The 125,821-nt window shown below is 32.4% G+C and overlaps 16 protein-coding genes and 4 non-coding genes across 27 annotated transcripts; 9 read left to right on the top strand and 11 right to left on the bottom strand.

Moving 5' to 3' along the window:
• Nucleotides 1-2,057: 2,057 nt before the first annotated feature.
• Nucleotides 2,058-5,062, bottom strand: LOC102662475 (uncharacterized). Its single transcript, XM_006589690.4, has 3 exons — nucleotides 4,944-5,062; nucleotides 4,750-4,855; nucleotides 2,058-3,040 (listed from the first exon to the last, which is right to left on the bottom strand). The coding sequence occupies exons 1-3, from the start codon at nucleotides 5,010-5,012 to the stop codon at nucleotides 2,895-2,897; spliced, it is 321 nt and encodes a 106-aa protein (XP_006589753.1). The 5' UTR covers nucleotides 5,013-5,062; the 3' UTR covers nucleotides 2,058-2,894.
• A 13,422-nt stretch (nucleotides 5,063-18,484) lies between these two features.
• Nucleotides 18,485-24,771, top strand: LOC100814818 (beta-hexosaminidase 1). The gene is made up of 15 exons (XM_003535730.5): nucleotides 18,485-19,100; nucleotides 19,192-19,275; nucleotides 19,708-19,743; nucleotides 20,276-20,387; nucleotides 20,501-20,571; nucleotides 20,720-20,850; nucleotides 21,327-21,343; nucleotides 21,490-21,538; nucleotides 21,693-21,793; nucleotides 22,007-22,066; nucleotides 22,527-22,560; nucleotides 23,021-23,119; nucleotides 23,393-23,452; nucleotides 23,540-23,790; nucleotides 24,440-24,771. Exons 1-15 carry the CDS (start codon nucleotides 18,747-18,749, stop codon nucleotides 24,610-24,612), a joined length of 1,632 nt encoding a protein of 543 aa, XP_003535778.1. The 5' UTR covers nucleotides 18,485-18,746; the 3' UTR covers nucleotides 24,613-24,771.
• Nucleotides 24,772-26,056: 1,285 nt separating this feature from the next.
• LOC100819266 (ABC transporter B family member 20) lies at nucleotides 26,057-36,048 on the top strand. The gene is made up of 11 exons (XM_003536725.5): nucleotides 26,057-26,660; nucleotides 28,461-28,515; nucleotides 28,595-28,770; nucleotides 28,881-29,081; nucleotides 30,115-30,374; nucleotides 30,457-30,767; nucleotides 30,870-31,090; nucleotides 31,213-31,553; nucleotides 31,812-32,599; nucleotides 32,677-32,918; nucleotides 34,145-36,048. Exons 1-11 carry the CDS (start codon nucleotides 26,286-26,288, stop codon nucleotides 35,372-35,374), a joined length of 4,200 nt encoding a protein of 1,399 aa, XP_003536773.1. The 5' UTR covers nucleotides 26,057-26,285; the 3' UTR covers nucleotides 35,375-36,048.
• A 659-nt stretch (nucleotides 36,049-36,707) lies between these two features.
• On the bottom strand, nucleotides 36,708-38,640 carry LOC100818731 (photosynthetic NDH subunit of lumenal location 1, chloroplastic). The gene is made up of 8 exons (XM_003536724.5): nucleotides 38,479-38,640; nucleotides 38,285-38,381; nucleotides 37,858-37,941; nucleotides 37,644-37,717; nucleotides 37,435-37,557; nucleotides 37,283-37,354; nucleotides 37,105-37,201; nucleotides 36,708-36,998 (listed from the first exon to the last, which is right to left on the bottom strand). The coding sequence occupies exons 1-8, from the start codon at nucleotides 38,530-38,532 to the stop codon at nucleotides 36,895-36,897; spliced, it is 705 nt and encodes a 234-aa protein (XP_003536772.1). The 5' UTR covers nucleotides 38,533-38,640; the 3' UTR covers nucleotides 36,708-36,894.
• Nucleotides 38,641-39,447: 807 nt separating this feature from the next.
• On the top strand, nucleotides 39,448-41,435 carry LOC100818197 (aquaporin TIP1-3). The gene is made up of 3 exons (XM_003536723.4): nucleotides 39,448-39,832; nucleotides 40,428-40,678; nucleotides 40,863-41,435. The coding sequence occupies exons 1-3, from the start codon at nucleotides 39,700-39,702 to the stop codon at nucleotides 41,235-41,237; spliced, it is 759 nt and encodes a 252-aa protein (XP_003536771.1). The 5' UTR covers nucleotides 39,448-39,699; the 3' UTR covers nucleotides 41,238-41,435.
• A 1,758-nt stretch (nucleotides 41,436-43,193) lies between these two features.
• LOC100814286 (F-box protein At2g39490) lies at nucleotides 43,194-45,021 on the top strand. Of its 2 annotated transcripts, XM_006589689.4 has the most exons (4): nucleotides 43,194-43,559; nucleotides 43,749-44,071; nucleotides 44,328-44,483; nucleotides 44,598-45,021. In XM_006589689.4, the coding sequence occupies exons 1-4, from the start codon at nucleotides 43,289-43,291 to the stop codon at nucleotides 44,823-44,825; spliced, it is 978 nt and encodes a 325-aa protein (XP_006589752.1). In that variant the 5' UTR covers nucleotides 43,194-43,288; the 3' UTR covers nucleotides 44,826-45,021. The 2 variants fall into 2 exon arrangements, with proteins under 2 accessions (XP_006589752.1, XP_003535777.1); XM_003535729.5 differs by having other exon boundaries at nucleotides 43,199-44,071.
• Nucleotides 45,022-47,136: 2,115 nt separating this feature from the next.
• Nucleotides 47,137-49,114, top strand: LOC100817668 (28 kDa ribonucleoprotein, chloroplastic). The gene is made up of 4 exons (XM_003536722.5): nucleotides 47,137-47,639; nucleotides 47,733-47,913; nucleotides 48,148-48,194; nucleotides 48,280-49,114. The coding sequence occupies exons 1-4, from the start codon at nucleotides 47,227-47,229 to the stop codon at nucleotides 48,821-48,823; spliced, it is 1,185 nt and encodes a 394-aa protein (XP_003536770.1). The 5' UTR covers nucleotides 47,137-47,226; the 3' UTR covers nucleotides 48,824-49,114.
• Nucleotides 49,115-52,015: 2,901 nt separating this feature from the next.
• Nucleotides 52,016-53,920, top strand: LOC102661484 (protein SOSEKI 2). The gene is made up of 3 exons (XM_006589688.3): nucleotides 52,016-52,610; nucleotides 52,732-52,801; nucleotides 53,189-53,920. Exons 1-3 carry the CDS (start codon nucleotides 52,436-52,438, stop codon nucleotides 53,745-53,747), a joined length of 804 nt encoding a protein of 267 aa, XP_006589751.1. The 5' UTR covers nucleotides 52,016-52,435; the 3' UTR covers nucleotides 53,748-53,920.
• Nucleotides 53,921-54,627: 707 nt separating this feature from the next.
• Nucleotides 54,628-54,700, top strand: TRNAK-CUU (transfer RNA lysine (anticodon CUU)). The gene has a single exon. It is a non-coding gene; the product is annotated as a tRNA-Lys (tRNA).
• A 3,550-nt stretch (nucleotides 54,701-58,250) lies between these two features.
• Nucleotides 58,251-61,138, top strand: LOC100817136 (putative nuclease HARBI1). Its single transcript, NM_001317704.1, is given in 2 exon segments — nucleotides 58,251-58,685; nucleotides 60,041-61,138. Coding segments are annotated over 2 exon segments (1,149 nt in total). The 5' UTR covers nucleotides 58,251-58,573; the 3' UTR covers nucleotides 61,078-61,138.
• A 7,773-nt stretch (nucleotides 61,139-68,911) lies between these two features.
• LOC100816598 (zinc finger protein ZAT11-like) lies at nucleotides 68,912-69,673 on the bottom strand. The gene has a single exon (NM_001254484.3). The coding sequence runs from the start codon at nucleotides 69,614-69,616 to the stop codon at nucleotides 69,059-69,061; it is 558 nt and encodes a 185-aa protein (NP_001241413.1). The 5' UTR covers nucleotides 69,617-69,673; the 3' UTR covers nucleotides 68,912-69,058.
• Nucleotides 69,674-73,258: 3,585 nt separating this feature from the next.
• Nucleotides 73,259-76,005, bottom strand: LOC100816073 (2-oxoglutarate dehydrogenase, mitochondrial). 4 transcript variants are annotated; one of them, XR_416576.4, is made up of 4 exons: nucleotides 74,962-75,999; nucleotides 74,662-74,877; nucleotides 74,346-74,467; nucleotides 73,259-73,715 (listed from the first exon to the last, which is right to left on the bottom strand). XR_416576.4 is itself a non-coding variant. In XM_003536719.5 (3 exons), exons 2-3 carry the CDS (start codon nucleotides 74,458-74,460, stop codon nucleotides 73,444-73,446), a joined length of 387 nt encoding a protein of 128 aa, XP_003536767.1. In that variant the 5' UTR covers nucleotides 74,461-74,467; nucleotides 74,662-76,005; the 3' UTR covers nucleotides 73,259-73,443. The 4 variants fall into 4 exon arrangements, 1 of the variants encoding a protein (XP_003536767.1); XR_005886788.1 differs by having other exon boundaries at nucleotides 75,481-75,999; XR_005886787.1 differs by having other exon boundaries at nucleotides 75,665-75,999.
• On the bottom strand, nucleotides 75,810-76,005 carry LOC112998285 (U2 spliceosomal RNA). Its single transcript, XR_003263321.1, has one exon. It is a non-coding gene; the product is annotated as a U2 spliceosomal RNA (small nuclear RNA).
• A 1,483-nt stretch (nucleotides 76,006-77,488) lies between these two features.
• On the bottom strand, nucleotides 77,489-77,649 carry LOC112998263 (U1 spliceosomal RNA). Its single transcript, XR_003263299.1, has one exon. It is a non-coding gene; the product is annotated as a U1 spliceosomal RNA (small nuclear RNA).
• Nucleotides 77,650-79,008: 1,359 nt separating this feature from the next.
• Nucleotides 79,009-79,159, bottom strand: LOC112998247 (U4 spliceosomal RNA). The gene has a single exon (XR_003263286.1). It is a non-coding gene; the product is annotated as a U4 spliceosomal RNA (small nuclear RNA).
• Nucleotides 79,160-81,022: 1,863 nt separating this feature from the next.
• LOC100499844 (Rab GTPase family protein) lies at nucleotides 81,023-84,115 on the bottom strand. Its single transcript, NM_001249871.2, has 8 exons — nucleotides 83,844-84,115; nucleotides 83,698-83,770; nucleotides 83,100-83,200; nucleotides 82,423-82,488; nucleotides 82,036-82,133; nucleotides 81,780-81,842; nucleotides 81,616-81,708; nucleotides 81,023-81,402 (listed from the first exon to the last, which is right to left on the bottom strand). Exons 1-8 carry the CDS (start codon nucleotides 83,914-83,916, stop codon nucleotides 81,319-81,321), a joined length of 651 nt encoding a protein of 216 aa, NP_001236800.2. The 5' UTR covers nucleotides 83,917-84,115; the 3' UTR covers nucleotides 81,023-81,318.
• Nucleotides 84,116-87,512: 3,397 nt separating this feature from the next.
• LOC100815539 (WUSCHEL-related homeobox 13) lies at nucleotides 87,513-89,797 on the bottom strand. Its single transcript, XM_003536718.5, has 3 exons — nucleotides 89,515-89,797; nucleotides 87,972-88,526; nucleotides 87,513-87,759 (listed from the first exon to the last, which is right to left on the bottom strand). The coding sequence occupies exons 1-3, from the start codon at nucleotides 89,711-89,713 to the stop codon at nucleotides 87,668-87,670; spliced, it is 846 nt and encodes a 281-aa protein (XP_003536766.1). The 5' UTR covers nucleotides 89,714-89,797; the 3' UTR covers nucleotides 87,513-87,667.
• Nucleotides 89,798-92,989: 3,192 nt separating this feature from the next.
• LOC100526992 (elongator complex protein) lies at nucleotides 92,990-98,570 on the bottom strand. 2 transcript variants are annotated; one of them, NM_001250049.2, is made up of 5 exons: nucleotides 98,357-98,570; nucleotides 97,941-98,280; nucleotides 94,611-97,638; nucleotides 93,651-93,749; nucleotides 92,990-93,537 (listed from the first exon to the last, which is right to left on the bottom strand). In NM_001250049.2, the coding sequence occupies exons 1-5, from the start codon at nucleotides 98,513-98,515 to the stop codon at nucleotides 93,219-93,221; spliced, it is 3,945 nt and encodes a 1,314-aa protein (NP_001236978.2). In that variant the 5' UTR covers nucleotides 98,516-98,570; the 3' UTR covers nucleotides 92,990-93,218. The 2 variants fall into 2 exon arrangements, with proteins under 2 accessions (NP_001236978.2, XP_006588407.1); XM_006588344.4 differs by lacking the exon at nucleotides 98,357-98,570 and having other exon boundaries at nucleotides 93,054-93,537; nucleotides 97,945-98,082.
• Nucleotides 98,571-101,229: 2,659 nt separating this feature from the next.
• LOC100813752 (uncharacterized) lies at nucleotides 101,230-115,813 on the bottom strand. Of its 3 annotated transcripts, none has more exons than XR_001383327.3 (18): nucleotides 115,416-115,813; nucleotides 114,561-114,640; nucleotides 114,241-114,291; nucleotides 112,259-112,765; nucleotides 111,849-112,106; nucleotides 111,260-111,325; nucleotides 109,654-109,827; nucleotides 109,459-109,510; nucleotides 109,069-109,353; nucleotides 108,423-108,533; nucleotides 106,812-107,003; nucleotides 105,810-106,085; nucleotides 104,201-104,842; nucleotides 103,145-103,653; nucleotides 102,987-103,047; nucleotides 102,831-102,899; nucleotides 101,996-102,540; nucleotides 101,230-101,497 (listed from the first exon to the last, which is right to left on the bottom strand). XR_001383327.3 is itself a non-coding variant. In XM_014763440.3 (17 exons), exons 1-17 carry the CDS (start codon nucleotides 115,614-115,616, stop codon nucleotides 102,454-102,456), a joined length of 3,621 nt encoding a protein of 1,206 aa, XP_014618926.1. In that variant the 5' UTR covers nucleotides 115,617-115,813; the 3' UTR covers nucleotides 101,230-102,453. The 3 variants fall into 3 exon arrangements, 1 of the variants encoding a protein (XP_014618926.1); XR_001383328.3 differs by having other exon boundaries at nucleotides 101,230-101,494; XM_014763440.3 differs by having other exon boundaries at nucleotides 101,230-102,540.
• A 2,100-nt stretch (nucleotides 115,814-117,913) lies between these two features.
• LOC100814644 (methionine--tRNA ligase, chloroplastic/mitochondrial) lies at nucleotides 117,914-124,252 on the top strand. The gene is made up of 12 exons (XM_003536717.5): nucleotides 117,914-118,381; nucleotides 118,525-118,668; nucleotides 118,798-118,947; nucleotides 119,204-119,371; nucleotides 120,343-120,467; nucleotides 120,747-120,840; nucleotides 121,362-121,460; nucleotides 122,013-122,193; nucleotides 122,273-122,388; nucleotides 123,129-123,284; nucleotides 123,650-123,778; nucleotides 123,906-124,252. Exons 1-12 carry the CDS (start codon nucleotides 118,097-118,099, stop codon nucleotides 124,074-124,076), a joined length of 1,818 nt encoding a protein of 605 aa, XP_003536765.1. The 5' UTR covers nucleotides 117,914-118,096; the 3' UTR covers nucleotides 124,077-124,252.
• The last annotated feature ends 1,569 nt before the right edge of the window (nucleotides 124,253-125,821 follow it).

Here is a 125,821-nt window from a genome sequence, read left to right as displayed (position 1 = left end):
ATCTGCTAGAAAGAAAATCACCACAACAGTATGTAAATAACCTATTCTTTATCTCTCACTCGGGGAGAAGATGATTCATAAATGGTGTCCTCTTCCCAAACTGAAACCACCATGGATCTGAAAGAGATAGGGAAGAGCTTTGCAATAAAAAATAATTATCAATTAGTGGCTCAAGATATGCACCCTTCACTATTTTATTATTATATCCAAGGATTTAAAATATTAAACCTATGTTGGGTTACAAGTGTGAGGTGAAGTCCCACTTCAGGTAGAAGTGGAAAGGTGAGAAGTGAGGAGAAGACCCATAAACCTGAGCCTTAAGGTTTTGGATTAGAGTGTGGTGTCGAGTCTCCTTATGTAGTGGTTCATGGTCCACAGATATACTCCTTGAATCTCCCCAACAACCTAGCACACTGGTGCACAATAGAACTCGCCTACCGGTTAATTCCCAAGTCCCAACAGCATTCTAGGTTTCATGATTGGCTCTAAAACAATAAATGATCTTTACATGATGTTTTGAGTTCCAAATATTTTAACTAAAAAGTAAGATTTTCATTTTGAGCAATGAGAAAGGTCACATTTTCTGACACAATTTTTTTAAATGCACTATTTCATTTATTAAAAATCATAAAATTTAATTGATTATCTTTCTTGATTTTATAATTTTTAACATTTTAATCAATAAAAGAGTGTGTAATTGTATATGTAGTAGTGTGTTGTTAGTACTCTCACAAGTAAGGGTAAGTTTGATACCTGGGTTTCATTCAAGCGTCCATATGTGTCTTTTGGGCCACAGCATGCAGAAGAACTAGGATCGCAGCCAGCCTCTTCAAATGTCTTCCAACAAGTCTTACCACCTAAAAAATTGACGATTTTGGTGATTGACAGTTATGAAATAGGAAATACACCTCCTATTTTCATAAGGAACAGTACACCTTCACAATTATCTCTTGAGAAAAAATTTCTGCTTTCTGTAAGAAGCAGAATATCGCCACTCAAATTATCACCTGAAAGTCTACACGTAACGGATCTTAGGCTATTAGGTCAAATTATATCAGGTCATCTAATATTGCAATTTTAGATCTCCAGAAAGGTTTATATCAGGGTAATTTGAATAAAATAATCGATATTTGTATATATATGAAGAGCAAACAGAACTTGCCATGCTTTCTCATCACTAAAAACTGGCTCCTACGGTCTAGAAGTCTTATCCTGTGAAGACAAACCTCAATTTTCTGTAGCCCATAACAGGTAAGGTCAAGAATCTGTCCTGTTTTAGTCCATGATATAGCTGATGTTAGAAGTGGTTCGAATATGATATAGTAACCACAAACAATTTGTTGATTACAACATATGACACTTTGGAAACTATGTAAGAATTCTGCTCTGCATGCTTAGCCACTAAAAAATTCCTATTTCTTGGTTTGAGGGGAGAAGTAATTTAGCTTTTTAATTGCCAAAGATTGTCAATATACTTATACTTTTAATTTAAGAGAAATTGCAAAAGATGCATCATCGTAACATAATTCTCTTGGGATGTAATCGTTTGTGCAAAAATAGAGTGAAAATAAAGAGAAATGAAAAATAACATGATGTGAGATACACATTTTTATTGTTTATTTTAATTAAATTTTCTATCTTAATTTTTTTTTTAATTTTCTTCTCTCTACTGAACAGGCTTTTAATTTGGAAAATAGGATGGAGCTTCATCAATCCCATAGTCCATATTTCGTTAATATAAATTAAAAGTTTGAAATAAATGAAAACAAATGTTTAAGATTTGTATTCAACCATTTAGATGACGTGGTGATGAACAATAAAATCAAACAGTGATGCGAACAACTTTTTGTACACTTACGCGAACAATCGTGATCAATGAGCAGCAATTGTGATTTGTGAACAATGCGATATTGCGATGAATAGTAGCAACTAGTAAGCGGGTGGTGCAATGAAGGAAACAGAGACGTCTCTGGAATGAAGACGGAAGGATTTCAAATGTACAAGTAGAGCTCGCAAAATCATGTTAACATGTTTCAACCGCAGCTAGCGTTGCCTTTTTTATTTAACACTAAAGAGAAAAAAAGAGAAAATAAAAACTTAGTATAACTGTATAACATACGACATAATGTAATTAAAAAAAAAAGGAGTGAAGTGATCCGTATTGTCAGTATATTTGATATTTAGAGGTGTACTGTGGAATGTTTATATACTATTTTCTCTCGACATTCATGCATAAATTATGTTAATGGTCATTGCAAATGTTAAATTAATGTTGAAATCCGACGTAAACAAGTCCTGATATAACAAAAGTTAAGATAGCCTTTTAAAAAAAAGTTAAGATAGAGTTGAGATCTAAATTGGTACAAAAATATGAAATAGGTGCCCTTGAGAAAAATAGTCTTTGTATCTACATCTCCTTTCACAAATTAAATATGTAGCCACATATGCATGTAAATATTTAAAAGGAGACAATTTATATTTCTGTTCTTGGATACAACCAATCTAGCTAATCCCATACAAACATATACATGTGATAATATACATGCATATATACTGATACATATACTATCTGAGATGAAATTACATGGCTGACATGGCATTGTGTTATTTGCTAGGTCGTGGATAACCTAGCCATATAGCATATGCACAAGAACTCTAGTTAGGTATATATAGGTAATTAGAAAAGCATAGCATATATATATATAACACATCCATCCATGTAAGTAGAGACACCATGTACGATAGTTGTACAGTGAGGAGTGACGAGTGACAAGAGAGTAGAGATATATAGTAGTATAGCGTAGGGATATCAGTGCCTTTGGGCCAGTTGTTGCATGAGACTTTGAAGGACTAAAGTACCAAAACACAAAGGTCATATCGTTTTCAATGGCTGTTTAGTCATCTTTAGAGGAATCTAACTCTGACATCATCTTCTGTATTATCTGGTTTGTCTCTTCCTGAGACATTCTGTCGTCTTTAGCTTTCGACTTCATGTAAGGCTCGAAGAATTCCTTGTTTTCCTTCTCTAGCTCCTTCCACACTGAAGCACGTATCCATACGTATTATATCCATGCTTCATAAAATCATATACTTTCAACATATGCACGTGCATGCTTGTCTTTTGGTTGGTTGGTAGTGGAAACTATATATCCCATATGAAGCATAATAAGGTAGATTTACAATCAATGGTTGACGAAGAATTATATAAATGAGTCCGACACTATATTTTAAATCAGATGTGGGGATTTTATCTCAAATTTATATTTTAACGTTTACATATTATCTCTTTAATTTGTTTATCTTTTTTTGTTTCACACAAAATTGTTGGAGTATAAATATGATAGAAAGTTCATCTTAAATAAAAATAAAAAAAAGTTAAACAAAATAAAGATTTATAATTATGAGTTTTAAGATTTGGATTAAAGTATAATGTGAGATTTACTTACGAGATATTCAAAAGAAATCATTTAAATAATAAGTTATCATCTAAGGTAAGCTTGCTGGCATCTCATTATTTCTTTTTTTTTTTCTTCTTTCTTTTTGGTGTACCCAGATGTTAGTTTAAAACTTAATTGCCCTAAACCATTATTTCGAATCTCTAATTTGAAGCGTTAAAAAACAGCACAAATTAAAAAGCTTCTTAAATATTTTTGTTGTTACATTCTTAAATAGTTTAATAACATACAAAACAAACATAGATAAGAAATATACTATTTAATACATTATCGATACACTGAAAGGTTATTTTCTCAAGTTGGATGGTTTCTCTATCTGAATCCTCGGCGTTCCTGATCTTAAGTTAAGTGTAAATGGTATATAGTTTCCTTTTTAAAAAAAAAACTGAGTATGGTTTCTATATAATAGTAGACAAATGCCGACACTACGAGAAATTAATGGATTAGTAACAAAAATTAGTAAAAAAATTATTTTTTTAATCATTAATACTGGTGTCACAAAAAAATAGTGACAATTTTTTAAAAATCATATGTAAATTGTTTTGTCATTGATGTTAATTGTTTATATAGTGTGGTGATTTTCTGTTTGTATCAAATTAGCCCTAAGAATTTTGATTAATTCGTGGGATATCTCATTAATATAGCATGCAAGTAGTCACTGTGTTTATATACAGGGTAACACACACATATATATATATAATAGTTATTTTAAAATCTTTACTAGCCATTGTATTTTATCCGTCAACTGATTCATATATCTAACATATCTTCATGAAAAATTCCTTCGTATTTGAAGCACGGAATTGAAAAATATAAGTTCTCTAAATTAAACTAATTATAACTCGATCGACTAATGATTTTCAAATTGAAACCTTGGCTCTCTAATATTCCATATGAAAAATTAACTTTACTAACATGGACCAGCTGCGAAGGGAAAGTCACAACAATCAGTCATATATCTTCCAAATATTGATTTGTTTTAAAAAATTTCAAAGTGAGTCACAAGCAAAGAAGCTTGGCACCTGACATTATTTGGTAGTTCTCAATAGAATTCCAATTGATCAAATTAATTCATAAATTAAAATAGGGTTTGTAAAACAAAAGCTAGTTTATAAGACTTCAGGTAGACATGACTTGGTGTGTGTGTGCGCGTATATATTATTCACATATATACTAATTATATTGATGATATCGCAAATCTCCCGAATTGAATATTGCACGCCAAGGAACACTGTGATCTTGCATGTGTGCATGCTCTTTGGTTTAAGCTCTTTATAGAGAGTAAAGATCATACCAGTGGATGTTATAATAGGATTAATATTTGCATGTTTAGAGAGCGCTTCCATGCATTCTTCCTTGGTCATGTGAAAGATCAAACACTTCTCGATCAGATGCTGCACCTATATTAATTAATTCGTAGAAAACTTGTCAAAACAACACGATGATCTTTATAACAATAACAAAGAATTTAAAGCTATATATATATACCATACGAATGTATGTAGCAGGAGAAGAAGATGAAGAAGAAGAAGAGGAGGATTTAGAAGAGTCTTCCATCTAAAGTAGCTAGCTAGCATTAAGTGGTTAGTAGTGCAAGTTAACAAAATAAATATTTATATGCAACAAATCTATCGACCGTATGAAGACGAAAGAAATAAGAGAAGAGAGCTAGGGGTGGTGGGTTGTGGGACCAAGAGTCCCACGTGAGAGATAAATTATAATTGGCTGGGAGAAGATTAGAGGAGATTGCAAATGACCATTCTTTGTCTTGTACAATTGCCATTAGAGCTGCCCCCTTCACGTGATTTGTGGGACATCCCCTTCAATTCGACAAACCCGCATCATCAATTGATCGATATATATTTGATGGCACACACTTTCTATATATGCATAACACAAACCCTTTCTCTTTAATTATTAATGCATTTTTAGCCTCACTATTACCCTCCTTCATAATTATTCACCTTACCAGAATCCAAAAACTGCCCATGCCTTTATATGCCATTCACTCATTGGTCCAGCGGCTTCTTAGATTCCTTTCTTTCTTCATTTTCTATTCATCTTCAATGTTTTATAAGGAAAGTATCGTTAAGTGACAAAGTATAATAGGAATATATACATTCTAACTTGTATACAAAAATCTTGCAATATTAAATTTGAGAAATAAACATATACGAATAAATGGCACCCAATTTTTTTAACTCAATTAGTTAATTAGTTAAGTAGGGTATGTTAGTGGTTGTAAACTTTGATTTCCAAGAATAATAAATTAATTAATTAAAGTGTCAATACATCATTTAAAAAAAGGTATATATAATGAGCTCTGTCCAACTTTGGCTTTAAATAATATCTATGATTTAACTTTTATCAAGTCTATAAAATTTTAAAAAAATATATTTTGAAATACAATATTATTACACATCTTTCAAATAAATATACTATAGCATGCAAAAAAAAAATGACAAACATGACACATAAAAACATGTGATGATTATCTTTCTCAAGGAATTAGTAAAACACATAGTATAAGATATAAATTGCACGTAAGATAATACCCCTCTTTTGCATAAATTAACTTGAGTAGGAATCTATCTATAATATTCTCTAAAACAATGTAATTATTAATTAAGCACTTTTGAAGGAATAGAACTTTTCCAAAAATATTTAAATTAATTAATTAATATGGCAAAATGAGAAGATAAGAGAGTGAGTTCCTTGACAGCAATTGAGACAGTAAAAGAGTATAGATTGATTAAATACTTAAATGTAAACTAGCTGATAAAAAATAATTAAATTAAATGTAAAAGATTTTTATACTAGCATCTATTTATATATCATTATTAGAATAAGATTGTTTTGATTTTTCTAATAATTATTTTATCAATTATATTTAAAGTAGTTTTTAATTAGTTGATAGTGTAAAAAAAGTTATATTCACAATAAATAAAAATTAAACTTTATTGATAATTAAAAAAATGCTCACTTTTTTAGGTCAAAATTACGAAAAAGTAACTGCACAAAGAAGGAAAGAAATCTGATGATTAGTTAGTTGATTTTAAATTCCAAATTTCCAACCACTCTTGTACTGTTAAAGGTTGACTTAATTGACTACTTTCCATTTCTTTAAAAGCTTGTGCGTACGTGTTTTGTAATTAATTTCGTGTGACAACTCTTCCAGCCCCTTAGTAACAAATAACAACTCTTCTGATATGTGCACAAATGGATCATTTCTCACTGTTGTAAATTTTAAAATTTTATCTTTTTTTAATCAAGAGGAAATTTGATATATCGAATGTTTGGGTTTATATTATTCGCAACGTAATAATGGTATTTCCACAAAGTTTGTGCATGATAAAAAAGGTGGCATGAAATCCGAGAAGAATAAAGCAGCTGCACTACAGTTTCTAAAAAGATGACAATTCTTACTCATGAGAAGGTGTGGCAAATTAAAATATATAGCAGTTTTTCATAATGGTCACGAGGATAGAACACTTCTAATATAATTATTTATTAATAATTCTTATTTATTAATATAATGTACCATAATAGCTTACACCTAGAAATGATATAGCATCTACATAGTGTGCAAAAGGGATTGTGATCAACAGCAAAACGGTGCAATAATATGTTCCAAATCAAATAAACAAAATCTGATAAGCATCTCGATACAATTAAACATAAGCCAAAAATTATGAATTCTAAAACTTGAATATTTATATAGAAATAAATTAGAAAGGCACAAGTTAGAAACAAATAATTGAACACATTTTCAAGCTCAATGGAAAAAAGTTGGTGTGTTGACATAATGGACTTTAATTTGAGAGAGAAAGATAGGGTAAATGGGAAGACAATGCTAGACTGAGACCATGACTTTTATATTTGAAGGCTTAAGCCGTTATGGTAAATTTCCATGTCTTTTGTCATAAAACTGGTATTATCTAAGCGCTATTAATTAATTAAAGAAGGCATATTTTCACATAATAAATAATGTAACATCAATCTTGTTTTCTGTCCTTTTCCAATAATTTTTGGACAGGTTTATTTTTCTTCGCTTTCTATATCAATGTCTAGCACATCAACGTATTCTCTCTAAGAAATTGAATATAAAAATATCATATACTACATTATATTATATATGTATATTCCGTCAAAAAAAATATATGTATATTAGTAAAATTCTTTTTGGAATTAAATTTGTTAACAGAGACGGTCAAGAGCCGGAGGGACACAAAATACATGTTTCGGAAAATTGCATAACTAAATGCATTTGTTTTTATCTTTATTAAAAAAACCATATATTTTTAAATTCTTACAAAAAGTTAGAAAATAAAAAAAAAATATTTCCTAAAAATATGCTTAAATAAATACATAGGTCTTCCCAGAATATGCTTTTTGGTTATTCAAAGTCCCACTAGTATTTTTTGTTTGCTTCCAAACTCCAAAGAACTGGAGCATGATATGAAAAGCTCAAGTACTACTGGAGCATTTTTGAACTTATTTTTATTTATTGCACACGATCGTCACTAATAAGTCTTTGTTGATCTGAATGGTCGGGAAGCATTTTTTTTTCAGGAGAATGGTCTGAAAGTTATATCCTATGTTTTAGAAACACATTTTAGTTATTTTTAATTTTTTTATTCATTAAAAAATTTATTTGATTATTTGATAAATAAATTGTTTTAGTAATTTCTTAGTTATTTCTAATGTTTTGTTAACACTTTTTGAAATAATATTTTTTAAAACTCATTATTACAAATAAGCCTTCTTAAGTGGGTCATGGAATCATTTTATGACGATTTTGACCCATCTTAAACCAACATTGGTTTTGAATCCATCTTAGTATGTGTGTGTGATTTTTTGGATTGGTTGTATGGATAACCGTGACTTTCTAATCTTTTATATATTTTTTTCTTTTTATTCTTAATATATTTATCAAATTTTTTCTTATCCTTCTTAAATGAACAATAGATTTAGTTTATTTCGCTTTTCAATTTTTATTAATCACTTATAATTTAATATAATAATTTTTCTACTTCTAGTTTCATGTAACTTTTCAACTAATTTGATGGGACATAACATATAACACAACAGGTTTGGACTTCTTAAAATAGTAAGTATTTCTTTCACTTTTTTTCAATTTATTTATTTTACTTTGAAACAAATTACTCAAAACAATTTTAAAGAAATTGTTTTTGTTTATTTAATTTTTAAAGGAAAAATTTCTATTTATTTTGAGAAGTTGTTTTTAATGATTTTTGAGAAAAAAAGTATAATTATAACTATGCCTTTTAAAATAAAGGTAATTTTGTATTTACAATAAAAACAATTTTTACAATATATAAAACTTCAAAAATAATTTACCATCATCACTTTTATATAAAAAAAAAGAGTTTAAATAAACACGCCTCATTTTTTTCCAGAAATTATCAGAGGACATGCACCTACCAATCTTTCGAAAAACTTGAGTGCTCAATGCTAAACATTTTAGTAAATACAAATAATTATATACCATTCCTTATTGATTTCATTCAAAACTAGATTCGTTTAGAGCATTAATCAAAGGCACTCTTTCGGAGTCCTCCAAAAATACAAAATACATAGCATGTTGCCGTATTAATGAATGATGGTATCTATTCAAGTTTTTTAACTCTCTGTTAGATGATTCAGGTTCCTATTCTGATTTTTTTTTGTTACACGAGATAAAAGAATATATTAAAGTAAACTATAATCTTACTATTTAGCAAGGTTTTTAATATGGTAACGGTTATATTTCAACTAACTAGTATCACTTTTATTTTCCTTTCAAGATTTATAGATTTTCACACACACACACATATATTTTCAAAATTTTATCAGCAATCAATTTTCATCTTTTCCACATCTACATTGCCATGGGCGTGACAAAAAGAATGGTGGGCTTGCCGTGGGTTAAGGTGACTGGGCCTACAATGTCTACCGTCATTGCTCTTTTAGATTAACTGTTCATTATTCCATCACTGTAGCCACACTAGTTATGCTTTTTGAAATTAAAAATTAGATTTTATTATAAAAATGCATATGGTGCCAAATTTATCCGTCTCAATTGGCACCTTTTTGTTTTTGAAAAATTACTAAAAAATTGTTTCGTTATATGAAATAAATTTTATTTTAAGTAATTAATTAATTCTAATTGATGTAATGTAATTTAATTAATTTCTCAGATTATATATGATATAGTACTAAATTGTAATGGTGCATCTTATAAATTATACAGCTCCCTGAACTCAACTTGCATTTTTCATTGTTCTTTGAAAATATAAAAAAAAGAGTCTCCAAACATCAATATTCCTAGCAATCTGTGAATCTAGCACAACCACTCTTGAGTTCTGCCATATGGTAATCTTATTTTGAGAGGAGAGCCATCAGATCTTACTCTACAGTATTAGTGATTAGACATTGCACGGCAATCCTTGCAAAAAATTACATCAGTATTGCATTAACAATTAACACGCAGACCCAAATAGGGGAATCGCATCTGGGTTGGGTTTCTTCATCAATTTTTTAAAACGGGAATATGGACAAATAGAAATAGAGACTTGTTACCCTTCTGTTGTACAGAGAAGAGACTGTTAAATGCCAGTTTACTTGTACGGATCTCATAAGCAAAGCAAAGTATATATAGTAGTACAAGCTAGGATTACTAGGAGAAATATAATAATAAAAGAGTTTAACCCTTAGATCAAGCAAAATTAGAGGACAATAGTGGGAATGAAAATTATCTATTTGTTTTATTGTAGTATAAGAACTCACTCACTCACACACACAAACTTAAAGAATCACAGAAAACAACATATGAAATACTTATATCCCACATCATCATACCCTACCCTATAATGCCCTTATCACATCAGATTTTAACCTGATTCCTTCTACTTCACGGTTCCCATTTAATTGGATCTCCATCTTGTTGGCTCAAAACTTGGATGCACAATAATCCACCAAAATTCTCAAAGTAAATTTCAATTGGGCTATTGCAGAAAAGAACACCATCCTCGAAACATATCTAACAGTTGATAGAAGTGCTTCACCCTATGCCAATGTTGAACTGTTTCATTGGGCGAAAGACAGAGACTTATACGTGAAAAGCACTTCCATCACCAAGTGTAATGAATCACGTCACGTAACTGAACCGGAATTGACTTAGGCGAAGCAACAATTTACCTCAACCCAGAACTTCCATCTCTAGAACTTGCTCCCATACTTGCCTTACCAGTTTCTAGGAGAACCTGTATACTTACGCTATTTATAATCTACATCAATAATTAATAACCTAGCTACTTATTTTCAAATTGCTTTTTATAGATTTACTATTTTTTTATTTAATCACCTTATTTTTTAAAATTTATTTTATCTTTTACGATCATAAAAGTTTCAACTTTCAAGAGATATTTGAAAATATATTAATTAATTTCAAAGATTTATTAATTTGATAAATAGAAATAAAAAAAAAGGTAAATATGCTATGTCAAACCAAAAAAGTTACTGTACAAAACAAAAAACAAAAAAAGTTAGATAAATATGCATAAACATGATTTTGAAACCATTACACTAACACGTGTAAGAAGATGTTGTAAATATTAAACAAGAAGAAGAAGTACTACGTGTAATTCAAAACAACCTCAAAGAGTGTTTATGTAATTTATTTTAAATAATAAAAAACTATTTTTAAATTTTAAAAATAAATGTAATTATATTTTTAGGAATGAAAAATATATTTAACTTTATAATTTATGATAGGCAACCATACAAATTACTCAAAAGTCGATAATAATGAAAATAACACAATTAGGTTTCTTCTTCTCTCATTTTAGGTTGTGTTTTGATTATGAAAAGGAGTAACACAAAAAAAAAAAAGGATTGTGATAAACCTTTACATAAAATAGTGATACATGAATCACTCATGATTTTATATATTACATCAATATTTTTCATTTCTCTTTAACTGTCTTTTCTTTCCCATTATAAATTTTATCATATCCTATATTTTTTTTCTCTTTTTTACTCTCTTTTAAGAGTTGGATAGCATATTGAATATCCATCAAATATTTTCCTTTTACATAAAGGATGAAATTTAATGAAAGTCAATGTGATTTACTTTAGTCCATTCAATTTCCTCATCAGTGTCCTTTTCCCCAACCCCACCCCACAAATTGAGGCGTATGGGATGGAACATCTGGTTTTTTTTAATTAATTGTAATTATAATAGTTAAATCTTATCTTTTTTTTTTTTTTTATTAAACTCGGCCGTATTTCTTCTTCTCACAACTTCTTTTTTTAACTTCTCTTGCTGGGTGGTTTTACAGACAAACCATGTTATATCATACTTACGAAACAAATAGGTTGCGCTTAATTTAATTACGTATGACTAGCAAACCAGATTAGCTTAGTGCTGAAATTTGTGATCCACTTTTAGCTTCATAATTTTATTTTCTGTTTTCTTTGCTTTTAACTCTTTTCATGGTTATAAACATTATGTTTGGCATTGAGAAAAGTCTAACATAATTGCTAGACAATTGAATTTCTAATTTGTTAGGATTTCAATTCTTAACCATACGCATGGCGGATCTGTGTTGTGCTGAGAGGGTGCAGATTGACTTTGAGAAAATATAAGATAGAGCATATTGATAAGAAATGAATATATCATATAGCTAATTCTCTTCACTAATCTATATATATGCAGTAATTTTGAATTGAAAAGGGCAATGTGGTGTCACTGTATTAAAATCGTGTATTTATATAAGAAAGTGTCTCACTTTAAGTGTAAAATTTCAAAAAATATATAATAAAGGAAGTAAAATAGTGATCACTTTGTCTTTGTGTATCCCGGCCCACTTGGAAGTAAAACAGTGGTCCTAGCAACAACCTCTTTGAAGAACTAGTAGTTGTATGGACATTTTCCAAATATTCCCTTCACTATGGTCATCTTTGTCCTCGTATTATGTGTTAATAAATATAAACAACCGTTGATAACGTATATTATTCTGAAGTTGTTCTTTAAATATGCGTTCAATTCTTCACAACGTCGGTTTTTTTTTTTTTTAAATATGGACTTTTTACCATTTTGGATTTTTCTCCCAATCAAAATACCAAAATAAGTGGTGAAACAAATTATTTATCTATCATACTTTATTTTTGCCACTTAAAGGAGACGCCGTTACGTCAATTATTTTACAACCGACTTAAAAGAGTATTTTTTATTTTTTATTTATTTTTGCAATCCATGTATAGGATTATTTTTCTACATCAGTCATTTACTACAAATATAAAAAAAGTACACTTTTTTTAAACATAATCAATGTAAAGATCATTATATCACACATGATGACACCTCTTGCATCTTACCCAGAAAAAAAAAACTCATTTTGATAGATAATTTGTTTAACCACTTATTTTGATGTTTTGTTTAAAAAAAACTCAAAATGATAAAAAATCTAAAATATTTGTGAATCAAAGACAAATACAAAAAAATTTATAATAACTCACAACAAATCTAACACACTTATAATCTAACAATTTTTTATATCGAACTAATTTTAAATAACTCTACCTTTTTATAAATATAAAAAATAGATTTATTTGTACATAAAGTGACACAAAATCACAAACACACTAACACATCCAACTCAAAAAGTTAGTTTAACGATATAAGACTCTATATTATATTCAAATGAATGAGAAAGATATATTGACAGAAGATTTATGTTCAATTTTTGTCATATATAAAATTTCTTTAAACCAATAATAAACACAAATCATTAACAAAATTTGTCGCTTTGGAGAAGACTCATAATACGTGACGCAATAAAGAAAACATACTTTAACACTTACGCTTCACATGCACTTGGTGATTATATTTGGTAATGTACTTCTTTTAAGATAAGACCTAATTGGTATTTGATAGGAGTAGGTATGGAAGAAATAAAATGGAAAGATTGAGAAAGTCATGTCTTAATCTATACATAAATTTCTTTCATATGTATTTGGACTATTTTTTTTTACGCAGACTATTTTTTACTTAAATGACAATAAAAAAGAGAGAAATGGTGAAATTAAAGATGAGACACTACTACAAATATTGTCTTTTACGTCACCTGTGCTACGACGGTTATTTAGATAATCGATTTAAATAGTGACGCGGTGGCATTTTTGCAATTATGCTAAAAAAAATTGCATTTTACGACATACATCCTAAGGCGGTTATTAAAAACCACCTTAGAATGTTATATGTAATAAACTTTACGACAAGTTTTAATAAAAAACCGTCGTAGTTGAGTTAAAAAAAAACAAAGCCCATTAAAAACCTTCCCCTCTTCGTTACATTGAACCCTAGCCCTTCTTTCCTGTTCTGTGAGTGAGTACATTGACAGAAGCAACGTAGCCCTCTTCGCTGTTCTTCCATTCGATCAACCCGACGATGCCCGTGGATGACTCTTCTTACGGCTCAAAGTTCCTTTGAATCAGGGAGTTCGTGAAGAGCAAGGCTTTCTCCACGGTCCTTACAGATTTATTTGCCTCTTCATTTTTGTTCTGCAGCATTCTACAACCATTCCTGGCAGCCTTTTATTCCGCTAATGGTCAGAATAGCTTAGTATGTAATCTTTTTTTTAGTCATGGTACTTTTGTCATACATGGGATATAATTTTAATAGGTGATATTTGGTTTTATGTTGTGCATGCAGGTGCTTTAATTGGTGGGAACAAAGCTACAAGGCATAATAACAGATGTGTTTGGATAGTCATGACAAATCCCATATGATCAAAGGAACTTTGCCTGTGAGGCCTAGTGACCACTTTTTTTGGTTTGGATAATTGGATGTCCCAAGCCGCTACTTCATCTTATTAGCTTCATATTGTTTCAGGTTATTCTTTAACACCGTGCAATTCTTGATTCTTATACTTGGAAAACATGTATTTAAACTTATTATTAGAGTATTTTGCATCATGCAGAATTTCTTTCAACTAGCATTTTTCACATGGACTTCGGTAAGTTCCCCAAATGTAACATTTAAAGACGATTATTACATAATAACCGTCTTTGAGTGTCGAATCAGACACTGCATTCAAAGACGGTTATTACATAATAACCGTCTTTGAATGTTGAACCATCGTTAAAAGCACTTAATAATCGTCGTAAAAAGTCATTTTTATAATAATGAGACATTAGAGAAATTAATTGTAACGTCTATTTATTTTTTGTTAATATGTGGCATTTTTTTTTGTAATACATCGATATTGTATTAATTAATTAATATTTTAATTTTACGGTTAGAAAAGAAACTATAGTATTACATACCAACGTTACTTTTTAATATATAATGACTGTATTGAGCATAAAACTTATGATCTTTTGGATATTATTATTTCAAGTTTCAGTATTAGACCAATCCCACTGGTTTACATACTAACGTTATTAACACAAGTGAAAAATATATTGGATGCATGATTGGTATGAGTGGATGGAAGAGAAGCAATGGGAGCATGGGACATTGATGGACGGCTGAGATTCAGCCACTGAAAGAGATTTAACTTGATTCGAGAAAAATGCTAAATGAGTCACATCTCACATGCATGGCCCTTTTCTTTTAGTTTGAAATCCCACTTGGTCTCATGTAGGTGTAGGTAGGGGATACTAGAGTGGGGGTCATGTACTTTGTTTTTCTCAATTTCTTAGTCGTCACATGTGGAAATGTTAATTTAGATAACGTGTGTGATTATGCCTTTATTTTTCTCCATAAAAAATTGTGAGAAAAACATTTATTTAATATAATAAATGACTACTACTAAATTATGTTTTTTGTTGAGCGTTTTTTATTCTATTTCTCTGACAATTGCTGTGCTGAAGTTTGTGAACGAAGTAAAAAGCTTAAATTATGTCATCACAATGTATCATTGTCAACTTTGCTTTACTAATTGCCACTGATCTAAAAGATATAAGACGGGTAGATGATTAAGAGAGAAGTAAAGACAAAACATAAAAAGACACAATTTTGATCTGTTAATAAAATTAACATTTAAAAAAAAACATTTTTCGATATGTAAAAAAAAATTGCCACTAGTCTAGTGTTATGCGTATATGCAGGTAGGTCACGGGATTGGAAATCTAGAAACTTAGGTAGGGGTAAGACAACATTTGAAGCAGATATCAAAGACATAAGGGTAATGAATATTGCAATTTGTAGCAACCACGAGTATGGAAGTAATTGAGCTACCACTTGAGGAAAAAGATGTCTTTGATGTCACCATGTCAACACTATTCTCAACACTTTTCTCATTTTGCTTTGTGTTCTTACTCGAACTTAACCAATTTAATTATTACTTGCAATAACATGATACACTTTTTGTAGATATTTCCTCTCCTTAGCTCAGCTTTCACATGGTTTTCAAATGTTCAAATTTAACATTGAAAAATGATCTACATAAATATCTCGGTCTTTGCTTGTACGAAACCGAGTTATTTGTGGTTAAGTTTAATTCGGTTTTTGGAGGGGGAAAACCAAATTGAAAATAAAAATCATCTATAATTAATTATAATTCAAAGTTTGAATCTAATATTAAATCTAAACATTTTTTTGTGTTTCATTTTTATTTGATTTTTAATTCATTATTATATAACTTCAATTAATAAATGATATTTATATGATCATAACATAAAAGATTGAATATGCCTTATAAAATAATAATAATGTTTTTTGTGTTTCAATTTTATTTGTTTATAATCAAGTGATTAGATACAATTGATTAATATGATGAAATTAAAATTAAATCATTTGAATATTATCTAAATTTGATCTTTTATAAAAATAATTTTTAATGAAATTTTATTTATTTTTTAATCAAACTCAGAATTAATCCGAATCTTTTTTTTTCTAATGAACCAAAAAATTAATAATAAAAAATTTTATTTATTTATAATCGTACGAGTATAAAACTATTTTAAAAAACTCGTTAAAGGAGTTTCTTTTTCTTCTCACTTATGTGAGCATAAGATGTTAGTTAGCGTGATTTTTATACTGTACTTGCATACTTGCAAGTTTGAAAGTGACAGTTCATGGGAATCAGTGAATCACACATCCAATTCATATTCTTACTTCTTGCAACTTGATATAAAATTGTTTCTAATTACTATATATTCCATGTATTATATCCATTTTTTAAACGTGGATACAAATTTAAAAGTATGAATTAAAATAAATATATTTATCAATTAATATTCAAATATAAAAAATTACGCATCCCTTGTTTTGAAATAAAAAATATTTAATAGTTAATAACCCATACAAACTTAGGAACTAATTCAATTTACATTCTAAAATGAAAATTGAAGAAAGCTATGTAACCGAGCTCAAAGACTGTATTTAGATTTAATAGATGTAGTTTAACAGAAATACACTCATTTTTATTAAAATTAGATGTCTTAAAACTCTTCAGTAATAAATTAGATTTTTATTCATTAAATAAGTCTAAATTTGAGTGAATATCACCCTAAAATAAATAAATAAATTATCACAAAGACTTATAAATAAAGAAAACTTTGAATATCATGGAAGTTTTCCTTTGTGAATCTATACAAATCCATAATATATCTCACATTTATTATATTTATGTTAGTTATTTGATATAATTTTGGGGTGAGAGAATTAATAATTTGAATAAGGATTAAATACTTTTTAGGTCTCTAATATATATTTGATTTTTATTGAGTATATAATAAATTTTTTTGTTGTGTCAAATTTTTGATATGTTAAAAAATTTATTTCAAGATAAGAACAATTGAGATAATGTCACATTATTACTTAAGATTTAAAATAAAACTTTTAATATATAAAAATTTTAAAATATTTATTTAATCAGGAATTCAAAATGAAAATCAAACATATATTAGAGAACTCAATATTTTTAAGTTTTTAAATAACTAAAAAAGTGTGAAAACTAAATATTAGACAATTAAATTAAGGCGACTAAAGTTACATGAAAACTAAAGTAAGGTACGAGAATTACAAATGCAATTGAAATCTCTCCATGCCAAAAACTCAAATATAAGAAATTACTAAAAAAAAAAACAACAAATTTCTTATCACTTAAACTAAACATGTGTTGATATTAATATAAATTATTTTATGCCTTATTTAAATATTACGCATTGTCCTTCATATTATAGATTAGTGATGATTGCATCATGAACGATACCAATACATTTATTCAAACATGTTCCTAATATACTTTTTTTGGAGGTATTTTTATCATTTAGTTACGTTCTAATTTTTCTTATTTTTTAAATAGTTTCTAGATAAATGCAGGACATGGTCTAATAATATTTAGTAAGTAATAACTTATAGTATGTTGGATTATTTTTAGTAAGTAAAAAGAATGAAAGAAGGAAAAAAAAGAAAGGTGAAATGATTTTGTAAATTGTTTAGGAGGAAAGAAAATAAAAATAAAAAGTTAATTATTTTTATTTAATTATGTACAAGATGAAAGAAATACATATACAAGATACCATAAAATATTTTCAATAAAAAATATACAAAAATAAGGATAATTTAGTTATTTTATTTTGTAGAAGCAACTTTCGCTCTTCTTACCATCCATTTTGGATGGATTAAAAACCTGTGAACCTTTGTGTGTTTTTGCATCCTTTCTTCTCTCCAGAAATCCAAGCGAATGGAGAAACAAAAGCATCTTACCATTTTTTCCGTGCTCCCATTTTCAATTGTTTCAAAGAGAGGTTTAGATAATGCATTCAAAAAGATTATGGTATGCTCCTTCACATATAATATTATCATCATGCCTCCTTGTTCAACTATAACTTTATTTGATATGGCCAGGAACAAGAAGATAAACAAAAAGTGGTTCGGTCATAAATAAACACACGGGACACCAACGATAATAACATGACATTGAAGTAACGTTCACAATTAATTATATTTTATTTATGCACTAAAAGAGAAATCTTCTTTGCCATTATGTAACGTAAAGGAATCTCACACACAGCACAGATGCAGTAAAACGATCAAATAATCTTTATATTATTTTCCTGTCTGTTGTGTACATTTAATTATTCTTACATTACTTTACCTGGCTAATGATTCTTACACTATGGTTGTTTCTTACAGCATCAGATTCCTCAATTTTTTTCCCTTAACATTAACTGCTCCAATAATAATCATGTTTGTTACATTCACGTTCTCTTTAATGCATCATCTCAGCGCTTCAAACGCCAACCATTCCTCAAACTCAAAGTCTTCACAGAGCCATGGGGTTGTTGTGCATACCAATATCATCTAGTGTTCTTCAAACATTGTTCCTCTTTTGCTCTGCATTCTTTGTTTCTCAAGCTCTTGGGGCCAGAATCCCACAACCACATAAGCCTCTTCCGTTCATTTGGCCTCTGCCTGCAAAATTCAGCTTCGGCAATGACTCTCTTTCTGTTGACCCTGCACTCTCTCTCTCTGGCAACGGTGCTGCTTCTGCCATTGTTCGAGATGCTTTTCATAGATACAAAGGGATCCTCTTCAAGCATGGTGACAGGTTCAGTTTTCTCAGAACACCGAGGCCTGTCTATGATGTTACCAGATTGAGCATCAATGTTCATTCCCACAGTGAGGAGGTGGGCTCTTTTCTTTTTAAATTTTGTTTTGTTTTTCCTTTCCTGGGTTTTCATCAAGTTTTGATTTTGAGGTTGGGAACTTGTGTTTCAGCTTCAACTTGGAGTGGATGAAAGCTACAATTTGTTCGTCTCAAGAGCCCAAGCGCTTTCTGGTGCTGGGCAAGTCACAATTGAGGTGTGGTTTGTTTTTATATGAATATTCAATGAGATTATGTTGTCTGTAGGGTAATGAATACTTAAACTCCGAAGGTTATGCTGCCCCTTTCCCTTCCTAAGTTAGAACTAGTTTCCTTTTATATATGTATTTCTTAGTTTAATGCCGTAATTATTTGTGCCATGAACTAGTCAACCAATCCGTCAACACCATTCTAAAAGGCCACATCCTAGCAATTGGAATTTTGTGAAACACTTGTTGATTGAAGAGTTTTGTTTTTAGGGTCACAAACTGATTGATAATGACTCTTTACGGTGTTGTGCTTCCCTTCTTACGGTTAATGGACAGAAATAAATAAATTGCTATATGCGGTTTATCTATTTATTTCTTTAATAATTGTCATTTTTAATTGACCATTAATCATCCAAGTTTTTGTGATTTTATTTATTGTAGGCAAATACTGTTTTTGGTGCATTGCGTGGATTAGAGGTATGTATGGAATTTGCATCTCAATCAGCTCAAAATTTTCTTCTTTGTTCTCTTCGCTGTTTAGCATGAAATGGAGGGATAAAAGGTGCTGTACATACTAAGATATTTCTGCTTAAATTATTATTTTTACTCTTTTAGATAACTTTCAAATTTTGTGTGCAATCTTCATTTTTCATAATTTAGTTTTTTTTCTCTCCAAATGATTGGCAAAATCTGTAATATGTTCTGTTCATGTCTATTGGGCAAGATGTCAGCAGTTGGAAACAATGCAGTTCTTGTCACTCTTAATCGGTGAAATTATGAACTAACATTAACATACATAACTATTGGTATATAGACAGTAATTTGCTTAAACTTAATTTTATTATATATTTTTTCACCCTTGAAAATGAAAACTGAACTATCATTGTTATTGTGTTTCTCAATATGCATTGTGGACATAGGAATCACTACCTTCTGAAAGATTGGCAAACTTGTTATGTTGTGCATGACCTATTTCCTTCATTTCTTTTCCTCTTTTGTGATGCACCAGACATTCAGCCAGTTGTGTTCTTTTGATTATACAACTAAAACAGTACAAATATACAAGGCACCTTGGTCCATCCTTGATAAACCTAGATTTCCATACCGTGGGCTTATGTTGGGTGAGTCTAAATTTTATAAATGAGACAAATTTACATTCTGCAAGTGTTCATGTGCTATGTTCTGAGGCTCTGTTGATACTTATGTTTTTTTTTTTCTTTTTCTTTTTTTGCAGATACGTCAAGGCACTATTTACCAGTTGATGTAATTAAGCAGATAATTGAATCTATGTCCTACGCTAAACTTGTAAGATAAATGTCAATTAAGTTTATTTTCCTTACCACTTGGCTGTTTATGACAGTTGGAAACCAAAGAAGTGTATCCTAATTCCTAACTAGCATACCATGCTACTCTGTTTCATGTAATGCTTATGTAAAAAAATTATACACGGTAGAATGTTTTACATTGGCACATCATAGACGAGCAGTCATTTCCTCTTGAAGTACCTACTTATCCAAATTTGTGGAAAGGTTCATACACAAAGTGGGAACGTTACACAGTAGAGGATGCATACGAAATTGTCAAGTAAGTCTCACCTCATTCCATCTCCTACCAATATATTAGCTTTATTTTTTTTTTAAATCATAACAACTTTATTGGCTACTTCTTCATAATGGGCAAGGGGGATTTACCAACGGAAACAAGTTGAAAAGAGTAAAACATACTTGTCAAGTCTTTGATATGATCATCTATGCCTCAAACTATCTAGTTGCGAAGAAAATTGCAACTATTTATATATCTGTCACTAATTTTGTAATCTTTAAAAGTTTTGATCCGGAAAATTTAGACAAAAGTAATTGTATTAGAAACTTGGTTAAGGGGAGGAGAGTGGAAAATATATTGTTGTAATTCCAAAATAATATTATAGAATGGTGATGAATTGATCCATGCTTTTTATTAAATTGTTACTCTCCAATTACCATCGTTGAGTTGACTTTTTGAATCTAACCTGGACTAATACTGTGTTCTCTTTTCATGTTTTACTTTGCCTCGATATAAAGCTTTTCCAAAATGAGAGGTGAGGTATCTTAAAATCCTTTTGAAGTTTTTGTTTCATATTATTGGAAGCATTTTGCATTTCAGGCCATGATTTTATAATTATCTGGGTTTTTCTGTTCCTTTTATGCCTTCAATCTTTCTCATTAACTGCGTGGTTTATCACAGGCATAAATGTGATGGCGGAAGTGGATGTCCCTGGTCATGCAGCATCATGGTAAAGTTTATATCATGGGCATATTTTTTCTTAAGATGATAGTCTGGTAGATTTATAAAGTTATTATAATGTCTTGAAAATGGTGCTACATGAAAACCACAAAGTAAAACATAAAAAATGTATTAAGGTTTCTCTTTTCTTCGATTCTGTTTAGGGGTATTGGATATCCTGATCTTTGGCCATCACCCTCCTGTAAGGAGCCACTAGATGTTTCGAAGAAGTTTACTTTTGATGTCCTTTCTGGTATTCTAACAGGTTAAGTTCCTATAAAACATGCATCAATATATATTTAACTTATTTCTTGTTCCGCTCCACCTTGTCCGTTGCTCTACCTTGCAAAATTATCAGTATTATGCAGTTTGTCAAAATCACCCATTGAACATCCCTAGTTATGCCCATATCTTTCTCTATTATTGTATGCAGTGATCTTAAAAATTAACTTTCCTTCTCCTTTTCTAAATTTTACAGATATGAGAAAAATATTTCCATTTGAACTATTTCACTTGGGAGGTGATGAAGTGAATACAGGTCAGTATGCATGGCTCTCTTCTTGCTGCTTGATCTAAAAGCTTAAGTTATTATCCAATTGCCTGAGAAACATTTTTATTGTTAGCACAACTTCAGATTAATGATTATAGGGGAGCTTAAATATAGCACCTTAGGTGCTTATAGTGCTATTCTCTAATTAAAATTGATGTTTTATGTCGATAACTGGCACCGACCTTTAATATTGAGTTGTAGTGTGCATAGGCTACTGAGGCAAAATTTTAATTTTAATTGGAGAAAAACACTAAAAGCACACAAGATACTGCACTTAAGTTTTGTCCATTATATTGTTAAAATGTGTATCAATGCCCATGTGAGTGACTACTGACTTCACAACATTTATAATAATTATTATAATTAAAAGTAGTTTTTAGTTTAGTGTAATTTTTAAGCTATTTTGTATCAATGCTAACTGATGAGGAATTGCAATTTATTTTGACAGATTGCTGGACTAATACTTCCACAGTGAATAAATGGTACCAATCTTAACCTGTTATACTAATTCATTACATTATATGATGATTTTTGTTGCCTAGGGCGGTAAAGGCATTGAGTTATAATGCTATGGAAACTCAAAATATGAAATTCGACTTAGAAAGTAGTTGTTTTTTATTTAACTATTCGAATCCAAGGGTGAGAGAAAAATAATTCGGAAGGGATTGCGATTGCTGTATTCAAGTCAACATTAGTTGTGATCTTCAAAAAAAAAAGTCAACATCAGTTGTCATACTTCAGAATCAACTGAAATTTTGGGATTATTTGCTTGTGAAGCATGTAGAGGAATTTATCCTCCCTTTTTTTTTCAGCCACTAAATTTTTAGTTTTGAGCATTAAGATGGTGGTCAAATTTCCAGAAATTAACCATCGTGATCCATGAATTCGATTGATTGTCAATCTATCAAGCAATGTTCAGATGTGATTATATCTCTGATGCAGGCTTCGGAATCACAACATGACTGCTAAAGATGCCTATCAATATTTTGTACTGAAGGCTCAAAACATAGCTCTTACAAAAAATTGGAGTCCAGTAAACTGGTATGATCAATGTATATATAGCATCATCATTGTAACAAAAAAAAAAAAATAGCATCATAACATAAAAAACTCATTTATACCATCCTTTGATGATATCTCCTATAGTATTTCAAATGCCAGTAATAGCTTGCATGCTCACAAACATGACAATATCTATATTATTCCGACTGTGAAAAACTACAGTAATTATGAAACATTACTTCTATTTACTATACCGTGTCCTTAAAATGCTGACATCTTTTTTAGATTTGACTTTTTTATGTAACTTCTCAGGGAAGAAACCTTCAATACTTTTCCAACTAAGCTCCATCCACGGACTGTAGTGCATAACTGGTGAATTTCTGTCTTAGTAGTTTTATTTTTTGTATGAAACTCAAAGATCTCAGTTTCAGAATAAAGTACTCCAAGTAAATACTGTAGGTTGGGCCCTGGGGTTTGTCCAAAGGCTGTTGCAAAAGGTTTCAGGTGTATTTTCAGTAACCAAGGTGTATGGTATCTTGACCATCTAGATGTACCTTGGGATGATGTCTATACTGCCGAGCCACTAGAAGGAATACGTAAAGCTTCGGAACAAAAACTTGTACTTGGAGGAGAAGTCTGTATGTGGGGTGAGACAGCTGATACATCAGATGTTCAGCAAACAATATGGCCTCGAGCAGCAGCAGCAGCAGGTTAGCTACATTACTAATGCGAAGTTGTTCACCATTCTTGTATTATTTTCTTAGTTTTACTGTTTAAGCCTATTCCTTGCCTATTGAATATGCAATATCTGTTTTCCTAATTGCAATTGCTAGTTCTGAGGATGGACGAGGGAATTGACACAGCTATACTTTGTTTTGAAATATGTGAAGGCATATTTATAAACCATAACTAATTGCTTCTTCCTTAACTGGGAATGGCCAACCTACCTTGAGTACAATTGTTCATGTAAAGTTGAGTGTCATTTCACTCTTCTATTTAATTAAAAAAAAAAGAAAGAGAAAAGCCAAAACAAGTTTCCTTCTGTCTCTCTCAGACTCTCACTCAAATAGAAGGTAAAATATGCAAGCCATCTGAAGGGTTCATGTATTCGCTATTGCTTGCTTGATGCACCACTATCTGAAGCAAAAACAAGTTTCCTTCTGTCTCTCTTGCTTGATACATGAGTATGAAGGCTTAAAAATATGTCAATCTTTTGACTTATGAAAGGGTGCTTCCTTAACTTTATCATTTATCCATTGTTAAACATAATTTTGGGAAAACTGGAAAGGATGTTGGAATTGGGAAATGTAGGGTGCTGGATTTGATCATGCAAAATTAACAATTACTTGTTTTCCACAGAACGCTTGTGGAGTCGGAGAGATTCTACCTCAGGAAATGTTAACATAATTGCATTGCCGCGGTTGCATTACTTCAGATGTCTCTTGAATAGACGAGGGATTCCAGCTGCTCCTGTCAAGAATTTTATTGCAAGAACTGCTCCTGTTGGTCCAGGCTCATGCTTTGAACAATAAACTTATCATATGCTTCATCTGTGTATGTCTAGACTGTTGTGAATGTAACTCATGTTTATCTGGCTAGGGGTTAGTCAACGTTAGAGCTTTGTGGTGAATTCACAACAATCACATTGTAAGTTATTGTTGAATTCAATAAATAATACTTGTTCGCTTGTTTATGATCTGTTTCTAAATGCAACTTTAATGGACTTGTGAATGCTTGCGCTTGTTCTATAAGAAAGCTGTTAATATAACATAAACTTTTCTCATCTTTTTTAGCATTTTGTTTCAAAATTGACATTTGCCCAAGATCGTTTGTTTTCCTTTTTTTTAATGTTGTCTCATGAATGATTCTAGATTTTTCGGTCTATTAGTAGTATTCTAATAGATACAAGTGTATGACAACCATTTTACATGTCACTTATTTTCTTTAGTTACTGATTTGTTTTGCTTATGTGAATCTCACGTAACAATTTTCTAAAGTAGAAATTGAAAAACTGAAAAAAAAAAGTAGAAAGTAAAAGATAAATTAAATTATTATTTCATCAATTAAAGATATCATACATATTTTTAAAATTAATTCCCTCACTTTAAGACTAACGTTGTGACCCCACATTAGTAGGCATATAAGACCCATAAATGAATATATATTCGATAGTTTAGTTAATTTTTAATTTTTTTATTAACTGAAAATTGATTTAGTTGTTCAATAAATAAGTTTTTTTAAATGTTACTTTAACTATTATTTTTTAAAACGTTAATTTTTAATTCTTTTATATCTTTTTTTTTATTTTTATTTTTGATATATTTATTCATTTTTCTTGTTATTTTTTTAAAGTAAATCATTTTTTTATTATTTTATATTGTTCAGTTACTTTAAGAGTTATTTTTACTCAATACTTTTAATTTAATAAATTAATTTTTCATATATCAGTTCATTCTACGGCTTTTAACAACTTTTCAATTAATTTTATTGAATATAATAAAAATTTCTTAAAAATCAAATTTATACAAATGAAATAAAATTATTTAATATTCACAATAATTTTATTTTTTTATATGAATATTCACAATTATTATTTTTACAAATATATATTTATAAAATAAGAAATACATGAAAATTATAATTATTCATTTCACATATACAAATCAGCATTCTTGTATAAGAGAGTTATTAAACTAGTATAATATATATAGTATTATTGACATTTGAAACTTGCGTCATCGAGCTCCAAATGTGATTAATTTAATCATTTCCGCAAGTTAGCAAAATATGTAATCCTTCACATAATTTTAAAAAAGCTCTTCCCTCTTCAAATAAAAAAACAGCACGTGTGAGTCCATGGACTCTGACTAGGGGCCTGAACACATGGTCCAGCTGTGAAGACATTTAGCCTTTTTAAAATTACCATAAGGCCCCCTCCTCCATTTTTCCAGCTCTTGATGCATGCCATCACAATTTCACAGCACACACTGGCTGTATTTCAATTTCAATTTTTTTTAAGAAAAATAAAATAAAAAACAGAAAGCAAAGCTGAAGAAGAGTCCCAAACTTAAAAGGAACTTTTTTGACCGAGTCAACCCACGCGCCGCCACCTCACAAGTCCTCAACAGAAGAAAGAAAGCTCTGAATTCGCTTGCGATCTGTTTTCCATTTCTTCTTCGCGCCGAGTTAGTTTGTGTGATCGGAGATGATGGTTTCTCGGGGACTGTTCGGGTGGTCCCCGCCGCATATACAGCCTCTCACGCCGGTCTCCGAGGTGTCCGAGCCGCCGGAATCGCCTTCGCCGTACCTCGACCTCGGTGCCGAGACCTCCACGTCTCAGCCCATGGAGGTCGAGGAGGAGATGGAGGAGGCCGACGAGATTGAGCCTCCGCCCGCCGCCGTTCCTTTCTCCCGCCTCTTCGCCTGCGCCGACCGCCTCGACTGGTTTCTCATGCTTGTCGGCTCCCTCGCCGCCGCCTTGCACGGCACCGCTCTCGTAGTTTACTTGCACTACTTCGCCAAGGTTCTCCGGGTTCCTCAGCAGGGTTCGCCGGAAGAGCAGTTTCACAGGTTTAAGGAGGTTCGTTTTCGTTTCAAAACCCTAGTTTTTGTTGTGCACAGCTTCTAGATTTTAATTTGCTCTTAGTAATTTGATTTCGCTTACCTTAGGCAGTGAAATTAAGTCTTGTTGTGTACCGTGCTTTTAGTTTTTCTAGTTTTTAGTGACTTGGTTGCCGTGTAGCTTGAGGTGATTCAGCAATTAAACTTCCATTGAAAACTGACCTGACTACACTAAGCATAGCATAGTCCTTCCCCTATTTTCCTTTTTGTAAGGGTTTTTTTTTCCTGGTCTGTGTATCATATGGATCTTCTTAGTCGTTAGGGCCCTTCTGATACTTTGTTCGGGTTTTCAAACTAAACATTGGCAACTTCGTGTGTGTTTGGTTCCTTGCTGATTACCACATTCATGTCAATTTCTACATCAAAAACGTTAAAGCTACAGTGTATGTATTGCTTCAAAAGATCATGCGTCAAGGGGTTGGATGAGAAACCAAACTTGCCCGTGGGACTTAACCTGACACCTTATGATGCCTGTTCCTGTTATATTTTTGGCCTGTTATTTTGTTGTTATAAATTTACTGTTTATTGGGTTAGTCATTACTCATTGATGATTTTATTACTTGAACATTTGGAGAGTGAAGTGAAGTGTTAAGTGTTAAGAAAATGGGAAGAGTGGGAATCCAGAGAGAAGGACTAGGGGTGAGGATGTGAGACATGGAATGGAAGGCTGAAAACCCTATTCAAAGAACTTGCCCCTTTCATCAAACCTGGCTTTTATGAGTGGGTAGTTAGAGCCTGGTTTCTCCACCTGCTGTCTGATGAGTTTGAGCAGGAGCATGCTACGTGATGGTTGGGTGTGAGACATTGAGCTACCATTTAAGGCAGGACAATTTTTGTGCACAGGAAGGGATTTTAGGGTCAGTTCACTGGATATTTGTGTGCTGTCAACAGCAATTGCTGGTATACGGACGTTTAAAGGGTTTTGGGGGAAATTCAAACAAAGGATTAATTAAGGTATTGATGGATGAATTTTGTTGCTATATGCCAAGGAAAGTAAGTCTTGGGTAGAGTGCAAAACTTGAAAAAGTTGAACAATAGCTAAGAAGCAGAAGAAAATAAACCTAGGCATTTCACCTAGGGGTTATTCATAAAATTGATTATTCATTTCATTTCTCTTTTTGGGCGCATATAAGGAGAAAAACATTAACAGTTATTCAATAGGATGCCTATGACTTATCCTCCAAGAATAAGGAATACAGTCCTTATATTATAAGGATTTAGACTTCCTATGATGGTGGGAAAACAAGCTAAGCCTGAATTCAACCTAAGAAAATTACCAAAATAGACCTTGCATAGAAAAATTCAAAATTTAACAATTACGACTAGGTATGATATTTGAAATGTTACGATCATCATTGCAATGTTAAGTAAATTAAGTAAATAATATTAAATTGAGGCAATCTGACCTTTAAACTTAGGCTTTCTTGATGCTAGTGTGTCTTGCATACCCTAGCACTCAACTTTTTACAAATACATTACTGTTGTGAGCAGGTGTGCAAATAATAATTATGTAGAAGAAAAGTAGTTACATCATTTAGCATGGTTCAACCCACAAGTAATGAATAATAGGTTTGTGTTTTAAACTTGCTTCAACCAGGGAACTGAACAGTATGGCTGTTCATTTTTCAACTGGTTAATTCAGTGGTTGAACCATATGATATCATAACTACGTATTTAATTATTTTGCAAGGCACTTAATTTTATGAACCAGAGGTGAAAAATGGACTTATATGCTTATTTACCCTTGTTTCTTCTGCAGCTTGCATTAACCATTGTTTATATTGCTGGGGGAGTTTTTGCTGCTGGTTGGATTGGTAAATTAATTACAAGTAATGCTCCTTATTAGATGCTGAATTTAAGTTTCCTGCAACACTAATTTTTCTTGTTTAATAGAGGTTTCATGTTGGATTCTTACTGGAGAACGGCAGACTGCTGTCATCAGATCAAATTATGTCCAAGTATTACTTAACCAAGATATGAGCTTTTTTGATACTTATGGAAATAACGGAGACATTGTGAGTCAGGTATTGAGTGATGTGCTGCTCATTCAGTCTGCTCTCAGTGAAAAGGTTTGTTGTGCTCTTTTGTGTATATTCACTCCTTTGTAAATTTGTTATTCTTTCCAGATAATATCTCAACACACATTTCATACAGTGTGTATTGACTTTTGATGATACAGGTTGGGAATTATATTCATAATATGGCAACATTCTTCAGTGGTCTTGTTATTGCTTTCATCAATTGTTGGCAAATTGCATTGATAACATTAGCTACAGGTCCATTTATCGTTGCTGCAGGAGGAATATCAAATATATTCCTCCATAGGCTTGCCGAGAATATTCAAGATGCATATGCTGAAGCAGCCAGCATTGCTGAACAGGTTATTAATTGTTAAATTTTATTCATCCTTGCATTGAACCGATGAGTGCTTTATACATAGATTCAATTCTATTGTAGATTTCAATTGATTTTAATTTTACTAAACATCAAAAGAAAGAAAGGATTTAAATCAGTTTGGAAGTCTTTCATATCATGATATCATGTATGTGATTCTCTATCTTTCCTTGTAATATTATTCATCCAGTAAGTGTAGTAAAATTTGGGGCATGCAGAGGAAAGTTCTGGAGAATGTCTTTGATAGAATCAAATTTTTTGTTTTTCTTTACCATGTTATGGAATAAGACTTGCTTGAGATGTCTGTTAGTTAGATGGTATCTATTTTTTTTATAGAAAGAGAATTTTGTTAAAGAAGAGAAAAAAAATATTACTAGGGTGAGGATAAGATGTTTTTTAAAAAGAAATTTCTATTGCAGCAAGGTTACACTTACCTTTCTGAATATTAGCAACTTCCTTCTAGCAGACATGAGCATAATGCGAAAGAGAGGTCATGAACATACTTTAACCCATTTGAAGGCACACAGACACCCTTAAAAAGCCAGCATTATGCTGCAACTCAATAGTGGAAGGCTGGAAGCTCTATTTTGCTGATTGCATGTTGAGGGTAGATCATCATGATCTTTTTTCCTTTAAATAGGAATTGAAAACTAAGTCACAATTTATGAAATGGTATCTGTGAAATATAATGCTTCTAGATTCTACTAATACTTTCTGTTTGTAATCATGGATAAGTTATCACAGATTCTAAGATTATGCACATATAAGAGATATTTATAGCTTTGGTCCATGCTTCTATTTGTGTTCCTGGTTCATTGGATCCATATTTAGTTGATTTGACTATACATGGAACAGTTTTGAGGTTTACTTATGGTTGGAAGGGAATGAATACAATTGCCTTGATTTCTTTATTAATGGTTTGAATTTCGTGAAGTGGAAAGAATGGTAAAGTTCTCATTATTTGATGAATCATTTTTTGTGCCATCGGTTCTGAATGTGTATAATTTCTTGTGATGCAGGCAGTTTCATATGTAAGGACCTTGTATGCATTTACAAATGAAACATTGGCTAAATATTCATATGCAACATCACTGCAAGCTACTCTTAGATATGGCATATTAATAAGTCTTGTTCAAGGACTTGGCCTTGGTTTTACATATGGGCTTGCAATTTGTTCTTGTGCATTACAACTCTGGGTTGGAAGGCTCTTGATTATACATGGAAAAGCTCATGGTGGTGAAATTATAACAGCTCTATTTGCTGTGATTCTAAGTGGCTTGTGAGCATCATTCCCAACTTCTATTTTTTTTCTTCTTTATTTGTGTTACATTTTGCTTACAATTTTTTATAATTTGATTAAGGGGATTGAATCAAGCAGCAACAAATTTCTACTCATTTGATCAAGGGCGAATAGCTGCCTATAGACTGTTTGAGATGATAAGCCGGTCATCCTCATCTTTTAATCATGATGGCAGTGCTCCAGCTTCTGTGCAAGGAAATATAGAGTTTCGGAATGTTTACTTCAGTTATCTTTCTCGCCCCGAAATCCCTATCTTGAGTGGGTTTTATCTCACTGTCCCTGCTAAAAAAACTGTGGCACTTGTTGGCAGAAATGGCTCTGGAAAAAGTAGTATTATTCCCCTCATGGAGCGGTTCTATGATCCAACATTAGGTAATTGATTTCCCCTCGATGGTGCATATTTATTCTATATTTCATCTAAAGCACTTTATAGGTCATTTCAGATTTAGATTAATATACCAATCTGTGGTTCAGGGGAAGTTCTTTTAGATGGTGAAAATATAAAGAATATGAAACTGGAATGGTTAAGAAGCCAAATAGGACTGGTCACCCAGGAACCTGCTTTACTCAGTTTGAGTATAAGAGACAACATTGCTTATGGGAGAGATACCACCATGGATCAAATTGAAGAGGCTGCTAAAATAGCTCATGCACATACCTTTATCAGCTCATTAGATAAAGGTTATGACACACAGGTGAAGCTTGATTGACATGATCATATGAAGCCTATTGTTCTTTTTTTGGTTTGTATGTTCAATTATATCCTTTTTGGTGGGAGTCTCTTTTCACCTCGTAAACTGGGGCTTCCGTCTTTCAGGTTGGCAGGGCTGGTCTAGCTTTGACAGAAGAGCAGAAAATAAAACTTTCTATTGCAAGAGCCGTGCTTTTAAATCCATCCATTCTTCTGCTTGATGAGGTTACTGGTGGACTTGATTTTGAGGCTGAGAGGTCTGTTCAGGAGGCTCTGGATCTCCTCATGTTGGGACGATCAACAATCATAATTGCTCGAAGGCTTAGTCTTATAAAGAAGGCTGATTATATAGCTGTTATGGAAGATGGTCAACTTGTTGAGATGGGTACTCATGATGAGTTACTCACCCTGGATGGCTTATATGCAGAGCTTCTTCGGTGTGAAGAGGCCACAAAACTTCCCAAGAGGTCTGATACTGCCTCAAATCATGCTTCTACTTTTTCTATGCAACTTTGTTTGTTTATGGAGAATATAACATGGCTCTTTTTTAAAAAAAAAAACAGATATTGTGATGGTTGAAGTGGCAATAGTCTGTTAAGAAAATGATTTTATATAGTAATAAACTAATAATCGTTACGCTATGGTTGAAGTGGCAATGTTTAATGCTTTTATATTTGCAAGATTTCACCATTTGCATGTAGAAAATCACTTTGTTCATCATCCAGGATGCCTGTTCGAAACTACAAGGAGACTGCAACTTTCCAAATTGAGAAAGATTCTTCAGAAAGTAATAGCTTCAAAGAACCTTCATCTCCTAAAATGATAAAGTCACCCTCTCTTCAGAGAGTTTCTGCCATATTTCGGCCTTCAGATGGCTTCTTTAACTCACAAGAATCACCAAAAGTCCGGAGCCCACCATCTGAGAAGTTAATAGAAAATGGCCAGTCTTTAGATTCATCAGATAAGGAGCCATCAATAAAAAGGCAGGATAGTTTTGAAATGAGACTACCAGAGTTACCCAAGATTGATGTTCAATGTGTGCATCGACAAACATCAAATGGTTCTGACCCAGAATCCCCCGTTTCACCTCTTTTAATGTCTGATCCTAAAAATGAACGCTCCCATTCACAAACTTTTAGCAGACCTGATAGTCATTCTGATGATCTTTCAGTGAAAATGAGTGAAACAAAGGATGCTAGGCATCGAAAACAACCCTCAGTTTGGAGGCTAGCAGAGCTTAGTTTTGCAGAGTGGCTTTATGCTGTGTTAGGAAGCATAGGTGCTGCTATCTTTGGTTCTTTCAATCCCCTTCTTGCTTATGTTATTGGCCTGGTGGTGACAGATTACTATAGAATTGATGAAGCTCAGCACTTACAAGGGGAGATAAACAAATGGTGCTTGATCATTGCCTGCATGGGTATTGTGACAGTTGTTGCCAACTTTTTACAGCATTTCTATTTTGGTATTATGGGGGAGAAAATGACAGAAAGAGTTAGGAGAATGATGTTCTCAGGTGCGTAGATTTAAACATTATTTTTAAAAAAAATTGGACTTCTGAACTCTACTTAACCTGTTTTCATAACATCACAGCCATGCTTCGCAATGAAACTGGATGGTTTGATGAAGAGGAAAATAGTGCTGACAATTTATCCATGCGCTTGGCCAATGATGCTACATTTGTGCGAGCGGCATTCAGTAACCGACTTTCCATATTTATTCAGGACAGTGCTGCTGTTATTGTTGCTTTTCTCATTGGTGTTTTGCTGCACTGGCGATTAGCTCTTGTGGCCTTAGCAACACTTCCAGTCCTTTGTGTTTCTGCTCTTGCCCAGGTTTGCACCCGCTCTCCTGATTTTGCAATGTAATTTTGCAGGTGGATGGGTTGTGCTTGTATTTCTTTTTCATGTCAACACAGTCTGTAAAAAATTATGCCTGTTCAAAATTCAATGTTTTTGAAACATATATTTCCAATTTCCCACGTCTTTTCTTATCAACAACAGCCAAGCCTTTTCCCATCAGGTGGGGATCTTTTCAAGTCATGAATGAAAATGAAATGTGGATGTTTTTCCTTACTTGCACTATTTTCTAAACATATGGCCTATCATCTTTATTTTTTTTATTGCATTCATTAGAAGCCAATTAAGGTGAATTGCTAGTTAGTATGACCTATTAGTACAATGTGTCTCCTTTGCCTCATGAATGATACCAAATCCATAAGTCTTGAAGTGTGTTAGGGTCTGGGTTTGTGTGAGGCTTGCTAATGTTTAAAAAGGAAAGGCTGAAAAGGAAAAAAAAAAGGCACTGTTTCACTCATGTGTATCAGTGTATCTTTTTATCACTCTATTTCATATAATTCATTTGCGTGATTGCATCTATTTAACTGTGAAGTTAAAAGAGTCATGATATTTGGACACCCAAATAATACAAACACCCTATTGACACCTCTTATTTCTCTCCATCTCTCTTTTCACGTTACATCACATCATCAATCATATCCATTCACTTGTCTGCTCTGTTCCTATCTCTCTCTAGGTGTCAGCACCTCTTGGGTGTCCAGTTATCTTTTTCCAAATTAAAAAAATAATGCATGCGTCTTGAATGATGAAAACTAAATGCACATTCAGGTGTGGTTGTTTTAACAAATTTGATGTTTGAAATTACCTGTGGCATTGTGATAAATAACAATTATAATTTGTAATATATCTTTTCATGTTTAAGTTATCAATAGTCTGTAATAAGTGTAATTTGGCAGTGTCTTTGCTAATTTTATTCTTCAACAGATTTAATATTTCTCCTTTGGAAATCAAAGTTTTGTTGCATTTTATTTCCTTGCAGGATCAAGGATACTGTGATTGAATTTACCTCTTTATGGGGGGTTTCATTTTCATTGATGGAAATTCTTATTTATGTCAATTTATGTTTAATTTCAATTACTAAAACTAATGGACCTGCTTTTGCTAACTATGTGAATGACTAATAATGCTGGTTAGGCATAATGATTTTTTTTTTATTAATTTGCTTTGATGGTTTGCATAATGCATCTGTCTTGATCTTGCAGAAATTGTGGCTTGCTGGATTTTCAAAGGGCATACAGGAAATGCATAGAAAGGCTTCTTTGGTTCTTGAAGATGCAGTTAGGAATATTTACACTGTTGTTGCATTTTGTGCTGGTAATAAGGTGATGGAACTCTACCAGTTGCAGTTAAATAAAATATTTAAGCAAAGCTTTTTTCATGGAGTGGCCATTGGTTTTGCATTTGGCTTTTCGCAGTTTCTGCTCTTTGCTTGTAATGCCCTTCTACTTTGGTACACTGCAATATGTGTAAATAAGAGTTATGTGGATCTACCTACTGCTCTCAAGGAGTACATTGTTTTCTCATTTGCTACATTTGCCCTTGTGGAGCCTTTTGGGTTGGCTCCTTACATACTTAAGCGACGTAAATCTCTCATGTCAGTGTTTGAAATTATAGATCGTGTGCCTAAGATTGATCCCGATGATAGCTCAGCACTGAAGCCACCCAATGTATATGGAAGCATTGAGTTGAAAAATATTGATTTTTGTTATCCTTCTCGACCAGAAGTGTTGGTGTTAAGCAATTTTAGTCTCAAAGTCAATGGAGGACAAACAATTGCTGTAGTGGGAGTTTCGGGATCAGGGAAGAGCACAATAATATCTTTGATTGAGAGATTCTATGATCCAGTTGCTGGCCAAGTTTTGCTAGATGGGAGGGATTTGAAACAATATAATTTAAGATGGTTGAGGAGCCACCTTGGTTTGGTTCAGCAGGAACCAATTATCTTCTCAACAACCATAAGGGAAAACATCATATATGCCAGGCATAATGCCAGTGAAGCTGAAATGAAGGAGGCTGCAAGAATAGCAAATGCTCATCATTTCATTAGTAGCTTGCCTCATGGCTATGACACTCATGTTGGAATGAGAGGTGTTGACTTAACTCCAGGACAAAAACAGAGAATTGCAATTGCAAGGGTAGTGCTTAAAAATGCTCCTATTTTGTTGTTGGATGAAGCTAGTTCATCAATTGAATCTGAGTCAAGCCGAGTGGTGCAAGAGGCTCTAGACACCCTAATAATGGGAAACAAAACCACGATTTTAATAGCACACAGGGCTGCGATGATGAGGCATGTGGATAACATAGTAGTTCTAAACGGAGGAAGGATAGTGGAGGAGGGGACCCAGGATTCATTAGTGGCAAAAAATGGTCTGTATGTCCGATTGATGCAACCTCATTTTGGTAAGGCTTTGCGCCAGCATCGGCTTGTATAGAATGGGAGTATATAATGTGAGCAGGCGCAACTAATGTTGGTTCATGAGAATCGTTTCATATACTGAATGAGTTGAATGACTGGTGATTGCTGCTCCTGATGGAATTTTCCATTGTCAGGTGGAGGCTTGCATGTAGCAAGAATGGGAGTATTGGATCAGCACTCGACATTGGTAGGCATAAGAAGAGGGTACTCTGGCAGGGGTAGTGTAGGAATTAAAGATAGGAATTTGGAATTTGGAATTTGGTTGGTTTGAGACTCGAGTATTGAAGCTGTGGATGCATATTCTTTTGGAGGCAAGCAGTTTAGACTGACGGTGTTGTTTCCACGGTATATTTTGATAGAGGAAGGCGGCGGAATCAACACTATTTCAGCTGAGTTACTCTTCTATAAGACTTTCTTTTCACTCTTCCTGTCTCTCAAGCGTGGATGACGACTTGTTCACTACTGTATTTATTTTCTCTTCATTTGTGAAAATTGTAGAAAATACAGTCTCAAGTGTTATAAAATCTCTGTATATACACAGCGATAGTCTAGAAGCAATTCCTTTAGTTTTTGAATTACCCGAATTCACGAGTTTTTTGTCCTTGGATAATAGATGCAAATTTCCACGTGTATTTTGTCAAGTAGTTTGAGATATTCTTATAGTTTTTTAAATAAAAAACTAGTTTGCTATTTTTGTTGAACTTTTCTACTTATATAAAGTTATAAACAGACGATTGTGGACTGTGGAGAATTACACTACATTATTCAACCTGCAAATGTGAGATTCACATCTTTTAATGACCTGCTTCACATCCAATATTCGGTTCCACATTTCGTAGGAAGTCTCATGATTCTTTGATCAATGTATTGATGTTCTTTTATATCATTTTAGATTTGTTTCGTTTTCTTCTAATAAATATATAATGTAATTGGTTTCCCTGACAATGATATGATGTTCTTATTTCATTTATCTTATGATCTTTCATTCCATATCTACTTGGGGAGATTTTTCATCCCCGTCCCACGAGGAAAGAGTTCCCAAACTTTAGACCACAGATGGAACAGTCCCCCACAGATTACCGGATAACAGAAAATTGTCATTCTGACGAGCGCCTAATCTTATCTTAAAAGAAAATATAGTATAAAACTGTAAAAGGGCAAATTTAAACCAAATGCATAAAAAAGTTTGGCTTCTTGGCTTCCATCAAAACCTGGAAAACTAGTCTAGTGGTCCAAGGATATGTGACACCCATCATTCTACAAATTGTCGGGCCTAGATTTCCATAAATCATAGCAGCGGAACAATGCAAAAATAGACGAGGAACAAATTTTGAGTTTGCACCGCAAAATAGTGAAATTTTAGACTAGCTATAATTGACGACCTTTGCATGTAACGTACGGAAAGAGAATTTCTATTGGTATGGTAGAAGATATCATATCATTCACTTGTAAAAACTTATTTTGCTCTGATATACAGATATTTCAAACTTGATCTGTATGCAAATTAAAACATGTCTTGCATTGTCATGTGACATTTCAGATGTCAAGAAGCCTAAAGGAGTCTGCTACCACTTTAAGCTGATCTCGAAATCTTTTCCATCGCCTTTCATTGGCTCCAACAATTAATGTGTAGTACCTTCCTGTAAAAAAAAACACTCGTTGTTAGGTAGCATTGGACCATGTCCATGAGGGAACATTTTATGAAGGCCAGTGAGACATTGAGATAGGAGATAGTTGGTTAAATACCATTTCCTATAGCAATTGTTGCAAAGGAGGCACTAGAGTAATTTGGTGATGTAAGTATATATTCAAAGGTATAGTAATGTTTTCCATCTATGGTTTTCTGCATTCAGAATTCAAAAATAGTTGTAAGTATATATTCAGAATTAAAAAACATTGAGGAAGAAATAAAGTGAGAAGAAACCTCCTGCATGTCATTTATTGTTGGTCTTTGGTTTGGTGCAGCGTATCTATGTTTCACCAAATCGTATACAACCTGCTTAAGATACAAACTGGTTAAGTATAAATTAGACTTATAGAACATTAGGAATTTAGGACACAATTTTGCAGCATCACCTCTTCCATGGGACCCAATTCTCGGATGTCTTTCTTCTCAGTTGGTATAAATCTCACCCTTACATTCTGTAACTGTAGATATCTGTCTTTGAATGCAGAATCATGAGCCCTGAAGTCAAATTCCTAAGGGGAGATACATTCAAACTTGTAGGAAATTTTATGGTTGTAACTATACTTTCTGTGAGATTAATATGATTGTTATTTCTTACCTTCCAATCAATGGGATATACGTAAGAATATCCATCTTCATAGTCCACAAAAGCTCGGTATCTGTCTGGTTTTTCTACACGACAAAGAGTAATAGAATTTCAAAATTTCAGAAGATTATGACTAGTCTCTCAGTTTTATATATGAACAAGGATCCATTTAGTGAAGTGAAACCTGATAACAAAAAAATATGATCATATCAGCTGGCATGAATACCTTGAGCAAAGACCAAATTTATTGGTTGTAAATTTGCAGTTAATGCTCCAACGCCCAACAGTAGCGGTCTTCTCTGGCAGAAGACTGAAAATCATAAAGGAGATGAGATAGGTTCTTTCAAAATCCAGTATTAGGTAGGATAAATTTGTTTATCATCCAATTCTCTCTTTTTTTTTTTACCAAAATCATAACTAGGAAATGATTGAATTTTCTAGATGTCACAGTGAATTCGAAGAGGAATTTCTTATCAAAATTCAGTAAAGAATTAAAGATCATTAACTATGACTAGCACAGACATTGAAATACTCATTCTAAAGTGAAATTGATTGGGATGTCCCTGAATCTTGGTTATAATTAATTTTGCTGTGTTTCAAATGAACACATTTTCAAGCAGTTTTGCACAAGTAAAATCAGTATAAGTTCTTACTTTCTCCTCTGGGGTTTGTCTCCAATGCACAAAAGACAGTGTTGGAAGAGGAAGTTGCAGTGTTGCGTGGCAAACAATTTGTATGTGGTAAGTTTAGCTGAAATAGTGCAAAGTAGAGTATTTGAGCATGAGCTGTGTGTGTATAAAGAACATTGTTCGAATGAAATTGAAAAAAATGTTCAACACACACACACCTTATGGGATAAGCAGGGTGAAATCCAGCTCAAAGAGCACGAAGAAACTGCCATACTTGACAATGGTTTAGAGCTTCACTATTGAGATAGTGTTTACTGGATGATAGAATTTAGGCCTTTGATGTGGCTAGGAGCATGTGGTCATATGACAATGAAACATGTTTTTTTTCTTTCTTTTTTCTTTCAATATTTGTCATTGGATAATGCCACAGTGAGAGTTGAGGTGGAGTGACGAGTGGGCTGGCCCAGAAGTGGTTCTGAACAAGGTTTTCAAAAGAATTCTGGCCCGAGTTCTTTAAAAAAACAAATTGGGCTGGATTAGTTTTTCAAAAACATAGATACCAGAAAATTAATAGAGTAATAGTAAATAATAATGGTAGAAAAATTACTGTATCAACTTTTGGATAACTTAATGGCAGCTTGGTGCTTGAAACTACGTTCCTACGTGGACATGTGCAATAGGGATGGTAGTCATACTAAATCAGTTATTATAGTGGGTTGAATTCAAATATTGACCATAGGTTTAAGTGGCGACTTGAAAGAGCGATAACAAATATACATGGCGACATTGGTCCTTCATTTTAAATATGATTATTTTTTTAAGAGTTTGATTATTGAAAACAACTGCAATAAAATGAAAACAAAGAAGAAAATCTATCTTATTAGTTTGGATAAGTTCTACAGAATTCATTAATTGAACAATATTTTGTTTGTTGTTTGTTATTTAAATTTTTTATCCGTGCAATTTATTTCATGATTCTTGTAAGGTGAAGATTGCTCCTTACTTATATAAAATGAGTTTAGACTTTTTATCCGCATTATCTTGATTTGATGTGGGACTTTTAACACACCCCTCTATCTAGGTGTCACCACATAATTAAATCTTAGTCAAAGTATTATGAAGAAGGGTGACCATCTTAATCCTTTGATTTGATCTACCATGCAGTTAGATCAGCATCAAATCACAGCCACAAATGTGGCAAAATTAGGAATCCATGGCCATGCATGAAGATCCCTTCTTTCCGTACTCCTAGATTGCATGCAAGCACATGTACACAGTATTACCGGGTAACAGTTGGACCGTTTCCTTAGCCGTTAATTTTGTTATTTTAAGAGAAAACAAAGCTCTCACAATTTTATGTTCACTCTTAACCAAACTAGAAAACCAAGAAAGAAGCACACAGTCTTATGTTTCTGTAGGTTCTGATTTCTTAGCTAATAATGGCAGTCTATAGAATTGCAATTGGGTCGCCTAGAGAGGCTAGCAATCCTGCTGCAATCAGAGCAGCATTTGCAGAGTTTTTCTCTATGCTCATTTTTGTCTTTGCAGGACAAGGCTCTGGCATGGCCTATAGTGAGTACCCTGTACATATTTCCATTCACTCATTTTTAAGAATTTAGAGACTTGTTTTTGTCCCAATACAAGTTAAAAATGAAGTTAGCACAATTAACAATAGAACTTCCCATTTTCAACATGAGCCTAACGTGTTTTGTCCTCTCTTTCCATATTGCTATTGTTATGAATAAGTAATACACGCACTAACAATGCAAATAACTTTTATATTGTTATATGTATAAATAATGCATGATATATTTTTTTTTACTTCTATATTAATTACTTTAATACTAATAAATGCTAGTTTAAGTGGTAAGGAACAAACTCACAAGGATGTGTTTTTGATTTTCACTATCGATATCAGAATCTTATTAAAGAATAATCTCAAAGTAATATTTCTGTAAACGATTATTGAATCTCAGATTTGTCTTGATTAAGTTTCCGAGATTCAACTCATCTAAGAGTTTTTCCAATAAAAAAAATCACCTTAAAAGTCATCCTAACGATGATTTTCCTGTTAGACTCTATTGTTGTTGTTATAGGATGCCCAGCACTGTGAGAATTATAGGATGCTATGGCCTGTTTGGTGACTAGTTGTTGAGTATTGTGGCAGGCAAACTTACCGGCAATGGACCGGCAACTCCTGGCGGTCTCGTAGTTGCATCATTGTCTCATACATTTGGGCTTTTTGTGGCGGTTGCTGTGGGGGCGAACATTTCTGGTGGTCATGTCAACCCTGCAGTCACATTTGGTGCTTTCATAGGAGGAAACATAACCCTCTTGAGAAGTATTTTGTATTGGATTGCACAGTTGTTGGGTTCAGTTGTTGCTTGCATTCTTCTCAAGGTTGCTACTGGTGGAATGGTAACCACCCATTCTTAAGCTTTAATTTAAACACTCATATCATATCATGGTTGAAAGCAATGATTTCCAAGTTCCATCCCAAGATCTCCAATTGTTAGTTTTTTTATTAGCGGAGAATTGAAACTCTCTTCCTTCACCACTAGATCAACCTCATATTTTCTCTAATTTTATTTGTGTTCTGCAGGAAACATCAGCTTTCTCTTTGTCGTCTGGTGTGTCAGTGTGGAATGCACTGGTTTTTGAGATTGTGATGACTTTTGGCTTGGTACACACAGTTTATGCTACTACAGTGGACCCAAAGAAGGGGAATGTGGGTGTTATTGGCCCAATAGCAATTGGATCCATAGTGGGTGCCAACATCTTGGTTGGTGGGGCTTTTGATGGAGCATCCATGAACCCAGCTGTGTGTTTTGGGCCAGCATTGATTAACTGGTCATGGACTCATCACTGGGTCTATTGGCTTGGCCCATTCATTGGTTCAGCTACTGCTGCCATTCTCTATGATAATATCTTCATTGGTGATGATGGTCATGAACCCCTTTCAAATAGTGATTTCTAGAATTCCCCCCCGTATTTATGCATGTAATCTGGTGCTCTCCATTTTGAGAAGTGAAAAACTGAATGAATGAAACATTTTATTTTTTTTAATTTTTTAGAATTCCCTTTATCAATATGGACATGTTTGTGCAATAGAACTTAAAAGGATTGACAATGGCAACAGCCATGAAAGGTAAAGCGAACTGTTACTAAAGCCTAATTCTTTTTGTAAGTTGTCCTTTGGACTTCATTAGAACCTTCACTCGATGGTTGATACCTGCTTGTCACTACATCAAACTCATCTTGAAAAACAAATAACACCTTCATTTGGGTGTATCCTCTTTCCCAATTCTTGCCATCAAGAACTGGTGATTTGGTAGGAAAATTTCCACTAAATTTTACAAGAAAATTATTTTTTGTTAATATTTACTTAAGAAGAATCCTTCATATCATATATGATATTGAAAGCATATAATTTGATTGGTCCATGATATATCTACAAGCTTGCACCGAAAATTTAGTCATTTTAGGTTAATATTAAGAGTGCCTCGCCGGTTGAAAAGTCTACTTTTTAGGCGAATTAGTTATTAAAAATTATTATAAATATAACGATTTTGTCAAGCATACAAGCTAGTACTTATTTAAAAGCCACCTGAATTCACTGGAATTGGTCTCATTTGACCATGCATGTCATCATTAAAGTCATTTCAAATGGCATTTATAGTTTCCAACACTTATATGCAAGATGTATTTATAAATTTATACTAATGCTCTTTTAACGTCGTAGTACCAGTACTAGAGGTTTAAATTCTTTATAAAAAAAATAAAGAAAGAGGTATGTAGTTTTAAACTTGCGTTTAATTAATATACAATGTCGATATACACAAAAGTTTTACACAGATATTTGTTATTTTAATTGGGTGTTCTGGTAAAAAAAATTTAATTAGAATATACTCATGTTTTAGATTCTCATCCAATTTACACTATCATATAATTAAAAATATTAATTATGAATTATCATATATTATAAAATCATTAACTTCTGTTTGATTATTTTAAAAATTACATTTAAACTAAATTTAATTAGTTAATAATATATATTTGCGTGGATCACCTGATGTGGTGATAATATTCTATCTTAACTGTATATTTGGAGTTCAAATTTTAAATAAATACTTGTCATTTATACTGATCCTATTCGACTAGAATACTAGACAATAAAATTATACAATGCCTTAAAACTAATTTAAATTTTTAAATTTTATAATATTTATTTTATAAATTATATTTATGATGATTTTAAATTATTTATAGTGTTAAAATTCACACCAATACTGTATTAACATTAAACTGTTAAAAATTAGTAAATAAATTTTTATTATAATTTATAGTATCCTTGCATTATAAATTACACTAAATATTGCATAAAAATATTACAATAGAAGTTGACTTTTATCGTATGGGGTGAGTTTTGAGGCTTTTTTAATTGGTTGTATCGGCGAAAAGTTAAAGGATCAGTTTTCTCTAAAGTGAACAAAATAACTAATAATTATCGTTAATAAAAAAATTAATGTGTATATGCATAATATTATAACAAATAGTATATATTAAGATATTTATCATTAGTTTTCTGTTCGATCAATAATATTTAATGTACATAATTCACTTTAATTTGTGAAGCAAAATTCACTTTAGAAGGAAAAAAAAAACAGCTTAAAATTAACATTCCCGTGTAACTAAAACCGGTGCAAAAACTAAACTTAGTTTCACTTAAGTTTAAAGTTCACCAAAATCATTGACTTTGAAAATAAATTAAGCATATTATCTCAGGTTGTGGAATACGCACATCCACACATCCCTATTATAATATCTTATTCAAACAAATAACGTCAAACATAGAGTTGGTCCGAATTGAATTCAATGGGAAAAATAAACACCAAGACAAGACAAACAGATAGTCATTAAAGTGGAAGGTGGAATTTTTGAATATATAAATACAGTCTTCTAATCTCATAAAACCACTTACCCTTTTGTTTCAGGTATCCATTCTCATCCACTATCTTAGAGACTCCAATGGAGGATCCGTTTAGCAATTTGCCAGATGAAATTCTAAGCTGCATAGTTTCTTTTCTGCCACTAGAAACCAGCCTCATATCTACTAGGTGGAGAGACCTGTGGAACCAAGCCCTTGTTAGACATGGAAGCACACAAGACGACGTAGCTAGTGTTGTTGCTGGTTTTCTGTCTCGTTTTGAAGAGCTTGATCCATTAAAACATCCTCGCAAACTTCATTTTCACTTTTCTGATCAAGACACTGCACTCTTTGCATCCATTGCAACCAACAGTAAGCTTCTTCTTGATTTCCCTGCTGGGATCAAAGACCTCAAAAAGCAGTATGAGCTCAAGTTTATACTCAACAAGCATCACATCACACACAACACTGTCCCCCCCACTTTCTTAGTCAAAACTCTTTATTTGAAATCAGTGAGTCATTTGACTAGTGAGTTGATTTCCTCCATCGTTTCAAATTTAGAGCATCTTGAGAAGTTGGTGATTGTTGAGTGCACCGGGTTGCAATCTTTGTTCATTGAGTCTGAATCAAAGCTTCACGAGTTAACCATATTAGATTGCCCCCAGTTGAAGTCTCTCCATCTTAGAACTTCTAAGCTTAAAAGTTTCAGACTTGATGGACCTCTTCCAACGATTTGGCCAGAATCCCATTTCAACCTTAGCCATGCCATGCTTAATTTCAGACTTGGACCAAGCTGTGCTGACTTCAAGGCTCAATATTTCAACCAAACACTGTTGACAATAAAGAATTGTGAAGCTCTCACTTTATGTGAGTGGACTTTTCAGGTATGTTCTTAATTTCTATTATTTCTCGTCTACTATTGCTCATTTAATGCAATTATATATCTGGCCAATTTACAACTTGAGCTTAATTTTTAGGCGCTAATAGAAAGAAATTACAATAACTTATCATACATGAAAAATTATAATGGAAATGGGAATGCTTGCACCTCTCTATATTTTTTTGGTAGTGACTTGAATTTAGGATGTCTCGTTTTTAGTTATACACAATTTAACTAACTCCAGAAGCGTTTTGTTGCAGGAATTGATATGGCCATCGATTTCTCCAAGTGGGAACTTTATATTCTATAAAATAAGAGAGCTATGGTGGATTCACAACCATAGGGGTGAAAATAGCATGGACACCTTAGTCTCCTTTTTGAAATTATGTCCTGCCTTGGAGCAACTTTTTGTGACGGTAGGTTTCATGCTCGGAACTTAAAAGTAATTGATGCTCTTGTTTTGATATAGTTTCTTTTCTAAACTTTAATTTCTAACTTTTTTTTTATTTTCTATCACCGAATGGATGCAGAATGATTCTACAAGTTATTCGGCTCCACGGTCCAATTCATATTGTTTAACGCAAGAAACTGAATATAGTACAAAATTGGAGCATCTAAAACGGATAAAGTTTATGGGATTTACAAATCGAGTGGATGAAATCTCAGTGGCAAAGAAATTGATTGAATTAGTCAAGGGAGAGCCTCCAAAGATAGAGACATCGGATGAGAGTTGCTTGAATGTAGTGATCGTGCAGTGATTTTTTTTTTTATGTAGAAAGGAAAATTATATGAACAAGTCATTTCCCATGCTCTTTCAGGCTGGGGCTGGCATAGCGTTATAATTCAGAAGAGATAAAATATGTCACTTTTGGAGCCTTTGTTTCTATATATCCTTTTCTGCAATGTAATCTTGTAGGGGACAGCACATCTTTAAATATGGTATGATTCATTTTACGGCAAAGAGTGATTTTGATTGAATTATTTTTATGATATGTAGGAAAATTAACCATTAGATTTCATTTACAAACTATTCTTCAGTAAGGGTTCATTTTAAAATATATTGCGTGAGGGATTTGTTTTGGAGTGTATTTCGTCATTGGAGTTGGCGAAACAGGCTTGGCAGAGTGGATTTTGTCATCTTCGTTGACAAAATAAATGCAGAAAGTGGATTTCGTCATCTTTATTAGCAAAATTGGTACTTAAATCGTATTTATTAGTAGAGATTTGATTAAAAATCATTTTTCAATTATAAAATAAAATATTAATTGATGCTAAAAAAAGTAAATGTATTTATTAAAATCAATTAAGAGATTTGATTAAACGATTTTAGCGTTAATTATGCTATAAAATAAATACATTTATTAGCATCAATTATCTTATAATTATAAACGATTTTTTATCTTTTCAAATTTGTTATCATAATTGAATTTTTTTTATCATGATAGTGATAGTGGATTTCGTCTTTCTCATTGATGAAATTGATGCTGAAATCGTTTGTATTTATTAGCATCAATTAAGATATTTGATTAAAAATCATTTTCAATTATAAAATAAAATATTAATTGATGCTAAAAAAAGTAAATGTATTTATTAGCATCAATTAAGAGATTTGATTAAACGATTTTAGCATCAATTATGCTATAAAATAAATATATTTATTAGCATCAATTATCTTATAATTATGAACGATTTTTTAATCTTTCCAAATTTGTTTCGCTAACGGTGTTAGCAAAACATGCACAGGATGATCGTGTGAATGTACTCCAAGTCTGTTTCGTCAACCCCATTGATGAAATGTACTCCAGGCTGTCACGTGGATGAATTTACTGATCGTGCTGGTGGGATGCTTACCAAAATAGATCTCTTGCGTAATATCTTTCAAAATGAATCTTTATTAAAAAATAGTTTGTAAATGAAACTCAGTGATCAATTTGCCTGATATCTATATAAAAAAAGAAAAACTTAATGATTTCTCGTCACCCTTAACTAATCATAAAAATATTTAGTGTAACAATTGATTGAAAGAAAGAAAGGGAGAAAAAGGAGAAATTTGTGGACAAGATTGACGTTCATTCCCTTTATTTCTAAACCATACACGACGGGTGAAAATGGGTTACCACAAAAAGTTTAATTTGTTAACATTAAATAATTAAAAATAAGTAGCGGGCATTTTTTAAAAGAAATTGGGAAGGCTAAATGACACATGGAATGCGAGTGTGATGCCACATAATAAGTATGTGAACGTGGCTTCACTTGGTATCAGCTGACATCAGAGCAGTGACAGTGAGAATGGGGATAATCGATAGAATACAAACAATGTGATGTGGGAACGCCAAGAAAACCGATGGAACACAAGTGTTTTGACACTTTTGATGCGTCTCATTGCATTGCATAGGACTGTGTAACACATTTAAGACATACTTTTCATTATAAAAAAGAACTCAATAGTGTTCCTATTTTTTATAATTATCATAATGATTTCAAAGCAGCTAGTTGAAAAATTCAGGCACATGGATTAATTGCCGTTTGATTGTTCTAGTTAATAACTAATATCAGATGCAAAGATTGTTTTAAATATTTGGTTCGAACAAAAAAATACACGTGATTGACAAAAAATGTAGAGTCTTAAATAATAGTAGTAGTTGTAGTTGAGACTTTACTAACAAGTAAAATTCAATTCATTGATCATATAATAGTTTCGAAATTGGGCATGACTATATTTGTGTGCAACAACTAACTGTAAACTAACAACGTTATTCAGTAAAATATAGATTTAACGTGGAAATTATATGAAATAAAAATATCATTTTTAAAATATAAAAATTAAAGGATACAAATAGTGAAATTATAGAAATAAATGAGTAATTTAAGCTAGATTTTTAACATTATGCAGTATTACTTTAACTTTTTAATAGTTATCATATCTGGGAGATATAAGGTGAGAGGTATTTCCAAAAAAAACAGGTTGAACTTTGAGCCCAAAAGTGGAATGGCTTTGCTAAAGGCCGAAGGACATGTCTCAAGGGCTTTTCAAAGCCCAAAAGAAGAAATACCTTGTTAGTTATACCCTCCGAATGTACGGCGTCGTTTGTTTGCGTCTTCCCCAAAACCCTTTCTTTGGTTTTGTGACTGTGTCTGTCGAGGGTTTGAGAGAGCAGAATGGTTCTATCAAACAAGAAACTGAAGCTTAAGCTGAGAGCTGAATTAGCCCAAAGCAACTCCAACGCCGCCGCTGAACCCCCTTCATTTTCTATTAATAATAATAACTCTCTCAAAACTCTTCTGGACTCTGCCACGCCCACACCCAGATTCTTCAAGAGAGAGAAGCGAAGAAAGCTTCGATCCGACCAACCTCCACAACAACCCAACAAGGAAAATGAAACTGAAACACAGGGTTCGCCCAATAAGAAGACAAAGAGGAAGAAGCTAGAGGACGATGACGTGGCAGCAACTGGAGTTTCCGACACACCAAAGAAGAAGAAAAACCCCAGGACGGCTAAGGAAAACGAATCTAATGGTGGAGGGGAAATGCCAGAGGCTACAGAGTTAACCAAGACCAATACAACTACCAGGTAATAATAATATTACATTGTAAATAGCTACTGTTTAATGTGAGTGCGAGATTTTTGTTTTAATTGTTTATGTGTTCCGTGATATATATTCAGTCAAGACAATGGTGATGCTCCTAATACAAATACAAAGATTTATGTTGGAGGAATTCCCTATTATTCAACTGAGGATGATATTCGAAGTTATTTTGAAAGCTGTGGCACCATAACTGAAGTTGATTGCATGACTTTTCCTGAAACTGGCAAGTTTAGAGGGATTGCCATTATTACTTTCAAGGTCAGGACTATTGCACTATTCTTTTCTTCATTTTTCCTTTATTTTTTTTATTGCAATAGAGCCTTTTTTATTTTTTTATTACTATCAATCTCAGTTGAGCCCTTGAGATTTATCAGCACACTCTATTAGCAATGCATAGTAATTCTCCTTACATCACTATCTTAAGTTTGTATTTCACTTTGGTAATAAGCATGTTCATAACATGCTGACATTTTTGTGGCATTCTTCCTGCAGACTGAAGCAGCAGCCAAAAGAGCATTGGCTCTTGATGGAGCTGACATGTTAGTAAAGCTCGCAATTTTCTTTCTTAGAAACATGATTTACTGTTTTTTGCACATTTCTCATGAAACATTTAATGTATAACAGGGGAGGACTCTTTCTTAAAATCCAACCATATAAAGCAACTCGAGCCAATAAAGCCTCAGATTTTGCTCCAGAAATTTTGGAGGGGTACAATAGAATATATGTTGGAAATTTGTCGTGGGATATAACAGAGGAAGAACTGAGGAAATTCTTCAATAATTCTGAGATAACATCGCTACGATTCGGTATGGACAAGGAGACAGGAGAGTTTCGAGGGTATGCCCATGTGGATTTTGGTGATAGTCAGTCACTAAAAAAAGCACTTGCATTGGACCAAAATGTTTTGTTTGGGAGACCTGTCAGGATAAGTTGTGCGGTTCCTTTGAAGAAAAAAACTGGAACTCATGCAAGCTCCACAGTTAATGAAGCTAATGGTGATAAATCAAGTTCCACAGGAAGTGACAAGATAAATGGAGCTGATGGTGATAAATCAAGTTCCACAGGAAGTGGCAAGATGAGGAGGAGGACATGCTATGAGTGTGGTGAGAAAGGACATACATTTGCGGCATGCCCAACGAAACAAACAGTTGCTGCAACTACAACCTAAAGCGTGTAGGAAAACTCAAACAGGTCACTGTTCTTTTTTCTTCTAGCAAACAGTTTGATTGTAGTTTATAAAATACAATAATGAGGCATCCATAACTGATCGGATTTACAGTTTCCTACTTCCCTTGTTATTGTTATCATTTTTTCCTCTTGAAATGAAAATTCTTTGTCTTTGTTATAAGCAAAGAAAAGTAGGAAGAGATTAAAAAGTTACTACTAGTTTGAGATTTTGTTCACAGATAGATAGACAATTTGATGCAAATTAATAGTAAATCCAAACTTTCTTTTTGTTGCTCCTTATCCCTGTTGTATTCTTCTGACTCTGATTTGACTCCATTTGTGTGTTGATCCTATCCTTGACTGGCTTTTGCACATTCTGTTTGGCGTTGATTACACGGGAGCATTTTTTAGCTTTGTATTTGTAAGGAAAATGAGAATTTTATAAATTGATATGAAAACTGAAACTCAAGAGCATGGAAGTGATAAACCATTCTCAGAGAAAGAAAATTGACCGAGTGGAAATGAAACGGGAGAAAAACAAACTTGGAAAGACTTTATTGATAAGAATTCAGTTCATGACACGATTTTTTCATTAGTGACTCCTAAAACTAAAAACTGTAAACAAATAGTAGTACTAGTACGTAAATATACGAATTGTTTCCCTCTTTTCTGCATGGTCAACTTGCCTATTGCAACTAGGTAAATGTTTGAGGCAACCAGAGAGAGCTCTCTTGAAAATTTAACTGAGATAAAACTGTGTAATTGGAATATTACGTGAAACTCTGCTAGCATTAGTTAGTTTATGTTACTGTACTGCATCATCAACTGCATTCCAGTGTTTGCTGAATGTTGCAACTTGCATTGTTCAAAAGCAGAAATATCAAAAACTGCACTTTCTACATTTCGAAAGGTTAAATGATTTCACACAGATTGAAGTCTAATACGAAGTTGAAACGAAGTCTTAGAAGGAAACCAGAAGAGATCAACGGCGGCCTTCATTCCCTTCTGGTGGTATCTTAAAGTATGTTTGTTGCCACCTCGAGTATCCATTGTTCGGCCCAGAAACACAAATAAGGTGCTCAACAGACCATACAATGGTGAATGTGATGCTGATGACAAATCGTGCATTCTTAAAATGAATTACACATTATCATACTCCTCTTGAGTAGAAGAATCTGCTCCTAGCATTTCAGAAATTATAACCTAACTAAAAGAGACTTGTCATCAGGTACTTCAACGTGATACTTTCTTATGGGTGCCACTATCACCTGACAGATACGAGTGAGGGACCTTGTTCCAATCTTATGGCAATACAACATAGTACCTGAAAAGAAACTTACCAAAGCAATTGCTTCTACTGCTGAAATGGCCAGACCAAGATTCTCTGCATTTAAAAAAGCAAACTGCCGGGTCCTACTCCTACACCCACCGTCTAATTGTCCAAAATTTTGAGTTTAGTTTGATCTCTAGGATTTCATGCAGTCAGAGAATCCAAACTCTGGAATGCTAATGCCACATCACTCCATCACAGTTTCTTCATCAAGGCCAATAGAAAAGTAACAATGAGAATTCAAAGACTTCAAAATTCAAATGAATAATAAAATTTTGACTGAAGTCCTTAGAATCAATTTGTTACCTGCAAACTGAAAATAAAATCTTAGAAGGAAGTGGTCTTAGACTGTCAGGAAGATGGATGGATTCAAAAGTCATCACTTGTATTGTATGCATGCATACAGAGGAAAAAAGAAAAGAAAAAGAGAGTAAATTAGTTAACAACTTTACTCCCATGACTGTTTTCTACTTGCAATTTAATTTCCGAATATAAATATAGCTTAGATCTGGCCTTGAATTTTTGAATTTTATACCAATAAAAGGATTACATTATACAAGTTTAAAAATTCGGAACCGACTCTTTCAATGACAAAAAAAAAAAACTCTTTCAATAATCAAATTTAAGGACTAAACTATGTGTGGAAATATTTTTATGGACCAAGCTGCTAATCTACTTGAGAAAAATGTACAATAATAGAGAGAAAGTATAATAAACTATAAATTCGGATCATTAGTACATACCCGACTAAAGTAACAAAGTGTTATTTGTTGACTAATATCTTACTGTTGTTTTAGAAATGGTGAAGTGCTGAAGAAATAACACAGTCTGCAGTGATATTGGAACGTAGTGGTTCCAATTCCAAACAGTGCAGTGGCCTGCTAGCCTGTTCTGTGCATTGAAGGGCTCAATGCAATACAGTTTCTTCATTTGTTTCCAATTTATTCGCTGTCACACGTAATCAATTATCACTCACCAGCACCTGCTTTCTCATTTACTTTCTGCCACTGTACTCTTTTCACTCACACGCCACTTCTCCCCCAAAACGACAAACTCACAATCCACACACGTGCGATACTTGAACCCACATAAACAGCGAAAACAAAATGAGAAATTGCCTTCAAACTTGGTTAAAGGGTTTTGTCACGTATGATGAACCCCTCGTTACGACATATTCTCCGCCAACAACGAAGTTTGCTTAAGAACCACTCCGATTATAAGCCTTTCATTTACCTGTATGTCGATGTGGCAAGAGAAAAAGCACGGCATTGATAGTGGAAATATTCCAAATATTTTATTGTTTTTCTTCTTCTTGTAGCCGGTGTGACACTAGTTTTTGTTTCTAATTTATATAGAGAGAGGGTAGTATCTATAATTGAACAAGTTAGACAATTTTCACTTGCTTTTCTTGATACGAGAATTCCTCGAAATCATGGATCAAGAGGAAAAGCCGTTTGATTAGTTAGTACTAGATGTTTGAAGTTTCAAGATTTTCTTCACATTTAGCCACTCGTGTTGTTTTAATTTTTCTATGTGAAGGAATAGTAAGATAGGCCTTCTTTTTTTCTTTTCACGAAATTCCATTCTCACTAAGTCTCACTAATCAGTGCCCTAATTAAAAGGCTAAAAGGAAAATAATATTGAAATGTATTTAAAAATCATAAGATAACACATTTTTGCTCATTCTAATGAAACATGTTTTTTCTTTTAGTTCCTTAGATAACACACTTAGAATACTATTTAACATTTGTCTTCTCGTTATAAAGCCCTTCAATCACTAGTTTCCGCACATTCTGCTTGGTTGCCGGGAAACTCGTCCATTTTTTTTCCCTGAAAGCAGTGCGATGGTTTCACGGGACTACTTTTGACTTTAAATGAAGAAAATGAAAATTTTGTCCTGAGCTCACTTTGGTCCGTGAGCGGGGGGTACTATGAATGATATTGATAATTGATGAAACATCATTTGACCATTAACTTGCAACTAGTAGTAGCACCTGCCTCGTGAGTTAATATTATAAGCTCAACAACAGGATTGGCATATTGCCGTGAAATATATGCAATTGCATGCCATTCCACTTGTTGGTATTCGTACATATAAGCTCATTATTTGCCAAATGCAAACAAGGGTCACTTTCCCTCTTGGTGGCCCCTATCGTTATAAATGCCAAGAATCTCCCTCAGTTCACTACCTGAATCACACAATAGCTTCTCATTCTGCACTCAGAAACTTTGCCTTCATTACCTTCAAATTTGCTGCTTTTTATTTCTATTTTATCAAGGAAAATGTTAGAAAGAGAAGCAAGTCTTGAGAGCACCAAAATCTGGATTGAACCAAAGCATCAAGCAACTGAGGTTAAAGTTCCAGTAATATACTACCTTTCCCGAAATGGCCAGCTTGAACATCCACATCTCATGGAGGTTCCAATCTCTTCTCTACAGGGAGTGCTATGTCTCAAAGGTAAATGCTACAATACAGTAATGGGAAATAGAATTGCTAGTTACTAAATTTGATTTATGCTCAGATATAATTTCACTATTTTATTTTTTATTTTTTTTTATGTTTACCCTGTCGTTCTCAGATGTGATAGATAGATTGAGTTTTCTCCGGGGACAAGGAATGGCCAACATGTATTCTTGGTCTGCAAAAAGGTAAATTCTATTATAGGCTCTTCAGAATCTTGGAACACAGACTCCCTTAATTGTCTTCACGTGTGTTGAATGAGCTTTTGCAAAATTGACTTTGAGATGAAATCATTTATGTTTGGATGGTTTTATTCTAATTTCTAAAAATACATTAGTAGTAGAACTTAGTATTATTTAAAGTTACTCCAGCTCATGATCAATTCTGAATGTAAATTAATTTTTTTTATTGTGGAATTAGATACATAAAACATTTACCTAAAATTGCTGATGTTTCAACATAATTTTGGATGCTATAAACGCAAATCCAAACACACATTTATTTAGTTCACAGGCTCAAACTTGTTGCAACTAACAATGTTTATCAAAGAATGCTAATGAGGAATTTTATTCTAGGAGTTACAAAAACGGTTATGTGTGGCAAGATTTGTCCGAGAATGATTTCATTTACCCAAGTAGTGGCCATGAGTATGTCCTCAAAGGAACACAAATGATAGAAGCTTCTTTGAGTTTTCGATCCTGCGAAACAATATCAACATCAAGCTCCAAAAGTTCCACTGAAGCAATCAATTCTAGCACGGGTGCAGACTCCCCTGCCACCATAAAGGGGAGAAGCCAATCATTGAACTCGAGTGATTACAAGTTTTACTCGGCAAAGACATGCGAAGAGTTTGCAGGGAAAGCTACTAATGCGTCGACTCAGACCGAGGAGAAGCATAGGGAAAGGATAAAAAGGGAGGAGCAAGTTGAAGAGTGTGAAGGAAATGGTGATGCAAGGGAGTTGGGTGAGAATGAAGGGTCTTTGCCATTTTCTAGATCAAGTTTTGGAACGTTGGAAGGGTCTTTGGAGGGTTTTGAATCAGCAGATATCAGAAGCCAGAGGGTGGAGAATGAACGTCCAAGTGGGAGGATCAAGGCTTCAGAAGTTTTGATGCAGTTCATCAGGTGTGGATGATCTTTGTGAGTGCGAGAGAGGAACTATGAATCACTCAAATTGGTGTCATTATGCAGTTTTTAACTTGAGTTAGAAATGGAACACAATAAATTGAGTGATTTGTTGCTAGTACATCTATCTTTTGTGTTGTGTCCTTTTAATCAAATTAACATGAAATGAATTATTGCTCCTTATATCTTTGTTGGTACCCAATAATCCAATACTAGTGCATCATGATTTGTCTGGAGCAAAACTAACTTCCTTGTTGTATTTCGTTAAACCCGATACCCCAATGGAAATACTTACACAAGTTTAATAATCCAAACAAGTCATTTCACAATTGAATGGAATTTGATTGCTTCAATTGAATTATTTTGTACTTCAAATTCTTTCCAAATGTAAGTGCTTTAGTCATCTGATTTTGGGCTTTATTTTCAGAGTTCTGTCCGAGACTATATCTTTCATTGAACATTTTTCTTTTTATTTTGTTGTAAACACCTAACCTTGGAGAAACACCTAATCTTTCCCTGTTCTAAATATCAGGCACATGCCCCATGTGGTTCAAATATTGGAATTAGATACTACAAGAACCACTTAACTGTGCTCTATAAACACTGCAATATGCAACCGTTCCAATGATATCTTATATTGAAGACTTCGCATTTCGCAAAGCTATCAAAAAATTATTGCTAACATGTCAAATGGTACACTATATATAGATACGTCATGTATAATTTAAGACTTAATTCATTTGAAATCATCGAATCTGCAAAGTGAGAAAGATATTGAACTTAATGGCACATATATATTTTTAGTTTTTACACGTTCTACATATATTTATTCTATATTCTATAAAAAACAGGTTACTACATATTATTTAAAATTTCAAGTTTCAACAGTTGCCCGTCTAGCTCAGTTGGTAGAGCGCAAGGCTCTTAACCTTGTGGTCGTGGGTTCGAGCCCCACGGTGGGCGAAATTTTGATTTTTTCATTAACGTCTGAAAATCTTGCTATCACGTGGGTGCTGTCGGAATTTACCCAACAATTACACACTTCAATTTTAAACGGTAATCGCATTTTAGACGTTCATAGCCACATATTTTCATCAATCATCATACGTTTTATTTTATTTTATTGGCATCTTATGTTATTAATCAATTAACGTCTGTATTGTTTTTTTTTTTCATAAAATGGCTAAAAAATTTCCTACCGATAATTGCATTTTTTCGGTCATTGATAGACATTCTTTATTTCTTTTTATCATACATTTTTTATTGGCATCTTATGTGATCAAACAACAGCCTTGGTTGGTGAAACCCTAAAACATTATTGGAGCTTTCAGTCGAATTCTTGTTCTGTCAAAATTAAGCACCAGAGAGCTGCAACTGCAAACAAGAAGCACAAATTAAATAGTATTTCATTATGCTGATTATGTAACATTTTCTATGTTCTGAAACAGGCTGCACAGAATATCAGTTTGGAGTATAATTTTTTTTTTTATCAATGTAGAATTAAGAAATATACTCAACAAGTCCTCTTTTAAAAATTGCTAATCCTCATTGCTTCGCCAAATTATTCAATCTTGGATCATTAGCAACCAAAACGAGCGACTTTTTTTTTTGTACTCACTACAAAATTCTTGATCAATAATTTTTTTCTTAGCAAACAATAATTTTTTTTACTGAATAGTATTTATCTCATTTTTTATGAATCAAATGCTCAATATAAAGTATTGCATGATCAATAGAGTAGAGACTAGAAAATAATGGAGTCACTGTTGTTAATTCATGAGCAACTTCATTGTTTGTCTCTTAACAAATCTTATTATACAAGATGAATGAGTAATTAAAATCTTTCTACACTCAGCAGTAATATTTTCCAATTTTGTTAGATCCTCATATGCAGTATTTATTTTGTTAACTACCATTTTAGAGTCTAATTTGAACATTACATAATTAAAATTTATTGTAGTTACAAAACAAAGAATTGTTTATAGACTCATGTTTCACTGTCTTAAATGTCCATGCATGGTTGTCTACTTGTCTCCATGATGTCATTATTAAAATAAAACTCTCTTGACCATCATGAACACACAAACTAGTTCAAGTGATATTATGAATCATATGAAATTCACGATGCATTTGAGTCATTTATGTTCTAGTTTTCACCAGTTTTCAACGACGCAGTTTCAAGTGTCAATTTTTTGTAATTGATCTTTTTGTCTTTGTATACTTCCAACTCTGATAAAACTCCTCCCTTTTTCTAACCACAGACTCACTTGGGACATTCGTGTTTTCTTGGACCTTGTCATTCCTCTTCTTCCATAAACTTCATAACAAGATAGTCATTTGATCTTGCCTTTCTTCTTGTAGTTTCAAAAACAAGACGAAGAATTTCTTACATGCGGTTTGGAACAAGACCTCTACAATGACTTAAGTTGAGTTTCGACCAACAATCTTCATTTTTTGTGCACATAAAAAACATGTGAATAATTGTCTCAACTTCACATAATGAACAAAAAATGAGATATTGTGCTCATCTAGAATTTAAAATTGCTATATTGGAATACAACCTCTACATATTTTTCACATCAAAATTCTTACTCATGGTAAAACATCCTTCATGTAATGTTAGGTGTTCATTATTCGCTAATTCATTTATTATTACTTTGTACATACTTTTTATCTAGTAAACTCCATTCGGTGTATAACAAACAACAAACTATATATATAAAAAATTGATAGAAAAGTTAAGTCAGTTTGTTTAAACTTATTTATTGAAATAAATGTTTATTTTAATAAAAAAATAAATCCCTTTTTATTTTTAATATGTTTGTCTAAACTGCTTATATTTTAAAAAAAAAATATTCCTACTTATTTTAAGAAACAAATATAACTTCATAAAAAAATACTTATATCAAAAGCACTTATTTTAAAATTATTTTTTAAAATTTTAACAAACTCATCCTATATCATTTTAAAAAGCGTGTTGTGAGGGGTAATTGAAACAAAAAAGAAACATTTCTTGTCGTCAATAACGTGAATATCTCGTTCGTGACTGAAAGAAATAATTCAAAAATTCTATTGAGATGTTAGCAAGAAAATATATTATTATTTTTATAATAAATTAATTCAATTAATACCTAATATTTATATCTTAAAATTACAACTGTATTAAAAATAGAAGAACAAAATTTTAAAAATGGAAAATTTTTGTGACTTATAAAGTCTTGCCTAATTAAATTCAGATTAGTGTAAAATTTAGAGTATAAAAATCCTTATACACATATCTCATCTACATTACTGCTAATAATTTTTAACCTAGACCTATACAAATAGCCAATATATATATTCGATTGTAAGTAGGTGTCATTCCTACTTGTGTTTTTAAAAATGGGTTATTTGCACTAGTCTTGACACGACCTAGACCTATTTAGGTAGAACAAAGATTTTCTTAAATACCTAAACAAAGAAAAACATAATCCTTTTAGCTTATTTGGCGTAAATTCCATTCTATTATAATAAAAAGGTAAACTCCGCTCCATCCTTAGATACATTAATTTTACTTGATGGAAGATTACAACATTAGTATAGTTATTATATGGTGGGGTAATTTTAAAAAAAAATATCAAATAAAATTATAGTTAAGATTAACATCGAAAAGATAAAACATTTTTCTAATACTATTTCTTAAGTGGGCACAGGAAACAAATTTTAATAATTTATTTATGACAAATGTGATTAGTGTCATAAGTGCACTGATTAATTGAGAAATTTTTGTTTAATTAAAATGTAATATTCTTAAAAAAATATAACTTTAAAAATAAATAAAGATTATAATTTAAGCATTTATCCTAAGAGAAGATATAATCTATTGATAAAACAACATTTCGAGTTTTTTTTTCCCTAGTGTATGGTTTAAAAATGAATTTCTACACGTATTTAAGCTCAAGAGACAATGATGATAATGTGAAAACAGAGATGGTCTAACAACGACGGGTAGTAAATGAAAATGATATTTTGAATGAATATTATTGTCGAGACAGGAACGTAGATGAGACGAGTGGAGCGAAAAATGCAATGTAACAAAAACATGGGAAAATGACGAGAGAAATAAATAAAAGAGATGCGGTAAAAAAAAAAAAAAGATGAAATAAGACATGGTAAAAAAGAATGAATATCAATAACAAGTTAGAGCATTAAGTGTTCAAAAACGTTTATTCTCAAATACTATTAATTCTAATTTTTATTAATGGTTAAATTAACTAATTCATGAAAATAAAAATAAAAAGTTAAGAACATTAAATTCATCCTAAATTAATATTTTTTTAAAAAAATACTTCCGTAAACAAAACTAACAAATATATATTAATGAATTATGTTTTTCTCACTCACTCACTGTCACCTCATTATAAGAGATTTTAATTAAAGACATTTTTTAAAAAAAGATTAAATCTTATAATAAAAAATAAACTATAGTTTAAATTCAGGCGGAATATATTTGATTGCAAACTGAGTTGAAAATAATAATGAATTGAATGCAATTGTTGATGTCCATTAGGAGAGAAACTAGCGGTCTCATTGAACTTGGCCTGGCCTGGGCTGGCTAATATTCTTTGATTCCCTTCACTTGACCAATATATATTACACCACGCGTTAGTTACTCACGTATTCTGCTTCTTTCTTTCTCTCACCCTTGCTTGTTTATGCTTTCCAACTTGCCCTTCCATTCATTCATTATAATAAATACTCGGGAATTGGCACACACACCTCACACTTCTGTTTCTTCTTCTCGTTGCTGATTAATGGCTTTTGTGATTGTGATTGTGCTTTTCTGAATAATACTGAATGGGTTCCATCAGAGGGATCAAGAAGAGGAAGAAGGCTGACAACAAAGATGGCCAAGATGCCTCTGCAACCTCATTCGATTGGTGGCATCACTTCTCCCTCAGAATCTCAGGTACACTACAATTAATAAATATCCTTTCTTTTTATTCTGATAATTGTGTGTTGCTTGCTTGTTATTGTATATCATGAGTTTTTAATGTAGGGCAAAGAAGTTACGTGCTTTCTTGTAATGGGTTGTAGGATTCCAGATTTGTTTCTTCAAGCTTACTAATTTACTCACTTTGCTTGACTTTCATACTCATGTTGCTCTTATTGGGCATACTTCTTGCCCAGTTACTTGATAAATAAAGTAACCTCATACCTTTGACCCATTTGTGTTGTATTTGGAATTTGTTTTACTTAGGAATTGTCGTAGACTTTGGTTTCAATTTTCTTCAATTACTCTTGTTTTGGTTCGCATATCGCTGCTAGGCTAGTTGTTATTCTGTACCTTAATTAGAACATTGGTGGTATCCTGATTATAGGTATAAATACCTGCATTATTTTTATGATCTTCACTTGTTACAGTAATTCACTGTACGTAACAAATTGGGTATCTTATGCTTTGTTTTCACGTGAATTGTGCAGCTTCTTTCTCTTGTTATGCATTCATGTCAGTCAATACTCATTTTGACTTTCTATCTCCATTGTTTCAACCCATCTCAAATGATCTTTCTTCCTTTACTCCAGCTTTTTTGTCTCTTCCCAATGTCTGCTTTGAGGAGTCACATAATTTGCACTCTCATCTTTATACTGACTAATTACCAAATACATGAGCAGTGAGATTACTCAAACTTGTGGTTAACACACATTCTAACTAATTAAACTACTTGTGAAATAAATTTTTTCCATGTGGCTTATTGAATTGATTGATGATAGAAAAAGTATACAGATTAAATGTGAGAATGTGCTTAGATGGGATTAAATGTGAGACTGGTATGGTCGATAGATACAATAAAACATTGAATTGTTATGAGTTGAAAGCCTTCTAATCTGATTGACAGCTGAAGAGGTTTTGAAAGAAAAATAAAATCAGAAATGCATAGGTATGAACCCTTCTTCTGTTTTTGAAGTTGAAACCCTTCAGTCAATTCATTACTATACTAATTTTCTTAATTAAAACTCTCATATATAGCCATCAGGTTGTGCATATTTTTAGATATTTATGCATTGTGACTTAAGTAGATTGCTTTGTATAAGAAGAGACAGATTTTTCTAATATAGCTTTCAGAGAAACTGACCTCTAGATTACAAAGAATTTGCACATAATCTGCTATTGCTTCTTCTGGCATGTGGACTACCTTCCTTTCATTTTATTTATGATGGTTCATGATGTGCTACACTTATTCATAATATATTATTGTGAAACTCAATTTCCCATTTACATGATATGCTAATGTTTGATTTTGCTAATTTTTGGACCTTTAGCTCGATCTAAAAATATAGAGAAATTTGAGTCTGTTTTCAAGATCTCAAGGAAGACGTTCAACTATATATGTTCTCTTGTGGAAGAAGACATGGTGGCCAGAGCCTCAAATTTTGTTGATTTAAATGGAAATCGCTTGTCTTTGAATGATCAAGTAGCTGTAGCTCTCAGAAGGCTTAGCTCTGGTGAGTCATTGTCAACCATTGGTGACTCATTTCGGATGAACCAGTCAACTGTTTCCCAGGTAACATGGAAATTTGTGGAAACAATGGAAGAAAGAGGGCTCCACCATCTTAGTTGGCCTTCAACTGAAATGGAAATGGAAGAGATAAAGTCCAAGTTTGAGAACATAAGGGGCCTTTCTAATTGTTGTGGTGCCATTGACAGTACACACATAATGATGACTTTGCCCTCTGTAGATGCCTTGAATAGCGTGTGGATTGATCGTGAGAAGAATTGCAGCATGGTGTTGCAAGCTGTTGTGGATCCGGATTTGAGATTCCATGACATAGTTACTGGATGGCCAGGAAGTATGAGTGATGAGCAAGTGCTTCGAAGCTCTTCTCTTTTCAAACTTGCTGAAGAAGGGAAGAGGTTGAATGGGGGTAAGAAAACACTTCCAGATGGATCAGTGTTAAGGGAATATATTATAGGGGATACAGGCTTTCCCCTTTTGCCATGGCTTCTTACACCTTTTGAAGGTAAAGGACTGTCAGATATTCAAGTTGAGTTTAATAAAAGGATTGTTGAAACCCAAATGGTGGCCAAGAAAGCATTGGCTAGGCTGAAGGATATGTGGAAGATAATCCAAGGTGTTATGTGGAAGCCTGATAAGCACAAGTTACCAAGAATTGTTCTTGTTTGCTGCATACTGCATAATATAGTTATGGATATGGAGGATGAAGTACATAATGATATGCTCTCTTGCCACCAGCATGATTCGAGATATCAAGACCAAACTAGTGAATTTGCTGACAATACTGCCAACATTATGAGAGAGAAGCTATCTCTCTACTTATCAGGCAAAATGCCAACTTGAAATATCATTTCTTCTGATTGTTACAATTGAATTGGAGTTATATAAAAATAGATTTTTACTCTACCATGTTCATGTTAGTGGTTGACAACTAACTTAAACACAAATAAATTTTAGTTGCCTCTGCTTCAATGTCTGCTCAAGGAGGAGGATACTTATTCTACTTCTGGTTGCATGAGCTATTTGCTTGGTAGTTAGTTGAGTTAGTTATGTCTTTGATTACTCCTTATTTCATTTTTTCGGTCATAGACGCTAATTTGTTTATTTGGGGAGGGCAAATTAGTCTTCCTACCTCTTCTTTGCTGGGGATTTAGATGCGTTGACTAGTACTTTAATGACATAACATAAATGATGAAAATTTTCTTCTTGCAATTGCAATTTGTGGAGTAAATGAAAAACTTAATAATTATTTATTCTTATTAAACGTGATAGAAAATACCTCAATTTGGACAATGCAGTATGAATATAGCATCAAATGTTTAGTATCACTACTTAACGTTTAGAAGAACTTATGAACAAATTATTTGAAATTTTCTTTTGTTCCTCTTTTAATTAAATAATAATGACTTTATTATGTGAGGCATTATTTAGTGCCGCGGTGCATCCCCTCTTTCCAAACCTATTTTCTATCCTGTCATATATGTGTGTATATATAATGCCATTTTTTAAATTATTTGGTTACTTTTTAATTTTTTATTTTATTTTTAATTTGTTAAATAAGACAACATTTATAAGTACTTATGTATGTAAACATTTCAAAATTGTATAAGTAACTTTTAACATGTGTATCCAAATGCAAATAACTTATTAAGATTTTAATTAAGTTGTTTTATCAGCCCTTCTACGCGGAGTCCAACTTAATTTGTTAAGAAGAATATGTAAATGTTATAAGCCTTCTAGTATGTCTTTAATTTTTTCGGATAAAAAAATAAATAATCGTCGTATATGTCAATCGAAATAGACTAAATAGGATATTTAAAGAATGAGTGAGATGATCTCTTGGTCTCACATCTATAAAGAAGTAAACCAGGTTGTAGATGCATTTGCTAAGCATGAACCATCCATTCATGGAGAATGATGTATTTTTTATGTTTTCTTGTGCTTTTTGCATTACCTTATTTATCTGGTATTTTATTTCCTACTTTATTAATACCAGATCTGGATATATTGCAATCTTAACGTTCATACTCTACATTTTAATTAAATAAAATATTATCTCCTTAGTTTATCTTTTTTGGAAAAACTAATTTGGCTCATTTTACTCAAATTTTTTTAAAAAACTTATAAATTTTACCTTCTATTGTTGTTGAGCTGGTGTGACGTGCTAAAATAATAACATTTTTTGCCCCCAACATTTTAATTTTTTGGCAAATTTTTCACTTTTTGACAAATTTTATTCTTATTATTGTTTTTTGATGAATTTTATCCCAAGTCTTATGTCTTATGCTATGCCAACATGTCACAGCAGTTCAAGGAAGAACGATGAAATACTTTGGTGGCCACTCCAGAAGATTAAAATGAATCCCCAATTATTACTTCACATGTCCTCTTTATTAATTGCAATTTCATTTCATTTAGTCATATATATGTTGATCGGTTCAAACCAGTTTTGTGTCCAACCCTATTAATAGATTACTTATGCATCCCGGTCGAGCTTGCCATGAAAACCCTCCTCTTCCATGTGACCAATTTGTTCCCCAATATTACTTAAGCATCATCTTCATTCCTCTCTTAGGACATTAGTCTAGTGACTTCCCGTGGAGAACTGAGGAACAAGGGAGGGAATGTGGACTACTTTCCAGGTTATGTTTGGATTGATGAGATGAGATGAAATGGAATAAATTCTTTATTTTGTTGTTATGATACAATGAGATTAAGTAAACATGAACAATGAAATAGGATGAAACAGGTTTTAATAGTATTATTGTACTTAGTCCTCTTTTTACTGATCTAAACAATGAAACATAATAGTAGCATCATTATATTTCATTTCCTTCTTTTCTATTCTCTTCTTCCAATTTAAATATAGCCTAAAAGTTGCATGCACGTATTTTACTCTAAATCAAACAAGAGGCATGAAAGTCTATATTACTATGCAATAACATAAAACGATGAAAGGCATATTAGATAAAATGATGAAAGGTATATTAGATAATTTGGACATTTTATACCAAATGTGTTGATAATAACTCAACGATTATGCACACTAAATTTTAGATAAATTGGACATTTGTAATTGTGTAATTTTATTGTCTAACATTTACTTATATTTATAGAATTATATTATATGTTGAATTTAAAGAAGTTTTAAATAATTACATTTTCTTATAAAAATATTTATAAACTTTTTTTAGAAGTTGAAAAATTTGTTTTACCGTTTGATAAATAATTTTTTAATGTTTTTATAAATGATACTTGAAGTAATTTTTTTAAAACACTAATTTTTAATTTTTTTAACATTTTTTTTTATTTTTATCTTTAAAATATTTAATTTTCCTATTATTCTTTTTAAATATATCATTTATGATATTTTATATTTTTTAATTACTTCAATAATTAATTTTATTAAACACTTATGATTTAATAAATTAATTAAACTGTTACAAAAAAACTAACTTAAAAAATTTTAACTACCAATTAGTAACTTATTTTTCAACTTCCGACTACCTTTCTATCTTTCATTATTTGAATTGTTGCAAAAAAATCAATTCAATTTCGGAATAACTCGTGAAAAAAATAAAAAGTACTGTAGTAGTACTATCTTGTACGGTTCTACCAGTCACAAATAAAGCAATGGGTAGCTGAACGGTTCCAATTTTCAAGTTACTCTCATCAAGTGGGTATACATTTTACTCATGGATTACGCAACTTTTGTATTTTATTTTTAGGCAATGGATTAAGTTAGTCTATACAAATCAGAAAAGAAATAATTAAACGTATTCAAGGGTGATAAGCAAACCAAAGAATAATAAAATATATATAAGTACGAGGAAGGGATTTAAAGATGAATACAATTAGAAAGTATTAATGGTGTAATTTTTTTTATAATATTATCTAATCATAAATTGATATATGATAAAATTATTAACTTTTATAATAATTAAGAATTTAAATACATTAATAGTGTATTTTTTTATATTATCATTATATATATATATATATATGGCCAATTGGCATAGTTAGATATTTAGAATATACAAGAAGCGAGGTAGGTATAACAAAGCTAGTATTGAATATTTAGAATAGACAAATTTAGGACCTTTTTTTTACAGATATGGGTTAATTTTTTAAAAAAGTTATAGAAATAAGTAAATTTTGAAAATATCACGAGTATGAGTAAGTCATATTTTAAAATATTATTTCAAGTATTTTATATTTTTTATAAAAATTGTATTATATAAAATGACTTTAGTTTTATTTTATTTTATTTAAAAAAATTAATGAAGTCATAGATATAATTATGATTTTAGTTTTTTTTTTTTAAAACATTGAAGTCGTTTGTTAACTGACGACTTTAATTTATTTTTTTAATTTAAAATATGAGATCAGAGGGAACACTTACTCGGGCTGATGAGTGGCACATATTACCAAGAACTTCCTTCAGAAATAGCTACTGCCATTTTCTGTGGGGATATTCCTATAAGTGCAGCAGCCAAAAAAGTATATCGCTTGCCTGTTACCTGTCATCCAAGAATCCAAAATTTTCTCTCTCAAAAGAGTAACTCTTGTTTCATACTTTCCTTTACCGGTAACTACAAATTAAAAAAAAAAAAAAAGAAGAAGAAGAAAAAAGTTAAATTCGTCTGGTAGCAAACGACTTCAATATTTAAAAAAAAAACAAAAATAAGACTAAAGTTGTACTTACATCTATGACTTCACTAATTTTTTTTAAAATAAAATAAAACTAAAGTCGATTTTTATAATGAATTTTATAAAAAGAAAATATAAAATACTTGAAATTGTGATTTAAAGCACAATTTCAGTAGTTTTTCTTTTAATAATTTTTTTAAGTCGTATTTTAAAGTATAACTTCCTTTGTATGAAGTCGTGTTTTAAAATACGACTTATCCATGCATATAATATTTTAAAAAATTTATCCGTTTCTTGTAATTTTTTTTTTAAAAATGAACCATATCTGTAAAAAATAACAATCTCGTTGACAATTGACATGGTACGGAACATGGGTAAGCCTGGACTAGGTGTGGGAAAAGCATACTGAAACATGGATATAGAAGTGGCATTATTATTCTTAAAGCTGGTCATATCCAAATCCAATTTGGAGTCTTACCAAACAAAAAATTGCTCATGTGAAAAGAGATTAACTTGTAAATTTTCAGTTTTGACCAAGAAACGTCCAAAATGCAACATTTAAAAATAAGACCAAACTACTCATAACCCAACTGTATCAACCAAAGTACAGGCTTGCAAAGTTGCACCATTTTGTACACATTTGTCACTTATACTATCATGTGTGGAAACTAGAAACCTTTACCTGAATACCTCAAATGTGTTTCAGTGACGTGCAAACAAATAACCGCTCGTAACCCCCAAGATCGATAGTGAGAAAACTGTTCAGGTCATTTTACTTTTTGTTAATGCTTCTTTGTCAAATATTATCCATGTCATGCCAAAAACCAGCGTCTCTATAACAAAATAAACGATGAATTTCCATCTTAAAAAGTTGTAAATTTCGTGTCCTGATATATCAACAACTTCATTTATTATTATTATGAAACCTCTCTTAGTTACAGTTACAGGACAAAAGTCTCTAATGGGACCTGACTAAGCAAAATGAAGGAAATTGCTACTGAGAAGCTTCGACAGGAACTAAAATTAAGGTGGATGATGACTGTAAGCTAAAGTCTATTGTAAATTTGTAATCAGTATGCTGTACGTAAGCACATATATAATAGTTGATTGATTTCCAGACTGAGACTTTGCAATCCCATAATCCCATCATTGCGTATAATATGTCATGTTTCCATGTTTAAGATTAAAAAATAAATAATACATTTTCTAGATATATAACTTCGTATAGCTAGCTACCTTACGTAACTTGTAGTGTTATCGAAATTAATTAATTAGTATATCACTTAATTATGTCATGTACAATAAAATCAATTTAAAATATAAAATATGTCAAATTATAATTTTTATGGGTGTGGTATGGGAGTGTTTTATTTACAATACTTCTTACATTTAATAAATATGATATGAGATTAATTTCTATCTACGGTCAATGTAAATAATTATATCGTTAACTAATTAAAACTTTTGTTGGAATGATTTTTAAAATAATTATAATAAAAATCAATAAATTTATTATACATGCTGGTTTGTATCTTTGTAATAGTGTACAAATTATTTATATTGTTAATATATACATATACAAATCTAAAAAATTAAGATGGAAATATAATTTATCTATAAATAGATATAAATTATTTAAGTAATTAGAGTGCAAAAGTATTAATAATTATAATAACGCATTTAATAGATGATTTTATAAGTATTTTACACTCAATATTAAGTATGTTGACTTATATAAATTAAGAACCAAGTACTTTATAAGTTTGTTGATGGATAAATTATGCCCTATTTAGAAGACTTATTGAAAATACACATTTAAATAAGTTATTAAGAAAGTCAAATTAGAGAGTAATAGAAATATTCAAAGCCTTACAAAAAAAAAAGTGTTTTCTTTTTCTCGAGCAAGGTTTGAACCACATTCTCCAAGGAAAAACACGCCTAAACTATCACAGTGTTAGACTAACTAATAATAAAAATTGCATAAATATTGTTATAAAAAAATTGCGTAAATATTAATGCTAAATATTTTATTTTCTGAAAACTAAAACAAAAGTTTGGGCCGCCTTATAAAATCAATGTGTTGTCTATTGAACTAACTCCTTTCTAATATGAGATTTTTCTCAGTCGCATATTCACTTTGAACTTAAAATTCTAACCTGCAATCCATTTGCTCAAATTTAACTTACTCTAGCTAGTTGCTACCGACATTATAATCGCTAAAATTGTTGAACACAAAGTTTGAAACAAGAGTGCCAATAGTAAACTTTATTATAATGAAACGACTTTCTAGATGGTATGCAAGTTCTTTTTGTTGGAATACAAAGTCAAATTTCACATCGAATAATAATAAAAAAAATTAAATATCATATAAATAGGAAAAAAAAACTCATAAATTTGAGTATCTCTTTTTGTATTTACTCCCTTCAATTATCCTACACACGTGTAGGATAAGATTTTATTGGACCCGACTGCACGGCACTGGTATTTAATTTGGAAAATTTATTCTACAATATTCCAATGTATTGTTATTTATATTTTATAAAAAGAAATTAAACTCGTGATTGTGATACAAATATCTGCTCTGTATGAAGTGACAGAATCATTAAGTTAAAGAAGTGAATTAGTTACTAGCAGCTGATGATTACAATATCGAATAAGAAGTTTAATATCATATAGCTAGTAAGACAAGTAGAACTAAGATACATACTACCACATATAAAAAGCCTATTTTAATCAGTTTTGTTTATTTTCATCACACATGGAGAAGTTGTGTACATGTTTGTATGTAATTCAGTGCTCTTCACTATATATTAATTCATAGTATTACGTTATATAAATTTTTTACATATAAAAAAAGCATTTACAAAAAACCATTTATTTAGATTAACCAGAAGCAGATCGCTTTCTATTCCCTGTTAGGAAACCCGTTTTGTGTTTCTTTTCCTTGAGAACGTGGGCCATGCATGTCTGAACCTTTGACTTAAAGAAAACGAGAAATCAAAGTTTAATTAAATTGGTATTTAACTAAAATATTAAATGTTGGCTGGACAATTTTCTTTCCACTATGATCCACGTTCAGAAACGAAATTAACGGATTGAATTTATTCTCACACAAATCCCAATCTCCTTTCAAACAAACAAAAAAAATCACAAATCCCAATCTCATTTAATGGCAGAAAAATATTTTAGCTACAAATTAAAGAAACTGTGACTTGTACAAATATGCTTATAATAAAAAAAAATGCTTGATTAAAAGAAACGTTAAAGTAAAGATTCAAATTAAAGAAGGTTGAAAATTTTCAAATATTTCAGGGTTGTTTGGATTGAGAATAACAAGGAATATAGCTTCTTCTTTTTTTTTTTTTTTTGGGTTTGAGAATAACAAGAATTAACTGTTGTATATTTCAAATTGTTTTAAAATCTTTATCTTTTTCGTGATAAATATCTATACTTCAGGTTTGCATAGACCCGTTCTCTCTCCCACATCATTTTCTTCTCATCAGTTCCTGGTTTATATGTCTTACTGCTAGTTCTGCTATTTCTGGTATCTCAATTATGATTGAGATGATAGGAAAGAACCTATTATATCCTTAGAGACTTGTGCAGAACATGGATAAGTCTCCAAGGACAATATAAATTCACACATCTCGAATTAAATTTTGTTTATGTTTTTTCTTAGTTCGTGAAATTTAAGTTCAAGCGTTCGTAATTGAAAGGAGGATCATGAGGACAACAATCTCAAGGGTACAAGGACATGCATATTCTTGATTTAATTAGTTAAAATCTGAATATATAGCTAGTTCTTTTTTTAAAAGTCAAAAGAATGTATTAATAATTTGAGAACCAAACTTACCACTGTAAGAGTTTAGTTAAGATAGTCTTGATACAAATATCCATGATACAGATTATGCCCAAAATTAACACTACAATCAATCAGGTTAATGGCAAGCAATTTGAAGTGAACACATTTCCAGTCAAACTATTTTAACGGATTTGATTTACAAATTAAGCGGGCACTTTTTCTTGGTTTAAGTAATTAACACGGATTTCTTATATATATCCAAGAACTGAACAAAATAATTTGCATACAGTAAAGTAAAATACAAAAGGAGCAAAAAGTAGTAAGATCTACCTAACTATATTGTACTCTACAAACTATGTGCCAAGAATTAATTCAATTAAAGCAGTGAACCAAAGGAGTTGCTTGTCGTCCAATCTTCAAAAACTCCAAGTCATTCTCTAGAGGCGTCAAATTCAAATCAGGAAACAAAATCCTCTTGGTGTCGTTAACCTTGTGGTTGTGGTTCATGTTTGGTGGTAAAGTATTATCAACAGTGCTACCACCACTACTGCTGCCAGAACTCATCAAAGAATTAATAGTAGTGTGCATGTTTCTATTTGATGCTGCTGCTGCTGCAGCTCTATGACGCCTCATGTGTCCTCCCAAAGCTTGTCCTATTGCAAACTCCAATCCACAAATGGAACACTCGTGCGTTTTAGGCTTTGGTGGTGAACCATGAATTAGCACTTGGCCATCACTCTCTCCCATCAACCTTGGCTTCTTATGACTCGCACAGTGGCCACCCAATGCCTGAAACGACGTGAACCTCCGATTACATGTCTTGCACTCAAACACACGGTTGTCGGAAGTGTTCAAGTTGGTGGTGGTTCGAGAAAGCAACATCAAGTAGTTTGCCATGGTTATGCTATCAACTTCTCTTTCTCTCTTCATCACTATATGCTATCAATAGTACTTGATATAATATTGGTGTTTTGGTTTGAAAGGCGTGATCGAAAATGGATATGATCAAGGGTTTAAAAAGAATAGAAAGGTGTGGAATTAATGGATTAACTGGTGTATGAGACTTTTGAGTATGATGCATGTGTGATAGATATTTATAAGGTTGGCTTTGTTTGTTAGCCTGAGAGTTTGACACTTCTAATTAATATAGGTGACTTTTCTGAATGTAGTATGTATGTGTAATGTGTGAACATACTAAACCTGTGACTTTGAATTGATTTTTTTATATATATATATAAAAAAGTTTTAAGTGTGTTGGATCTGAAGAGGACATACTTTAAGATTAAAAAATATTTAGAAGTATATAAATTATCTAAAATTCTCATATATTGACAAACCTATATCTTTTGGGGAAATAAGTTGATTTTTTTACCGACTACAACAACCTTTTTTGATGATTTGAATTCTCAATTACTCTTACGTAAGCAAGTACGAGTAATGGAGCCATTAAAAAGCAATCCATTGGATATATGCATTGAACTAGGGTTTTTCCTTTGACTAGTAGGCTTGGGGTGAAGGTAAGCGTGATTGGTTAGTTGATTGATGATCGATGCTAATATTAATTCAAGCTTATAAACAATTTTATAATGAAAGTTCTCGGTTAAAATCTAATTTTTTTCTCTTTATTTTCTTAAATTCATTATTTTAATTTTCTTATTTTTTTAATTGAAACATTTCATTTTCATTTTTAAAAAGTTTGGGATTTAAATCTCCCATTTAGTTGAAACATTTTATCTTTCATTTTTTTAAAAATTCATAATTTTAATTCATTTGACTGATTTCAAATGTTAATATATGTACTCCATAAATATTGAATAACATGAGATTATTTATTATTCACACGATAAATATTTTTTAAAAATTATATGATTTTCAACACGCTTAATTTATTAAAAAATTTAAAAATATATAGTCAAGTCCAAAATTAATAAAAAGAATTAAAATTATAGATTTTTTAAAAGTAAAGAATAAAATATCTCAAGTAAAAATTAGGAGAATTAAAATCGTGAAATTTTATAAAATGAAGATAAAATGTCTCAATTAAAAAATAAAAAGAGTAAAATTACAAATTTTAAAAAGTAGAAAAAAATACATTTTAGCAAAAATTCTTCTACTGGAATTTTGAAACAATATTAAGTGGCATAAAATAAAAAGGCTTCTGGATGGCAGCCACCATAAGATAAAATTTTAAGCGTTCATGTATTGGACTGCGCTGTTTACTTGGAAAACTACTTCTCTTCTAGACTTTGTCTGACCAAGGAAAATGGAATATTAGTCAAACGTGCAGCATATGTCTTGCTCAAGAACGTTCACGCATTAAATTATCAATGATGTTTCCATTAAATTATTATTTGCATATAAAAAGATATTTAATATAGCTGAGCATTAATGCCTATTATAGGGTCTGTTGTTTGTCTAAGTGACACAATCACTTTTAAATAAGACGTTAATAAATTAATAAGCTTATTACATATTCAATGTGATGATGGTTAATGTCATATAATTAACTGGGCCAAGTCAGCGATATAACTCCATTATTTTTTATTCAAACATATTTTACCCAAAAATAAATAACTAAAAATACTTTCAATTAAAGTATTATTTTGTTATTAATAATTAAAAAATAAACAACATTAAAGTAAATGTTATACAAACTAGATATGTAATTAGTATTTTAGTCCTTATTATATAAAATAAATGCTTATTTTCTATAACAAATTTTATAATAAAAAAAATATTTCAACAACTATGAGTGAAAACCGATTAGTTAGTCAGAGAAAATAAACAACTGAGTGTAAAATCCAACTATGAGCGTAATCAGAAAGCAAGAAGCAACCTCTTTTCTAGACGTGAATTCTCACCTCCCTTGGCCCGATGTGGGATTGCCAAGGTGCATTATAAAGTTAACGTCGTTTACCCATGCGGGATTTCTACTCTTTTTAGCATCCGATGTGGGATTTTATTGTGCCAAGCAAAGGGAGATTTTTCCTTATGGTGTACTACCACTTGACGTGGGATTTTTTCCTGATTCTATTATACTATGTTTGTTTAAGGCTAATTGTGTTTCGGGGTGCAGCTGGTTTGGTTTTAAGCTGACCACATGTAAGCTTACAATTTGTATTGCTTGTCAACCTATATCTTAGACTAATAAAATTAATATTTACCAATAAAAAAATGTTCCCTTAAAATTTCTTATTTTCGTATCTCACATATCCATTACACTAACAGAAACTTTATACTTATTCCTACCCCAACTGATTACAAAGTTTGTATAAAATTATAGGGCCTGCCAGGCCCATGTTATAGTGCAGCACAAGAGCGACACTTGAGAACCCCAGTAGCACTAGTAAATGTTGCAGAAATATACTTCATCATTGTTAGTTCAAGTTCTGATCAATAACTGGCCAGTTACATGGAGCTTGGTTAGGTTGGTGCACATGACATCATAGCACAATTTTTGCTAAGATAGACAAAGTCATCGTAGGCCTTCTATTCCTGTCAAAAATAGGATATTGCACTTATTTTCTTCGCGTCCAAATTAAATGCATATGCACCTCAGGTAAAATAGAAGACTCTGATGCATAAATAAGAGTCTAGAAGACCTATCAAGAAGGACGAGTGCAAAGGGAGAAATGACAATAGTAGCAACAGGATGGCAATATACTGCTAAAACATGTTGGCTAAGCCCTTGATCCTCGGTGAATTTACAAATTATGGACATTCCTGCAAAGCCAAATTGTATCAAAATTGTACCAAAATATGGCACATTGCCAACTTGAACACTTGTGCCAAGGATTCCATGATTAATCTGCAACTCTGCCTTTCATTCACGGCAGAACTTAGCTCTACAAGTCTATGGGTATGTGAATTCACGTTTATTGTAAAAAAAAAGGTTTTAATAACCACGTTTTTTTTCTTTCTTGTTCTTCCAATGACCAGAACAAATTTCACCGCAAGTATTTTCCTTTTTAACTTCCAGTATAATCTTCCATTAAATTCTTACGAGCAAATCCTTTTGCCATTGTTAACATTCTTTTGACAAAAGATTAAGGCAACCACGTCTGCTGCTGACTGTTGAGTTGTAAAAGTGTCACCACCACGTTGAGAGGACATGCCTAAACAATGGTGGTGGTTCAGTTGCTCTTCTTTAAGCGCAATATATCAGATATTAAGACCAAGTTCACATTAAGTGTCTGCTATTATAGAATTTTATTTTTATTACCTTTATTCATATATTATTTGCAATGCTGCTGTTATGAAAAAGAGTGATCACAGCTCAAATAATATTTGTGCAGTGCATATAACATGAGTCTTGATACTCACACTGTAACATCCCTTGGTCAGTTTGTTCACTGCATGAGGCAGTAAGCGGAGGTGAATTGAATCTCAGAGTGGTAAGAAGTATACTTCTTCGAGTTCGTAGGAGATTCTAAGATGTTCTGTTTTTTACATGTATTATGCATTACTATTGCTGTTCTATCTTGAAGGGAATTCATTTTTTAAATAAAACCTATGCCACAGTTGTCATATATTGAAACTATTAAATAATACTAATATAAGCAATAACAGTAATAATCACAAACTAAACAATTTTTATTGGAGGATAATCAAGTTTCGCCTCTTAGTAACATAGGAAAAAATTACCTCAGCGGAAGTAAACAGTATACACCTTGAATTTCGGCTTACCTGACATCTTGTCAAAGGCAGAACACATAAAAGTGAAAAGCAAAATAAGCTACCTCCAATTATTGCCTTCATCACTCTGGAGAAACAATGTATATGCTATGCCTCAGTAAAGGGAAATTGATTGGCTCACGTTGAATGGCTTTCTGAACTAGCTCAGCCTGCTCGTTAAGGTGAACCTTGAGGAAACCAGTAGCTGTGGCTGCAGAGGGAGCACGACCAGCATATTTGACATCTTCATAACCTCCCCTACCTACAGCCTTCATGGAAGTTATGAGTCGGGGTAAAATATAAGTGTATCCACCCATGTTCATTGGCTCTTCTTGACACCAAACAACCTCCGCATCTAGCAAAAACACAACAAACTATAACGTAAAACAACTAACCTCAACAGACTATATGTTATTAAAATCCTACCATTTTAAATGTATAATGCTTAACCCTAAATGTCAACGAAGACAAAAACAAAATGTTCTACTAATTAGTTGACACAATGGCACATCTAAGTTCAAACACTTCACATATCATGATAAACATCAACTACAATTGAATAATGCTCTAATAAATTGATTCCTTTGGCTTTTAACCACACTTTTATGACATCTAGAAAGCAATTAGCAGCAGCATGCAGTGCAATTTCAATCAGGCCTTGTCTGGTAGGATCTAAAAAATTGTATAGAAGGAAAATCTAGATGCTTTCCAATCCTTCCAACTAACAAGCAGAAATAAGCACTCCATATTGTTAGTCTGCTTTGACACCAATAGGAAAACAACTGCCCCCATATGGCTGGTCTTTTGCTAAGGTAAAAGATGCAACAGTCATGAGATAAAGAAAATGAATATCAAGCATAGAAATCACAAACAAGAATTAGTTCCCACGCTAATAACGGTAACAGACATATTCAAGCTTCAACATGAAAAAAAAAAAAAAAAAAAAACGGATTCCATTTCTAAAGAGCATATTGAAAAGACATACTTGGATATCTTTTGAGCTCTCGTTGGACAATCATAAGGGAAAGGACAAAGCTTTTCCACCCTACATACTGCAACATCCTTTGCATCTTCCTTTGTTCGTTGTTCATCAAGTTCATAGTAAACCTGCAAGGAATATAAGACATTAATAGTTATAAAAAGCATATTTAGAAAACAATGATAAATCGTAGATGTAAAACATAAACCGTAATCAAAGCACCAGCTAAAATTCATAAATACAGTTAACACTAAATCCAGCAGGTGTCAGAGCATAAAAACCAAAGACATGAGAACAGGTAGTCCCAATCAGTACCACACACCTTTCCAGAGCAGAGTACTAAACGTCTGATACCCTCCTCAACATCTGAGTGCTTATTTTGGTCTTTAATGAGGCGCTTAAATCAAGTTCCCTGTTTGTCAAAACCCGGGTGTCCTTGAACATCATCGAACTCTGATAAATTTGATCTACAAGTCTTACTACGAAGCAGGTTCTTAGCTGGCATCACAATGAGAGGCTTACGGAATTCTCTATGTATCTGCAAGAAAACAAAAAGAAACAATGAGAAAATAAATCAACACAAATTTAAGTGACAAAGCCAACATCAATCAAATCACTGTACCAACTACAAAAATGCCACAGTAAAACATGGAAAAAATTTGCAGGAGTTGTAACATTAACAATCTGCCAGTTACACTCCTGAATTTGTTTCCTTAGAATAGGATCCATTTCAGGAATAACATAAGGATGGTCATCAGCCATCTGCGAATAAATTAATGAAAACATTGTATAAATACTATTAACAGTAACAATGAAAGATGAAAGGACATATGCAAATAAAAAAAAGATCTTCAAAAGCAAGAACCAAGAGACAATTATTCAAATTATATGTTTGCAATAAAAACACGAGATCCCAACAACCAATCTAAATTAAACAAAAAGTTCTGTTTCTTTATTGTCCTTCCCCCTTCTATGAACTTCTAAGTTTCCACACTTAAAGGTGGCTAAATTCAAAGAGTCATATTTCATTTTCAGCATTGTTCCACTAACCTATACCCTTGGTATTCCCCAAACTAATCCCGTTATAAATGATAAATACAGACTACTAACAAGTGTCACCCAGTAATAAAAAGAAGCTTACGATTTAAAACAACCATGCACAACACAACATCAACAACGTAAATTGAACATGATAGAGCCCTTTAGTTTGTGGTGGTATGTCAACCACAAAGTAGACAAAGGCTGGCAAGCAGATTCATGCAGAAGGAATAAAAGCTTTCAAAGAAGTTTCAAGGAATTAGAACACAGGTTTCATAACAGAGCACCTGATGATCCCAACAATTTTTAAGATCTCTGGTTTCACACTGCACAGTATAGACCATAGATTTCAGCATTTATGAAACCAACAGAAAAGATTCAAGCAACAAAATTACCAGAAACTAAAACATTAAAGATATTTAAACTTATGTTATAGGGTGCGCCAGGCCCATGCTATAGTGCAAAACAAGGACGACGCTTGAGAACCCCAGTAGCAAGCTACTGCATTGGGATCTCCCCTTCAAAAAATAAATTTAATATCGTGTGGGCCAATGGCCCACATATCAGATATTAAACTGATAAGAACAGATACTACACTTGATCTTAGCCAAAAGGCCGAGAAAGGTATGAATTTTTAACTGTTGAAACGTTTGTTTTATAATAAAACTTCAGGTGATTCTTATCTTAACTCAGCGATGTGGGACTCACTCATGGGTGGTTCCACATTGAACATCAAGTGACCTTTGTGTCTATAACGTATCCTAATTAGATTACACTTACACTTGCATATTTCACAACCCATCTGGATTAATGCTAAACCCCTATAACTGATTAATTGATTCCTTAAATTAAATTAACGGTGAGATTAGTAACTGGGAGCTGAGCACACTCTTCATCCTCCTCGGAGACTCTACCTCACTCTAGAAGTAGTGGATTACAATGCTCACTGCATAGTCCAAACTCCAAAGCATGCAACTAACAGGGATATAGTAGTCTGTACTCTTCAGAACCAGGCAAAGAACCTGATCTCTACTGAATTATGGAGCACAGATAAGATCCTGCTCATTTTTCGTACTGTAGAATACATTTATGTTAACCTTACACAATCTTCAACAGTGCTGTTTTCATAGATATGGAAACTGATGATTAAATACATCATACATTAATATATGTTAAGCATGCTACTTTCATATTCACATTAGATATACTGGATCTATACAATAGTTGTGAAAAAGTCCAGGTGTTACGTTGTCACAATTCAGTCACAAAACAAAACCATATGATGATCAGTACCACAGAGCAATCCTAATTTATAAGTTGGATCCAGTGAGAATGTGAGATCAGTAACTTCAACCAAACTTAAGTTTAATTAATCAAATATCACTCTACTGTGACCAACTTAAATAAGTAAAATACTTACGAAAAAGAGCTAATAAAGCAAAACGGATATTCTATAAGTCTGGCAGCAAAATAATAACGCAGGATAAAGACAGTGAGATTGAAGAATGCACGTTCACAGGAAACCAAATTTACGACAGAGAAATGAAAATTAAAATGCAGAGAATGAAGTGAATGAGCGATTGCAAGAGAAGAGAAGGATAGACACCAGATAGACAGAGATTAACAGTGAATCATTCATAGTTTTCCTTTTAATTTAATTTAAAGGAAAATAAACTGCTCTGTTTGTTTCCAAAAGACGCCGATGCATCTAACGTACCCTAGGCATAATCTACTCTACTCTTTATGCCTTATCAAGGCTTTAGTGTAAATAAAACTGTGGAAATGAACATTACATTATAAAACTTTGGGACTTAGAATTGGAAGTGGCCGCAAACTGTGCAAAGGAATATTGCATTATAAAACTTAGGCTTAATGAAGATTTTTATATCTAAAATATAAACAATTTTTAGATTACTACCTATATGATCTAACATTCATAACACGGAACACACAGATGCCTTTTCTCTCTTCATCTTCCAGACCCAAAATATATCTAATCATTTAATCTTATTGATTAAATCTTAATAAGTGAATCATTGTAAGTTTCAAATAATATTTTTCTTATTCCAACAAATAAAAAACAACTCAATCAAACCTGAAACTTAGAATTGAAAGGGACCGCGCGGACGCAGGCCCCCACTATCACAAATTATGATGTAGGCTCTGCCTCTTGGGCAGACCTTAGAATAATACCCCTCCAAAGTGCAATGGAGATTACTATCCTAGGCCATGGGCCATCTTGACCACCCATTGACCCCATCCAGGTAAGTATGTTGTTCAGTAACATATGCTTCAATTTTATAGCTCGTCCTCCAAATTACTTCTTCCAACTTTCCGATGTGGGATTCATTTAAATATAATGTTTTGAGTACTTATACCAATGGTCTCAAAGTTGCAGCTCGTTTTGTTCCATGGTAAAACAACCGGTGGTACTAAATCTAAAACTAGGAGGGTTTGCTTCCAAAAATAGGTGTGCTCCGTTAGTATTGTTTCATTGGTAACAATTGTGACGCACTAATGGCATTTTATTTGTGATACTTTTTAAGATTTTGCAGAAAAAAGTTATAGACAATCTCAACTTCTAGAATTTCCTTTTGTTGGTCATTAAGAGAAGTTGCTTGGGATAATTGACACGACAATCAGAATTATTAGGAGCTACTGTTTCATCAACTTTTGCTACAACAGCTTCAAGAATAACCCTGTGATGACTAGTAAAGTTGTGTAATATTTATTCAACTTAACATGTCTTATATATTAACACAAGAAATTAAAGAAGATTCTAGTATGTCCGTGTTATATCCAATGAGTCTACCATACGGGAGACAGTCTGAAGCAGGAATGTTAGGACTTAATGAAACCCACTCATAACAGCCAAAGGAGGCAAAATTAACACTACATAACATAAAGGGAATGAAATACTACAGAAATTATGCAAATTCTAACAGTGAAATCTTACTCATTTTTTATAGCATAAACCATCCTCAATCTGCTAAACCTGGTTGCAGAAACATTAAAAAAAACTTGGTTTTTTTAGGGATGATTCTTAGTTTGGCAACAAAAGCTCTTGACACATGTTTTTGCATCTTCGGTTTTTAATGATACAAATTACCCGGTTCCTTGTCTAGTAAATGCTACCTAGGTCTAAATTACTGCATACTGGTTTACTGTATAACCACGATGTTATCTAAAATCTATTCAAGCATATGTATATAAGGATACTCAAACCAAAGATCAAGCATATGTATATAAGGATACTCAAACCAAAGATACATTAAAAAAAGTAATATGTTGTCTAAAATTCATGAAAAGGATTTTAGAAAAGAGATGACCCTTTTTATAATGTTTAATCATTTATCTTCAGAAGTGAAAATCTTAACATAAAAAATAAGTTGGCTTGAATAATAAAAGTAGTAATTCTTGACAACGTCAAAGTACGTGCTGGCAATGTATAAAATACACGGATTGCGCATTCAACGCACTTCCTTTTATTGCTCCCCTATAATTTCAACAGGAACAAGCCAATAAACTTAGCTATGGTTCACAATTTAGAAACTTCAAAACACAGTCAGCAAAAGCAGAGCCATTTAGGCCCCACTAACAGACAAAAAATAAATTGAACTAAAAATTTTAGGGCTTAACCCCGTAGGGAGCCCTTCCAGAAATTCTCGAAGGCCAGGGGTAAACCCAGGCCTAAGAGGGGGTTTGGAAATAGTTTTCAACCAGCAATAGACGCGCCTCGGTTAGAACCTCACTAGCTGCGTCATTGCCCCAAGCGCAAAGATGCTTTCCTTCTGAGTATAATCTCTCATTTTATATTAGCTGCTCTCAGTTCCATCTCTTGTTCTCGTCCATGTGGGACTTCATCCAACCAGGATTCTCAAGGAGGGAGCATTCCAAGCCACCCCTATAACCGCACAGCTGATAAACATGTTGGAGTACATCCAACAGCTTTCACCAGCCTCTGGATATGTCTTCTTTTACCATGGCACCTAATGAATTAGACGTCTTACAAAGTTTCATCTGAGAGTTACAGTGTTTTTTGTGAGAGTATTTGGAGTTTTGTTTGTACTGTATGACATCTGATGATTATCATTCACCATATGAGGTTAGATGTAGTATTGCATACATTCTGTTGTTGTGATTGTCTTATGTATAATGTGTTTTGTGTATGAGTAAATGACCAATATTTTGGTCATCTTTGCTTTGTTACCTTAATACAATCAACTTGGGTTTGATAAAAAGAAAAATATATGAACTCCCATGTCACTTTGTGGTTGCCTTGGACTAAACAAGTTAGATCTTTTCCATTGTGCTTCAGCTACTCTCAGATTTCTAATGTTCACAGAACTGATATCTCCTCGAGAGGTTTATAGCGTTCGGTTCTTTTTAAAGGAAAGGAAATGAAATGAACTTTGCATTTTCATTTCATTCATTATAATTGAAAAGCCTCCCCTATTCCAATCAAATGGATTTTAAGGTAGAGGATTTCAGCTCTTAGATCAAATTGAAATACGATGGAACTCAGTCCATTGAGAAGAATACCAATAGTGCATGTTAAATAAAAAGGAAAAAAGAGGTGCATAAAAAAGGAGCCCTAGGTAAATGTATATTATAAAAGAACCAAACAAGTCAAATTAGTATTTCCTCTGAACAATGACACACTCTTTCTGTAAAAAGGAGAGGAACATAAATTAAGCAGTTCCCATTTTAATCCTTATCCTTGACCATCTGAACTTCACGGTGCTTTTAAAATTACACTTTCCAGGTAAGTTGTGTGTACTTTTTAGTGCGTCCATATTACTTACTTACATCAGAAAGGAGTAAAAGAAAAGAAAAAAATTATTGAATTGAATGAATTGACAGAATAAAAAGAGAGATCTCTCTCCTTTTCACAAATGATTTCTCTTTTCTCAAAGAGCAAACACTCAATTCTCAAATTATTCGAGACTCAGTGAAACCCCTTCCCCTACATTTATTTATTTATTTATTTTTAGAAACAACAATTATGTGAGTGTGAACTTGATACAATCCATTCTGCAGTGAGTGTCAAACCATGTCTGTTGTCTAACTTGACACAAGTAATGCACAACCATCTTTCTAATTCATATCGTGGCTGAAGCATTGCAGTGTACTAATGTGGAGTTCTGTGAGTCTTTCCATACAATGCAAGCGGGAAATTTCGTGTAAACAAACACGCTATAGTGCTATACGAGAGTCATGAACTCCAGCCCAAGTTCGTACTTATTTGGTTAAGTATCCCTTGTTAGTCAATGCTCAAAACAGGTATTAAGTGAATCCAGAATACAAAGAAAATGACAAGTTTCCGTCAAAAAAATATTCGAAAAGCTTCTCTCAAATTTACTGACTGTTGTTGCCAAACATCTCAACTAGATTAATATATTTATAACAAAACAGGCGGATTAGAAAACATGCAAAAACATTTTTACTTTTTCAAAGAAACTTGGTTCCACCTTCCGAACCAAACCATTTTATCATGCAATATTAGTACCCGTGGACCATTTTAGTAAACACGGCATTTCACATTGCCGTTTAAATGGCAAGGCTTCCATTTTCCTTCTTCGTAAAAAATTCTTGGGTTTGCCTCTAGATTCCTATTCCATCAAAATAAACATTTGGACCGATATTCTGCAAATGATCAAGCTGTTGTGATAATCTATCCGCATCTAATCAAGATATCCTTTTTAAGTGTCACACTACAAATGAAATAGGAAAGTGAAGCAAATTAACTAGTCACAACAAATTCCACCAACTCAATGAGCAAAGAATTTAAAATATTAACTTTAAAACACGACATCTGCAGTTGGGAGATACAGAGGGACAAATACATGCTCCCACTTTCTAATGTCATCAGAATAACATTAGCACCCAGAAGAGTGCTATTGCAGAAACCTGCACCTCTTGCTACAGATACTGATTCTTTTCATGAACCGCAGCAAGCCGACTTTTGTGCAGGTTGACCACCACTGGCTGCCTGGTCTGGTTGGTTAATCTTGATAGTCTGAGGCTGAATCAACAGAGAAGAGAATATCAGTGTTCAGCAATACAAACAAATCTATGCACTTATTTTGAAAGTTAGCATTAATTCCTAACAATTATTTTTCTTTTAAGTACTTGATACACGGTGGCAAAATTTTAGTCTTTCAGAAGAAGAGAGCACTTGCATTTCTCAGGAAAAAAAGAAAAACAAAGGACATTGAGAAAAAAGTTTGCAAATTACCTCAGCTCTTGAATCTGTGTCTGCAAGCCTTTGCTTGATATCTCTTGCTATTGAAAAGAAAACCTCTTCCACATTCATGTTGGTTTTTGCACTCTGCATGTGTTCTTCAATATAAATATAATGAAATCACAAATAATTTTAATGAAAATGTTATTGCCACTCACAGTTTCAAAGAACTTGATACCATACTCATCAGCAAGTGCTTGCCCTTTGGAGGTAGGTACAGCCTAGAGAAGAAAAAGGAAAAACTTTTGTTTCTATCAATGCAGACAAAGAGATAGCTTAATCTGATATCAGTAAACAAATGTGGCTTAAGGAGCATGGAGCCAATAATGCAATATCTTCTTAATCAACTAATTTCCAACCTTAGCCAACTAAGATATAAAATGTAAATTGCAAAGTACCCCAAAATGTACATACCCTTTTACTTTCATCCATATCAGCCTTGTTGCCAACAAGTATCTTGTTTACATTGTCAGAAGCATGTTGTTCAATATTGCGAATCCAATTCCTAATATCTGGATAGCAAAAACCAAGCTACATTGAAAAACAAAAGATGGACAGAACAGATGAAGTAAACTTAACCATAAAAGACAGATTCTTTTGTCTACCAGTTAAATGTAAATCAGAGAAGAATGGGAAAAATAAGAAATAGGCAAAATATGAAGGAAATACAATTTATCAGGTCAGCTAAAGCTGAAATGAAGTCTACAATTCTCAGACAATTAGTGCATAAAAATACATCAAAAGAATGTCATTCACTGAAATATCTTTAAACTTCCAACAAAACCAAGGAAAGGAGATTACTATTGAAAGATGCTTCATCAGTAACATCATAAACCAGCAAGATACCCATGGCTCCACGGTAATAAGCTGCAACAGCATGTAACATTGTAAGACAAGTTTTCCTTTCATCAAAGAAATGGTAGATTAAAGCATTGTGTCCTTCTATGTAAGTATTAAACATGCCAGTATTTAAAATCACTAGTGTAATTAGATTAAGCTGCAATAAAACTTTGAGTTGGTTTATGCATGGCTCCACAGTAATTAGATTTAAAATCACAGGGCTCCACAGTAATAAGCTGCAATAAAAGTTGGTTTATCCATAGTATTTAAAATCAATAATTGAACCTGTTAAATTAAAGCATTGTGTCCTTCTATGTAAGTATAAAACATGCCAGTGTGTAAATTAGATTTATGAGTCACCATAATGAATGAATTAAATCACTAATCCTTAGAAAATTATAACTTCTGCCCAAAAAGAATTATTTTCTATGAAAATGAACTTCTCAAAACTTAATTGACTAACCGACAATAGTTATAAAAACTAATTCCCTTTCAATGTTTATTTTTCTCAATCACAACTATAATTACTTCAATTGACTTGTACAAGAATACATGGAAACATATGATATTATTACCTACCAAGAGGAAAGCTGCCAATTGTGAATTCACAGCAAGGTTGCACAAGAGAAAACACATACCTGTGGTAATAGTTCGAAACCGTTCCTGACCAGCAGTATCCCAGATTTGTAACTTAATCCGTTTGCCGTCTAGTTCAATGGTTCTTATCTTAAAATCGATACTGCCATACAACATTATTATAATAAGATTTTATTTTCATAAACAAAAGGATATAGATCTGGTACTCCGATTGTGTACAAATATTTGTGTACTGTACACACACTAAAAACATACAAGACAATATGCTACCCTAACAATGAGAAAATGTCCATATTAAAAACACTATTCACTAAAGAAATTGTTATTCATACAACAACTCATACAATAATTTATACAACAACATTTTTTGTGTATTTATCTTTCTCCATTACATCTCATATTTCTCTAATAGTTGTAAAAAAATTTGTATAATTTGTTGCATAAATAACATTTCTCTCCACTAAATGAGCTCTAGATATTAAGTCCAAACTTGCTATGCTTCCAAAAAAACACAAAAATAGCGAGTGGAAAGAGGAAACAGAGATGTAAGCATTTTGAAACAAGACAAGAAACAGCTACAGCATTTTTCACAAGCGATTAAAAAAAAAAGAGGCGTCTAGAGATAATAATTATACTAACCCAATGGTGGTGATAAAACTGGTTGTGAATGAGCCATCAGAAAATCTCAAAAGCAGACAACTCTTCCCGACACCTAGAATAATTAACGATCAAAGGTCCATACATAAAGCAATGAATTGAATTGAATCTAGGAAAAAGGAACTGACCGCTGTCGCCGATAAGAAGAAGCTTGATGAGGTAATCGTAATCGGCACGAGCTCTAGCGGGTGCTGCGGCCATCGCAGAAATGAAATGCCCTAATCTGATCGAAGAAGAAGACAGGGCTTGCTGGTGCCAAATGCTTACAACTTACAAAGGAAAACCAACGAGGTCGTCGGATCCAAATGCCTTTGCCTTCTCTCTCTCTCTGCTCTGCGCCTATCATATCATTGCCACCACACTTCTTCTTCCATACTCCTGCGCACACTCTATTCTCCCCTCCATCACATTAACTACTCAATATATTCAAAATACTATGTTATTTAATAAAAAAAATGTATTTGGTTAGTTAGGAATATTTTTTATATTTTCAAGAATAATTAAGAAACATTATTTTTCCTTAAAATACATTATAATTACTAAAATGTCTTTTATTATGTTAAAGATGATATTTTTTCATAATACAAATAACTTTATTATAAGATTAATAATGAATAAACAAATTATACTCAAAATGTTATATATCTTACATTCTCGTCACAAAATCTCTTTTACCATTTCTTTACTATTCATTAGAGCATGATCTAAAATATAGTTATATTTATTGACATAACAACCAACACATGGAGGAAAAACCAATAATCATTGCAAGTAAAATTTATGAGATTGACGTCAAATAAAAATTTGTAGTTGAACAAAAAAATTGAGAATAATAAAATGAAAAAACATAAAAGAATGGATCAAGAAGAGTGTGATAGTGAATAAGAAAAGAATATATGTGTAATTTTACTCATAAAGGTCATCTTTGTATTATGAGAATAAATATTCTCTACCCCAGTGTTAAGATTAAATATTGGTTAAAAATGATATTATTATTTATTCAAATAAAACTTTTATACAAGATTAATTAATTTATTACTTCATAACAAATGTGTGATTATTTTTCCCTTATTATATTTCCAAGACTAAAAGATATATCCCTGAAACACATGCCCCTTAATTAGTTTAAAATTTCTATATTATTAATTACTTAAAATAAATTTAAATATAACTTTAAAAAAAAAAAACAATTCCCATCAAATATTATCTTACAATAAATATTTAAAAATGTTTAAATGTATTGTAGATATCCGATAAATAAATTAGTGAATACTATTTTAGATTCCTAAAAAAAATATTTGTCTTGAGTTCATAATAAAACAAAAGTTTTTTTTTCCTTTTTATTTTTGTTTTAGTTCTTTTAATATATTTATTTTTTTATTTTTATTCATAAAATATGTAGATAATTTATTATGAGTCTTTTCAAAAGAATTAATACAAAATAAATAAAATAAAAATATTATAAAATATCTAAAACATATTTAAGTTTTGGTAATAAAAATAAGGATTAATGTAGATAATACATCAGAATGACTACCATAAAATAACAAGGATCACAAATAAAAAAATTATTTCATCAGAGACTAAAAAAAAATATTAAGAACTTAAAAAAAACGCTAATTATATAAAAGTATTTAAGTTGTAAATGTTTTCAGCCCAAACTAAAAAAAATTATCAACAATCAAAGACATATTTAAGTTTATTATAAAATTTTATCATTTTTAATTATATAATAGATTATTAATAAATAAAATATAGTGTAAATGTATTTTAATTACCTTTTATTAAATCCAATTTATTTTTTAATTTAATTGAGATGCTTTAACCCGTATAGAAATCTTGAGAAATGACAGTAATACATTTTATGACACAACTTTTTCTATATTTTTGTATTATTGTTAAATTTATCGAAAAACACAAGAATTATTTAATACATTCCAAGGATCTCACTTTTTGTCTAATGCCCCGTAAGCTACACAGTGAAAAAGAATTTACATTATTTTCTAATCATAAATCATGAAGGGCAAGTATGTTAAATATACATTAACTATCTATGAATTCATAGCAATAATGGTTTTTAATTATTGTCAAACAAAAAAATAATTATTTTTAATTGGAAAAAATAGTATAAATTTTGTAATGTTTTTGAGGAGAGAACGTTAACATTTTATTCCAAACGAACAGATAAGTTTTGAACATTGGGATTTGATAGTATAATTTTTTAAGATTATTAATTCTTAAGATTATCGAGACTAACTATAACACTTTTTTTCCTTGAATAATTAATGTATGAAAAGAGAATAATAGTAGTAAAGTTTTAAATTTTAAAACTATTTTCTTCAAATATTCAATCCGTACGAAAGTAAAAGAAACAATCATAGTATTTGTTATTTATGAACTAAAATAGTTAAAATTAATTTGATAAAAATATAATTAAGGCAATAAAAAGTTAGAAAAAAAACGTATAAAAAAAGATAAATAAATTTTAAAATAATTTCTTATATTTAGAACAGACGGAGTACGTGGATTGATTTGTTTAATTAAAAACATGTTTTTATCTTTTCTTAATAGGTTTTTAATTTGCTAAAAAATTTTTTTTAATCTAGGTAATATATATATATATATATATATATATATATATATATATATATTTTGTTTTAGTCATTATAATATATTTATTTGTAGTACATATAAGATTCAATTCATTTTGAATTAGTCCTTTTGAAAATGTTAAAAGCAAACTATTTATCTATTACAAGGATAAAAATGAAAACTAAAATACATGGATTAAAAGAAAATAATAAGGAATGAAAATAGAAAAAAATGAATTTTATAAATATATTTCAAAATAATTTATAAAAGCTATAATAAAATATAATTATAAAAACTAAAAAACATATTTAAATCTAATTTTTGATTTACTTATTGAAACTTACATCCCTTGATGATTAATTGTGTTAACTACGTCAATGACTTAACCTATGAAATACTTAAATATGTTTTTAGTGAAATTAAATTTTGAGTAATTTTATTTTTAATTTTCCAAAATTATGTTATTGATATTTTTTAGGACACAACTTGGATGGACTTTCTTAAATATCCTTGATATTGTTACTCAAAGTTAGAGTCCCATCTTAGTAATTTGCATAATAGAGATTTGCGTTAAATGTTAATATATATTAGCAAGGCAAAACTTTAATTTTATTCGAAAATGATATGAAAAGACCTATAAATTAAAGCTGTATTTAAATTTTTTTCATATTATTTATTGGTTGACAATGTAAATTTTTTTACATACATGCTTATTAAACTATTTTTTACATGTTATTTAATATTGATTCATTCTTTAAAAGCATAATAGCTTCTTTAAAGCATGACATATTTATTAGACAACTAAATTATTTTTTAAAATAATAAAACCAATGATAATGTTATTAGCAACTTAATTACATTGCTCTATAATCAAAGTCATATATCAATTTTGTTGGTTAGTGATAAAGGAATCGGTTTTCTTTATGCATGATTTTGGGTTCGAGTACCAATGAAAGAAAATAAGAGAACATTATGAGGAGATATTTGTCCATTAATCTGATACACCCAATTCAACTTACAAGTAATTAAAGCTCAACGTGATCATATAGTAAATTATAAATACTGAATAGCGTGATACAGACAAGACAATGAGTATACATAATATAGGGAGGTAATAAACTAATACTCCCTTTAAAATAGGGTTGCAAAAAAGTTGTGACGGTAGAAAATAGTGAACTTGTTACCAAGAAGCCAACTTCACAGTATGAAGTAACATTTTTGTGCTATTCTATTGATAGTTTTTCCAGTAAATATTACATTAAGTTCTGATTATATTGTTTCAGTATAATCTATCATAAACATTAACACAAGCCAACCAGCACACTCACGATTCTTTACAGCTCACACTAAAAGTAAGATCTTAACCCGCTAGATTGAAGTGTCCTGTTTGGTGGAATAAATTGTAGCTCACACTCCCACCAACTTCCATTTTCCCACCTATATGCTCACTCCCTGCAAAAATAAGAAGATAAATGAATTAATCTTAGATTCTCTAAAAAAAAAATAAAGTATATAAGTTAATTTTAATTTTCCTGATAAGTTTAATTAATCATTTTTTATTTTCTCTAAATACTTAGGAAGAAGTTTATCTAACCAGAATCATACCAAAAGAAAAAGATTGCTAAAGAAGCGAAGAAAGTGAAGGAAGAATAGATGTTACATACTTGAGTTTGACAGCACCTCATTGAAAACAGACACATGACTCAAATTTCTTGTGGATTTCAGATTGTCATCTGTTTGGAACATGGAATATGGTTTGTTGGAATCTGCAGGGTTCAAGTACTGCAAGTAATCAGAGTGTACTTGAGGGTTCTGGAAGCACAACTTTTCAGCCCCTCCAGAAGTTGTACTTATGTTATTATTATGTTGGGACTGAAACTCTTCCTCAGCTTTTGTCTTCTTATCCTTAGAATCAACCTCAGTCTCCACTTCTGATTCAGTGTTGCTATAAGCAGCCACATTTTGCAGCTTTCTTTTGGATCGAGCACGCCTATTCTGAAACCAATTATACACATTTGTTTCAGAAATTTGGCCATGCTGGCCCAGTTCAGCAGTGATTTCCTTGATTTTTTCCTTGCTTGGAGTTCCATTCCCTTGATCAAATATACGTTCAAGAATTTGAAGCTGCACAGGTGTAGGTGTCCACCTTTGTCTTGATGTTATTTTGTGCCCACCAGATGTCATCAATGGGTCACAGTATATGTTTCCCAATCTAACCCCTAATGAAGAAAACAAAATCAAAACATCAATATTTTCTTCAGAGAATGCTTGATCTTAAGAGACAAATGCAAATTTTTAATATGTCAATCTCAAGAGTGCATTTAATTGTATGAGCTTCAGAAATGTTTGCTATATATTCAATCCATAAATATTTATCTGTCTCTCTTGGTTGAAAATAAAACAAACCAACAAAATAGTTGAAAGTTTACTGCACAACTTGAAGGCTATGCTTATGTGGCACACAAAAGCTGTCAAAGCAAAAATGCAAGGAAAAAATCAACTAGGTTTGATTTTTCATTGTAAATGACCAGCTTGGTATCTTTACTTATTCAGAAATTTCCTCTATTTTAAAATAATTGTCACTATGAATATCTCTATGTATTGAGATAATATTATTGAAATCAAATGAAATTGTAATTAATTCTTTAAAATGAAGGATATAAGTAATACTATATCTTCTTAATTATAAAATTATTCAAATATTTTATGAAATAAATCATTAAGATACTTATTGGTTATGATTACAAATTTGAAATCCAATGTGCCTTGTATATCAGGGAAAGGTTGTTGTTGATATTTTTGCGCTGTCATTTTCTGATTTGTAGAAACAGACTGGTTTAAATAGTTGAAACACACAAAGACAAAAATAAAGAAATTAATAGGTAGGTATATAGTTTGAATGCCAGGAAACATGATTTAGATGGATCTTACTGAGAAAAATGGTAAAGAGAGTTCAAAACCTTATAAGTGAAGGCTTTGATTTAACAACCAACAGGACAAGATACCAATGGGAATATAGTGGAGAGGAGATAAATGGTGCTTTTTCTTTATCCGTAGAAATGGTAGAAATCGAACACAGATATAAAAGAATTTATAATAACCGCGTCTTGCTGCTCAGCCAATTGAGCTTTAGAGCTCTTGGTGGAGATAAATGGTACTGAGAACAAACTTATTGAGGCTCATAATCAAACAATAAAAAGAAAGTACCTGCAAGATCCTGTTGAGCTGAGAGTGTTCTGTGCATCTCAATAAGTTGCTCACAAATGGTGCCATAAACTGCTATTTGCTTCCTCAGAGTTTCCAACTGTTCATCGGTCATGACCTTGACATACATGAGTTCCCCGTTGGCATCAACATTCACATTCCCACTCTGCAACTGTTTCTGCAATTCCACCACGTTCACCATCTCTCTCTTTGATGATTGTGAATTATAATGATGAGAGAGAGAAAGAGAGATGTCAGCAAAGGTTGTCAGAAAATAAAAGCACAAAGTGCGAGAAACAGACAAAAAACACAAACATTTTAAACGAGAACCTTAGATCCTCTTTCACGCTGTGCCACATGTGACTCCTTCCTTATTAATTATACTATTATTATTTCTGCGGTGCCTACTTATAACATCTTTTCTTTTCTTTTTTTTTTTGACTGGACTTATAACATTTTTTAATAAATAGAAAAATATATGAAATGAGATTAATATATATATATATATATATATATATATATTATCGAAACAACATTACTCAAATTAAAAACCACGTAGAGAACTAAAATTCTTTACATGAAAAAAGATTATCTTAAGGGTTTCTTAAATTTTATTATGTACAGTAGTTTTTTTATAAACTAGACTGTCTGTGTGTTTTATTATTTAAATAAAATTTTATATTAACTCGATCAAATAATTATGCTTAATTATTAATGAGATATTATATTCTAAAAATCAAATTTAAATTATTTTGGAAACCTCGCATGAACTATCAACTTTGTCTAAAATTAATTTTGTTTTATTTTAACTGAATACATTTTGATTAAAAAATTAGAAGAAAAAAAATGAAAAGTCTTGAATGCTTAAAAATGCCTAACTGATCCAGTAAAAGAATGACTAATTGATGTTTGACTGTGTTGTTTTCTTTTGATAATATAATAATGATTACATGACAAAAATAGTATACGGCATTTCGCAATTTACGTGTTGCGTAACATTTTTTTTTTTTACCATCGTTAACGTTGGCCCTACAATAATTGCTTACTTTTGTTGAATGGTCTGTTTTTTTTAATCTTTTGGTTGTCTTGGATGGTTTCATTTAACTTCATACTCCAACGTTATCCCAAAACCCAAAACTATTTTAGGTTTTGGACGTGATTAGGTGTATAATTTAATTAAATATCTATTTAATAAGAGTTTATTTATAGATTTGACTGTAAATTTTATTGAACTAAATTAAAAAATATTCTCACAAAACTATTTTATTTGATTAACTGAAATAAATTAAAAAATTAATAAAAAAAATCATAACACTCAACCTAAATATTTTAAAAGTTTAATTAACATGTATTTTTATTTTTTAACATTTAAAATTTTATAATCAACCAATAAAAAATTATTATTAATATGACTTTAAAATAATTATTATAAAAAATGAATAAACGTATCATATCTAATAGTAATCTATACTTCAGTGAGACTAACGATTATTTACTATCAGTGTGAAAATACTAACATTCTCAATCAATAAAAAAATGTTGTTAATATGATTTTTAAGTTATTTATAATAAAACTTATCACACTGTAAAATTTTACACTAGTAATATACATAATTTATTTTCTCTAATTAAATTACGACATAAAGAGTTTTACATGCATTCTAATTAAATTAATATGTTAAAGTCGTTGTCTAAAGTTATATCGTCTAATTCACTCTTACGTTTGAGTGGTAGTCGATAACTTGTTAATGTCTGTTGAGACCCACCATCTCAACTACCTGCCCATCTCATCATTCGTTTATTCTTCTGATTAAAAAAACAAAAAGAAAAGAAAGGGATGGCTATGATAAAACGAAAGGTAAATCATGTTTTCTGTTTATAAAAGATTAGTTAATTAAGATTGACTTTAATTTTAATATACTATCAATGTAACAAATTACATTGTTAATCAACTAGAAATAAATCAAATAATTAGGGTTAACCAAGTTTGTTTCTTAACTTTTTTTTAAAATTTGATTTTTAGTCCATTAATAAAAGTTAAAATTTGATTTTTAAACTTTTGTTTCAGCAATCAAGTTCTCTAAAATTTTATAAATTTTAGTTTTTAATCCTAAACAAAAGTTTGAATCATTATTTTTATTTATTTAATGAGATTTTAGGATTAAAAAATGAAATTTTTAAAAGTTTAGAAGAATAAAAATTAGGAAGTAAAATATCCAAATAATTATCGGTATGATTTTTATTCTTTACATCATATATTATTTACTCATTAATATTTTTATTTACTAAACAATATTAATTTTTTAGTTTTATGGAAATATATATTTTTAATCTCCATCATTAGTTGTAGTCTGTTGAATGATAAATTTATAACGTGTATTATTATTTATTACTCTATTACCATTTTAATTTAAAATAATTCGTGCGGAGTTTACGGTGCAAAAGTGGACATATCAATGAATTTATAATATTTTTATGTTTTTTTAACTGAATATACTTTTATGGTAATCAAGAGGTTCAAGAGGTCATCGATTTGAACACAGTTGGGCCCTTTTTAATTTTATTTTTTCTTCTTAATATATATTTAATTTTATTTTTCTTCTTAATATATATTTATCATAAAAAGGGTGGCATTCAAACACTTGTAAACTACTTTCACAATATCGACTTTATTTTTTTTGTTACATCACATTACATCTTTTACTTCTATATTTGCTTATTTTTCATTATGTGTAACGATCATTTTTGTTTTTACATATTCATTTGCTTCGTACTTGTGAATTTTTCATAATTACGCGAGATTCTCCTACAGTCCTACATTCCCCAATCTCCACCCTAGCTCCCATTCTAATTCCTGTGTAAAATGTTAATAATTATACGAATGTCTTAGTGGATCAAGCAACACAAATATAATCAGAATCATAAGAACAAAAGTCCACAACTACCATATCAAAATCATAATAATAATAAATAAATAAAAACCTTACACAAATAACTTTAGAAGAAATAGAGGATACTACGAAACTAAAATCAGAAAAACAGGAGAAGGCTATTCAAGGGGGAAACATCTTGTTTAGTGATTACTTTAAAATAACGATTCTGATATCTACTTTTATCGGTGAGATCTTAAGAAGAGTACTCAACCATATTGTTAGGTTGAATATTTCATATCCTGTAAGTGTACAGAGGACGTCGATATTGAAACATTTGTGACAATGATCAATAAAACATCTTAGTTGAAATAAAACATTGATCAATAAAATATATAAAGGGATCGATTATCTCATTTTAATTCAGTCATTCGTTTAAATTCTAAAGATGAACAGGCTTTCCGTTAATTTTCACGTTTAATTATTTCGATGAAAGGTTAGCTTTTAACACAAGCATGAACCGTCATTGCATTTTTGTTTGTATTGCATTTTCAGAAGCACAAGTACGTGAAAGGGTAGGATGAAACAATATTAGTATTTGGGAACCATTTGATCACAACCTTAAATGTTTCCGTTAAATGATTCATAAAGTCTGATCAATCCACTCTCATCGAGCACTAATCGGCTTTCATTGTTAATATAGATGTTCAGTGCAACACAATCAATTCAGAGTGATTATACAATCATAGTTATGGGACAAGCTCAAAAGAAACGATGCTAATAACATCAAACTGCATGCAGATACATCTAACAAAAATTTATGTTAATTTGCTACGCTCACTCATAGGACAAAAAAACTTTAAGCCGCCACGAGAAAGCCTCTGAATTGTGAATTTCATTCCTTACTTTTTGGGTATATTGCTCCAACGTATGTGCATACTCATTTATGGTATCATTAGATATTGTATCTTCAGCTAATTTGACTGCTGCCATCTGAGACAATTGAAAGTTTTCCCCCGTTTGTTGTAGCTTCTTACATGTTTCTCCCTCACCAAACATCATAAGGGAGACCAACAAAGATTTCAGCTCACGTTTAGCTTCCACTGTCAGGGACATGCCTTTCAAATGCTCCACCAAGGCAATCTCCTCATCAGGACTACAATAAGAAATAGAAAACTATTACTTCAAAAGTAGTGACTAATGATTAATGAAAAACAATAATACAGGACGAGGGGCAGAGGGAAACAAAAAATTCAATTGTCAAGATACCTCCCAGGACGGATTTTTCCTCTCTTCTTCAGACGCCTAGTTTCTCTTGCCTTGCTAGTCGCAGTTGAGCTCATTGAAGCAGCAGAACTTTTCTTGGTCCTGTTGATGAAATGAGGAAAACAAATGAAGCTTCCAACGGCAGAAGTATAACATAAGAAATAAATATAACAATAATGTGAAAAGAATTAACCTTTGTTATTCTTTTTGTATGAAAAGAAAAATAAGCATGATTCAATTTTATCATATAGTTAATGAAATAGCAAGGCTTAGCTATTTTTTACAATTCAGTTTTAAGAAAATGAGTCATAAGAGTAACTCAATTAGGGACACAATAGCTGTCAAGGTCAAATAATATGGAACATTACAAAAAGAGAGAGATCAGAACCATAAATGGGGTATGATAGATAAAAAGTGTTTGAATGTGACAAATGATTCTTTAACCCCAAAGGAGGAGGGGGTGGGAAAAGGAGTGTCAAACTTCACTCAAACAACTGAGTTTCAACTCTATGTCCTTTACCCGACAATAAATTCATTTATCACAAATATTATAAAGTACAGAGACTATAGTTGTAAAAACCAAAATAGCGAGCGAGTTTGTTTAAACTTAAAATAAGCAATTTTAAAATAAGTGTTTTTTAAAAAAGCGCTTATTTAACAAGCAGATAAGATCTGCTTCTCAAAATAAGCAGAAAACTGATTTTATTTAAGCAAAACCAGTTTAGACAAATACACTAAAAAAACCATAAAGCTGCTTATTTTATTAAAATAAGTACTTTTTTTTAACAAATAAGTTTATACAAACTGGCTCAGTATCTCACTGCTAGACTTTTGCAGCAGCATTGAAAACAGTATATTCATTTAATGCATGAAAGGCCAGAATGGAAAAGCACATTAAAAATTGATGTTCTCCAACTGCCAAATAGTATAGACAGATATAGGGTATCAAGGAAAAATACATACCCTGTGGTGTATGCACTCATTCCACTAAAATTACTGCTAGTTTCTGAAGCAGCATCATCATCAAGATCACTTGCTGCACGTTCCTCTGACTGGAGCTTTGCTGCAAGAAGTAATCTTCTCTGTCGAACAGCCAGGTAACGTGCCAAGTATTTCCCCACTTTCTCTAAGCCTTCCTCATATTCACTGGTAAGTGTGCTTGCACATTCCAAAGATGCACTCTTCACTGTTTTAATTAAGTCCTCTCTTCTATGCATAAAAACAACCCTCAAAGCCTCCTCCCAGTCCCTTGCAGTAATCAACAAATTCACACCGGTGTTAACATCTCCACAGTACTCCAGGGCAATTTTGGCAGCCTCCCCAGGTTTACCTAGTGCTTGAAGTTCTTCACAGAGCTCACTGGCAAGATGTAGTAGCTCATCCTTTCCCAAATTAAGGAACCCAGCAACCGTAAGCACCCCACTCCAGTTATTAATAGCACGATAAGACTTCAGAGCCTTATCCAGATTGAAACAGGACATATAAATTGCCGCAGCATCTTCAAAGCATTTTTCATCACTAAGATAATCCCCCCATGCCTCAAGGAATGGCTTCTGCTTGGTAGGGCCAGTAAAAAGTTGAAGAGCCAAAGGAAAAAGTAGAGGGTTTTTTTTAACGAGTGTCATACAATCATCATAATAAGAATCTCCAGCAGAAGCAATGTGTCTGAGAGCCTTTTCAAACCTTTTCAGCCTAAGGTCAATATTATATTGCATTAATAGAGTTGGCATACGCTCCAATTCCTGTAAGAAAGGAAGAAACTCTTTTGGATCTTTCTGAGCATTCAATGCCACAATAGCTGCAAGATTTAAATCATAAAGACCCAAAGCAGCTTCATATACAGCATCAGAGTCAGCTAACCACAAAAGATGCTTCAAAGCTTCTTCAGCAGAAGGGTAAGACATTCTCCCCTGGTCATCAGCATGAGACAATTCCTTTTCACGAATAACTTTTATTCTCTTTAAAGCATCTTCAAGTAATGGAGGATCACTCTGAGCTAGAGTGGTCAAAATGCAAAGCTCCCTTGCAGGACTTTCTGTTATGTGATCCTCAAGTGCTTTTCTTACAGCCATCAAAACGGAAGAAACCTTGTTACCAGCAAGAGAATTCTGGATGCCCCCAACTAGCATAACATCAGCAACCTTTGGACAGGGAACAGAAATGTGATTTTTATAGAGTTTCTCTATAATATTTTCATTCTTTATGGAACAAACAAACTCGGTTATGTAACCCAGATTGTTAACCTGCCTGACAAATTCAGAAGCTAATTGTGAAAATGCTTGCCAGCCACAGTAATCAACAATTACATTGAAATTTATCCTATGCCTTCTAACCATAAGTAATGCATCTTTAAAGCGCTTTTGAACTAATGCATTAATGATGGAAACCAAAACCAACTTTCTAGGGCATATACATTCTAGGTTTCCCCGAGTAGTTTGCAGTATAATGGCAGCTTCATCTCCATGTAAAACTCCAACAATTTTAGCACCTCTCTCCCATATATTTATGAAGCTTTCATTTTCTTCTTTTTTTCTACTGTTAATGCGGACAAAGTTACTGTACTTTGAGTCTAACTCCCCATTAAATACATCTGCAATGTCAACAATAAAAAGCAAATCTTGTTTAGTTGCAAGGATTAGATGTGTGATCACTTGGTCAGCCAAATTTGAGTAAAATGAGAAGCTGCTGCAGTTGTTGCAAAGTATCCCCGCATTAGCATGCAGTCTGCCAATCTCATCCAGTCCAAAAAGCACTGATTTTGATAGGCCAGCACTGCCAACTAACGCTACACTCATCCAAGGGCAAGCTGCAGAAAAACCTTGATGTTCTTGTTCTAGAGATCCTCTACTAATCCCAATTTTTGATACATACTCTTGGATTTCCCCCCTAGAAAACTGAATATATGCAGAGTGTTTACTAGCAGGATTGGAAGCGATGCCAATAACCAGCTCTTCAAGGGTATTTCGATTTGAAACTGCTGCATGCCAGCCTGAGCATGTCAGCAATCCTGGAACAAGATCCTCAGAACATTCAAGTTCCACTTCCTGCAAATAGAAGCCTCGAAGTCCACCCTCAGTCAATGAGGTTTGAAATAAGTCATTACTATGACTAAAACCATAATGTGAAATGGCTAATAGCTTATGGGAATCCAACCATTCAAGATGTAAAATGGATCCAAATGCCATTTCTGTATGAGAGTCTTCAACACTGAATTCTTTCCCCTCTAGTTCTTCCCAGGTTTCAATTGATGGAAGCTCCACAACACATAAGCTACCATTTGAAAGAAACGCAGCTAACTGGTTCTTAGAGTGTTTGCAATACACTGCCATACCCCGGACATGAGAAGAAAATTTCAAGCTAAATAAATACATAGGAGGTGGCATTAAGGACAAGGACAGTGGCGTTACATGAATATTGGAGCCATCGACAACCAGTGCAACAGAATTCTCCATAACAGCCGTGATCCAAATAAAGTTAGAAACTGTGACCTGACCACCAACAGTCCAACAAATTAACTGCAGCTGCTTCGTCGGATTCCAAATGAAGCTAACTTCATCTCGCTTCAAGTATCTAATTTCATGCTTCAGGTACCAGTGGTTATTACTAAAACACCATATCCTTACAGCATCATAATTTTCACATTCAACAACACCTGCGAGAAGATCAGAACTGCAATTCCACTTGAGAAGTTTAACTTTCGAATCGACACTAAACCTGCTTCTCTCTAATCCATTCCTCTCAAAGAAAACAACAGAGGGAGATTCATTTCCATCTTTCCCATCACAAACAGCTGCAATTTTAGCACCACTGGGCATCCACTCCAAAACTGCCCCAGCAAAACTTCTCAGCTCCGAAGAAGCAAGCAAATCCCCTGAATCTCGATCCCAAACCTTAATTTTCTTAAGCAACGAACCAGAACCACACGCATCACTCATCGTAGCAAAGTATTTCCCATCTCCTCGCCAAGACACGGGAAGAAACTCCCCTTCACCTGAAAACACAGAACACTCACAATCCTAAACCAAACTCTACATAGAAACACAACTTAAACAACCAACCAAATAATGATACAGCGCAATTATATTCATAAATTCGCTTTCTCTTTCATCTCACTTTCGCCTCATTTTTCTTCCTAACTCTCTTGTTTCTATTACATCTATCACTTTCTCTCTCTCTCTCTCTCTCTCTCTCTCCACCATTATATCCCCAAATTGAACATTTCCCTAACAATAGTTATAGTAGACAACAAATGAGTATAAAAGGCATTGAAATTAGGGCTGCGGTGGTCCTTACTTACGGGAACATCATCATCGTGGAGTGATGTTTCGTACAACACGTCCCAATCGTGAGTCATCACCAAAAGCTGCCCGAAACCGGTGGTTACGGCGACGAGTTCTCCGTCAGGGCTGAGGGAAACTGCATTGACGCCGCCGTCGAGCTTGCCAACGACTTGCGTCGCGTCGGAGGCGTCGTCGACGTTGTGGAGCAAGAGAAGGCCGTTGGAGGTTCCGAGAAGAAGCGCTTCTTTCTCCATGAGGTAGTCGAAGGAGGTAACGGCGTCTCCGGGTTCGAGATCGACGGTAACAGCATCGGAGGAGGAGAGCGAGGCGTTAGGGCTCCAAACGGCGTTCTCCTGCCACACAAGAGATGTCAGAATAATAATAATGGCGTAATTAGTGAATGAAGATTAATGGAAAGTAGAGACGGACGTGGAAAGAGGAGAGATGGGAAGTGTAAATGAGATTGTGGGAAGAGAGGAAGAAGATGCGGTTGCGTTCGATGTCGAAGCTGCAAAACCCTATAGTTTCCTCGTTAGAGTCAAGGGAGAGTCCCAAGGGAACCTCCCCAAACACCTTCAAGTTCTTCATCCTCAGCCTCACCTCTTCTCTTCTCAGACTAACTAGGGTTTATTTCTCCTCTGGCCACACTATTTATACCTTTACAAGATACTTTAATATATATTTTTTTTTTAATGAGAAATGCTATTTAGCATCAACAGTTAACACAATTTCTAATATTTCTTTTAAGACATTATTCATTACTAGTATTAGCTAAGTTTTATTTTAAAAAATAGTCTCACTTCTTTTTATTTAATAAGTTCACTTCATAATTTTATAGATCAATAAAAATATACATTTAAAAACATATTAGAAAATATGTTCATAACAATATCCTTCGTTATAAATCATCTGTCTTTCCTTCAAATTTATAGGAGAAGGATTTTTTCTATTATTTTTTTCTCTCTAAATTCTTAAACAAAGAAGAATAACAAAAATTTTATAAAAAAAATGCTCTCTTATTTGTTTTCCTTTCAATTAAACACACTAGCATGTTAGGTTATGATAAATATTTTCATGGTGCACTTTGATTTGATTTAAATGTAATTAAAATCTAAATCAAATCAGTTTAATAAATTTTATTTTTTATGTGCAAAAGTTTTGAGAGACCACTTTTAATTTGACATGAATAATTACGTCAAAAATTGAAATCAAACATGTTAAAAAACAATACATTAATAATATTGATGAGTTTTTTCTACAACATGCAAGTAAATTATGTACAACTTGTTATTTATTTTTATTTTTTTGAAGAAACCATAAATATCCACGAGACAATCTTATTTGGGCAGGTTAATTCATTACGAGTGGAAAAACTCTCATTCTAAGTATCAAGACAATTGTATGCCCAAAGCTTAAACTTGTCGTCAGTAAGTGGGTAGTTCGAGCTGCTCCTACAACAAGAACCTGTCATTGAAGGGAATGTTTGGATTTGGAACCTTAAGTGGAGGAGGAAACTCTTTGTGTGGGAACATAATATTTTGTACAGATTACTTACTATGATCCAACTCGCAATATCTATGATGTGGATAGATGGTCTTGGAGGAATGGATCCCAACAAACATATTTGGTTCGAGAGATATATGGCCTACTAGCTCTTCATCAACTTGGCTCCTCGGGGAACCTGGATTCAAAGGTTTTAAAGTGTTTATGGAAGATCAGAGTTCCATCAAAGCATCTAGTTTTTGTTTGGAAAGTCATCCTATATAGGATTCAATCATGATCCAATAAGAATCAAAGGAATATAAGTTGCAACTCAACAGGGATTGGGTGCCCAATACGTGATCTAGAAGTCGAAACATCCTCTCATGCTTTGTTCACATGTGGGTTCGCTTATCAGGTTTGGATGGGTCTATATAACTAGATTGGCTATTCAATGGTGCTTCTTGCGGATCCGTCGGTAAATTGGTGGCAACACTGTGCTATGATCTCTGGTTCAAAACGTAGACAAAATTGGTGGATTGTTTGGATAGCTACGATTTGATAGAATTGGAAGATGCGGAATGTGACTGTTTTCAAGGATGGTAAGGCGGAATTGGAACACTTGTTGGAATCCATAAAACTTACATCTTGGAAATGGATTAAAAGTATTGGGGAAGAGATGTTCCATATCATTTTTTGAATGGTATTCTCAACCTCTACTTTGCTTATGAGGGCAAAATATGTTTTCAAGCGGCTTTTGTAAATACTAAATGGGGTAGGTGGGTCCATTTATGATATGATGAGATCAAACATAGGCTTAGTTACAGTATTTTGTTCTCGAATTCTGCTAAAATATAACATAACCAGTAACTGTTTTGTGTTAGAAGTGCATGGTATGTATCAACTATTATATACCTTGCTTGGTAGCTGTATAACTTATACCCTACTTTATATATAAATTCCTATTCGGCTGTTTCCAAAAAAAAAAACGGGGGATAGATCCGAACAAGTCCTTCAAGGTCTTTTCCTGTATGTCGAGTAGTTGATTCTGAACTAATACAAACAATATAATTATCCCCACATCACATGTTATTTAACAATACTCTTTCAGCTTTGAGGATTGTCATAACTATTAATCCCCTAAAATTCAACACACTTAAAACTTTATATATATATATATATATATATATATATATATATATATATATATATATATAAAAGACACTGGTACAACATGTAAGTTGAGTTAAAAAAAGTAAGTTAAGCCCCTGAATTATAAAACACAGAGGAGTTTATAAATTGTTAAATTAATATAATATTTGTTACTAATAGAGCAACAAAAACTATATGAGATTTAGTCTTAAAAGTTACAAAAAAATAATTTTAGTTCAGAAAATTATGAAATATAACTCATTTTAATTTTTATTGTTATAGTTTTAGAGATTAAACTAACTATCCATAAGTAATTTTAAGGGACTAAAACTGCTCTTTCCGGGTAATCTCAAGTTAGAAATATATTGGCATGTTTGATATAATCTTTTAAAAAATATTCTCAGAAAACTACCATTCTTAGGAATTATTTTTTTTTAAAACAATGTTTATAAAAAAAAAAAAAACATTTGCACGAGAAAGATTGTAAGTTTAAGATTCCCATGAAGGTGGGAAATTTTGCAATTTTTAACAGCAATTATGTTAAAAGAAATTATATGATCAAATTACACAACGAACTGCCCTCCACTATTCCACCATAAAACCCTGTATATATATGCTACAATTTTTCGCAATAAAATAAATCATAAAGAAAAAAGTTAAAGAGCACATAATTACAGAATCGAAGGAGAATAACTTGGATGCCTCTAAAAGTAGGCATCGCGTGATGCCCTTATTGTGAAGTGATTATACTTACAATGTACACACTGAATCACACCCAAAAAAAAACTAATAATAATAATAACAGGCTCCGAACGCCACGTAAAAAAGCAAGCATACGGACCCTTCATTAATGACAAACCTGAACAAGGGCTCGGTGGATATCTGATCTGATTCAGTACAGATTACGCAGAGATTTTGAATGTAATGACCAGCCAGCTACTGCATGTATACAAAATAATCAGCCAGACACATGTAATGAAATTTCAAGGCATTTCTTCCATAATGTGAAATCAAACGAGTGAACAGCAATTCAGCCTATGTCCAGAAAGATTAACCAGAAAACACTTCAAACACTATGAATACTCGTATCTGCATTTTACAATTTTTTTTACAATCATTTAATGAACTTTTGTACCAATACAGATGGAATTATTGCAATAATTAGATAAGCTATAAAATTTTATTACTTCTCTCTTTTAATTCCAAATTAATCCTTTATATTAATTTTATATACTGTATTATAGTCGTGTCATGTCCTGTGATTTTTAAAACACGTCGTGTCCTTGGGTTTGTGTCATATCGGTGCTTTCTAAAAGTTTAGAGCTTTGTACTTATATCCATTTTTTCACCCCTTGCCCTTTACATACACGTTCTATACTACTGGTTGCCTATCAAACACCACCAAAGCAAGAGAAAATGAGAGGGAGAGAAAGGCACCTGAGGACATTTTGAGGCATAGAACAGCAGCTGAACCAAAACCAAGGATATTCAAATTATTCCTGAACAGAACACTTGTTTTCACTCACCTTGTAGCCAAACACCTTTAGCAAATGAACACATTTTAATAAATTTTCCCAAGTAAAATGTCTTTCAGTCGTTGAAAGACATGCTGAAGATGGTGACATGATTGCAGATAGCAACATGGCCCACAAAGACTATCATCACGGAAGAGCTCATGGAGTCCACCTGGACCCTCTGGCCACCATGTTGGAAATAAATCACAACTTTGTTCCTGTAAGGAAGCTTTCAAAGAATATGTCCCAGCTAATGTGGCAATCTTAGTCATTTGAAGGATAGATGATGAATGATCCTCAGAATCAGTTGCAATGACACCTTAGACCAACATGAATCTACTCCAAACCAATATCGCACCCCGAAAAGCCAAGAGTTTAACATCACAAGTCAAATCCAAGATCATTTGCCAATTGAAGTATGCCACACATTTGAAGGTAAGGATTCTCTAACAGTTTTTCATTGTTGGTCTGTGCAGTGCCAATAAAAAGCACAAACATGAAACATTTATAATTAATCACCAAGAACACTAAATTATTAAGCAAACAAACAAAGAGAAATTTAAAATAAGGTTGTTTCTATTTTTAAAGACACAATACAAAGAAGCAGAATTGAGAATTCTGTTTAAGGATAGAACTGCCTAGGATATTAAACAAGAATTTGAATATGATGCATACGACCTTAAATGCAAAATTAAAAATGCCAATCTCAAATGTATTAACAGTAGAATAGGTCCATAAATCATTACAAAAGGAAGTACCTGCTGAGCTTTAAAAAGAAGATTCTGAAGCATGTGTTGATATTTTTCTGGACTCTCAGTCATCATTCGCTGCAGTAAAGGGAAATCGTTACAAAGGACGAAATTTATGAACCTAATACACATGATCAACACAAAAAAATGAAATCAAATTCATGCCTTCAGAAGAAATGCAGAAGAATAATATGCCACCCTTGAATCTCTGTCATTCAAAAGTTCCCTGCCAGATGGAAGAAGACCGATGCTTTATAAGTATGTATAAAGGTGATAAATAAAAATGCCAACTAATTAGCAAAGAGCATAAAGTTTGCACTCACATAAAAAAACGTTCTTCACCAACATCCTCGAAAGCAACAGGATCTGCTGTGCATTTACCAATAAGAAGTAGGAGAAGAGTGGCCCGGATATCAGATGCAGCACCAGGCAGGTTTCCTCTTCCCTTACTTCCAACAGCAACACCCAATGCAATATCATCTGTTGCTGCTCCAGCCAATTGCATTAGTGGCCAAAATAGCAAATCAAGAGGAATGCGCGCAATTAATTGCATTGAGGCAATGGCTTGTCCTTGGAGAAGAAGTGCTGCCATTGCTGCAGTCTCACGAACAAGATGATAGTTCTTAGGGTAGTTTGAAGTTCCATCAGCTTCTTCCTCAATATGTTCATCCACGAGATAAGTATCTTGTTTAAGGGCACGGTTATCACTATCAAACATTTTGTTTGAACTGAAGCAATTTAAAATCCTGTCATGTTGCATATCATCTCCATTGGGTAGGGCCATAGCAGGGGGAACTCTTAGGCATAATTGGGATAATAATATGTCACACATCTGTTAAGAAACAACAAAGAGTTGAGCAAAACAGGTAGACCATAAATATTCAAAGAGACAATTTTCCCAATGTAGTTCCCTAGGAGTCATATTATTAAGTATTAACAAAACAGTATTTGAAGTTTACTATTCAGAAAATTATAATGAATATGAACATTAACGTGTCTGTTAGCTATTTAGCCACCTATGTGATTTCAGATTTTGTAGATAGTAATTTAATTTATCTTGAAATGCTTCTTGACCTAACAAATAAACCCACTTCCATGATTATATAATTATCATAAAAAGACCATGCTCAATCAGTTCACTAATGACACAAGGACAACGTGAGGTTCCTAAAAAAATAGGTCCCCAATTACATCCAAATTGAAAATTGTGTGGTTGAGTGGTTCTTCTCTTTCCTTGATAGCATAAAGAACATGCATATTAACTTACAACAGGTTTTTCAAACTTAGTGTGACTCAACATTTTTTTAAGTATTTATTGCTATGACATGAGGATATTTGGAGAGGAAAAAAAAATGCATTCTGAGTTCAGAAATAATTACTTTCAGAATATTGGTGCGATCTGTTTCATACTTATTGGTGCAATCTTTTTCATTTATCTGAAACAACAAAGCACTGCTCATTATGTCAATCAATGCATGGGCTTTCTCAAGATGCCAATCTTTCAGCCCACTCGCAAGATCACTCCTCCTTGATTGTTGCATTTCATATTCATCTAACAAAAATTTGCATCTCATAAGCAGCCTTTCAAGAACAAATAAAAATCCCCATCTAATATAGTTATGATTTGATTTTAAAAGCCCACACATAAGTGAAATGGGCAAAGGAATATCTGACATATCTGAAGAATCCTGTTTTCCTACTTGAGCAAATTTCTGCTGGAAGTATTCTATATTTGACCATATGGTACCATTGCTTTCCCCACTGATTTCAGAAATAAGCAGATCACCTAACCAGATATACCCATTCTGACGGTAAGCAATTCTTTCAGAATGAAGAAGGGAATGTAAAGTGGCCCACGAGTGCTTTGCCTGCAGATCAATGTCATTTCTTAGAGCAATAATTTCCACATTTTCAAGAGACTTGTGAGTTTTGGTTATCTGAATCATATGAGAGAACTCTTCATCCAAATGAGTGAATGAACTTATTAATGAATCAAATTTCTCTGTCACAAAATCCAAGAGCTGCACAGATTTAAAGAGAAACAAGTGAGACAAAAAAGAATATACCGACAGCCTAAAGAAGAGTATGTTAAGCCAATATATGATTTGCAAATCATAAGTCACAACACAATGAAAGTGGCAACAGCTAGGTAAAATTTAAATAGCTACAAATGTACGATTAATAGCAATTAGAAAATAAACCTAAACACATGTAACATTCATCCTAACATTATTCAGCAAATTAGAGCAAACATTAGGGACAAGGAAGATGCAGAAACATTCAGTCTTTCTTCAAGACAGTTATTCAAGCTTGCAATTGATTATTGGTGAGATGAAAGAAGAGGGAACACGCTGATAAAGTTTCTTGAACTGAAAAACAAAGCATGTCTTTGATTCTCATAGATGTACATAATAAATTTGAATTTAAAAATTACAAACACCAGACAACAATTTAGCATTGCCAAAAAGATGTCTCAGCACTAAGTTCTATCATTCATTGAATAAAAAATTAAATGCTCGTTAGAGGCTTATATTGTGTGTTTGTCTGTGTTAGAATATGCAGAAATATCTTATCATATCATAGATTATCCCCCAAGATTTGTTTCCCTTATTAGTTAGGATTATTATTAGCTAGTTTAAGTCAAAATTAGTACTCTAGGTTTTATGAACATATTGAACACATCAATACATTGCATTGTAATACATTTCAGTTAATATCAATTCAGCATTTCAATCTCCCTTCCTCTCTATACATAAAATCCCATAATTTCAAGAAAAAATATAGCCCTTGCTCCTGGTTGAGATTGGAAAGGAAACAAGGCTTTCAATAAAATTCTTAATGTATCAATATGTCACATTCATTAACCCTCCATATACTATTTAGTATAGTTTCTATCTAAACAAAGAATATGCATACATATTTTTCAACAGTCAACAACTTAGATTAAACTATTCTGCCTACAAACTAAAAAGAAAAAGATGGAAATACCATATTTAGACGTTCACTGTTGGGATATCTCGAAAGTGCAGATGCAATTGATCTCCTCAAAAGCTCCCCAATTCCTTCTACCCCAAGTTTAACAGAAATATGAAATGCCTCAGCTGCATTTGTTTGAGCAAGTAGACTTGCAAGTGGTTGGATCTCATCATCACTATATTCATTGATTCCAGTAGCTATGCAATTTTCATTAACTTGATGCAGAACATAGTCAAAAAGCACCGAATACAGATTTTTCCTCTCCTCTCTCGAGTTTACAAGGGCATACTGCATCCAACAAAGAAAAAAATGGGAGGAAATCCTTCAAATATTGCAAATTTAAAAATACTGGTATAACAAGGACTTTAGATCATGTCTTCATTCTACACTTGCACTCTTGTGAAAGCAGAGACTATCTTATAAATCAAACAATATGGAAAATTTATATACCAAAAAGTTTTACATATTCATCACCTTAAATCTCCAACTTAAGGAAAAGAATGATCTCAGAGTATTTTCTTTCTTATATAGTCAAGGTCCATTATGATTTGTATACCTTAAGAAGGTTAGTATTACACTTGACTTCTCGATTTGAGAATTGTGAGTTGTAGCATTGCAATTGAACCAAAGTTGACCCCCCTCCCCCCCACTCTTACCGGAAAAAAACAAAAAGCATAAGCATTGAAAATATATAAGTCTTAGTTGTGTGTATGATCTGAATTAAGCACTGTCCTATGAGGAAAAGATTAAATGCTTGTTGTACTTGAAAATCAAAAATCAGATTATATATAGATGGATTGGTAGATGGATAGATAGAATCACTTTTACTTTGACAGTACAATCCTATTATAAATAACACAAAAATGTTCAATGCTTAACACTATTGGTTAAGTAGGCAATATAAACAGTATTTATAGATTTTAAATTTTAAATTTATAACAGTATAGAAATAATAAATCCTACATTTTATGTCCTCTCCTTATATATCAAGCTTGTGGTTGAAAATAAGCATACCTCACGTAAAAGAAATTGAACTCCTCCAATCAGATCAAGTTGATTCACGAGAAACTTTGGTGTGCTAGGTAGGAGCTCAACAACTTCATCAGGAACCTCATACAACATGTTAGCTAACATGGAAATGAGCTTACAATGAACTAATTCTGCCCAGGAATTCTTTCTGCTGGTTTCTATAAGTGCTTTGATAACCTAAAGGCAGAATGTGTAAGTAAATTAATCGGGGTAATCACAATTACAACAACTATAATAAAAAACCTTATTCCACTAGGTTAAGTCAGCTACATGGATCACACGACACCATTTGGCTCAATTAAAGACCGAAGTTTCAAAGATGTTACTTACCATGAAATCCCTCTTGATCACTTCCAAATGGAGTAATCACAATTAATGATTATATATTTATAACTCTATTGACATGAACCACACACTAACTATCAAAACAAAGAAATGAATGGCTACAAAAAGACTCAAGACAAAAAAAAAGACCCAATTCACAAACTTTAGTCTAAAAATTGCTTCTTGGTTTAATTTCATTAAGCAATACAATTTACATATAGCCATATGTCCTAGAAAAGGGAGACAAACCATGGCTATGGACTGACCAAAGAACACCTAGGGTTTGGGACTGGAAGTACAATCTCTTTGTGCCATTTATTCTTAAAAACTGTTTTGAGAAACATAAGTAAGAAGAAAATTTCAAAGGAAAAAATTGACCAAAAATAATTAGTTTAATGCTGGTTGTACATGTATATCTAAAATTCTAAACATCGGTTTAAGTAGTGAGAGAACACAAGCCAATGGCCCCTTTGTCGTTCTCTTCCCCACACTATCCCATTAATAAGTTGCAGGACATTCTCTGATTCCAAGAAAATGGAATTGAGTTGAATGCTATGTGCATGTCTAAACATTAAATTTCATTCAAATGCTCAATCATTCTGGAAGTCTTCAAAGGTAAGAAGCCATGAGCAGCTCTTATATCAGTATGAATAACCAAATAGATTGAAGTTAACTTCAGCATGGGTTTTCTCTTTACTGTGATAAGAAAAGAAGTGAAAAAATGGGGACAGAGAAAAAAAAAAAACTTGCCAAAGATTCAAGTAGAGAGAAAATTGAGAAAGGCAAATAGGGAAAATCATAGGGACAAAATGCAGATAAAGTCAGGGATAGCAATTGTGAAAGAGATGGTTCCAATCTTTTGCCTTCGACAAGTGACTGGAGTGAACTCCAATGATGGGTTTTCTCTTTACTGTGCTGTGATAAGAAAATAAGAGAAAGAGGGGGAGATAGAAATGAAATAAAATGACAAAAATTTTGAGAGAAAATTGAAGTCAGAAAGGGAAGGACAAATATGGAAATCGTTGTGATATGGTTCCAATCACTTGTCTTCAATGAGTGGCTATGCAGAAAAACAAAGAATGAATGGGAAAAAAAAAAGGAAATAGCATGAAACTATGAATGCAAAGGGTATGCATTAGTGCATTACTACTTACTAGTTACTGTCTATTAAAGGGGAGGAACAAACTCAATCGAAAGCAGAATAAAACAAAAATGGGATTTCCATGATATCCTGGTAAAATGAAAATATGAAAGAGAAATATCATGTCTCACCCTTATGTCAAGAACTTGCAATCGATTTCTGTGGATCTTTCCGTTATCACAGAGAAAATAAAGTAAACAACTGAGTGCAGATGCCCAGACAGATTCCTCCTTTTCTTCAGTCTGTTTAAAACAATTAATCAGCATAAAATGTTAGGTTGAGAACATCATGATTAGACCATTGTTGTAAGAATTTCTACACTAAAGATATAATAAAAAAAATTGGTAATCCACCAAAGCAAAATCAGTGACCTAATCTTTAAAGGTCTAAAACCTTATTTGGCTTCCTCCTAATTCTTCAACCCACCTATCCTATAATCCCATTTGTATATAATGTTATTTTATAAAGCATAATGTGACATGCAAATAATGTACATGTTCAAGAACGAGGACTTTCTATTGCATCGATGGTTATTTTTCTAAATTGGCACAGCATTTAAAAGGCAAGCATTCATATCTATAGCATCTCTTGACATCATTGCATGTATAACATAAGTCATAATGTCAAGTGAATAGACTAAATAAATTAACCAGTATGAACCTACTAATAAAATGATTCTAGCCAAGAAAATTTACGAAGAAACAAAAACATTAATATTCTCCTAGGAATTCTTTTTCAGCTCGAAGTTGGTCAATAGGAAAGGAGGATCAATAATACCTGCACAAGAAGAAGTAGGATCTCATACAAAATATTTAAAATCCAAGACTCAAAATCATCAATTGCAGAGGAAGTGTCCAATTTGTCCGGATAATTTCCTTTTCTGCTCCCTTGGGCCATAAGTTGAGTGTCACTATCACAATAAGATTCTTGAGAATATTCTTCTTCAATTGTGGAAGCATCATCCACTATGATTGGCTCTAGGAGATGAGCATGAACCCCAAAATTTAGAATTAAATCAAATGTTTGAACCCTGTAAGCTGTTTTAGAAGAACTAAGCATCTCCTGAAAGATGTATTTGAAAATCCAGTTAGTAACAACTAACAATAAAAACATTTTAAAATATTGTCGTAATGCTAATAGGAAACAAGTACTTTGTCTATTCATCACCTCAAGCAAAGAAAGCGTGAGTGGAGTAGCAATCCGATAATCCAAAATATACCTACAAAACAGTCCACCCACACACTATCAACTCAGAACAGCCCACCCACTATCAGAATGTAAACAATAATCCCATACCAACTGTATCCCTATAGCCAAGAATGAAAGAAAATATAAACAGATAATAAGTGGATTGAAACATACGTGTCAATAACAAGTTTAATAAGGACGCTAACAGCCACATCCATTGATGCTTTTCCACTGTTATTTCTTAGCCTAGTTGACATCATAACATTGGTATTTTGGGAAGGCTCTGAGCAAACAGCAGCAAGGACTTCACATACCTCAGCAGGATTCAATCGCAAAGGTTGTTGCTCACTGGTCAGCATAAGATTATCTTTAGTGAAAGATAAAAAGAGAATATAACAACTATAAATAATCAGTGTATCATCAACAAATGTAAATTTTTTTCAATGAAAACAAGCAATATGCAATTTTCTATTCAAGAAACATAATTATATATTAATTTGTTTATAAAAATAATTAATAATTTGTGAGAGTAAGAAAAATAATGAAAACAGCTATCAAGAATTAGAAAGGAAGAGGAGAAGGAGGCAAAGGAAGGAAGATGATAAAGCAGAAAGGTTAAATTGTTTTTTCTTTTTATAAGCTAAGTTTTTACAAGTCAAAAAGGTTAAATTGGTTAATAACTTAATATGTATGTTAAATATGGTCACACACTTTCATCATCTTGAGGGGGGTGATCATTGATTGGGATTGGGGAAATTTTGGATCAAACCCTATCGACAATTTCTGGGTCAGGTTTCTAGGTGCTAGCCTAACCTAACCCAATTGTATTTGGATCAGGTTGGCTCATCAAGTTTATTATCATAAAGGGAAAAATACAAAATTATAAAAATTGAAAGAAAATTGTTATCCTGTCTCAAAAACCAGAACTATTCTATGAAGTACATCCACTCAAACATGCTGAAAGTTTTTACTCAAACAGCTGAAATCCCAATAATATACTATCCCAAACATGCTCTAAATCACATTAAATTTCTATTTTATTTGTTATACTAAGTGTTACATTAAGTGTTTCTTAATTTTTTTCATATAATCAGGTCAGGTCGAGTATAGGAATTGTTAAAGCCAAGACCCAACCGAACTCAATCAGGTTAAATACAAATTCAACCTGGTCAAACCCATGAGTCTAACCCAACCTTTTATTTTGTGGGTTGGTCAGGTTGGGTATATCCATGATCACCCCTATGGCCCTATGACTTTAGTAGATTCCACGACTTCCTCTGGAATTCAATTACAAATATAGAGCACCGATTTAAACACTGATTGTTTATTATACATAAATTAGAAAGACAATTTGAGATGAAAGCATATACCACAATCAAAGATTAAAAAAGGAGCATTACAAATAAATATGAACCATGCATTCCAAAGCAAATTATAGCATTATATTGAGAATCTCTTTACATAACCTAAAAAGTTTTTCAGGATTGCAGATTTTTCAATAGAAATGCTAACCATTAAATATATATATATATATATATATATATATATATATATATATATATATATATCTTATTGTTGTTAGCTCTAATCGAAGAAAGAAAAATATTCTGAATCTAAACAGGAGAACAGTTACAGCAATTAGACTTGTCCCTAAAGCCATACTCAATGGAAAAGTTGTGTTATACCCCGTCCATTTTGAGATGGAGGGAATATATACCAAAATACTTAAAAAATATTTTTAAATCACGGAATGTATATACAAAAATTTCTCTATTTGTACCTGTAATATCGGTACTGAAAGAGTTGTCGAGCTCGAGGACGGAATGTACTCACGGGAGAATCCTCCCTATAGGAATCACTATGTTCAGATTAGCAAATTACATCATCAAAAGCATTTAGCAAGTCAAAAGTAGTGGAGAAAAAAAAAGACATTATAATTTGCCTTTTGTCTAAGTAAAAAGAGAATATTATATCGTACCAAAGCAATTCAATTACTTGTTATATAAATAGCATTTAAGGTTTTGTGTATATTTATATTTATGGTGAACAAAGTCACTGCCAAACAAACTTAAAATTACTGCATAGCCCTCAAACAGTCAAACCTGTCCATAGAAATCATATTAGAGACTAATACTCCTATATTTATACTAATATTCTAGATGAAATACTATAGTACAACTAGAGCAAACCCAAATAGTAACACTCCTAACATGAATATCCCTTGCAGGTAAGGAATTTCCTTGCATACAACTAATGCAACAAGACCTAAACTACTCCAAAATTTAAATTCATTAAAACAGAGATGAAACAGAAAAAAATCTGAGAATAAAAAATATCAGAACAGAAAGTTATCTGATAGAAGAACATGCCAAACTTGACGAGGGCCTGCTTTTGTGCGTTTAGATGCTGTTATTGCTCTCAGGTGGGGACAAGCAGATGCAGAATTAGTAAATGATGTTACTGGAGAAGCCTGCAATAGTTGATCCAGATAAGGCATATCATCCGTCCCAAAATATTTCCATGGTTGCCCCTTCATCTTAGCTCCAATGTCTCCTTCAAGTAGAGCTGCAGCACCAACTTCTAAGAAATTATATGCTCTCATGCCTTGTGAATTTACAGCATGATCACTGTATTAAAATATGTTTGAAAAACCAATATAAATTTCTGAAGCAATTTTAGAAGAGATAAATTAAAACAAATAACAGAAATATAAACAACAGTGGCCATTAACACAACACCTAGACCTGTAGATCAAAACCAAATATAAAATATTAATTACCTGTCAGCTTTCATTGATGATGACTGCTGTTTATCAAGCCAACGCCATTGTAAAATATCATGGGCAATGAACCCAAGTTCGTCTTTTTCATCAATTTTTTCAATTTTTGATAACTTAGAAATAGATGAAGTGACTGAATCCTTCTCCACTGATTCGGTGACACTTGCTGGACATAGTTGGGAATTGAAGGATTTACTCAACAACGATGACAATGTTGGCAGTGATTGTCCCGACGCAGAAGGTGGTCCGGCTAATGAAGCTGGTAGAAAATGCCGCTTCGGAATGTGTTGAGCCACAAGGGAACGCACATAACTCAGTGATTTGAGAATTGCCCCAGAAGTAAAACTAGATACAGGCAAAGGAGATGTATTTGTGGATGTTGCTAAAGCACCAGTTTGTTGATTCAAAGATCTTGACCATGGTCGATTCAGATTAATATCACATTGAGCAATAATGGTTGAACAAAAAAGATCTATCTGAATTAAAGTCTCCTCACTTGGTTTGTATCTGTATAAATTAACTAGTTGAGAACTCTTAAGTCTTAATAGCATAAGTAGCAAGTAACAAATGATGCTTTCTTGTGTAACACTGTAACACAAAGCTAAAGAAAATGCATTCAAGTTATTGATTAAAGAGTGTTAAACTAAATGACAAAATATGCACCGCATCTACCAACCCCCTCCCCACAAAACAAACAGAGGGAAGAAAGAGAGAATCAAAGTCAAGATAGATTAGGCTATTTACTAAATCACAATCCATATTCCATGACCATGACCTGTTGGGCTTTATTCAGGGATCCTATTTTCTTTTTTTTTATCCATTTAATGATTCAGAGGTAGGGGTGAGAGAGGGTTAGATAAATGAAGTTTTTAATTGAAGGAAAAGAATCCCCCCCCCCCCCCCCCCCCAAAAAAAAAAAGTTTATTCCTTTTGCAAATAGACACTCTAAACTCTTCTGCAAAAAAATATCATGTACTTTAATTTCGTTCCAAACTAATATTTAAACTTTACACATTTTTTGAAAATAGACACCTTGAACTTTATGATCATTCCAATTGATCCTTAAACTCTCCTTTTTACAAAATAGTTCTTACTAATTCCTATCATGTTAGAGTTAAATTACTAACGAAAAAGAAATATCAATAGTTTACTTATCTTAAATGTCAATCATTCAGCTAAGTGGTTGGGCACAAGTGGTTAATGTGCTGAAATTAAGGTTGAATCGTTCGGGTACTACCCAAGTTCGATTCTTGACAGAAACAATTCTTGGTCAGACTTTATTTACCTCCTGGCCAAACTCTGAATTAGTCAGGATCCCTTTCCCTTGATGAACCGGAAGGTTAAGACCAACAAAAATGTCAATCATTCATTAATCTTTTTTTTTTTTGTTACATTCCATTTTTCCATATATTAAAATAGAATAAAAATATATATGAATTTTTAAAAAATCCTTTTGATTTTTAATGTTTGGAAAAGTGATTTATGAAAATAAAACTAATAAATTATTGAAATTTGAAATAAATAACCGGTATAGACTTCTTCTCTGTTAGTAATTTAACCCATATTGAATATAAGAGTTTATTTAAAAATGGATAAATTTTAAGGATTAACTAAGATAAAATTAAAATTTAGGTGTCTATATGTAAAAAGAGGTAAAGTTTTAGGATCCATTGGTACAAAATTAATGTTTAAGATGGTTGTTTAGAAAGAGAGTAAAGTTTAAGGATTCATTGGGATGAAATTAATGTTTAAGATATTTATTTGCAAAGTGAGTAATGTGGATCAATTGAATCAAAGCTAAAGTTTAGGGTGTCCATTTGTAAAAGAGGTAGTGTTTAGGGAGGTTGAGTACTCTTTTTCCTTTTATTAAAATAAACCAACATTATAGCGACAAGCAGTTTCAAGAAATTAGGATGACACAGAGACGATGTCTCAGATAATGTTACCATAGAATAGAATACCCACTCATTCAAATAACATACCTTAGAAGATAGCGTTTGAAAAGTGTCACACACCTTGAGACTACTGCAGGACTGGTGAAAATAATTTTAAATGTTAGCAGCAGAAAATTGAAACTCAAAGTGATTTACGTAATTCTAAACAGAAAAACTTATAAAGAAAAAGAAATAGTTGTCAATGTAAATCTAAATTGCAAGAAACAACATGGTTGTGTGATAAGTCTAAAATATAGAAGACCATCCATGTGAACAAAATGATGCATCATAAGAGCAATGGTTTGATGCAGTCTGGACAATCTCATGACTACCCTTTATCAACAAAAAATGTTACAACGGATAATTACCTCCGCTCCCTCTCTGCAATAGTATGTCCCAAAATTGCACTGTAAGCCAAGTCCGTGGTTGCAGGGTCTGCCAGATAGTCCTGCCAGAATTAGTGTGAAGGTAAGACCTTGTGCATTGAATATTAAGTATAATGGTCTGTAGTCATGGTGGTATACCATGAATGATGACACTAAATAAAAGCTGGCTATGAGATACAGAATTATATTACAGCTAGTAAAGTGGATACATGCGATGTGAAGAAAGTACAATGAACTCAATGAAACATGAAACGATTGAAAATACAAGAAACGGTATATGCCTTAAAACATGAAATAGCCATGTACAGATACTCGCAAAGACTCATAGCTACAAAAAAAAAATTTGTCGCATACAGTACATGTTATCATTCTCAATTTCTCGGTACAGGTGGTATACTATCTTAAACTTCATGAAACTACCAAAAAAAAAAAAAAGGAATGCCATTTGCATTAAAAGTTACTACTATAAAAACATTATTAAATGAAAAAGTAAATGCATGTCTTGAAAATATAAAAACACATCTAATAATTATCATTAAAATAAAGCAGGAATCTTAGAAAGAGAACTTAGAATTATATTCTACAATAAATTACAGATCATATTCCAAAAAATCATGATTAATAGAGAAGTTAGTTCAAATTTTCAGGAAATTAAAGGAGAAAAGCAAGTATAGAGAATTGAGACAAGCTCCAGATCAGAACATTGAACGAGTTAAAATAACCGATAGCGTTTAAACTGAAATTGTCATCTCTCTCTCTCTGGTGTAGCTGAGCACACGTAATATGGATTGCACGGTAAAAGCAGAGAGAAAAAATAAGAATGAATGAAGAGCTAACCCGAAGGGTTCTGGAAGGTTCGAGGACGGAGGTGAGGGGAGAGGAGAGGCAATCGGCGACGGCGCGACGGAGAGGCTCGGGAAGCTTCTTGAGGAAAGAAGATCTCAACCTGGATATGGCGGGAAGTTGCTGCATCTGAGAGAGACTGAAGGTGGTTGAAGACATAGACACTCGATTCGATGTTTCCATTGAAATTAACATTTAGTTAGTTAGTTTTTCGCTGGAATTGCATTTGAAGATGAGATTTATAATGGAAATGGAATTGGGGAACTGATAAAGCAAAGGAGTGCGAGGGAGACTGACCTGGTGGTATTATGAGCTGGCATGTGCTGCCAAGGTTGACTATACACACACAGGTTTTCAAAATTGAAACACCATATGCCCCCTTCTCAGCCATGGAGAAAAATTATACTAGTAGTAGAAATAAAGCCTAAAATGCAATTTCCTTCTTCATTTTATTCTTTCTATTTTTTTTAATTCAGATATTTTATTATTTATTTTCAAATCTCTTAGTAATTATATCATTTAATTATTTATATACGATTGTATGATGTAAAACTTATATAAAAAATATTTCTCTTTCTCTTAATATTTATCTCTCCCTTTTTTCAGCATATATGTCTCCCTTTGATATTATAATACATGTTTATTTTATATATAAGTAAAATTTATAATAAATATTAAGAAATAAAACGTTGTAGTAAAAAAATATAAAATATTAAGAAATCTCTAAAAATACTCTTCGTGAAGAAAAAAACTTAAAAAATGTTATTGTTACAGAATTAATGGAGCAGAAACTATAAAAAAACAATTAAGAATGTTTACATAATGGGTTGGATCAGATTTAACTAAATTAATTATCCTAAAAAAATTAAGTTGGATTGGATTTTTGTTTTTTTTTTCATGTGCAACACTACCGATCAAAAATAGATTTGATGGAATTGGACTAATCGGATCTTGATATTTGAAAATTAATTTTTATTTTTTTAAAAATTCAATTATTTTAGAATAATAACTTATTTTTGTCTAAAACTTTATAATCTTGGTGAGAAAATTAGGTTGGGTTTGTGCAAACTTTTTCGCACATCTAACCCAACCCTCATAAAAAATGGGTTAGTTCGGATCTTGATATTTAAAAATTATTTTTGTATTTTAAAAAAATTAAAATATTTTAGAATAATAATTTGTTTTTGTCTAAAACTCTATAAGCATATAATGACTAAATGTACTAAAAAAATTAAATTGTGACAATATTTGACTAGTAGAATTGATGATTTTAATGATAATATGATATTTTTATTTTATATAAAATTAAGTATTATATTAGAAAGAGAAAAGATAAACAAAATCAAGAGAAATAAGAACAATAACTTAAAAAAGAAAAATCATGGTGATTTAATTCGGTAACTTCATAAAGAATGTGAGCTAAAAAATTAATATGTTTTGTATTTAATAATTAATTTATATATGATAATAAAGTTAATTTTATGATATGAGTTTGATCGGATTAGGTTTCAAAAAAATAAAATCCATTACTCGATTTGCATATGATCAAGTTTTAATCGAGTTGGATTGGATTTGACTCAAACAATTTTAAAACTCAATCCGATATAATTAGGTTGGCTCAAGTCACACGTTGACTGAGACCCTTAAACGTTCCTATGAATAATATCTTCATTGAAATTTTTTATAACAATCCAAGGACATGTGGTGTTAATGGGAATGATACTAAGATGATTTCATGAGGCACATCTTACAAGAGAAGAGAAACATGATAGGCACAAACAATCAAATAATATCATGTTATATTTCTTATATGATTGGAGAAAGCTATCCTAACATCTCTTTGGAAGCCCGTCAAGAGTTTTTCCTTATCGGTGTCCCATCTCTTTGGCACTAATGATCACTTTTTGTTCTTGTTAGCATTTCAGATGTTGTAAGTCGCATTTACTTTTGATAATTCATTACTTAAGAACTTTATAACTAAGCATGTTTAACTCACAACAAACTTGAATGTGTCCTCCTTAAAAGTTTAAGAGGAAGTGATCGGATAAAACATGTATACAATGTGGTTCAAAGACAAACCAGACAAAAATTAGTAGGCATGTAACATGACACCCTCAAAGTGAAGAATGATCGTCATTGCAAGAGAATAACATAGATAAACATCAATAATTCTATGTAATTAAAGATAACCTAAGAGATAAATTTACTTTTAAATATTTAAGAACTTTATAATTAAACATATTTCCCTTCAAGTATATCTCTAGATTTATTCATGTAAAATATAAATTTACTCTTAAAATATAAATTAGAATTTAAAATTGAGATCAATTGCAAGTATAAACATATATTTAAACTTCTTTTTGTTTACTAAACATATATTTAAACTTAAAAAGTTAAAAATTTAAACTGTCTCGTAATAGTTTTTTTTTCCTATTCATATTAAAAGACACATTTTTTCTTATAACCAATATGGAATTTTTTTTATCAGGTGAAAAGAAAAATCGAAATTCTACTCGAGGTCCCGAGAGGGGATAGTTCAGTATTTAGGGGTTAATATAACACTGAGATGAGATGTTAATGCTATCCGTTGAAAAGGATGGCCACGGCAAAAGGACACTCGTGAAGAAAACTGCAAAGCAGTGAAACCTGAGAATCTTCTGAATTGAGAAGAAGCCATGGCAGTGAGAATAAACTGCTCCATTCAAAACACCCTCTGTCTCCTTAACCCTCCCTTGTTTTCTCTTCGTTACAGAGCTTCTCCCCTGAAGCTGAAACCTCAACTGCATTTTCGTCAAAACCCCTCTCGAGGAGCTTTGTTTTGCACCTGCGCCACCACCGATATCACTCCACATAATACCGAACCCTTTGTCCTCACTACTCCTCTCTATTACGTCAATGCCCCTCCTCACATGGGTAGTGCTTACACCACCATCGCCGCCGATGCCATTGCTCGCTTCCAGGTTAACTTATCTATCTCTACCCTCATTGATTTTAGTTTAAATTATGTAACTTTGGTCCAATTCCAGAAATGTTGGTGTTTTAACTGTTTATTTTCTCCTATTAGTACATAATAATATAAGGTTTGCATAGTTGAATTTGACAGCGGCTATTGGGGAAGAAAGTTATATTTATTACTGGCACGGATGAACACGGGGAGAAAATTGCAACTGCTGCCATGGCTCAGGGTTCCACCCCTCCTGACCATTGCAATCTCATATCTCAATCTTACATGACGCTTTGGAAAGATGTAATTCAATCCCTAGTTTTCCCTCAAATTTAGTCACGTTTTTGTTTTTGTTTAATGTGTTGGATATTCATATTAATGTATTTTGGTTTACATTTTTCGTGATATTCTTTTGTTATTGCTTGATTGCAGTTAGATATTTCTTATGACAAGTTCATTAGAACAACTGATAGCAAGCATGAAGCAATTGTGAAGGAATTTTACTCAAGAGTGCTTGCCAATGGTGACATCTACCGAGCTGATTATGACGGACTTTATTGTGTAAACTGTGAGGAATATAAGGTGATTGTTTGAGAAGTTGTAGCTCTGGCACTGGCAATATTTTATGTTTAATTTATATAAGCTCTTTATTTTGAAGGGTCCGAGTGTGTCCTGTGAACTGCAAGCAATCTGTCTGTTTAGCATCCTTTAATAATAGGAAGGAAATAGAGAACTTTCTCTGATCATTTGAAACTTTTGATTGAGATTGCTGCCTTACTAAGATTTACCATCCTAGTTTCGTGATTTTACTTTAAGAATATATTGCTCTCTGATGCAGGATGAGAAGGAACTTCTTGATAATAATTGTTGTCCAGTTCACCTAAAGCCTTGTGTTTCAAGGAAAGAGGACAATTACTTTTTTGCACTGTCAAAATATCAGAAGGCATTGGAGGATACTCTGAATAAAAATCCGAATTTTGTGCAGCCATCTTTCCGTTTAAATGAGGTAAGGCAATAGGGAGTTCCCTTTTCTCTTTCTATTATATGTAAAATATAAACTCCCTGTCTGTCTGTTACTATTTTAGTATGCTGCACTTTGTGCTGGCTGTATTCAATTTTATTTTCAGAACATATTTACTAGAATCATCTGAGAAGATTCAGAATGGAAACTTATATGATTTTAAGATTCACATTGATAGAAAGGACCAGTCATGACGTACTTGAACTATTATTACATTTCTCTAGTCTTGGAGCTTGAGTTGTTAACATGCCCAGCCCATTAACACTCTGAAATCCTAACGTAATGTGTCCAAACAATTAGAATCTTAATATTCTACAACCATTTCAAATTATATTTCTATTTCTATAATCTACAACACTTTGACATGACTTTATATCTTATATGTTTATAAGATCATGTGACTATATAGTTCAATTAAGTGATTTTGTGGTCATGAATCTTATTGGATGTAAAAGATTATAACAAATACTATTAATTATGGTTAGGAATGACGGTTGGATCTATATCCAATGGATACTTGCCAAAATTACCTACATGGTTTTTACCCATAAAATGGTTTGTGGGTTCAGGCCTAAGGAACCCACAAAAATTTGCCATGAGCATGGCTTTCGGTAGTGGGTACTATAGTACCCTACCTTTATCACTTGTACACACACACACACACAATTAAACTCTGATCCAGATATTTGATAATTGATATGTTAATTGGATATAAATTTGATGACATATTGTTAAAGAAAATGCAAATACCAAGATGTTTGATTTGTCTTGTTTCAACCCTACCCTTCATGCTGGCCTACATGCTTCCCCATAGATAGTGGTATAGTGCTTTATAGCAGGTTCATCTATGAGATATAGGTGTTTAATGAACTGCATATTATCTCTGTTGGGAGAACTTAAAATGGATTTTCTTAATGTATCGTGCTTCAAAATTAACTTCTTCTATAACCTTCAAGGTTCAAAGTTGGATCAACAGTGGCTTGAGGGACTTTTCCATTTCCCGAGCATCAGTTGATTGGGGCATTCCTGTTCCCGATGACAAGACCCAGACTATATATGTATGGTTTGATGCTTTACTAGGGTAAGGAATGCATTTTATGGCTTGTGCGTGCTTCTCTAATTTCCCTTGACTCTATTCTATAATCTTATAGTTCCTGTCTATCATAATCAATGACTATCAGTTTGTTTATCGTTTGAAATACATTGCTAAATGCATGAAAGTTCAAATTATGCATGACCATTTGTACTGAAAAATGATAAAGAAAAGTTTGGATTTCTGCTATTCTGCTGAATATCTTTAATTAAATTAGTTGCTAATTACCTTCCTAAACTTTTATTGAATATCTTTTCATATTTGCAGCTATATATCAGCACTATCTGATGATCAGGAACAACCTGATTTACTAAAAACTGTTTCTTCAGGTTGGCCAGCTTCACTGCACTTGATTGGTAAGGTATGTCACCAGTGTTCCTATTTTTTTTAGTAAACTTAATTTACTGAAAACCATTTTTTATCTACTTATAACAAATTCATTATGTTACAATTTGTGAGGATCCTTTACATAAAAGGCCCAATGTTTCATTGTTTTCACCCTAAGCTTTCCTTCTATGCATCCTTCACTAATTTGTTTGTCTGTGTGTGAGAGAGGCTGCACAACTTGTTCCAACTTACACTGGGTTGTCGTACGATGAGATGCCACTTTTCTGCATGGTTTATCTCTTTGGAATCAAATAGAATCATAAACATGGAAACTTTTGATTTGTTTTTTTTTTCTCTTTATCTGTTTTAATTTTTTGCCAAAAAATGCAACACTTATATTTTCTTCTTAAACATTGTAGTTGCTACTGAAGCATTTGTTTTTTGTGATGGTTTTGCAACCCCGTGATATATGTTTGTGAATGAATTTTTATGATATTTAAGAATAGCTAAAACATTGAATTTCTATATTTCTTTAATGATTTTGTTACTCTGTAGGATATTCTACGCTTCCATGCTGTTTACTGGCCAGCTATGCTAATGTCTGCTGGACTAAGCCTTCCTAAAATGGTATTTGGCCATGGATTCTTGACAAAGGTATTTGTAGTTGAGCCTATTTACTATCTTAAGTTTCTTCTTGAGGTAGCTGTAATGATACGGCCTTGAGGTCAAGGCTATTCATTTCCTGAGAAGTGTTGATAGACACCTTGGGAAGTTTATGTGAGAAGGGATACAAACCAGCTCAAGACTTGGACATTCAGTAGGCCTGAACTATTAGTGTTTGTGCAGTATTTGTGTCTTTAGGTAGTTATGGATCTGAATTATTATTGTTTTTGTGTCTTTAGTAAGTTATGATTTGTGTGGCAGTTATAGTGTTGTATATTTTTTGTGACAGATCCATTGGAGGTAGTCAGTTTGTTGTTCATGGTGTTTTGCAGAAGGAAACTCCTTGTTAGGGGGAAATTAGGGGGAAACCTTGTGCAATTTATGTACTGTTATTCAAATCTAGTGTATAAATAGTAAAATTTACAAACATAGTTCAATAAAATATGGGTCTTAGGAAAAGCTAGGAAACTAAATTTTTATAAACCTGTTTCTTATATTTAATTTCATTTCATGCAGCAATGCTTTTTATTTTGAAAATGTTAGGATGGCATGAAGATGGGCAAGTCACTAGGGAATACACTTGAACCAAACGATTTGGTTAATAAATTTGGGACAGATGCAGTTAGATACTTCTTTGTCAGAGAGGTGGAATTCGGCAATGATGGAGACTATTCAGAGGAACGCTTCATCAATATTGTGAATGCACATCTTGCCAATACAATTGGTACCTTCAACCTTGCTTTCATTACTTGTAGCATTCAGTAACAACATATTGATTTGTATTCCCTCCAATATTTTGGCAGGAAATCTTCTTAATCGGACACTGGGACTTCTGAAAAAGAACTGCCAATCAATTCTGGTGGTGGATTCCACTACAGCTGCTGAAGGAAATGAATTCAAGGACAATGTAGAGAAGCTGGTGAAGCCTCTAGGATCTATATTTCTATAACTATATATTAAATTTAAATTTTAAAGTTTGTCATTTTGCAGCAGTCTGGGGTTATGCTTCCTGTGAATTTTATAACTATGGAAACCCTCTATAGCACATTTTTTGTCTGGTGATTTATAACTGGTGTTGAATGCTGCTTGGTGCACGGTAGCTTTTATTGTAACTTGTAATCAATGTTCAGAATGCTAGGAATTTCAAGTTGAAATATTTTGTTTCCACATCAGGAGGAGACATCTTTTGATTTGAGAGTGGATGCTAACTACTACTTCGATTTTATCCTGTGTTCTAGGTATTTGGACATAATGAAATAACCCATCAGCAACTGGATTTAAATAATCCAGATAGATGGGGGTGGGTTGGTATTTAAATTTGATGGGCTGTTAGAGGCTAGCTAGATACAACTCTGCATATCTAAAGATCCTGCCCAGAACACTATTAAAAATTGTTATAATATTTTCATTATTTTGTTATATACCAAACAAAAGATGAAGTAATTACTTGTTTATAGGCTATATCATTAGAACTTTTGTTTTATATTCTATTTCAAATATCAAAATAGAAACAGTCTGACCCTTGGTTAATGTTCCAAATTTTGGTTCCATAGTCGCTAACTTGACATATTTTAAAGCTATTCTTTTTGCCCTTGTTCATAAGTTGTGGTGGGAGTTGCCTGTGACTCAAAGTTTGACCAATGTTTTTGTTGTCTGAAGGTTGATAAAGTTCGCATTCACTATGAAAATCTCTCCCTGTCATCAGCTTGTGAGGCTGCTCTGGAGATTGGTAATGTTGGGAATTTGTATATGGATCAACGTGCACCATGGTCTCTCTTTAAGCAAGGGGGTACTGCTGCTGAAGCAGCTGCTAAGGTAATTAGCTCAGCCCTATATTGTATGAAAATGAAATTATCTTGAATAACATCTGGGACTAGTAAAAGTTTAAACATGATATATTGTTTTCTATCAGTATAAAACTTCATATACTATCAGTTAAAAAAAGAAATTTTACATCATTAGAATATTTAGGGTATTTCATATTCAATAATTGTTTTTAGCATCATTTTAACATCATATATTGTTCGTTGACATTCAAACTCTTTAACTGACATTGGATCAAAAAAACCAAACAATTGTTTCTTTTCATGCATGGAGTGAACATAGTCAATTTGCTTTTCATTAATTGTCAATTGTCATTAAGTTCCTTCTTAATCAAGTATAATATGATGTTGGAGCAGGACCTTGTAATTATATTAGAGACAGTGAGGATTATTGCAATTGCACTATTTCCTGTTACACCAAGCTTGAGTTGGAGAATATATGCCCAACTTGGCTATTCCAGGGACCAATTTGATGCAGCAACCTGGGTCTGTCCTCTCTCTCACACACACATATGCTCACATACACATAAATTTTTACATATACATGACTTACACATAATTTTGAACTATTCTGTTCTGCTGCGTGTCTTATTTAAGCTGTTTTACATTGTAGAGAGACACCGAGTGGGGTGGGCTTAAGGGTGGCCAAGTCATGGCTCAACCTAAACCAGTCTTTGCCAGGATTGAAAACCAAACTGAAGTGGAAGACAAAGGAGTCGCAGTTGGAAAGACTAAGAAAAGCAAAGCGAAGCCGAAACAGCCTCAAGAAGTCGTCGGAGCCTAGATACCCATTTTTGACATTTTCCCCTTTTCTGAATTGTTAATGTTTTCACCAAGTTCAGCTTCATGTAAAACTAATTCTTTTGTTAATTTATGTACACGAATATTTTGATACATACATGCGCAAGAAGGTATTTATGAGCACGAGGCATATGTGTATATGAATTTTGAATGGAAAAATTGTATTTCTTATTTTGGAAATAAAGTTAGGGGCTTAATTACTCGATGTGCATCATCAATTTACCTTCCACGCTCAATCCTTGGCGCAGATTAGGGTGGTCGACAACTGATCCTTTACTTCACTGTGCTAAAGTAAATCAATGACGCTGTTAACTGTCTAGTGTCGAGTTAACATAAAATACTGAGTTGACTATGTTTTTACTCCATGAATTTTTGCAATATTTGATTAATAGTTCTTGAATAAAAATTTGATTGGTCATAGTTTTTGAACTTTTGTTTCATTAACACTTTTAGTTTTTGTTGTTGAATATAATTGTTAAGCGTTGATGTGATAATAATTTAATTATTATTTTATTATATTTTGTGGGGGTTTATTTTTCGGGAGTTTTAAAAGTGCTAGTAATTGCTAAGAAATAGTGTTTAATAAGTAACAACCATTTGCTGGGGGGTTTTATCCGCTAGAATTGCTAAGTTAGATCTAAAGTTAAACTTATTCAACCTAATGTTCTCAAATGCTCTTTATCTATTTCTGGGTAAAGTCACACATCCTAAACCTCCATCCGTCGCTGCCATCATTCTCCTCTTCCTCCTCCGCCAAATGCTCCTTTTGATCTGCCCGCACCCGATCCATCGAAGGCGGGTCCACCTTCAGCGACTTCTCGTTGATCTAGTGCATCTCGGCCTTGGAGATCTGCATCAATCTCCCTTAATCTCACTGACGTTGGAGCCAGATCCTGATGCAGGAATCTGCTGTTGTTTTTGTTTCGTATTTTCTGTTTGTGAGGATCAGGAAAGTTTGTATTTAATTCCTTTTAAATTTATCTCGTTTCACAATGATCCCTTTTTCATATTCGAAACCGCTTCAAGCTAGGCATCTTCAGATTCATTTATGGACTCGGTGGAGCAGATAAGTTGAGTAAAGGTTGATCGATCTAAATGCTTGAGTTTCAACACGTTAATGGTCTCATTGTTCGATCTAAAGACAGACTATACTTAGCAAATTGGTCACCTACCTTATTGCAATCTCTAGAAACAAGAATAAATGGACACTCATAGTTGGCACAATCGCATCTACAATCATTTATCATTAACATACACTACCTTTTGGCCTTGAATCATTCAAACCGCTCCGAGTGGATTTCCAAGGATGAAAACCCACGTCCCTTGCCAAAATAATCCCATGAAAAATGGCCCATAATTCAGATTGCTTCCAATCTGCATGAAAATGTCCTTCATGCAGCGTCAACATTTAAATGGAGGAGGCACCCATCCTCTCAAGCTTGGAGCAGCAGATCATGCTCATTCCACAAGATATTGTGAAAAATGAGCATGTTTCGCCTTTGCCAAATTAAATCCAGCAGAATCCCAAACCTCCAATGCCATTTATGATTTAGTATTGAAGACTCACTTAGATTAAGAGTGAGCCAATCCTCTAGAGTACCTGCAAAAAAGAAACCGTTATTGAAAACTGGTATGACCCCTCTCCCCATGCTCCTCACATCTTCACCATCTCTGGTCCTTACTTACATAATGGACATAAAATCACTTGTAATTTTTCTGTTCCACCTA

This window comes from Glycine max, chromosome 10 (assembly GCF_000004515.6).
Source record: "Glycine max cultivar Williams 82 chromosome 10, Glycine_max_v4.0, whole genome shotgun sequence".
Taxonomy (NCBI): domain Eukaryota; kingdom Viridiplantae; phylum Streptophyta; class Magnoliopsida; order Fabales; family Fabaceae; genus Glycine; species Glycine max.
The sequence above is the reverse complement of the archived record's forward strand: the minus strand, read 5'-3'. Positions and strand labels throughout refer to the sequence as shown.

What these genes read in the sequence shown, in the direction of transcription:
- LOC102662475 (XM_006589690.4), bottom strand. Translation starts at nt 5,012, where the DNA reads ATGGAAGACTCTTCTAAATCCTCCTCTTCTTCTTCTTCATCTTCTTCT. An exon ending in CTGCTACATACATTCGTATG is followed by an intron (nt 4,856 to 4,943) that starts GTATATATATAT and finishes TAATTAATATAG; the next exon opens with GTGCAGCATCTGATCGAGAA. An exon ending in TCCTATTATAACATCCACTG is followed by an intron (nt 3,041 to 4,749) that starts GTATGATCTTTA and finishes TACGTGCTTCAG; the next exon opens with TGTGGAAGGAGCTAGAGAAG.
- LOC100814818 (XM_003535730.5), top strand. Translation starts at nt 18,747, where the DNA reads ATGGGGTTGTTGTGCATACCAATATCATCTAGTGTTCTTCAAACATTG. An exon ending in CCTTTCTGGTATTCTAACAG is followed by an intron (nt 21,794 to 22,006) that starts GTTAAGTTCCTA and finishes TAAATTTTACAG; the next exon opens with ATATGAGAAAAATATTTCCA. An exon ending in AATTGGAGTCCAGTAAACTG is followed by an intron (nt 23,120 to 23,392) that starts GTATGATCAATG and finishes GTAACTTCTCAG; the next exon opens with GGAAGAAACCTTCAATACTT.
- LOC100819266 (XM_003536725.5), top strand. Translation starts at nt 26,286, where the DNA reads ATGATGGTTTCTCGGGGACTGTTCGGGTGGTCCCCGCCGCATATACAG. An exon ending in CAGCCAGCATTGCTGAACAG is followed by an intron (nt 29,082 to 30,114) that starts GTTATTAATTGT and finishes CTTGTGATGCAG; the next exon opens with GCAGTTTCATATGTAAGGAC. An exon ending in GTTCTATGATCCAACATTAG is followed by an intron (nt 30,768 to 30,869) that starts GTAATTGATTTC and finishes TCTGTGGTTCAG; the next exon opens with GGGAAGTTCTTTTAGATGGT.
- LOC100818731 (XM_003536724.5), bottom strand. Translation starts at nt 38,532, where the DNA reads ATGGCAGTTTCTTCGTGCTCTTTGAGCTGGATTTCACCCTGCTTATCC. An exon ending in GACAAACCCCAGAGGAGAAA is followed by an intron (nt 37,942 to 38,284) that starts GTAAGAACTTAT and finishes TATGATTTTCAG; the next exon opens with TCTTCTGCCAGAGAAGACCG. An exon ending in TATATCCCATTGATTGGAAG is followed by an intron (nt 37,558 to 37,643) that starts GTAAGAAATAAC and finishes ATCTCCCCTTAG; the next exon opens with GAATTTGACTTCAGGGCTCA.
- LOC100818197 (XM_003536723.4), top strand. Translation starts at nt 39,700, where the DNA reads ATGGCAGTCTATAGAATTGCAATTGGGTCGCCTAGAGAGGCTAGCAAT. An exon ending in AGGCTCTGGCATGGCCTATA is followed by an intron (nt 39,833 to 40,427) that starts GTGAGTACCCTG and finishes GTATTGTGGCAG; the next exon opens with GCAAACTTACCGGCAATGGA. An exon ending in AGGTTGCTACTGGTGGAATG is followed by an intron (nt 40,679 to 40,862) that starts GTAACCACCCAT and finishes TGTGTTCTGCAG; the next exon opens with GAAACATCAGCTTTCTCTTT.
- LOC100814286 (XM_003535729.5), top strand. Translation starts at nt 43,289, where the DNA reads ATGGAGGATCCGTTTAGCAATTTGCCAGATGAAATTCTAAGCTGCATA. An exon ending in TATGTGAGTGGACTTTTCAG is followed by an intron (nt 44,072 to 44,327) that starts GTATGTTCTTAA and finishes GTTTTGTTGCAG; the next exon opens with GAATTGATATGGCCATCGAT. An exon ending in TGGAGCAACTTTTTGTGACG is followed by an intron (nt 44,484 to 44,597) that starts GTAGGTTTCATG and finishes GAATGGATGCAG; the next exon opens with AATGATTCTACAAGTTATTC.
- LOC100817668 (XM_003536722.5), top strand. Translation starts at nt 47,227, where the DNA reads ATGGTTCTATCAAACAAGAAACTGAAGCTTAAGCTGAGAGCTGAATTA. An exon ending in AAGACCAATACAACTACCAG is followed by an intron (nt 47,640 to 47,732) that starts GTAATAATAATA and finishes ATATATATTCAG; the next exon opens with TCAAGACAATGGTGATGCTC. An exon ending in GCTCTTGATGGAGCTGACAT is followed by an intron (nt 48,195 to 48,279) that starts GTTAGTAAAGCT and finishes AATGTATAACAG; the next exon opens with GGGAGGACTCTTTCTTAAAA.
- LOC102661484 (XM_006589688.3), top strand. Translation starts at nt 52,436, where the DNA reads ATGTTAGAAAGAGAAGCAAGTCTTGAGAGCACCAAAATCTGGATTGAA. An exon ending in GGGAGTGCTATGTCTCAAAG is followed by an intron (nt 52,611 to 52,731) that starts GTAAATGCTACA and finishes TGTCGTTCTCAG; the next exon opens with ATGTGATAGATAGATTGAGT. An exon ending in TATTCTTGGTCTGCAAAAAG is followed by an intron (nt 52,802 to 53,188) that starts GTAAATTCTATT and finishes ATTTTATTCTAG; the next exon opens with GAGTTACAAAAACGGTTATG.
- LOC100816598 (NM_001254484.3), bottom strand. Translation starts at nt 69,616, where the DNA reads ATGAAGAGAGAAAGAGAAGTTGATAGCATAACCATGGCAAACTACTTG.
- LOC100816073 (XM_003536719.5), bottom strand. Translation starts at nt 74,460, where the DNA reads ATGAACTTGATGAACAACGAACAAAGGAAGATGCAAAGGATGTTGCAG. An exon ending in AGAGCTCAAAAGATATCCAA is followed by an intron (nt 73,716 to 74,345) that starts GTATGTCTTTTC and finishes TGTTTTTGCTAG; the next exon opens with ATGCGGAGGTTGTTTGGTGT.
- LOC100499844 (NM_001249871.2), bottom strand. Translation starts at nt 83,916, where the DNA reads ATGGCCGCAGCACCCGCTAGAGCTCGTGCCGATTACGATTACCTCATC. An exon ending in TGATGAAGCATCTTTCAATA is followed by an intron (nt 82,134 to 82,422) that starts GTAATCTCCTTT and finishes TTTGCTATCCAG; the next exon opens with ATATTAGGAATTGGATTCGC. An exon ending in GTATCAAGTTCTTTGAAACT is followed by an intron (nt 81,709 to 81,779) that starts GTGAGTGGCAAT and finishes GAACACATGCAG; the next exon opens with AGTGCAAAAACCAACATGAA.
- LOC100815539 (XM_003536718.5), bottom strand. Translation starts at nt 89,713, where the DNA reads ATGGTGAACGTGGTGGAATTGCAGAAACAGTTGCAGAGTGGGAATGTG. An exon ending in AGCTCAACAGGATCTTGCAG is followed by an intron (nt 88,527 to 89,514) that starts GTACTTTCTTTT and finishes TTTCTTCATTAG; the next exon opens with GGGTTAGATTGGGAAACATA. An exon ending in TGAGGTGCTGTCAAACTCAA is followed by an intron (nt 87,760 to 87,971) that starts GTATGTAACATC and finishes TTATTTTTGCAG; the next exon opens with GGAGTGAGCATATAGGTGGG.
- LOC100526992 (NM_001250049.2), bottom strand. Translation starts at nt 98,515, where the DNA reads ATGAAGAACTTGAAGGTGTTTGGGGAGGTTCCCTTGGGACTCTCCCTT. An exon ending in CCCATCTCTCCTCTTTCCAC is followed by an intron (nt 98,281 to 98,356) that starts GTCCGTCTCTAC and finishes CTTGTGTGGCAG; the next exon opens with GAGAACGCCGTTTGGAGCCC. An exon ending in ATGAGTGCATACACCACAGG is followed by an intron (nt 93,750 to 94,610) that starts GTATGTATTTTT and finishes TTTCATCAACAG; the next exon opens with GACCAAGAAAAGTTCTGCTG.
- LOC100813752 (XM_014763440.3), bottom strand. Translation starts at nt 115,616, where the DNA reads ATGTTAATTTCAATGGAAACATCGAATCGAGTGTCTATGTCTTCAACC. An exon ending in TCATCAATGAAAGCTGACAG is followed by an intron (nt 112,107 to 112,258) that starts GTAATTAATATT and finishes ATTTTAATACAG; the next exon opens with TGATCATGCTGTAAATTCAC. An exon ending in GCAGGCCCTCGTCAAGTTTG is followed by an intron (nt 111,326 to 111,848) that starts GCATGTTCTTCT and finishes TGATTCCTATAG; the next exon opens with GGAGGATTCTCCCGTGAGTA.
- LOC100814644 (XM_003536717.5), top strand. Translation starts at nt 118,097, where the DNA reads ATGGCAGTGAGAATAAACTGCTCCATTCAAAACACCCTCTGTCTCCTT. An exon ending in ATGCCATTGCTCGCTTCCAG is followed by an intron (nt 118,382 to 118,524) that starts GTTAACTTATCT and finishes TGAATTTGACAG; the next exon opens with CGGCTATTGGGGAAGAAAGT. An exon ending in GCCATGGATTCTTGACAAAG is followed by an intron (nt 121,461 to 122,012) that starts GTATTTGTAGTT and finishes TGAAAATGTTAG; the next exon opens with GATGGCATGAAGATGGGCAA.